The sequence below is a fragment of the Diabrotica undecimpunctata genome, chromosome 10 (genome assembly GCF_040954645.1).
Source record: "Diabrotica undecimpunctata isolate CICGRU chromosome 10, icDiaUnde3, whole genome shotgun sequence".
NCBI lineage: Eukaryota > Metazoa > Arthropoda > Insecta > Coleoptera > Chrysomelidae > Diabrotica > Diabrotica undecimpunctata.
The window spans coordinates 77,629,299-77,732,352 of record NC_092812.1 but is presented as its reverse complement, the minus strand read 5'-3'; the positions used below and the strand labels follow the sequence as shown (position 1 = coordinate 77,732,352).

The window sequence follows — 103,054 nt, the reverse complement described above, 5'->3', positions numbered from 1 at the left end:
TATACATGGCCTACTTATAGTGTCAAAAGCAATTTCAATAACAAATGTCAGCTACGACTTCTTGTCTTTTGTTTAAGGCCTCTGATATATGAGTTTGGAGGATTATAAGGTTGTCTTGGGTTGAACGGTTCCGACGAAATCATGACTGTTCACTAGCAAATATCTTATGTTTTTCAATGAACCATAGGAGTCTTTTATTAATCATTTTTTCGAATATTTTGAACATAGTACAAGTTAGTGATATATGCCTATAAGAGTTAGCCAAGGAACGGTCTAGGTTAGGCTTTTTAATGGGTATTACGATAGAGTTTTGCCATTGTTTGGGAAATTGGTTAGATGACCAGATTAAATTATACATCTCAAGTATTTTGAGTAGGCTACATTTGGAGAGCTTTTTGATAAATATGTAAGAAATGTCGTCAGGACCAGCGGCATTGTTTTTACAAGTTTGAATAACTGATACTAGTTCTTCACAAAGAAAGGGAAAATTAAGATGTGTGATGTCTATTATTGTTTCGGGTGAGGAACAGGGTGGGGCGTTAGGTAATGGTTTTCGTAAGGAGGTATCTACTTTACTTTTGAATTTAGTGTCGAAGTACGTTGCTAGGGTTTCGCCGATTTCTTGATTGTCAGTGATTGTAGTGTTATTTACAGCAATACTAGAGATTTTGAGGTTGGTGTTGTTTCCTTGGATTTGACTAATCTTTTTCCGGAGATCCGCCGGATTGGTGCTTGAATTAATAGAGGATACATATTCTCCCCAAGATGATTTTTTTCTTTGTTTTATAATAAATCGGGCTTTGACTCTGGTTTTCTTTAGTTCAATGAGATTCTCCAGATTTTTGTTTTTAAAATAATTTTTAAGAGCTAATTTTTGTTGTTCTGTTGCGGTTTGGCAAGATGTATTCCACCAAGGTACTGCCTTTCTTTTATGGAAAATAATATTTTTGCCTATGTGCAAATTTGCAGCTTTAAGTATGGAATCTGTGATTAATAATAGTGTTACGATAAATATCATGGCCTAAAATAACTGTAAATATATTATGACTAATTCTGTTTTGTTGTAGAAATTTCGGCGAAGGGTCTAGACCCAAATTATGATGAATCATTCCGATTCGAGGTGTCCAGGTAGGCCGAAATAAAATCGGTCTGAGCTTCTGGGGAGATCGCCGCCGTTCTCGAATAACAGGACTTCATATATAATAACGGAACTGTAATTGAAGGGGATCAGTTGATTTTGAAGACGCGCTCGCGATTTTAATTGTTACCTTCGGATACATAAATTATGTAATTATTAATCAAATAAATTGTTGATATAAATTATCGTGCTTTTCAATAAATTAAAATAAGAACCTTTTAATAAAGACATTATAAATTAAATAAAGACATAGCAGTTAAATAAATTTCATTTCATTGGTGTCAAAAGTGAATATAAAATAAATTGTGAAAATGACGACGATTTATGAGCTCACAGTGACGAATTTAAGACAGGCGAAGACATCTCGAAGACAGAGAATTAGCTTCTACCGGAAAAAAGGCTGAGTTAGTCCAACGACTAAAGAACGCTTTGGAGCAAGATGGTTTAGATCCAGAAACTTATATATTTGAAGACAAACATGATGCTGTCCTCTCGTCGATTTCGAAAGTTTCTTCTGATGTAGCCAAAGTTTCTGGTGATGTAGCCAAAGTTTCCGGCGACATCGCTTCGTTGGAAGACAAAGTTTCTAACGAGATTTCTTCGCTGGAAAGCCAAGTCTCTGCTAACATCTCTTCGGAAATCTCTAAAGTCACTTCTGAGATGTCTGCCCTGGACGATAGAATGTCTTCGTTAAAAAACCAAGTTGCTGCCGATATGTTGGCCTTCGAAGAAAAGATATGGAAAGAGATGGAAAAGAAGCTGGAGGAAACAGGGACGGCAGAGAGAGGAAACAATCCAATTACAGTAGAGACAAAAGAAGACGAGACGAAATGTAAGTTGGAAATACGGACGAAATTTGAAGGAAGTGGAGGTTCTGTCCATGTGAAAGTCCCAACTTTCGATGGAAAATCATCATGGAACAACTACATGAAACAGTTCGAATCAGCCGCAAGAACGAATGGATGGTCTAAAAAAGAAAAGGCTGTAAACCTGACTATCGCTCTTCGAGGGGATGCCTTGGATGTGCTTCAGACCATAGCCGTAGAGGAGACCGATGATTTCGAACAACTTAAGAAGAGGTTAAATATGCGATATGGCCACGAACATTTGGAGCATGTATATCAGTCGCAGCTTAAAAATCGAAGACAGAAGAAAGAGGAGGCTCTTCAAGAATATGAGGTAGATATTGCCAGATTAGTACGATATGCTTATCCAACAGCTCCCGAAGACATGATGGAAAAATTGGCCGTTCAAACGTTTATTGATGGTCTTCGTGATCATGAAATGCAGAGAACATTACGATTAGCTCGTCACAAGAAGCTGGTTGATGTCTTATCCGCCGCCCTCGAATACGAGTCAGCTACGCAGGCTTCTGGAGGGTACAGTAAAGTTAGGACTGTAAAAGAGGAAGGAGATGAAGATAAACTTGACCAGCTCGTTAATATGATTAAGAGTATGACATACAAGAAAACGAAGACCATCAGATGCTGGAATTGTGGCGAAATAGGACACGTACGAAGCTCCTGTAAGCACCCTAGGTACGACGCAAATCAAGAAACTCACCACCAGGAAAACTAGAACGGGTCAGCCTTAGGGGGGCAGCTTTGACCCGGAACTTTTCCAAAGACCCTCTCATACTAATAGCTTCTTTGAAATGTCGTGAAGATAGTGTATATGTAGATGGAGAAATAAATGGTAAAAGACATACGTTGTTGGTGGATACCGGAGCGACCAGAACCATTATACGCCCAACAGTTATAAACAGCCGTAAGAAACTGTTACGAACGAGGTTGCGACTTCAGACCGCTACAGGTGAAAATGACAACATTCATGGAGAAATCCAGGTACAATTGGGAATTGGAGCAGAAAAGTTCGTCCATACTGTTATAGTTGCTGACATCGAAGAGGATGTTATATTAGGAATGGACGTAATGAATATGCATGGATTCCAATTGGATTTTAAGAATAAGGTAATCAAAGTTGGCAACGAGGAGGTATTTCTTCATCCACATAATGACAACACTGTGCAAGCAGCCATTACAGAAGATACAGTCGTGCCTGCGAGAAGCGAAACGATCATAGTAGCGCGACTACAGGGAATTGTAGACGAAGGTACACCTGTTATGATGGAGCCTTGGAACTACGACGATGAGGTTGGCCGTGGAATCATAATTGGAAAAGAATTGGTGACTTCGGCTAAGGAAATTCCTGTGAGAGTTATCAATGTCAACGACTACCCAGTGACCATAAAGAAAGAGACAAAAGTAGGAACTTATGTACCTGTGACATCCATAATCCGTCAGGCGACAACATCTGATAATTCCAACGACAAATTCGACCAAATGGTTGCAATTGCTGGACAGTCTCTGAATCAGATTGAGAAAAGAAAATTAAGGGAATTTCTTCGGCAGTTTCGTGATATTTTCGTACCGAAAGGAGGAAAGACGGGAAGAACTACCGTTGTTAAGCATAAAATTGATACTGGTAATGCTAAGCCAATTCGTCAAACAGCTCGGCGATTACCACAGGCGAAAAGAGAGAAAGCTGAAACGATTGTTCAGGAAATGAAGAAAGGCGGGGTGATAGAACCTTCTACGAGCCCATGGATCTCTCCGGTGGTCGTGGTTAAGAAGAAAGACGGAACGACGAGGTTCTGTGTGGATTACCGTTTGCTGAACAACGTTACCAAGAAAGATAGTTATCCTCTGCCTCGGATCGATGACACATTGGACACATTGGCTGGAAGTAAATTGTTTTCTACTTTGGATTTAAAGTCTGGATACTGGCAGGTAGAAATGGACCGAGTAGATAAAGAAAAGACAGCCTTCACCACAGGATCTGGATTGTGGCAATTCAACGTTATGCCATTTGGACTCTGTAATGCTCCTGCGACATTTGAGAGGCTTATGGAAAATGTGTTGAGAGGGTTATCTTGGAAAACATGCCTGGTTTATTTAGATGACATAATCGTCTTGGGGGAGACATTCGAAGATCATATGAGGAATTTAGAAAACGTTTTTAATCGACTTAAAGCTGCCCAATTGATGCTAAACCCCAAGAAGTGACAGCTATTTCAAGGTAAAGTCAATTATCTGGGTCATATAGTCAGTAAAGAAGGAGTGGCCGTGGATAAGGGAAAAATCGATTCCATTAAGGAATGGCCAAAACCAACTGACAAACACCAAGTGAGAAGTTTTCTTGGACTATGTACTTACTACCGAAGGTTTATTAAGAAGTTTGCAGATATCGCTAAACCATTAACACGACTTATGGAGGAAGCAAGAGATTACCGCTGGGATACAGACTGCCAAAATGCCTTTGAAACCTTAAAAAAACATTTAATCACAGCACCAATTTTAGGATATCCACTGCCAGAAGGAGAGTTCATCTTAGATACAGATGCAAGTAATGTGGGAATTGGAGGAGTGCTGTCTCAGATTCAAGGAGGACAGGAACGAGTCCTCGGATATTTTAGTAAAGTTCTTTCAAAACCTGAGCGGAATTATTGCGTCACGAGAAGGGAACTTCTGGCAGTAGTAAAATCAGTAGAGCACTTCTATCAATACCTTTATGGAAGGAAGTTTCTAATCCGAACCGACCATGCCGCCCTTAAATGGTTGATGCAGTTTAAGAATCCAGAGGGTCAGATAGCCAGGTGGATCGAACAACTCCAAGAATTGATTTTAAGATTGAGCACCGGGCCGGAGTTAGCCACAGAAACGCTGATTCTCTTTCTAGAAGGCCATGTCCAGCAGAATGTTCCCACTGCGACAAAACGGAATCCAAGGAAGCATCAGTGCTAAGAACGACGATTGTCAACGACGACTGGACGCCTACTAAGATCAGAGAAGAACAAGAAAGAGATCCAGTTATACAGAAAATTCGAAAATGGAAAGAGGAAAACCGTCGACCACCTTGGCAAGAAATATCAAACCTATGCTCAGTAGTTAAGACGTATTGGGCCCAGTGGGACTCATTTATCATGGAAGATGGCTTGCTCAAACGAGTCCTGGAAAATGATGACGGTTCAGAGAAGAGAAGACAGTTGGTGATCCCAAAGAGCAGAATAACCGAAGTACTTCGTCAGTTACACGACAGTCCATCAGGAGGGCATTTTGGTGTAAAGAAAACCCTTCAGCGAATTCGGGAACGGTTTTATTGGATGAACAGTTCCGACGATGTAAAAGACTGGTGTAAGAAATGTACTATTTGTGCTACGAGTAACGGGCCTTACCGAAAAAGGAGAGCTCCTATGAGACAATATAATGTTGGAAGCCCGTTTGAAAGAATAGCTTTGGATATCGCTGGGCCATTTCCAGAAAGTGAAAATGGAGGCAAGTACATGTTGGTAGTAATGGATTACTTTACTAAGTGGGTCGAGATTTACGCACTTCCCGACCAGAAGGCCGCCACCGTTGCAGATAAGTTGATCCAAGAATGTATCAGCCGATTTAGAGTGCCTTTGGAGATACATACTGACCAAGGCAGGAACTTCGAAAGCGATCTATTCCAAGGAATATGTGATAGACTAGGCATGAAGAAAACAAGAACTACCGCGTATCATCCGCAATCGGATGGTATGGCAGAACGAATGAATAGGACAGTTGGCAAGTATTTGACAAAGATGGTGTCCGATCGTCAGCGAGACTGGGACCAATACCTTCCGTTCTTCACAATGGCCTACAGATCTGCTGTTAACGAATCAACGGGCCAGACACCAGCCAGAGTCCTATTCGGACGCGAAATGCGACTACCTTGTGATTTGTGAGTTTGGGTGTCGACCTGGAGAAGATGTAGCAGGTGAAGATTATGTGATCGAATTACGAAGAAGAATGGACAATGTACATGAGTTGGTCCGTTCCCACCTTCAGATCGCTAGCGACCGAATGAAGAAACAGTACGATACACAAGCCGAAAAGGGTTGCTTTAAGAAGAACGACAAAGTCTGGCTGTATAATCCCAAGAAGCGAAAAGGTTGTTCTCCCAAATTGCAGCAGTTTTGGGAAGGTCCATACCTCATCATGGAGAAAATCAACGATGTCATCTACCGAATAAGCAAGATTCCGAGGGGAAAGCCGATGATAGTACACCATAACCGGCTGGCGTCTTTCGAAGGTGACCACGACGTAGATGAAGAAGTGGAAGTAAACCAAGTCCAAGATGTGTCTGACCTCACGTTTGAGGTATTTATGGGTGCCTATGGAGGTACCGGTAAAGCAAGACATGGTGTTACCACTGAAGAAAAGCAAGATCTACTCGCGCTCCCCGATGACCACTCGCTGGCCCTTACCATCCCGGCCAGTATCAAAGACGCACCAGGGTTGGCATCCGTCTTTCGAAGGAAGTTTCGTCGAGTTGCAGAACTTTAATGCCAAGTGCCAGCTCCCGGTAAAACCTTGAAACTCCAAGATGCATCACGTTACCTTTTCTACCTGGTAACAAAAGACACTGCCCGTTACCAACCTACCTTCCGAGATGTATGGGAAGCCTTACTTCAATTGAGAGAGCACGTACTAGAGTCCGACGTGCAAAAGTTAGCCATGCCAAAGTTGGAGTGCCGCCAATTAGATTGGAGGGTTATCCGAAATATGGTGGAGGAGATCTTCAAAGACACCGAAGTCCAGGTGTTAGTCTGTTGCAATTCGCATAGTTACTGGTGCGGAGCGAAAAACCGTCCCTTGTCATTTTTATACAACTGGAAGTTGTAAAAGAGGGTCCAGTTGCCGATACCAGCATACAGTTCCGGTTCCAGTCCCGACAAGGTTCCAGGAGGAACCATCTTTTAAGAGGGGGGCAATGTTACGATAAATATCATGGCCTAAAATAACTGTAAATATATTATGACTAATTCTGTTTTGTTGTAGAAATTTCGGCGAAGGATCTATACCCAAATTATGATGAATCATTTCGATTCGAGGTGTCCAGGTAAGCCGAAATAAAACCGGTCTGAGCTTCTGGGGAGATCGCCGCCGTTCTCAAATAACAGGACTTCATATATAATAACGGAACTGTAATTGAAGGGGATCAGTTGATTTTGAGTACGCGCTCGCGATTTTAATTGTTACGTTCGGATACATAAATTATGTAATTATTAATCAAATAAATTGTTGATATAAATTATCTTGCTTTTCAATAAATTAAAATAAGAACCTTTTAATAAAGATATTATAAATTAAATAAAGACATAGCAGTTAAATAAATTTCATTTCAATACATTATTGTAAGGTGTTATCTGTTTGTGAAGTATAGTCTTTCCAGTCGGCATTTTTAGCCGCCAGAAGTTTCTGGTTATAGTTGGTTCATGGTTGGAGATATCAGATGATACAAATATTTGAAAGTGGTTGCTGTCATATAGATCATCGGAAGTTTTCCAAGTTAGTGAAGTTTATGTTTTTGGTCGCTAAAACTAAGATCTATCGCCGAAAATGTACCAGAGGAAAAGTTCAGATGCGTATTAGAGCCTGTATTTAGTAGACAGGAGCCTGTGCAATTGATAACGTTTTCTATAGTTTTACCTTTGCCATTAGTGTGGTTTGACTCCCACATAAAGTTATGAGCATTGAAGTCACCTACTAGAGTATATGGAGCGGGGAGCTGTAGGATAAGATTTAGAATTTCAATTTCTTTAAGGGGGTAGTTAGGAGGAATGTATACACTGCATATCGTAAGTTTATTTGGACACCAAGTAGTTACGGCGATAGCCTTGAGTTCCGTGGTGATGAGGAGATGGGATGAATATATTTCACTGGAAATAAAAATAGATGTCCCACCACTGGCTCTGTTACAATTAGTTCTGATATAATGGTATCCTTCGAACTTTTTTAGTGTGGGAAGCTTAGATATTTTTGAGTTCGTTTCTTGTAAACATATGATATCGGGTTGTTTTTCTGTCACTAGTTGTTGAATTCTTTTAATACGGGGAAAGAACCCATCGCAGTTCCATTGGATTAAATTGAAGGTGAATCTTGAGTTGAAGAGATAAGGGGCAACCGAGATGGTTGTTCTGGCTGTTGGGAGAGGAGATATAAGAAGGCGTTTAGCTGAGGTGATAAGTCTTCTGATGGGAACTACTTTAGAGTTGAGAGAGATATTTTGATGTGTTTTTAGAAGGTAATCGACAACTGTAGGCGAGGAAAGATAAATACAGATGCGGTTATTTGGGATACGTGATGCAAAGGTAATGTTTTTTAGGATAACAATGTCCTCTATAGCTTTAACATAGTCAAATAAAACAGTATTTTGAATAGCGTGTATTAAAATGGCTTGCTTCTTACGTGGGAAAGTAGAAGGTAAAGGTTTAAATAAAGTAGCAGCGACATATGATTTCGTGGGGTGGACTTGTGGAGTTATGAGGTTTTGATTTGAGTTCATTTTTATGAGTGTTTCTGGATACCAAAAACACTTCACTTAATTTTTATTATTGCAACAGACGTCCTAGTAGGACACTGTGGATAAAATAATAGGAATATGACAGTTACCTGTATCTGCAGTTTTCCGTGAGTTGAATATAATAATATTATAGTCCAATAATAATCGCTGTTTCCATAACACACAAAATAATTCGAATTATCACATAATTATTACTATAAGAACTGGTTCGTAAACTGGTAGAAATCGAGAAGGTAATTAAGACTATACCGTTAAGGCAAGGTAATGTTTACTCGTTGGCTACCTGAATGGAAATAATTTCAACATTTAAATTTGTTCTCCATGTATTGTTATGTTTTCTTGGCGCTGTTGGGCTTTTGTAATTACCATAAATTGTCTTTTTTGTGTTTAGGGACAGACCGTTTTCTTTACTGACTTCTACCACTCTGTCAACCATTTGTTGTAAATCCTCAAGACATTCCGCTAATAAAATAGTGTCGTCGGCAAACCGTATATTATTGATTGGTCGGTCATTTACTTTTATTCCCATAGTTAGTTCTTCTAGTGCTTCCTGGATTATTTCCTCTGAATAAAAATTGAACAAAGTAGGAGACAGGACACAGCCCTGCCTGACGCCCCTCTCAATTTGTATTTCATTTGAAGACGTTGTTCTCTTTTACCACAGCGATCTGATTATAATAGATAGCGCTAATGATCCTGATGTCTCTCATATATAAGTTTTTCTTTTCAAGTAATTAGATAAGACGGTTATGTCTGACCTTATCAAAGGCTTTGTTATAATCCAAGAAACACATATATACTGGCTGATTAACATCCATGCACCTTTACACAAGTGCATTCACAGCGAACAGGGCTTCCCTCGTTCCCAGTTCATTTCTAAATCCAAATTGTGTGTCACTTATGTCCTGCTCAAGTTTGTTGTGTATTCTCCGGTGTATAATTTTTAAAAATATTTTGAGCGTATGACTCATTAAACTTATTATCCGGTGGTCTTGGCATTCTTTTGCATTTGGTTTTTTTGGTAGTGTTATGAATGTTGTGTATTATGAATAAGTCGACCAATATTCCAATTTGCTGTTCTTCTATTAACCGTATTACGTCTAGAGGTATTTCGTCAGAACCTGTTACCGTGTTGTTCTTTGTTCGCTTTATCGCCTCTAATACCTCATCTTCTGTTATGTCTGGGCCGTTGTCGAACTTTTCCTGTTCTAGTACTATCTCAGTTCGTTCGTCTTTAAATAGCTCTTGAATATATTCCTGCCATCTTTTAAGCCTTTCACCGACGTCTATAATTATTTTGCCGTTTTATCCAGCACTATGTTTGATTTTTTCTTAATCTTAGTGCCTGTTATTTCCCTAATTTTTTTATGAAGTTTTAAGTTATCATGTTTCTCTACCAACTGTTCAATCTCTTCGCATCTGTCACTAAGCCATCTTTCCTTTGCATCTCTGATCTTTCTACTTACTTCTGTGTGTATAATATTATACATGTTTTTGTCTTTGGTTTTATAGGATCTCCTTGCTTCCATGAGATCCAGAATCTCATCCGTCATCCATTCATTTTTGTTCTTGATCAGCTTAGGTGTTGGTGTTGTTTTACATGTGCGTATAAGAGCAACTTTTAACATATGCCATTTCCTGTTCGCATCTTCAGTAGAAATAATTTCTATTGTGATGATTTTATTTCAATGTCTATTTAATTTATAATGTCTTTATCAAAAGGTCCTTATTTTAATTTATTGAAAAGCACGATAATTTATATCAACAATTTATTTGATTAATAATTACATAATTTATGTATCCGAACGGTACAAGTAAATTCGCGACCGCGAGTCTTTAGACTTAACTGGCCCTCCATATAAAAATGTTGTATTTATATACGAAATCCTGATATACTAGAACATTCGAGAGTAGCGTTGTCTTGCATCGAAAGATCGAGAAGCTTAGCCGGGCTCATTCACCATAATTTTGGTTCTAGACCTCCACCGAAACTTCTACAACAAAACAGAATTAGTGAATAAAAACATGTTTACAGGTTCAAACTATGACTCATATTTTTACGTAACATTGCCCCCCTCTCAAAAGATGGTTCCTCCTGGAACCTTGTCGGGACTAGAACTGGAACGGTATGCTGGTATCGGCAACTGGACCCTCTTTTACAACTTCCAGTTGTATAAAAATGACAAGGGACGGTTTTCTCTCCGCACCAGTAACTATGCGGATTGCAACAGACTAACACCTGGACTTCGGTGTCTTTAAAGATCTCCTCCACCATATTTCGGATAACCCTCCAATCTAATTGGCGGCACTCCAACTTTGGCATGGCTAACTTTTGCACGTCGGACTCTAGTACGTGCCCTCTCAATTGAAGTAAGGCTTCCCATACATCTCGGTAGGTAGGTTGGTCACGGGCAGTGTCTTTTGTTACCAGGTAGAAAAGGTAACGTGATGCATCTTGGAGTTTCAAGGTTTTACCGGGAGCTGGCACTTGGCATTGAAGTTCTGCAACTCGACCAAACTTCCTTCGAACGACGGATGCCAACCCTGGTGCGTCTTTGATACTGGCCGGGATGGTAAGGGCCAGCGAGTGGTCATCGGGGAGCGCGAGTAGATCTTGCTTTTCTTCAGTGGTAACACCATGTCTTGCTTTACCGGTACCTCCATAGGCACCCATGAATTCCTCAAACGTGAGGTCAGACACATCGTGGACTTGGTTTACTTCCACTTCTTCATCTACGTCGTGGTCACCTTCAAAAGGCGCCAACCGGTTATGGTGTACTATCATCGGCTTTCCCCTCGGAATCTTGCTTATTCGGTAGATGACATCGTTGATCTTCTCCATAATTAGGTATGGGCCTTCCCAAAACTGCTGCAATTTGGGAGAACAACCTTTTCGTTTCTTGGGATTATACAGCCATACTTTGTCGTTCTTCTTAAAGCAACCCTTTTCGGCTTGTGTATCGTACCGTTTCTTCATTCTGTCGCTAGCGATCTGAAGGTGGGAACGGACCAACTCATGTACATCGTCCATTCTTCTTCGTAATTCGATCACATAATCTTCACCTGCAACATCTTCTCCAGGTCGACACCCAAACTCTAGATCACAAGGTAGTCGCATTTCGCGTCCGAATAGGACTTTGGCTGGTGTCTGGCCTGTTGATTCGTTAACAGCAGATCTGTAGGCCATTGTGAAGAACGGAAGGTATTGGTCCCAGTCTCGCTGATGATCGGACACCATCTTTGTCAAATACTTGCCAACTGTCCTATTCATTCGTTCTACCATACCATCCGATTGCGGATGATACGCGGTAGTTCTTGTTTTCTTCATGCCTAGTCTATCACATATCCCTTGGAATAGATCACTTTCGAAGTTCCTGCCTTGGTCACTATGGATCTCCAAAGGCACTCCAAATCGGCTGATATATTCTTGGATCAACTTATCTGCAACGGTGGCGGCCTTCTGGTCTGGAAGTGCGTAAATCTCGACCCACTTAGTGAAGTAATCCATTACTACCAACATGTACTTGCCCCCATTTTCACTTTCTGGAAATGGCTCTGCAATGTCCAAAGCTATTCTTTCAAACGGGCTTCCAACATTATATTGTCTCATAGGAGCTCTCCTTTTCCGGTGAGGCCCGTTACTCGTAGCATAAATAGTACATTTCTTACACCAGTCTTTTACGTCGTCGGAACTGTTCATCCAATAAAACCGTTCCCGAATTCGCTGAAGGGTTTTCCTTACACCAAAATGCCCTCCCGATGGACTGTCGTGTAACTGACGAAGTACTTCGGCTATTCTGCTCTTTGGGATCACCAACTGTCTTCTTTTCTCTGAACCGTCATCATTTTCCAGGACTCGTTTGAGCAAGCCATCTTCGATGATAAATGAGTCCCACTGGGCCCAATACGTCTTAACTACTGAGCATAGGTTTGATATTTCCTGCCAAGGTGGTCGACGGTTTTCCTCTTTCCATTTTCGGATTTTCTGTATAACTGGATCTCTCTCTTGTTCTGCCCTTATCTTAGTAGGCGTCCAGTCGTCGTTGACAATCGTCGTTCTTAGCACTGCTGCTTCCTTGGATTCCGTTTTGTTGCAGTGGGAACACTCTGCTGGGCATGGCCTTCTGGAAAGAGAATCAGCGTTTCTGTGGCTAACTCCGGCCCGGTGCTCAATCTTAAAATCGTATTCTTGGAGTCGTTCGATCCACCTGGCTATCTGACCCTCTGGATTCTTAAACTGCATCAAACACTTAAGGGCAGCATGGTCGGTTCGGATTAGAAACTTTCTGCCATAGAGGTATTGATAAAAGTGCTCTACTGATTTAACTACTGCTAGAAGTTCTCTTCTCGTGACGCAATAATTCCGCTCAGGTTTTGAAAGAACTTTACTAAAATATCCGAGGACTCGTTCCTGTCCTCCTTGAATCTGAGACAGCACTCCTCCAATTCCCACATTACTTGCATCCGTATCTAAGATGAACTCACCTTCTGGCAGTGGATACCCTAAAATTGGTGCTGTTATTTGATGTTTTTTTAAGGTCTCAAAGGCATTTTGGCAGTCTGTATCCCAGCGGTATTCTCTTGCTTCCTCTGTAAGTCGCGTTAATGGCTTAGCGATATCTGCAAACTTCTTAATAAACCTCCGGTAGTAAGTACATAGTCCAAGAAAACTTCTCACTTGATGTTTGTCAGTTGGTTTTTGCCATTCCTTAATGGAATCGACTTTTCCCTTATCCACGGCCACTCCTTCTTTACTGACTATATGACCCAGATAATTGACTTTACCTTGAAATAGCTGGCACTTCTTGGGGTTTAGCATCAATTGGGCAGCTTTAAGTCGATTAAAAACGTTTTCTAAATTCCTCAAATGATCTTCAAATGTCTCCCCCAAGACGATTATGTCATCTAAATAAACCAGGCATGTTTTCCAAGATAACCCTCTCAACACATTTTCCATAAGCCTCTCAAATGTCGCAGGAGCATTACAGAGTCCAAATGGTATAACGTTGAATTGCCACAATCCAGATCCTGTGGTGAAGGCTGTCTTTTCTTTATCTACTGGGTCCATTTCTACCTGCCAGTATCCAGACTTCAAATCCAAAGTAGAAGACAATTTACTTCCAGCCAATGTGTCCAATGTGTCATCGATCTGAGGCAGAGGATAACTATCTTTCTTGGTAACGTTGTTCAGCAAACGGTAATCCACACAGAACCTCGTCGTTCCGTCTTTCTTCTTAACCAGGACCACCGGAGAGACCCATGGGCTCGTAGAGGGTTCTATCACCCCGTCTTTCTTCATTTCCTGAACAATCGTTTCAGCTTCCTCTCTTTTCGTCTGTGGTAATCGTCGAGCTGTTTGACGAATTGGCTTAGCATTACCAGTATCAATTTTATGCTTAACAACCGTAGTTCTTCCCGTCTTTCCTCCTTTCGGTACGAAAATATCACGATACTGCCGAAGAAATTCTCTAATTTCCTTTTCTCCATCTGATTTAGAGACTGTCCTGCAACTGCAACCATTTGGTCGAATTTGTCGTTGGAATTATCAGATGTTGTCGCCTGACGGATTATGGATGTCACAGGTACACAAGTTCCTACTTTTGTCTCTTTCTTTATGGTCACTGGGTAGTCGTTGACATTGATAAGTCTCACAGGAATTTCTTTAGCCGAAGTCACCAATTCCTTTCCAATTATGATTCCACGGCCAACCTCATCGTCGTGGTTCCAAGGCTCCATCATAACAGGTCTCCCTTCGTCTACAATTTCCTGTAGCCGCGCTACTATGATCGTTTCGCTTGTCGCAGGCACGACTGTATCTTCTGTAATGGCTGCTTGCACAGTGTTGTCATTATGTGGATGGAGAAATACCTCCTCGTTGCCAACTTTGATTACCTTATTCTTAAAATCCAATTGGAATCCATGCATATTCATTACGTCCATTCCTAATATAACATCCTCTTCGATGTCAGCAACTATAACAGTATGGACGAACTTTTCTGCTCCAATTCCCAATTGTACCTGGATTTCTCCATGAATGTTGGCATTTTCACCTGTAGCGGTCCGAAGTCGCAACCTCGTTGGTAACAGTTTCTTACGGCTGTTTATAACTGTTGGGCGTATAATGGTTCTGGTGGCTCCGGTATCCACCAACAACGTATGCTTTTTACCATTTATTTCTCCATCTACATAGACACTATCTTCACGACATTTCAAAGAGGCTATTAGTATAAGAGGGTCTTTGGAAAAGTTCCGGGTCGAAGCTGCTCCCCTAAAGCCGACTCGTTCTGGTTTTCCTGATGGTGAGTTTCTTGATTGTATGGTCTTCGTTTTCTTGCATGTAATAATTTTCATCATATTAACGAGCTGGTCAAGTTTATCTTCATCTCCTTCCTCTTTTACAGTCCTAACTTTACTGTATCCGCCAGAGGCCTGTGTAGCTGACTCGTATTCGAGGGCGGCGGATAAGACATCAACCAGCGTCCTGTGACGAGCTAATCGTAGTGTTCTCTGCATTTCATGATCACGAAGACCATCAATAAACGTTTGAACGGCCAACTTTTCCATCATGTCTTCGGGACCTGTTGGATAAGCATATCGTACTAATTTGGCAATATCTACCTCATATCCTTGAAGAGCCTCATCTTTCTTCTGTCTACGATTTTTAAGCTGTGACTGATATACATGCTCCAAATGTTCGTGGCCATATCGCATATTTAACCTCTTCTTCAGTTGTTCGAAATCATCGGTCTCCTCTACTGCTATGGTCTGAAGCACATCTAAGGCATCTCCTCGAAGAGCGATAGTCAGGTTTACCGCCTTTTCTTTTTCAGACCATCCATTTGCTCTTGCGGCTGATTCGAACTGTTTCATGTAGTTGTTCCATGACGATTTTCCATCGAAAGTTGGGACTTTCACATGGACAGAACCTCCACTTCCTTCAAATTTCGGCCGTGTTTCCAACTTACATTTCGTCTCTTCTTCTTTTGTCTCCACTGTAATTGGATTGTTTCCTCTCTCTGCGGTCCCTGTTTCCTCCATCTTCCTTTCCATCTCTTTAATCTTTTCTTCGAAGGCCGACATATCGGCAGCAACTTGGTTTTTTAACGAAGACATTCTATCGTCGAGGGCAGACATCTCAGAAGTTACTTTAGAGATTTCCAAAGAGATATTAGCAGAGACTTTGCTTTCCAGCGAAGAAATCTCGTTAGAAACTTTGTCTTCCAAAGAAGCGATGTCGCCGGAAACTTTGTTCTCTAATGATGCGATATCACCAGAAACTTTCGAAATATCGCCAGAAACTTTGTTCTCTAATGATGCGATGTCGCCGGAAACTTTGTTCTCTAATGATGCGATCTCACCAGAAACTTTGGCTACATCACCAGAAACTTTCGAAATCGACGAGAGGACAGCAGCATGCTTGTCTTCAAATATATAAGTTTCCGGATCTAGTCCTTCTTCTAGCAATGCGTTCTTTAGTCGTTGGACTAACTCAGCCTTTTTTCCGGTAGAAGCTAATTCTCTGTCTTCAAGATGTCTTCTTAAATTAGTCACTGTCAGCTCATAAATCGTAGCCATTTTCACAATTTATTTTATATTCACTTGTATTATTATTATAAGTCTAATTTATGTTCGATCTCACTTCTGACACCACTGTGATGATTTTATTTCAATGTCTATTTAATTTATAATGTCTTTATCAAAAGGTCCTTATTTTAATTTATTGAAAAGCACGATAATTTATATCAACAATTTATTTGATTAATAATTACATAATTTATGTATCCGAACGGTACAAGTAAATTCTCGACCGCGAGTCTTTAGACTTAGCTGGCCCTCCATATAAAAATGTTGTATTTATATACGAAATCCTGATATACTAGAACATTCGAGAGTAGCGTTGTCTTGCATCGAAAGATCGAGAAGCTTAGCCGGGCTCATTCACCATAATTTTGGTTCTAGACCTCCACCGAAACTTCTACAACAAAACAGAATTAGAGAATAAAAACATGTTTACAGGTTAAAACTATGACTCATATTTTTACGTAACACTATTTTGGTGAGCTCTTCTTTAATTTTTAGTGTGACTTGCTCTTTTGTTGATGGATCTCTCAAACGAGATACTTGTATCCTCTCTCGTTTAGTTTTAGCCACAAGCTTTTTTAGATTAATTCTAAACCTTCCTACAACTGGGTTGTGATCTGATCTCACATCAGCTCCGGGGTATGATTTTACTGATTTTATGGAATTTCGGTATCGTTTGCAGATGAGAAGGTAGTCAATTTGGGTTCCGATGACATTATATTGATTGTCTGCTGGAGATTTCCATGTATAAAGTCTCCTGAGCGGCAGATCATAATAAGTATTCGCGACAATAAAATCGGTCTCTTGGCAGAATTGAGATACATACATATGGGTCTAGAAGTAAATAAAAAGAAAACCGAATACCTGTGCATTGGAGTAGAACAAAAAGATAACACCACGATAAAGCACTGCTGTGACTACAAATATCTATGTATCACTATTTCACAAGATGGAACATTAGACAAAGCCATAATAGAGAGAAATGCGTCAGGGAGAAAAGCCATCACAATGTTAAACAGTATTTTATGGGACCTATCCATCAGCAAAGAAAATAAAAAGAGGATATATGAGACTATAGTAAAAAGTATCACTTTATACAGCTGTGAGGTATGGCCACTGAAAGAAAGAACACTGGAAACGCTGAAAGTAACGAAAATTGATTTTTAGAGAAGAGCCACAGGAAGATCTAGAAGAGAAAGGATTACCAACGAACTCATTAGCGAAATAATGGGAATCAAACGAACAATCACAGATTATCTAACAACAAAATAACTTACCTGGTTCGGACACACACAAAGAATGGATGAACAACGAATACCAAAAGAGATATTAAAATGGCAACCGGAAGGAAGGAGAAAACGAGGTAAACCGAGAAAAAGTTGGAGCGAAGGAATAAATAAAGAACTGAGAGAGAGGGCCATAGAAGAAGACCTATGGAACAACCGGACTAAGTGGCGATTGGAAGTCGATAAACGGCGGAGAACGTTATAAACCGACAAGTAGTGGTAGTAGTAGTAAGGAAAAGTTTCAGATCTACAATTGCCACCTCAACCTGTTATAACACGATGGGAAACTTGTCTTGATGTAACAGTTTTTTATGTCAAACATTACGATGCTTTAAAAGAATTAATTTTAGACATAAGTGATTCTTCTCAGGCAGTTTTAAAATTACAGGAACTATTTAAAGATAAACAATTGCAGAAAAAACTTATTTTTATTTTACAATTTTACCATTTTACAATACACACATGTCCAAAAGTTTGGAATACTTACAAATAATATATCTACGCCTATTGTGGTTTTAAACCTGTTGTTGATATTCATTCTCGAGCGTTTTTAAATGAAAATGATAAAAAATTTGAATCGTTTTTGTATGATTTTGGTCACATTCAACTGATTAGCGTATTTACACATTATTTCAGTCTTTGTTTAAATTTAAATTGAGCCGTTTAAAAATGCCTAGAAACGTGATATCTGATTTTGACAGATCTAGAGTAATTGCTTTGTTACAACAGGGCTTTAGTCAAAGTTATATCGCGAATATTGTTGATGTTACTCAGAGTGCTGTATCAAAAATTTAAAAAAAATTCCAAGATACAAATGACGTCAAGGATCGACCCAGAAGTGGTAGAAGTCGATGTACAACAGCAGCACAAGACCGGCAAATAACATTGATAGCTCGTAGAAATCGTCTGGAATCTACAAGTGGTATATCCAGAGAAATTTCTAGGCTTCAAGGACTGAATATTTCACGGCAAACAATAACACGTAGACTAAATGCGCTAAATTTGTATCGTAGAAGACCGCTACGTGTTCCTAAACTAACCTACCAACACAAAATAGTAAGGTTGCAATGGACTAGAGAAATGGTACATCATGGTCCTAACTGGAATAACGTGATGTTCTCTGATGAGTCAAAAATTGGCTTGGTATCTGATTCGCGAAGAACACTGGTTTGGAGAGCCCCAGGACGACAAGCCCGACTAGAAACAGCAAAACTGCGTGTCCCATTTGAAGGTGGCAGTATTATGGTTTGGGGTGGTATTATGAGTGGTACACGGACGCCACTGCTGGTTCTGGAGAGAAGAGTCACTGGTGCTGTGTACATCGAGGAAGTTTTAAATCCTGTCGTACGTCTATTCCGAGGAGCAGTAGGTGATGAATTTGTGTTTATGCATGACAACGCACCTCCTCATCGAACAGCAGCAGTACAAAATTTTCTGGAAGAAGAAGGAATATCTACATTACAGTGGCCTTCGAATTCCTCCGACATGAATGTTATTGAACATGCTTGGGACATTCTCAAAACACGCATCAAGAAGCGAAACAATCCTCCTATTACACTTCAAGAACTAAAAGATGCTGCTCGTGAAGAATGGGAGAGAATTCCGCAAGCCCAGCTCGACCAGTTAATGGGCAGCATGCCAAATCGCCTACAGGCATGCATAAAGGCCAATGGAGGAAATACTAATTATTAGTTTTATTAAAAATTATTTTTTTCTATACTAATTTATTTTTAAATGTAAGTTGTACATTGTAAGTTTTTCACTCCAATAGAATAAAGAATTTTTTTGCATATCATTTATCTGGTTTTGAGATTTATTTAGTATTGTTGAGTATTAAAACAAAATAATGTTTAACTATTCAGAAGATTTTATATATAAAAATCAATAAAATGCTGAAATATTCCAATATTCCAAACTTTTGGACATATGTGTAATTGAAAACTAATTCTGTACGCTGTTAAGCAAATAAAACTACAACGAAATTCACTAGTCTATCATTAGATTTTAAGGTAATATTATTTATTTTCTCAATAAAGTGTGTAGAACCTCTGATGTAAGTTCCAACTGGTCAATGGATGATGTTAGCAAAGACTTTAGAAACTTTCTGATATTGTAGGTACATATAGAAAAACCAATTGCAGTTGAAATCGATTTTAAAGAAACACGTTCCTTGTGGAATTTGATAAGATCGTACAGTCATAGTATTAGATGGTGTTTTGATATAAACTTATTATATATAAAACATTGCAATATACTCGCATGTTTTTTCGGTTCATTCTACCAACGCTGACGACAAAATATTGAGTTGGGACTTACTTCTAAATAAAAAATCAGTTTCATGAGATCTACCACATTCGATTTTCTAATGTAAAAACGAGTTGCTTGAAGCAAATTCTTTTCAGTGTAAAATTATATTATAAAATATTTGTTTATTTATTCTTTTAAACGTAAAAATCCAATATCTTACTTTTAGTATCAAAGTTGCACTTAACAATTCTTGGTAGAAAACTTTATGTGCATTTTTATGATTCTTTGATTTCCCTGCAGTGTTAAAATATTTTTGTACGTAAGTAAACAAGTGTACCGAGTACATAGGTAAATTTGTAGATATTTTCGATGCGTAATAAAATCTATAAATGGACAATTTAGAGTTTTACTGGTACAAGTATTAATTATTGGTATATTGTGCTTTACAAAATAATACAAAAGTCAACTATGTTGTCAAAGATGGGTCAGTCACTACCATGGCTTATTCTCACAGTTTCTTCAATACCTTGTAGTGTAGTGGGAAATATGCTACTACAAGTTTTTTTTATTGTATCGCATCCTCCACCAAATAAATTAATTATTCAAAAGTTTTACATAAAAAAGCTTAGCGGAAAAATCATCATAAAAAATAGAATCGAACGACTATTAATAGCTCTAAGACCTGCAAGGTAATATCCCCCGATCATGAATAGAATAACACTCCCATTCTCGTAAGAGGGTATTAGGAAAGACCCTCAGGAGCCCAGATAGAACAGCGATTTTGTTGTTCATTTTGCCATAACTTCTTTGTTTATCACCCGATTTTAATTTAGCGTATCTTATTTTGTGTAACTATTTTTTTTTGTGAAAAAGTTGTCTGTTGACGTCAAATCTCTAAATAGAGTCTAATAGGTTTTTAAGTTTTGAGGAAGATACTGAGTTTGGCGTTTTGATTGTTGATTTAAAAATATTTCGACTAAAAAACGATGAGAGAGATGAGAGTATTTTTGTAATATCTCATACTACATATTTCAACTGACAAACTCGTTTATATAATTGAGACGAACAAAGATTTATTTTTAACTAACTTGATTGGTCTAGAATGAGTCCAAGTACTTAGCTGATAGCACCTCATATTACTAAACAAGACACCAATTACAAATATGCGATCAGCCCACAGGAGAAACTTTTAATTGCATCAAGGTTAGATAATTTAAATAAAATTTTCTGTATCTTGCTACCGACGAATGCTACTCCACTGACTCCTCCTTAATATATCATTAATTCCAATACATCATTTAATTTGTTCTTATAAATAAAGCGTTCACCATTCTCCAATTAAACTGCGATGGATTCTATCCTCGCTTAGAAAGAATACAAAAACTTATTTCAATCTACAATCCTGACTGTAACTGTTTTCAATAGAATAATTTTAAAATAAATCATTATGGTCGCCTTAAAAATTTTGAAGAGTATCATCGCATACCTACGTACTAACTGTTCTATAGCCGGTGGTGATGCTTCGATATTTGCTTCAAGCGATATATACTCCTCTCTTCTTCTTCTTACCACTAACCTTGAAGCTGTAGCAATTACTGCATGGTGTCCAACCAAACTTACTATATGTAGTCTATATATTTCTCCCGACCATAAATTAAAAGAAGAAGAATATGTTTAATCTAATTTTCCAGCTTCATACTTATGGGGAACTTTAATACTCATAGTTATGTGGTAAAATTGTTGAAAACGTTTTAAATATACAATTGAAACAGAAAACATCCACTCCACTAAAACTTTTGATTCAGATACAAACATTCCCCTAAACAAATATCCGACTGTATCACTTTAACAGCTGACAAATATAATGGTAAAAAAACTCTCACCCGCAAAACGGTCCCTTGATAGAATTCGGCATGCAAAGAAGCTATCTGCAAATCCAAATCCGCCCTAAACAAATTGCGCGACAATAATACTGTTACGTAAAAATATGAGTCATAGTTTTAACCTGTAAACATGTTTATATTCTAATATGTTTTAGAATTTACGAGAGACTCCGATTTACCTGAGCGACCTTCCAGAACCGATGCGAGGGAAATCCAGTTTGCCTTTACCGTTTCGCCATCGAAGGTTTTGGAGTTTTCGAGATAACGGCACTGGTATATAATAACGGAACTTTATTTGGAAGGGACAGTTAATTCTCAAGACCCGCGCTCGCGAATTTGTTACGTACGGATATAATAAATTATTGTCAGATAAGTTAATATAAATAAAGAAATAAATTAAATCCGTAAGTGTTATAAATATTGAACCTTTTAATAAATCCACAACAAATGGTGTCAGAGTGAGATCGAACATAAATTAGACTTATAATAATAATACAAGTGAATATAAAATAGATTGTGAAAATGGCTACGATTTATGAGCTGACAGTGACTAATTTAAGAAGACATCTTGAAGACAGAGAATTAGCTTCCACCGGAAAAAAGGCTGAGTTAGTTCAACGACTAAAGAACGCTTTGCTAGAAGAAGGACTAGATCCAGAGACTTATATATTTGAAGATGCTGTCCTCTCGTCGATTTCGAAAGTTTCTGGTGATGTAGCCAAAGTTTCTGGTGATGTAGCCAAAGTTTCTGGTGACATCGCATCATTAGAGAACAAAGTTTCCGGTGATATCGCATCATTAGAGAACAAAGTTTCTGGCGATATTTCGAAGGTTTCCGGCGACATCGCTTCTTTAGAAAGCAAAGTTTCTAACGAGATTTCTTCCCTGGAAAGCAAAGTTTCTGCTAACATCTCTTCAGAAATCTCTAAAGTCACTTCTGAGATGTCTGCCCTGGACGATAGAATATCTTCGTTAAAAAACCAAGTTGCTGCCGATAAGTTGGCCTTCGAAGAAAAGATTAAAGAGATGGAAAGGAAGATGGAAGAAACAGGGACAGCAGAGAGAGGTAACAATCCGATTACAGTGGAGATAAAAGAAGACGAGACGAAATGTAAGTTGGAAATACGGCCGAAATTTGAAGGAAGTGGAGGTTCTGTCCATGTGAAAGTCCCAACTTTCGACGAAAAATCGTCATGGAACAACTACATGAAACAGTTCGAATCAGCTGCAAGAGCGAATGGATGGTCTGAAAAAGAAAAGGCTGTAAACCTGACTATCGCTCTTCGAGGAGATGCCTTAGATGTGCTTCAGACCATAGCCGTAGAGGAGACCGATGATTTCGAACAACTGAAGAAGAGGTTAAATATGCGATATGGCCACGAACATTTGGAGCATGTATATCAGTCGCAGCTTAAAAATCGTAGACAGAAGAAAGATGAAGCTCTTCAAGAATATGAGGTAGATATTGCCAGATTAGTACGATATGCTTATGCAACAGCTCCCGAAGACATGATGGAAAAATTGGCCGTTCAAACGTTTATTGATGGTCTTCGTGATCATGAAATGCAGAGAACACTACGATTAGCTCGTCACAAGACGCTGGTTGATGTCTTATCCGCCGCTCTCGAATACGAGTCAGCTACGCAGGCCTCTGGCGGGTACAGTAAAGTTAGGACTGTAAAAGAGAAAGGAGATGAAGATAAACTTGACCAGCTCGTTAATATGATGAAAAGCATGACATATAAGAAAACGAAGACCATCAGATGCTGGAATTGTGGCGAAATAGGACACGTGCGAAGCTCCTGTAAGCACCCTAGGTACGACGCAAATCAAGAAACTCACCATCAGGAAAACTAGAACGGGTCAGCCTTAGGGCGGCAGCTTCGACCCAGAACTTTTCCAAAGACCCTCTTATACTAATAGCTTCTTTGAAATGTCGTGAAGATAGTGTATATGTAGATGGAGAAATAAATGGTAAAAGACATACGTTGTTGGTGGATACCGGAGCGACCAGAACCATTATACGCCCGACAGTTATAAACAGCCGAAAGAAACTGTTACCAACGAGGTTACGACTTCGGACCGCTACAGGTGAAAATGCCAACATTCATGGAGAAATCCAGGTACAATTGGGAATTGGGGCAGAAAAGTTTGTCCATACTGTTATAGTTGCTGACATCGAAGAGGATGTTATATTAGGAATGGACGTAATGAATATGCATGGATTCCAATTGGATTTTAAGAATAAGGTAATCAAAGTTGGCAACGAGGAGGTATTTCTCCATCCACATAATGACAACACTGTGCAAGCAGCCATTACAGAAGATACAGTCGTGCCTGCGAGAAGCGAAACGATCATAGTAGCGCGACTACAGGGAATTGTAGACGAAGGTAGACCTGTTATGATGGAGCCTTGGAACCACGACGATGAGGTTGGCCGTGGAATCATAATTGGAAAGGAATTGGTGACTTCGGCTAAAGAAATTCCTGTGAGACTTATCAATGTCAACGACTACCCAGTGACCATAAAGAAAGAGACAAAAGTAGGAACTTGTGTACCTGTGACATCCATAATCCGTCAGGCGACAACATCTGATAATTCCAACGACAAATTCGACCAAATGGTTGCAGTTGCAGGACAGTCTCTAAATCAGTTGGAGAAATGGAAATTAAGGGAATTTCTGCGGCAGTATCGTGATATTTTCGTACCGAAAGGAAGAAAGACGGGAAGAACTACCGTTGTTAAGCATAAAATTGATACTGGTAATGCTAAGCCAATTCGTCAAACAGCTCGACGATTACCACAGGCGAAGAGAGAGGAAGCTGAAACGATTGTTCAGGAAATGAAGAAAGACGGGGTGATAGAACCTTCTACGAGCCCATGGGTCTTCCGGTGGTCCTGGTTAAGAAGAAAGACGGAACGACGAGGTTCTGTGTGGATTACCGTTTGCTGAACAACGTTACCAAGAAAGATAGTTATCCTCTGCCTCGGATCGATGACACATTGGACACATTGGCTGGAAGTAAATTGTTTTCTACTTTAGATTTGAAGTCTGGATACTGGCAGGTAGAAATGGACCCAGTCGATAAAGAAAAGACAGCCTTCACCACAGGATCTGGATTGTGGCAATTCAACGTTATGCCATTTGGACTTTGTAATGCTCCTGCGACATTTGAGAGGCTTATGGAAAATGTGTTGAGAGGGTTATCTTGGAAAACATGCCTGGTTTATTTAGATGACATAATCGTCTTGGGGGAGACATTCGAAGATCATTTGAGGAATTTAGAAAACGTTTTTAATCGACTTAAAGCTGCCCAATTGATGCTAAACCCCAAGAAGTGCCAGCTATTTCAAGGTAAAGTCAATTATCTGGGTCATATAGTCAGTAAAGAAGGAGTGGCCGTGGATAAGGGAAAAATCGATTCCATTAAGGAATGGCCAAAACCAACTGACAAACATCAAGTGAGAAGTTTTCTTGGACTATGTACTTACTACCGGAGGTTTATTAAGAAGTTTGCAGATATCGCTAAGCCATTAACGCGACTTACAGAGGAAGCAAGAGAATACCGCTGGGATATAGACTGCCAAAATGCCTTTGAAACGTTGAAAAAGCATTTAATAACAGCACCAATTTTGGGGTATCCACTGCCAGAAGGAGAGTTCATCTTAGATACGGATGCAAGTAATGTGGGAATTGGAGGAGTGCTGTCTCAGATTCAAGGAGGACAGGAACGAGTCCTCGGATATTTTAGTAAAGTTCTTTCAAAACCTGAGCGGAATTATTGCGTCACGAGAAGAGAACTTCTAGCAGTAGTTAAATCAGTAGAGCACTTCTATCAATACATCTATGGCAGAAAGTTTCTAATCCGAACCGACCATGCCGCCCTTAAGTGGTTGATGCAGTTTAAGAATCCAGAGGGTCAGATAGCCAGGTGGATCGAACGACTCCAAGAATACGATTTTAAGATTGAGCACCGGGCCGGAGTTAGCCACAGAAACGCTGATTCTCTTTCCAGAAGGCCATGCTCAGCAGAGTGTTCCCACTGCAACAAAACGGAATCCAAGGAAGCAGCAGTGCTAAGAACGACGATTGTCAACAACGACTGGACGCCTACTAAGATCAGGGAAGAACAAGAGAGAGATCCAGTTATACAAAAAATCCGAAAATGGAAAGAGGAAAACCGTCGACCACCTTGGCAGGAAATATCAAACCTATGCTCAGTAGTTAAGACGTATTGGGCCCAGTGGGACTCATTTATCATCGAAGATGGCTTGCTTAAACGAGTCCTGGAAAATGATGACGGTTCAGAGAAGAGAAGACAGTTGGTGATCCCAAAGAGCAGAATAGCCGAAGTACTTCGTCAGTTACACGACAGTCCATCGGGAGGGCATTTTGGTGTAAGGAAAACCCTTCAGCGAATTCGGGAACGGTTTTATTGGATGAACAGTTCCGACGACGTAAAAGACTGGTGTAAGAAATGTACTATTTGTGCTACGAGTAACGGGCCTCACCGAAAAAGGAGAGCTCCTATGAGACAATATAATGTTGGAAGCCCGTTTGAAAGAATAGCTTTGGACATCGCTGGGCCATTTCCAGAAAGTGAAAATGGAGGCAAGTACATGCTGGTAGTAATGGATTACTTTACTAAGTGGGTCGAGATTTACGCACTTCCCGACCAGAAGGCCGCCACCGTTGCAGATAAGTTGATCCAAGAATATATCAGCCGATTTGGAGTGCCTTTGGAGATACATAGTGACCAAGGCAGGAACTTCGAAAGCGATCTATTCCAAGGAATATGTGATAGACTAGGCATGAAGAAAACAAGAACTACCGCGTATCATCCGCAATCGGATGGTATGGTAGAACGAATGAATAGGACAGTTGGCAAGTATTTGACAAAGATGGTGTCCGATCATCAGCGAGACTGGGACCAATACCTTCCGTTCTTCACAATGGCCTACAGATCTGCTGTTAACGAATCAACAGGCCAGACACCAGCCAAAGTCCTATTCGGACGCGAAATGCGACTACCTTGTGATCTCGAGTTTGGATGTAAACCTGGAGAAGATGTAGCAGGTGAAGATTATGTGATCGAATTACGAAGAAGAATGGACGATGTACATGAGTTGGTCCGTTCCCACCTTCAGATCGCTAGCGACAGAATGAAGAAACGGTACGATACACAAGCCGAAAAGGGTTGCTTTAAGAAGAACGACAAAGTATGGCTGTATAATCCCAAGAAGCGAAAAGGTTGTTCTCCCAAATTGCAGCAGTTTTGGGAAGGTCCATACCTCATTATGGAGAAGATCAACGATGTCATCTACCGAATAAGCAAGATTCCGAGGGGAAAGCCGATGATAGTACACCATAACCGGTTGGCGTCTTTCGAAGGTGACCACGACGTAGATGAAGAAGTGGAAGTAAACCAAGTCCAAGACGTGTCTGACCTCACGTTTGAGGAATTCATGGGTGCCTATGGAGGTACCGGTAAAGCAAGACATGGTGTTACCACTGAAGAAAAGCAAGATCTACTCGCGCTCCCCGATGACTACTCGCTGGCCCTTACCATCCCGGCCAGTATCAAAGACGCACCAGGGTTGGCATCCGTCTTTCGAAGGAAGTTTGGCCGAGTTGCAGAACTTCAATGCCAGGTGCCAGCTCCCGGTAAAACCTTGAAACTCCAAGATGCATCACGTTACCTTTTCTACCTGGTAACAAAAGACACTGCCCGTGACCAACCTACCTACCGAGATGTATGGGAAGCCTTACTTCAATTGAGAGAGCACGTACTAGAGTCCGACGTGCAAAAGTTAGCCATGTCAAAGTTGGAGTGCCGCCAATTAGATTGGAGGGTTATCCGAAATATGGTGGAGGAGATCTTTAAAGACACCGAAGTCCAGGTGTTAGTCTGTTGCAATCCGCATAGTTACTGGTGCGGAGAGAAAACCGTCCCTTGTCATTTTTATACAACTGGAAGTTGTAAAAGAGGGTCTAGTTGCCGATACCAGCATACCGTTCCAGTTCTAGTCCCGACAAGGTTCCAGGAGGAACCATCTTTTGAGAGGGGGGCAATGTTACGTAAAAATATGAGTCATAGTTTTAACCTGTAAACATGTTTATATTCTAATATGTTTTAGAATTTACGAGAGACTCCGATTTACCTGAGCGACCTTCCAGAACCGATGCGAGGGAAATCCAGTTTGCCTTTACCGTTTCGCCATCGAAGGTTTTGGAGTTTTCGAGATAACGGCACTGGTATATAATAACGGAACTTTATTTGGAAGGGACAGTTAATTCTCAAGACCCGCGCTCGCGAATTTGTTACGTACGGATATAATAAATTATTGTCAGATAAGTTAATATAAATAAAGAAATAAATTAAATCCGTAAGTGTTATAAATATTGAACCTTTTAATAAATCCACAACAATACTCCGGTCAATCGTATACTTCAAAAAAAAACTTAAAACCAAAGCTAAATATATCCTAAAACAAAGCCAAAAAACTTCTTGGCAAAATTACGTCTCATCCTTAACAAATCATACCTGCCCAAGCCAGGTCTGGAACCTGAAATAAAACATATACAGGGTCACAAATCTAGTAATAAGGTTCCTAATATTATCATAGACTACAAAATTATCTGTAATAACTAATCGATTTCTAACGGTTTCGCTCTTCCCTTTGAAAAAAAATTTAAAAATAGGAATTCCTATTTTGCGTCCAACTCCTCTCTTGTACCTACTATTATAAATAATTCTATTGGCCCTCTTGACATTATACACCTGAATGAACCTTTTACCCTCTATGAAATAAAATTAGCCTTATACTCCTTTAGAAGCAATGCAGCAGGCCCTGATAACATCCCATACATTTTTTTGAAAAAGCTATCCAATTTTTCCCTTTGCAAACTACTGGATTTTTTAATCTTATATGGAATTCCCAGCAATTCCCAGTGATATGGTGTGATTCTACTATTATTCCAATAAGGAAAAAGGATCAACCTTCCTCATTACCAAAGTATCGTCCTATTTCTCTTACTAACACTACCTGTAAACTTATTGAGAAAATGATTAATAACAGACTCCTATGGTTTTTAAAAAAGTATATCAAATTCCAAATTTTCAGTCCGGGTTTCGACATAATTGATCCACTCGGGACAACCTTTCCCTTCTACAAACCCACATTTCAACAGCACTTAATGACTAACAAGAAAAAAATTTTTTTCGCTTCATAGAAAAGTTCCTGCAATCTAAATTCTTTAAAGTATCTGTAATTGGAAAGTCCTCTAGAATCTGTATTCAAAGTTAAGCAATCCTATTAAATACGTTCAATATGCCGATGATCTCATTATTTATTGCCATGGAAAAAACATTAACACTTCCTGTCAACTGTTCGATCTCCTTCAAAACAAAATTCAAGACCTAGGTTTATCCTTATCACCAAATAAATCTAAAGTTATTAAATTCAACAGAAAAGCCACCTCCCCCGCTCCACTAATATCAATCAACAACGACACCTTATCTGTAGTGGATAATTGTAAAATTCTGGAAATGATCTTTGATTCTCGATTAAACTGTAAATATCACATAAATCTTACCAAAGGCTACTTCCTTAATCAAATCAATCTAATAAAAACTCTTTCACACTTTTGTTGGGATGCTGAAGAGAATGTACTTCTTACAGTCTACAGAGCTCTGATACAATCCAAAATAGATTACGGCTGCTTTATTTACGTGTCCGCCTCCAAATTTGACCTAAAACTAAAAATTATATCCTAAATACTGCTCTTCGTCTATGCCTCGGAGACTTTCGCTCCAGCCCGCAGGAAAGTCTTTAGTCCGAAAGTAGTAGCCCCATATATCCCTTAGAAGACATCTGCTTCTATTATATGTTTCCACTACATCAAGTAATACTTCCAACTCCATTTACCACATTACTACCTCTGTACGTGATTACTCCATTAGCAAACTCTCACGCACAGTTATAGAGCCAATTCCGCAAATACTTGCCCGTCTATTAAAGAACACTGACCTATTCCTCACCCTGCCCATCCCTTCTCCACTCATCCCTCCCTGGAACAAACACCTCCCTCACCATTTACAACAAATATGACACACCCCTACTCTTATAGAGGAAGCCTTCCTAGAAATACTAGACAAAACACCTTTTGATTTAGTTCTTTACACTGACGCCTCCAAAAATTATTGCGAAGTAGGATGCACGCAGTTAATACTTTAAAAGATCTTATAAGTTACATTCGGTTGCCCTCATCGTGCAGCATTTACACAGGAGAGCTGTTTAGCATCCTTCAAGCCTTTAAATTCATTTCCACGTCATTTAAAAATGTATAAATTTGCATCAATTCCATTTCTTCCATATTCTCATTAAAATCAATATTTACTGATCATCCACTAGTTCAGAGTATACACGACATATACCAATATCTTCATCCTCGAGAAACAAAAATCTCACTTATAAGCTAAGTTTAAAAAGTAAATCCTAGAATCTTGGCAAGCTCGTTGGAATCACTGTGATACAGCCCTACAGATGGACCCTACAGCATGTAATGTAAGAAAACATTGCACAAACGTGTCTAAACGATTAAAGAAACTGGCAAATTAGAGCAAATAAGCCAAGAGATTAATAAGTACAAGTTAGACATTGTTGGACTAAGTGAAATACGATGAAATGACAGTGGATGAACCCGAATGGGAGACCAACAACTAATTATAAACTCTGGAAACACACACGTAAATGATTAACACGAAAAGGGAGTAGCAATACTGCTAGCCCAAAAGGAAAGAAAGGATCTAATAGAGCGGGAGCCAGTATCAGAAAGGATTATATGAGCGCGACTGAAGGCAAGATACTATAACATTATAGTAGTAATGTATATGCTCCTAAAAATAAAAACGATGAAGATGAAAAGGAAGAATTTTATGAACAACTACAAACAACGTATAATAAGTTTAATAATAAATATAGAAGAGATATGAAAATAATAATCGAAGACTTTAAGACTTTATTGCTAAAATAGGCAACGATAATACAGGGCATGAACAAGTGGTTGGAAAAGGGGGGATAGGATAGATAAACGACAATCGAAATTGACTAATCGAATTTTGCAAACAAAATGAACTTGTAATAACTGGAACTATCTTTAAACTTAAGCGGATACATATGACATAACTTAAGCGGAAACTGACAATTAACAGAACTGTATCACAACAAACTGGAGAGTCAGTAGAAGAAACATGGAAGCATTTTCAAGAAGAATAATAAATACAGCGAAAGAAACAATCGGATTGAACAGAAGAGAAAATAAAAAATAAATAATTAAAGATACTCTACAACTGATAAAAGAACGGAAAAAAATCAAAGAAGAAATCCTACAAAAGGAAAGATCGGAAGAAGAGAGGTCACTTGAAAGAAAATACAAGGCAAAAACGCAGAAGTAAAAAAACAAACCAGAAAAAAAACTATATAAATGAGATGTTAAATAGACTAGAGGAATACGAAACCTAACAGGAAAAGCACAAAGAAATATGCGAGAAGTAAAGGATAAGCAAGGAAACAGATAACAACATGAGAAAGAAATAATACAAAGATGGAAGGAATACTCCAAGGAAATATGTACCAACATGAAATAAGACGTTATAGAATGAAGAAGCATCAGCAGAGCTAGAAGTGAATATTGGAGAAATTACAAGGGAAGAAATTGGAAACACAATAAAACTTCTAAAAGACTCAGGAATCGACACTATACCCATTGACCTAATAAAAGCAGATTCTAAGCAATCAATAGAGATTCTAGATAAACTTTTGAACAAGATATAAATTGACGAAGAATTGCCAAAGGAGTGAAAAGGGGATTTATAATAAAAATGCCCAAAAAAGGAGATTTATATTCATTAAAGATTTTTTCCAAGGTTTGCAACACGAATGAAGTCAGACTTATTGGCCTGTATAATTTTGCTAAAGGTATAATCGGTTTTTCCTGGCTTAGGAATAAACGCCACCCTCGCTCTTCTCCAAGATTTGGTAAGGTACTCCAGAACATAGCTAGCACTAAATAGTTGGATCAGGGAACCCATCATTATTTCCAGTCCCTCTTGGAGTAGTCTGGGAAATATACCATCTGGTCCCGCAGTTTTATATGGTTCGAAAGTTTCAATATCACATCTGACCTTGTGAGAACCAAAGTTCTCTTCATCAGATTCCGGTTCGGCTAAAGTTTGTTTGTTGATTATTTCCTCTAGTCAACTGCGTCGACCGTGGGAAGTGAACACATCAATTCATTTAACAATCCTGTTAAACTGTTAACTCTGGCACTGTCAGGTATACTTTTAATATTTTCACAGAATTCTTTCCTTCGATGATAATATATGCTTGTCTTATTATAGGTTTTCAGTTTCCCAAGGAGGTAGGAAAGAATTCTCAATCAGTCACCTTAGGGTTTCTATAAAACCTCGGTTACAGTTTAACTGAATTTGTCTCAAAGCATAAGTGTGCATAATCCGATAAGAATATCGCATCAGACACATGTCATTTAGATGTTATATCCCCAATCCCCATAGAACATAGAAGTCAATCAGTGATTCTGCTATTCTATTGTTCAGCAAATTAATTTCAGTAGTGCAAAGGTAATCAAAAAGCATCTTATCTCTGTTCTTTGTATCTCCACTATCCCAAATGGTATGGTAAGCTTTGGGATTAAATGACATCTAAGTTACTCAATGGAATCATAGGCTTATTCCAGCAATCTTCTTGTCTATGTTTTTATATTACTTGGCCAAAGATACAAGGTTTGTAATATATAACACATTTAATTTAAACATAAAATATATTCACTATTTTACTTAAAATATATAAATTTTCATATAACTAATTTTGGTCCAGTAATTTAAAATCTCAAAACATAAAATTTATTTAGTTAATTCGTGAATATCTTCATGATACTCTACTATTCATAATAAAATGTCTGATCATCTAAAAATGTCAATCATAAAAACTTTTAGAAGCAATTTAAATTTCTAATTCAAACAGTTACAATTAGGTACAAATGGTTAGAGTGCCTAGAATATATTTCGTATTAAGGCAAAAGATATCTTACCCTAGACTAATAATGAGAAGGATACACAATCAAAACAAATCTAAAATATAGCTATTTAATACCATTCGTTATAAAATAGTACAACAACCTGTTCAAAGTCAAAGTTAAGTTTTCTTTATTATATAATATGCATCTTTAAATATATCACAATACTGTTAAGATTTTAATGGAGTATATAACATTTTATTTAAAATTAAAAAACTAGAAAATAAAAGCAGTACTGTTTATGAGATTTGTACAATATCCTTTAAACAATAAAAGCAATAGAAAAATCTAAGAAAACAGTAAAAAGAAAAAGGACAACAAAAATGAAAGCAAACATTACTGCAATGTTGTAATCAAATTTAAATCAAATCTTAAAACATCCCTGAGAACATAGTTTGAAGAAAGAAGACATGTAACTGTGACATAGACAATTAAATTGGAACTCTTAACTGTAGATCCTTTTATATTTAAACTGTTACATTCACTATTTGCCAACAAATTAGTATATATTGTAATACAATATATAATTCTTCTTTTAACATAATTGAATTATAAATATAACTTCAACATAATTGAAGTACAATATGTGCAATTAATGTTTTCCCAGGATGAATTTTTTCCTACTGTTTTAATACTGAAATAGTCAAAACTAGGAATGACTTTAAAAATCCTACAATAAGCATACCCACTTGTAAACTGGACCTGAAAACTATGTTAAAAAATCAATTAATCAAGTCTCAGCATTCATCCATATCGTTCTCTCTAAGTACTTTCTCTTTGTGCCAACAGTCAAATTTCGAAAGTCATTCCTACTCCATTCCTAAAATAGTTTTGCGTAATTAATTATTAAAAATCCAAATACCATTTATTTTCTAGCTTTTTTAATTTTTGGCACTAACAAAGATTTTGAAAAGTTTTTAAGCATTCCTATTTTACTTTTAAATGAGACACATATTTTATATAATATATAATAAAATAAATTTTAATAAAAAAATTGAAACATTTTTTTTTGGTAGGTCTATTATTAAAAAAATTTTAATAAATTAGTACTGTTTAAAACTTATTTTGGTTTTTGGTTAATATCTGTGTTGTCTTAGGTATACCTCCTTATTCTTTATAATTAGTACCAAGAATCAGTGGATATACAGCGATTCATAACAGAAATGTGTTATGACTATATAAAATGTATAATATATAGTACACACACACACACATTATATATATATATATATATATATATATATATATATATATATATATATATATATATATATATATATATATATATATATAGATATATATATATATAGATATAGATATATATATATATATATATATATAGATATATATATATAGATATATATATATATATATATATATATAGATATATATATATATATAGATATATATATATATATATATATATATATATATATATATATATATATACAGTGGAACCTCGATTATCCGTCACCTCTGTCAACCGTCAGCGTTCATACATAAGTTATATTGACTACATAAGTAAAAATTTAGTCCTAAATTGCCACAGCACAATAATTATTACAGTCAATATCTGTGTGTCACCATAATTCAGTTTGATTCAAATTCGAATATTGATTGTGTCACTTAGTCCTTTGATTCATTAAGTTTTAAAAAATGGAGCCTTCCACATTTGGAGCATCAAAAAGAAAACATGTTGTTTTGTCAAACGAAAAAAAAAAATAGAAATTATTGCATATTATTGCATAACGAAAGAAAAGTGTTTCTGCTATAATGTTCCGAGAACAACAATCTTAAAGAAAAATGCTGAATGAATTGAAAAGTATGGCTGGGGTGGCAATGTTGATGATTGCAACTCACAAAGATTTGCGTGAAGAAGCTAGAGAAGCTGCATCGCACATACAACAATTCATCGAGTGGAATTCTCGGCAAGAAGAAACAAATAAGGTAGATTTGACGATTTTACGTCGATTAAGAAATTCAGCCGTTGCAAAATATAAAGTAACAATAAAACAAACAAAAATTCCGGAATATTTTAAATCAAATTGATTCGACTGTACTAACATAAATCCCTCTTATATTGACAAATAAAACATACAAATAAAATTTGGGAGTTATACTATGAATTTTTTTAATGTTCTTTTAATTGTCTTTTCGATTATCCGTCATACCCTTGGTCCGGTGCCCTGACGGATAATCGAGGTTCCACTGTATATTTAATATGTATATATAGCTGTTCCAGAAGTATAATGACAAAATTATTGTAAAATCTTGAAAAATGACTTTATTGTGTTGGAGAGATCAAAACTGCATTTTCTATATATTTTTAAATCATCATAATTATACTTATGAAATCACTGGTCTTGGCGAAATTGGTAAGTACAGTTATGACAATTTACAAATATGTAGAGAATGCAGTTTTGATCCTTCAAACACAATAAAGTCATTTTTCAACATTTTACTGTTGTCATTATACTTCTGGAGCAATGATAGTTGTCATTATATACAATACATATATATATATATATATATATATATATATATATATATAATATCAATAAAAATAGTTGGGAATAACATTCTTTCCCACTTAAGTCTATAATAAATAAAAATCTTTACAACTCGTGCATACCTAGAATAAAATAAATTATTTTCACTCAATAGACTAATGTAATTTTCTTATTTAGGTTTGAATCTCTGTATAGGTTTTCTTGGAGTAGGCTGCCTTTGTCTCGATAAGAAAGATTGTCCTTGTCCTCCATGTAAAACGCTTAATCTCTCATCCATACTTTCTCTGTGGCAATTCAGACTTAGTTTATTAAAAGCGGCAGTAATCAACCGCTCTTCTATTTCTTTTATGGTAGATTGCCTTAGTGAAGCATTATCAGAATCACCATTGGATTTGAATTCAAGTTGTTGTGCTACTTCACGAGCTCTTCCAACATTTCTGTTGTATCTAGTTTGTAAAGATTGTAATTCATTGTCTTTAGATGCTAATGCTTCCTGGTAGGCAATTATTTTTTGCCTATACTCTTTGACTATTGAACTGCCACTAGAAGTTCCTTGAATTTCTGATTGCTGTGTTTTAAGCTCTTCCACTTGTGCTTCTAATTTTAATACTGTCTGATTTAGGGTTCGATTTTTTTGTTGAAGTTTCTCAATCCTATTAAGAGCACTGTCAAGTTGTAGTTGTTTTGATTCCATTTCTTGACTGGAACTTCTAAGTGTTTTATTTTCTTTTTCCATAAGCTTAAGTCTTTTCTCCATTTCTGTTGGGGTAAGTTCTTGGGAAACAGCTGCTCCACTTTCCCTTGGACCAAGTTTTAATTCTTCATTTTCTTCTTTTAAAGTATCTCTTTCTAGAATCAATCTTTCCTTTTCTCCTTGTAAACTAATTAATTTGGCTTTAATTTTATCCAAGTTAAATGTAGCTTTGTCAGCTTTTTGAGCTTCTTCATCAAGCTTTTGTTGTAATTCTACTATTTGGTTTTTGTATACCTCACATTGTGCTTTCCAAGTACTGTTTTTTGACAATTCTTCTTCAAGTTCCATATTTTTCTGGATGTATTCCATTTGTTTTTCTTCTAGCTTTTGTAGATTTCTCTTTATATCCTGGTAGTTTTCCAGGCGTTTTTTATATGATGCCACTGTTAATTCTAGATCCACAACCTTTCCTGCAGATTCTGTTAAAGCATCTATTTCATCTTTCAATTTAGCTGATTCATTAGCAGTTATTTGAAGTTCGTTGATCTTTTCTTGGTAGGTAAGAATTTGTTTCTCTTGTTCAAAAAGTTTTCCTTTAAAGTCTTCCCTTATCACTTCAGATTTAAAGAGCTCATCTTTTAGGGATTCTAATTGCTTCCTTATGTTTTCTTGGGGATTTTTAGCCTCCTTTTCAATTAACATCTGGTTTTGTTCATGCAGCAACCTCTTTTCATCTAAAAGCGTTTGTATTTGTTGTTCCAAAGTTTCTACTTGTTGTGTTAGAGCTTCTCTTGACTTATTTGATGATTCCAAGTCACTGACTAGCTTCATAACTCTTGTATCACTATCTAAAATTAATAGACTCAAACCTGAACGGCCTTGTCCTCCTGTAACCTCATCAAGTTGTTGAATTGCCTGCATAATATTTTGCTGAATAGATTCTTCCATTTCCATGATCATAGTAATATATTCTTGTTTTCTCTCACAATTTATTGCACAACCTGGAGCAAACATTTATAATTAATAAAACAAAATTTTCCTAGAGGTAATAACAAATATAAACTACAGCCATTGTTTAAATAGGACTAGTTAGCCAACGCAATGTATAAATTTGTTTGATTCTAATTGAGACAGTCACTAGATGTCACCACTCTTTCTGTCTCAATAGATTTTAATATACCATTGTTTGTTTGATATACATTATACTAGATGGTGCTATGTGAAAAAGTTAAGGACTAAACTAAACGTCCATTTTTGATCCACTGAATTAAATTCACCAGCGTTGCAATATTTCACTGACATAGTAGCAACAGGTTTACTTACAAAAGTTACAAAAAACAGACCTTGAATCACTTAAGATATTCATTTAAAATAGAGTTATTACTATCAACTAGTAAATATCGTGTCAACTAAAATTGTACATAAACGTACTGTGGCTTCCTATATCTAAATAAGTTTAAAGAATTTAAATATTTTATTTTATTTGGAAGTGTATTACAAAAATTTGGTCCGAGGTAAGTAAAACATTTTAATTACATGTGTTTAAAACATAAAAAAACATTGTATGAGAAAACAAATTAGGTATTTAGAAATAAATTTTACCGGATACTACATACATTCAATAATATTTGAAAAAATTGATTTTAAATTAAAATAATGTTACTTCCATAATAAATAAATGGTTTTTTACAGATGGCCGGAAATATTTGTTGTTATTACAAATGTGGTTTATCACCATACAATATTCATGGATTAAGAATGTTCAGATTTCCGACAAAAATCCTTCGGCTTCTCAAAGATGGATATTACACTCTGGTAAGTAAATAGAAACTTTTTTTATATTCTTTTATTTTACACCGTTTCCGTTACGTAATTAACTTGAAAAAATGTTTAATTTTTTTTTCATTCATCATTTTTTATTATCGCCAGGGTGCACGCGTCATATTCGAGATGCATTAATTTGAATTTTACGTTTTCGTTGGTATTATAATTATGATATAATAAACTTCGGAAAAACAAATTAGTGAATAAATATCAAGTTAATAAACATAAACAAAGTATTAGATATTTAAATATGTATTTCTTTAGCTATTTTTAGTTATTGTATTGAAAAGTAGATCATCTTTAGTTCATCTTTATCGGAGAACTAATTTATACAAAGGTCCATCTGGGAAAAAATTATTGGTTTCACGTAAAAATTTTATACAGATATTTGAAGGTTCTAAAAGATATATGAGGGTTAGTTAATAATAAATCTGTGAAGACATACAGGTGATTTTGGCTATAAATGTTTTTTATCCAGAAAAATAGTTAAAATAAAAATTGTAGATTCAAAAAGTTCTTCCATTTGTGAGTTTCTAAATTAAAATATATAAAGAATTCATCAAAATAGTTGCAAAAAACCCCTTGATTTTGCAGAAATTTATAAATTTTAATAACTTTGTTTTTGCATAATGGTATGTAATGTAACTAATAAAAATAGTAAGGATTTGTTTATCGTAAAAAGCGATTATGTAAACAACTTTTTGTTGACCTATCCCAGTTTAAAAAAAAATTATGTTTTACGTGCCACAGAAGCCAAGATATTGCAAATTCTGCAATCGCGCTTCATTTTGAAAAAGTTCAAATCTAAAAAAAAAACCGAGCTCAAATGGTTCTCCATTCTACTTTTCCGAAGCGGAATTTTACGAATACCATCATTTTAACGGGTTATAAATTTTTACTTCTTTACCGCATATACCATTATGTAAGTTGGAACGCACAATTCAGATCTTCATTTAGGGTCCCTTCAATTTTCAGCTCTTACTGTTAATAGACAATGGAAGTATGATTTTAAGAATAAAATTCTTTGGTTTTAAATATAAAATGCTCTCTTGCCTAGTAATGGTCATAGAAGATTCTGTTTTTTTTAGAAAGTGTGTTTTTCACCAGTTTTTCATAAGCCTCTAAATAAGTTTGTGGCATAAACGATATCAACGTTATTATAAATGTTTATAAACAGATTAAATAACCTATAAACTATTTGCTCTGATTGATATTTAGCGCACTTTAATAACTTATTAATTTCCATAATTTCAAGGAGCTATGTTACATGTCCTTGCCCAAAAAAGAGTTATTATAATTTATAAATAACTGCAAAAATAAGGTTTTTTTTGCAACTATTTCGGTTAATAGTTTCATGTATTTTAATTTGGATACTCTCAAAAATTACATAACTTTTTATGATCTACAACTCTAAAAAAGCTGAAAAAATCTTAAACAGGTATTTAAAGTCTCTAAAAGGTATATGAGGGGTAGCTGATGACAATTATGTGAAGACTTCAGCTAATTTTGCTTTGCTTTTTTATTAAACAATCGTAAAAAGTGAAAAAAGTTTATGCGCATAAAACGTTTCTTATTCATGTTAGAGATATATGGTTAAAATAAAAGTTATAGATCATAAAATGTTCTCTAATATTGATATTTTTATAATTAAAATACATAAAGAATTGACCGAGATAATTTAAAAACCCTTATTTTTAAAGTAAAATTTATAAATGTTAATATAAATATAAATAATATAAATATAAATAACTTTCTTTTCTGCATAACGATATGTAATAACTATTTAAAATTATGGCAGTTAATGAGTTTTTAAAGTGTGCTAAATATCATACAGAACGACCATACAGTTTATGAGTTATTCAATTTGTTTATCCAGGAGACCGATTATTTAAACAACTGTACTTGTCCAAACAGTCACTCTAGGGTTATTTTGTAAACAGATATCGATTTTTATGGCTTCGTTTTAAATTATTAAAAAAAAACATCAAGATTATATTAAATTTGTTTTTAAAAATCAGTTTGAAGAATAACAAATTTTTAGCATATAAAAATTTCTAATAACTTTGACTTTTTTATGTCATACACTTGTATGTAGGCTCAATATAAAGCTAATAAAAAAAAAACATTTAAAAAAAAACCAAAACCTTCTATGGCCCAGAGGAAATCAAATAGCATTTTTTTTTCTTATTTAAGAAATTGCCAATATATTCATTGTTTATTAACATTAAGAGCTGAAAATTGAACACATTGTAAAATAATATCTAAATTTTATAATTCGATTTATAAATGGCATACACAGTGAAGAAGTAAATTAGTTTTGAAACATTAAAATAATGGTACTCGTAAAATATCGCCACAGAAAAATGCAAGCGAGATCTGTCCGCTGCAATTTCTCAGCTTGTTTCTTGTTATTGGTTATGGAAATTTCTGTTTTTTTTAATTGTGCTTTTACACCAGCTTTTCATTGAGCCTACGTACAGCCGTATGACATGAAAAATATCAAAAGTAGAATAAATGTTTAGAAGCTAAAAAGCACTTTTTCAAACTGTTTTTTTTTTTAATAAAATGTTGAAGTTTATAAATAAAGCTTCAAATAATCGATTCAAAAAACGTCAAATAACTGTCAAAGGTTAAACACCCTTTTTAAAGTTCCTCACGGATTTTAAAGATTTAAACAGTGTTAAACAGATAAAGTAATTCATCGACGAGTTAACAATACGAAGCGAAGTTCTTTAATCACAATGTGATAAGAAAACGAGTATCAAATTTGGTTTTATATTTCAATAGTCGAATTTAATTGCGGCTATATTGGTGTAATTAAAGAAAACCAGTGAAAATCCCAAGAAATAGGTGAGATCATTTTTTTCTTTCTTTCCAGTTTGGAAGAGGGTCCATTAGGTACTCACATTTAGGTATTGTGTTACGGTCTGGGTAACCAGGACTACACATCATGAACAGCAATTAAATATTTACATTTACACAAAACAACTTCAATTCCAACCCAAAATCATATGTCGTTGACGCAGTCTCTAGACCTCCTTCCCGTTCGTTTTCTAAAAGGGAACAAGTTATTGTCATGCACTCCATTTTGAATACTGTTTTATTTAAATATATTAAAGAAATTGGTGAAATAGTTTATCCAAAAAATATTACTTTTACATCTCGCATTTCGAATAATCGAATCTGCATTTTCCTCACTTCTACCGACATCGTTGATCAACTAATACACCGAACGTCATAATTAATTCCACCGTCATCTTTATCTGCAGGCTTCCTTCTGCGACCAAAAGAATCCTTATTTCAAATGTATCTCCTTTCATCCCGCATTCCTAATCGAGCAGTCCCTAAAGAATACGGAACATCAGATGATCAATAGGCATATATCATGAGTTTTCCTAGGGTAACATTTGAAATAGCTGACAAGGTGAACTTCGAAGTGCAATCTTCTCTGTTAATTAACCATGAAAATACATCCTTTAAAATATTTTTATTCTCTGACAGACTATAGTGTTTTCTTTGTAAGCTTACGGGTCGTACCGTGGAATCTGATTGCAAAGTCTCCAGTTGACCAGATCAGACACTCATTGCAGCTAATGCTCCTCCCTCTTCTTCATTTTCAGTTGACTCTAAGGAGTCCTTAATCCTGAATCCTTAACTTCATCAAAAGAATTTCTATCTTCGGAAATTGAGTCCATCTCCGTTAACTGCATACCCATCCTGGCTGCCATTATGGATTTATCCATCTCTCGTCGTACTAATTCAAAGCCCATGTTGGCAGTAGGACAAAAAAGGGGACACTTCAATGACAGTTCTCATGATACTCCTACCATCTATCTTCATCCGGTATTCTTGCTCTATTAAGTTCTTTTCCTCCTTCGACATTTTCAATGCCACCGAAACCAGCCAAAAAATGTCCAAATCTAATCTTTGATTGGATTACTCGATGAAACCTTATTATATTTCCGCTATAGAAATGATTTACAAAGATAATCCGACTAATTTTACACTCAATTCCACGCAACTTATTACATTTCTTGAGAACTCTTTTGTATGTATCACCCCACTACAAGAAGCTTAAAAATCCTCCAACATAGATGGTATTCAAAAGGACTTATTGAAGCTCTACATAGGTACAAGGAAAAGATCACTAAAAAACCGTATCACTAGAATCTTAAAAAAGTTAAAAGAACAGCCTATCTCCGACTTACAAGAGTATATATAAGTGCATCCTCTGATAAATCTTCTGATGTCAAATCTAATCACAGCATACATGATGAATAGAATTTCTCTCTTTCTCTCGCATTTATTCATTTTTTCTGCTCTCTGTATATTTTTACATCATCTTTTGCCAAATTTAGACACGATATTTAATTAAGTAAGAAAACTTTATGTACATCAAATACTAGCCCAAGTCTAGTTTGGAAAAATTGTGTTATGTAAAAATTAATGAATAAATTGTTAACAAAAAATAACCTTAAAATATCCAATCTCTTTTTTAATCGAAAGGTTATCCTTGACAATTAAGAGACAGCCAAGATTCTGGCAGAAAATTTAAAATAAAAGTTTTGCAACAAATCTGGACCTAACTATATATACTCTTTTCTTCCTTCGCCCTTTCATTATTCATCCTCAGTTTCACAACAAGATACCAATCATCCAAACTCTCTTATAAACTATTTCGAACTAAAAGCTGTACTCAAATCCTATAAAAACACAAAAATTAGGGTTTTCTAGAATTATCTTGAAAAATTTCTCGAAAATTCCTTAGGCACCAACGAACCTCTAAATGAAGCCAGTAAATTTACCACTGACATACCGCTGACAATCGTTAATGAAAGATCTTGCCCTAATTTATACTAAGATAAAAGAAAAATCATTACAAAAAAAAATTTTGTTAAAATCCTTTATAAAAGGTACATAAATTAAAAAACCCAAACGGGCTATGTCATGAAGACAAATTGTTTTCGGAATCCATATTCCATCATCAGTGTCTAGGTGTACATTTTTTGAGCCACTAAATATCTGGGTAAAAACCCGATAAAAGTTATATGTTACAATTTAGTTTACATTATTTAGTTTTATATATTAGGATGTTAAAGTTACCAGTGGATATGATAACTCCACTCTCATTTATAAAAAAAACTGTTTCACAAATCCAAGGAATAAAACTAACCTTCATCCTATGAATTTAGTCATCCTTCATTCCTATATCCTAACTGTTTCTCCTATCATCTTCTTCAACAACACAGTTATCTCTGACAGTCAATTCATTTCTGACACACTCGCTAATGGGGTTGAAGACAGATTCAATAAAAGTAATATAGCTTTTACTCCCAGTTCTTTACGCGCTCAATCTTTCTCCACCATCTCGTCAACTCCACACGATGTCAAGTTTATGAACGGCTTGTTTACCCTAAATAAACTAAAATTTACCTTGTTTTCATTTACAAAATCTGCTGATGATCCCGATGATATCCCTTATATATTTTTAAAAAATCTCTCTAATACATCTCTCTCCAAACTTCTCGAAATTTATAACCTTATCTAGAACACACAAAAATTCCCAGATGTTTGGCGCAATTCTATAATCATTCCAATTAAAAAACCTGACCAGCCCTCTATAACTCCAATATCTTTCGTCTGATTTCTCTTACTTGTATTACCTGCAAACTTCTTGAAACAATGATCAATGAAATACTCACGTGGTTCGTTAAACAGTATAATATTATTCCCGACGCTCAATCCGGCTTCTGACGTAATCGGTCTACTATTGATAACTTTTTTATTTTTCAAACACACATTTCTTAAGTAATCTATAATCAACAAGATGTCGTAGCAACTATATTTAACGTTGAAGGGGCATTTTATTCAATCTCCAGAAAAGCAATCATTGACAAAAACTCCCACTATAATTTAAATGGTAATATTTTCTCATTTGTAAAAAAATATCTAATTGAAAGAATCTTTAAAGTCCTTGCCAAGGGTAAACTTTTTCGATCTCTTCCTCAAAATTAAGGTGTCCCTTTAGAATCTGCATTAAGTTTAACTTTATTCATTCTTGCCATCAACGAAATTTGCCTCCCATCAAATATGTTCAATACACTGATGATCTAATCATTTACTGCCATCTTAAATATGTCCCATCCTCATATAAACTAATACAAAGTGTAGTAAATCTACTTCAAGATAGATTTAACAAACTAGGATTATCACTCTCTGAGAGCAAAACCAAATTAATAAAATTTTCCATAGGGATTTTCACTCCCTTACCCCAAATTTTATTTAACAATTCTCTACTTTCTGGTGTTAATTATTGTAAAATTCTCGGTTTTATGTTTGACTCCAGATTAAATTGAAAAAATCGAATCTCTGAACTTAAAATCAATTGTTTTAAAAGGTTGAACATTTTTAAACCCTCAGTCATCTTCAATGGGGTGCCAATAAAACTACTTCTAGGTCTGAGCGCTTTTCGCTTTAGTCCTATTGAGAGTGTATACCGTGAATCTAATGAACTTTCTCCTACCCCAAGACGATAATCACTTCTACTTTCGTATGCTGCATCAACATCTGCAAATCCATGTAATCTTGTTCATTCCCTAATTGCCACAATGCCGTCTTCTTCCACTAACAATAACCAACACCTTATCATAAAACCTATACCTCAATTAATTTGTCCACTACTTAAAAATATTGACCTTTTTCTGACTAGTTTATTTCCTCTACCTTTACTTCCCCTCTGGGCTAAAGATATCCCTTCAATCTATACCTCACTCACTATTTTTAACAAACTTGAATCTTCTAACCTTCTTATAAAGGAAGCATTTTTAGAATTTAATTCTCTATACAGATGCTTCTAAAACTACCACTGGTATTGGTTGTGCAGTAACCACTAAACATGAACTTGTAAGATCATCTCGGTTACCCTTAATATGCAACGTTTGCACAGGTGAACTATATAGTATTGTGTTGGCTTTTAAATGCATCTCACATCAAAACAGACATATTGCTATTTGTTCAGATTATCTTTCATATATCCATTTAGTCAATATAATTTTCACTGAGCACCTATTAGTTCAAAACATTCATGACATATACCAAAATCTCTCTGCTTACGATGTAACAGTCTCTCTCATATGGCTGCTTTCTCACACCGGAATTACTGGTAATAAAACAGCAGATCATTTTGCCAAAGAAGCTACCAACCATGGGGTGACTGAAGTCACTCCAATTCAACTAGCTAACGAATCTCGAAATTCGTTTTTAAAAAGTCGGTAGAGGATACTTGACAAAACTTAGAGCAAAAGAGCAAAACAACTTTTCATAAACTTCGATCTTTTATTGGTCATCTCTCCCTAGACTTCATAACTAGAAGAGAAGCCTCGACTATTACAACTACGAATCAACCATACCAAACTTACCAACTGCAAACAATTCACCAACCTGTATAAAGCACTGGATTTGAAACCTACTCTAAGGAACTAGAGAATTGTCTACCTCTTCCTCAACTGTAAATTGTATATGTTGATTATGATACTTGAAAATGTTGACTATTTCAATAATTTTGTGTTTAGGAAGTGCCAAAACTAAATCATCTACATATCTTTAAAAAAAGGAATGAAAAAAGTGCAAGTTGATACAATCACTGATAACATCATCCTTGATATAGCTACTTAGAATGGGTGAAAGACTAGATCCCATACCCATACCCATACTACCAAAAAAATTAAAAATATGTTGGCATAACTGCCAAGTTATTTATATTTTGAATACAGAACTTAAATTGTTTTTTTACTTTATTGTGCAGAAAATTGCCTTTTTTTTCAGTTGTGTTAATAATAATATTGTTGTAGGTAATGCTGCATTGGAAAGTCTGGAGCTACCCGATTTAAAAAAAAATTTCTATGCAGTAAGCATTTTGACCAAAACTATGTAAATGCAAACCAAAAAAATATAGTGAGGTAGAAGAGGAAGGTTTGTTAACGACACCACGCGTTTTTCATACGTTTTCGATAGCAAAACAACCATCCACGGTGCCAATAGTGTTTCGCACTACATACATTGCTTATTTTAGTTCATGAAAACAATGTTACAATCAATTTTTATCACTAATTGTATCTCTATCACTTTGTAATTTAAAATTATTTCATTAATAAACAGCTCATTCATTTAAACTTCTCATTCATGTAAACAGAAATACAAAACTGGTGTTTATATTATAAAATACATAAATAAATAAAATAAAGGATACTATTTATTAAAGTGTTGTTAATTATTATTCCTTTTATCCCAACACATAGATTAATTTGTCCCTAAATATGTGTTGCCTCTTGTTGTGGCATATCGATGTGTTTATTTGTTTCAAAACCATTATCAAAAAACCATACCCATAAATTTACTATCTTTTCAAACGTCATTTTAAAGATTAAAAGATTGAAAATTTAATTTTCTCAAAACATACATAAAACCATTGTTTAAAAAGATTTTCTTTTTTAAACAATGATAAAACTTAAATCTTGAATAAAAAATAAACCTCCGCATGAGTGTTCTAAGACGATAGCAATCGAGTGTATTTCAATTAAATATTTAATCCTTTTCTAGCAAATCATATAACCAAAATAAATATCTGATAAACTAATAAAAATTAAAAAAAAGTCAGCATTTACCTACTTTATTTAAATAGATTACTAACCGATTTAGATTTAGCAAGTCTCAAAGTATAAAAACAATTTGAAATGTTCTCTCGAAATAGTCAAGTTTTCTTTCACTAGACGCATACAAGGATAATAACAATAAGCATTTTATTAAAGTCTTATATTTTCTTCACAATCTGGCATCCGTGTACAGGTTTGCCTTAGTCATGAGACAGGTAAAAATATACTCCAATAGAATCCTGCCGAGAATTAAGTTTCTGTTAATAGTTTTTTAAATTTATGACTAGAGGCCGCCATATGACGGCAGAGTAAAAGTCAAACGTTTGTTCCATAAGGATTGTCTAACTAGTCCTATTTAAACAATGCTACAGCTGCAATTAAAATCAATAGAACAAACAATTCAAGAAGAATATGGAAAATGATTGGAACATAATAATTTAGTATGGTATGACACATATGAAAAAGAAATCAAATTTGATTCATAAAAAGATGACACCTACCCAAAATTAATCTCAAAAGTTTTGCCAACTGAACAGGATCGTTATTTTCCCCGATCTGATTGACATCAGGAACTCCTATATCTAATACTTGTAGTGTAAGAACATCTTGGTAAAATTCTATCACAGCTTCCACAATCTTTTTTAAATTGCTTATTCTTAAACGCCAGTTGTTTGCTCCAACATCCCTCTTAATTTTTGATTCAAGTTTACTAAAATGTTCAGGTGAGATTTGAAGTAGGGCATCCACCATTCCAACCCCATCACATATTTCAGGAATGGACCTTGTTTTATTGGGAACGATTTTTTGTAACCACTTGGCGAGACTTTTGCACATATCTTCACTAGGGTCCATATTTGAGATTATATTTATGCTGTGTTATTTATCATTTATAGGATAGGACTCATCTTAGATCTTAGGTAATTTAAAGATTAAAATATAAATAAACAGCACACGTCACATTCAGTGTGACAATTGACTGACATCCACCATCGACATCGACTGAATGTGGAATGAAATGAATCACATCACAATATCGATATCGAGTTCATTCGTTATTTTTCGTTCACTCGATGATTACGGAGATTAATCGATTATTATTATTTTATTCTTATTGAAGTGAAATCTAATAAAGTAGACTTTACACATGCTTTTATAATATGGCAATATCATATGAGATTTGTTATGATTCCTCGTGTTTATGATGTTTTAAAAAATCGTGTTACACTGCATGATAAGCATATGATTTTGTCATAAGTACTGTCATGCGGCTCGTCATAGCTTGTCACAGGAGAATAGGACGGTAAAACGGACGGACGGTTTTACCTATTCCACATGATAAAATCATATGATTTTCGGTAATGATACGGGTAACACCAACATATTTAAATATCGCGCCTAATTCTTATGTCAATTCAGCTACATTCCCTTGCCGAGAGACATTCTTTATTTATTTATTATTTGTTGCATTGATATTGAACCTATTATCTAATGTGTGCTATTGTGTCGTATTTTTCTTTTATTATTTATTTAGTTTATTTTATTCTTAGTTTAGTGTTTTATACTCTTCTTAGTCATAATTTTAGTTTAGTTTCTTTATTAATTATTTTTAATTTGGTATAATATCAACACTAAATTTGATATACCCTGCCCACGATTTTTTCGTAAGAGCCACCTGCAAGCCCAAAGATATCTGATCTTTCTCTTCTTACTGCTGTACGCTGTACGCAGTTCTGTCGGCGTACTATTATTAAAAGTCGGGAAGCCAATGCAATCAAAGATTTATTTTCCATTATAATAGTTTAAAAATCTAATAGTTGATACCAGTTGATAGCATATGCTGATAATATCAATATTGTTGGGAGAACGGAAAACGCAGCACGAGAGGCGTACGTAGCATTAAAGGAAGCGGCTACAAAAATGGGTTTAATAATAAACACCAATAAAACAAAATACATGAAAATAGGTACGCAACCACAAACACTACGGCCACTTGTTATAGAAAATGGCGTCATCGAAGCAGTTAACGAATTTGTATACCTGGGAACGCTCGTCAATACTGAAAATTACACTACCGCAGAGATAAACCGCAGAATTTGCACGGCTAATAGATGCTAGTTTGGGCTTAATCTCCTTTTTAAATCTACAGTTATATCAAGAAATGCAAAAGTAAAACTCTACAAAACAATAATACGCCCAGTCCTAACATATGGTTCAGAAACCTGGACTTTAACAAAAAGCAATGAAAGCATGTTAGGATGTTTCGAAAGAAAAATACTAAGGCGCATCTATGGAGCGGTAAATGAAAACTGTGTCTGGAGAAGACGATACAACTTCGAACTCTATAGGATATACCAGGAACCAGATATCGTAAAACACATAAAGATAGGACGTCTGAGGTGGGTAGGCCATGTAATGCGGATGGAGCAAACCGACCCAGCTAGAAAAACGCTCCTTGATAGACCTATTGGTCAAGAAGAAGAGGAAGACCCAGAACAAGATTCCTAGATAACATCGATGAAGACATGAGAAATATGGAAATACGTGCTTGGCGGAGGAAGGCGATGGATAGGGACGACTGGAGAAAAATTCTTGGGGAGGCTAGGACCCACACAGGGTTGTAAAGCCAAAATGATGAATAGTTGATACTGTTACGTAAAAATATGAGTCATAGTTTTAACCTGTAAACATGTTTTTATTCACATGCTTATGTTTTAGATTTTACGAGAGACTTCTATTTACCTGAACTGACCTTCCAGAAAAAGGTCGAACCGATGCGAGAATACCCGTTTGCCTTTGCCGTTAAAATTTCGCCGCTAGTCGAGAAGGCTGTTCGATGGTTCTAGCATAACGGCAATGGCATATATTAACAGGACATTTTATTTGGAGGGACAGTTAATTCTGAAGACGCGCTCGCGAATTTAATTGTTACGTACGGATATATATAAATTATTGTCAGATAAGTTAATATAAATAAAAAAATAAATTAAATCCGTAAGTGTTATAAATATTGAACCTTTTAATAAATTCACAACAAATGGTGTTAGAAGTTGGATCGAACATAAATTAGACTTATAATAATAATACAAGTGAATATTTGTAAATTGTGAAAATGACGACGATTTATGAGCTGACAGTGACTAATTTAAGAAGACATCTCGAAGACAGAGAATTAGCTTCTACCAGAAAAAAGGCTGAGTTAGTCCAACGACTAAAGAACGCTTTGCTAGAAGAAGGACTAGATCCAGAGACTTAAGATGCTGTCATCTCGTCGATTTCGAAATTAGAGAACAAAGTTTCTGGCGATATTTCAAAAGTTTCCGGCGACATCGCTTCTTTAGAAAACAAAGTTTCTAACGAGATTTCTTCCCTGGAAAGCAAAGTTTCTGCTAACATCTCTTCAGAAATCTCTAAAGTCACTTCTGAGATGTCTGCCCTGGACGATAGAATATCTTCGTTAAAAAACCAAGTTGCTGCCGATAAGTTGGCCTTCGAAGAAAAGATTAAAGAGATGGAAAGGAAGATGGAGGAAACAGGGACAGCAGAGAGAGGTAACAATCCGATTACAGTGGAGATAAAAGAAGACGAGACGAAATGTAAGTTGGAAATACGGCCGAAATTTGAAGGAAGTGGAGGTTCTGTCCATGTGAAAGTCCCAACTTTCGACGGAAAATCGTCATGGAACAACTACATGAAACAGTTCGAATCAGCTGCAAGAGCGAATGGATGGTCTGAAAAAGAAAAGGCTGTAAACCTGACTATTGCTCTTCGAGGAGATGCCTTAGATGTGCTTCAGACCATAGCCGTAGAGGAGACGGATGATTTCGAACAACTAAAGAAGAGGTTAAATATGCGATATGGCCACGAACATTTGGAGCATGTATATCAGTCGCAGCTTAAAAATCGAAGACAAAAGAAAGATGAGGCTCTTCAAGAATATGAGGTAGATATTGCCAGATTAGTACGATATGCTTATCCAACAGCTCCCGAAGACATAATGGAAAAATTGGCCGTTCAAACGTTTATTGATGGTCTTCGTGATCATGAAATGCAGAGAACACTGCGATTAGCTCGTCACAAAACGCTGGTTGATGTCTTATCCGCCGCCCTCGAATACGAGTCAGCTACGCAGGCCTCTGGCGGGTACAGTAAAGTTAGAACTGTAAAAGAGGAAGGAGATGAAGATAAACTTGACCAGCTCGTTAATATGATAAAAAGCATGACATACAAGAAAACGAAGACCATCAGATGCTGGAATTGTGGCGAAATAGGACACGTACGAAGCTCCTGTAAGCACCCTAGGTACGACGCAAATCAAGAAACTCACCATCAGGAAAACTAGAACGGGTCAGCCTTAGGGGGGCAGCTTCGACCCAGAACTTTTCCAAAGACCCTCTCATACTAATAGCTTCTTTGAAATGTCGTGAAGATAGTGTATATGTAGATGGAGACATAAATGGTAAAAAGCATACGTTGTTGGTGGATACCGGAGCGACCAGAACCATTATACGCCCGACAGTTATAAACAGCCGAAAGAAACTGTTACCAACGAGGTTGCGACTTCGGACCGCTACAGGTGAAAATGCTAACATTCATGGAGAAATCCAGGTACAATTGGGAATTGGAGCAGAAAAGTTCGTCCATACTGTTATAGTTGCTGACATCGAAGAGGATGTTATATTAGGAATGGACGTAATGAATATGCATGGATTCCAATTGGATTTTAAGAATAAGGTAATCAAAGTTGGCAACGAGGAGGTATTTCTCCATCCACATAATGACAACACTGTGGAAGCAGCCATTACAGAAGATACAGTCGTGCCTGCGAGAAGCGAAACGATCATAGTAGCGCGGCTACAGGGATTTGTGGACGAAGGGAGACCTGTTATGATGGAGCCTTGGAACCACGACGATGAGGTTGGCCGTGGAATCATAATTGGAAAGGAATTGGTGACTTCGGCTAAGGAAATTCCTGTGAGACTTATCAATGTCAACGACTACCCAGTGACCATAAAGAAAGAGACAAAAGTAGGAACTTGTGTACCTGTGACATCCATAATCCGTCAGGCGACAACATCTTATAATTCCAACGACAAATTCGACCAAATGGTTGCAGTTGCAGGACAGTCTCTAAACCAGATGGAGAAAAGGAAATTAAGGGAATTTCTTCGGCAGTATCGTGATATTTTCGTACCGAAAGGAGGAAAGACGGGAAGAACTACCGTTGTTAAGCATAAAATTGATACTGGTAATGCTAAGCCAATTCGTCAAACAGCTCGACGATTACCACAGGCGAAAAGAGAGGAAGCTGAAACGATTGTTCAGGAAATGAAGAAAGACGGGGTGATAGAACCTTCTACGAGCCCATGGGTCTCTCCGGTGGTCCTGGTTAAGAAGAAAGACGGAACGACGAGGTTCTGTGTGGATTACCGTTTGCTGAACAACGTTACCAAGAAAGATAGTTATCCTCTGCCTCGGATCGACGATACATTGGACACATTGGCTGGAAGTAAATTGTTTTCTACTTTGGATTTGAAGTCTGGATACTGGCAGGTAGAAATGGACCCAGTAGATAAAGAGAAGACAGCCTTCACCACAGGATCTGGATTGTGACAATTCAACGTTATGCCATTTGGACTCTGTAATGCTCCTGCGACATTTGAGAGGCTTATGGAAAATGTGTTGAGAGGGTTATCTTGGAAAACATGCCTGGTTTATTTAGATGACATAATCGTCTTGGGGGAGACATTCGAAGATCATTTGAGGAATTTAGAAAACGTTTTTAATCGACTTAAAGCTGTCCAATTGATGCTAAACCCCAAGAAGTGCCAGCTATTTCAAGGTAAAGTCAATTATCTGGGTCATCAATCAAGAGATTACCGCTCGGATACAGACTGCCAAAATGCCTTTGAGACCTTGCAAAAGCATTTAATAACAGCACCAATTTTAGGGTATCCACTGCCAGAAGGAGAGTTCATCTTAGATACAGATGCAAGTAATGTGGGAATTGGAGGAGTGCTGTCTCAGATTCAAGGAGGACAGGAACTAGTCCTCGGATATTTTAGTAAAGTTCTTTCAAAACCTGAGCGGAATTATTGTGTCACGAGAAGAGAACTTCTAGCAGTAGTAAAATCAGTAGAGCACTTCTATCAATACCTTTATGGTAGAAAGTTTCTAATCCGAACCGACCATGCCGCCCTTAAATGGTTGATGCAGTTTAAGAATCCAGAGGGTCAGATAGCCAAGTGGATCGAACGACTCCAAGAATACGATTTTAAAATTGAGCACCGGGCCGGAGTTAGCCACAGAAACGCTGATTCTCCTTCCAGAAGGCCATGCCCAGCAGAGTGTTCCCACTGCAACAAAACGGAATCCAAGGAAGCAGCAGTGCTAAGAACAACGATGGTCAACGACGACTGGACGCCTACTAAGATCAGAGAAGAACAAGAAAGAGATCCAGTTATACAGAAAATTCGAAAATGGAAAGAGGAAAACCGACGACCACCTTGGCAAGAAATATCAAACCTATGCTCAGTAGTTAAGACGTATTGGGCCCAGTGGGGCTCATTTATCATGGAAGATGGCTTGCTCAAACGAGTCCTGGAAAATGATGACGGTTCGGAGAAGAGAAGACAGTTGGTGATCCCAAAGAGCAGAATAGCCGAAGTACTTCGTCAGTTACACGACAGTCCATCGGGAGGGCATTTTGGTGTAAAGAAAACCCTTCAGCGAATTCGGGAACGGTTTTATTGGATGAACAGTTCCGACGACGTAAAAGACTGGTGTAAGAAATGTACTATTTGTGCCACGAGTAACGGGTCCTACCGAAAAAGGAGAGCTCCTATGAGACAATATAATGTTGGAAGCCCGTTTGAAAGAATAGCTTTGGATATCGCTGGGCCATTACCAGAAAGTGAAAATGGAGGCAAGTACATGTTGGTAGTAATGGATTACTTTACTAAGTGGGTCGAGATTTACGCACTTCCAGACCAGAAGGCCGCCACCGTTGCAGATAAGTTGATCCAAGAATATATCAGCCGATTTGGAGTGCCTTTGGAGATACATAGTGACCAAGGCAGGAACTTCGAAAGCGATCTATTCCAAGGAATATGTGATAGACTAGGCATGAAGAAAACAAGAACTACAGCATATCATCCGCAATCTGATGGTATGGTAGAGCGGATGAATAGGAGAGTCGGCAAGTATTTGACAAAGATGGTGTCCGATCATCAGCGAGACTGGGACCAATACCTTCCGTTCTTCACCATGGCCTACAGATCTGCTGTTAACGAATCAACAGGCCAGACACCAGCCAGAGTCCTATTCGGACGCGAAATGCGACTACCTTGTGATCTAGAATTTGGGTGTCGACCTGGAGAAGATGTAGCAGGTGAAGATTATGTGATCGAATTACGAAGAAGAATGGACGATGTACATGAGTTGGTCCGTTTCCACCTTCAGATCGCTAGCGACCGAATGAAGAAACGGTACGATACACAAGCCGAAAAGGGTTGCTTTAAGAAGAACGACAAAGTCTGGCTGTATAATCCCAAGAAGCGAAAAGGTTGTTCTCCCAAATTGCAGCAGTTTTGGGAAGGTCCATACCTCGTCATGGAGAAAATCAACGATGTCATCTACCGAATAAGCAAGATTCCGAGGGGAAAGCCGATGATAGTACACCATAACCGGCTGGCGTCTTTCGAAGGTGACCACGACGTAGATGAAGAAGTGGAAGTAAACCAAGTCCAAGATGTGTCTGACCTCACGTTTGAGGAATTCATGGGTGCCTATGGAGGTACCGGTAAAGCAAGACATGGTGTTACCACTGAAGAAAAGCAAGATCTACTCGCGCTCCCTGATGACTACTCGCTGGCCCTTGCCATCCCGGCCAGTATCAAAGACGCACCAGGGTTGGCATCCGTCTTTCGAAGGAAGTTTGGTCGAGTTGCAGAACTTCAATGCCAGGTGCCAGCTCCCGGTAAAACGTTGAAACTCCAAGATGCATCACGTTACCTTTTCTACCTGGTAACAAAAGACACTGCCCGTGACCAACCTACCTACCGAGATGTATGGGAAGCCTTACTTCAATTGAGAGAGCACGTACTAGAGTCCGACGTGCAAAAGTTAGCCATGCCAAAGTTGGAGTGCCGCCAATTGGATTGGAGGGTTATCCGAAATATGGTGGAGGAGATCTTTAAAGACACCGAAGTCCAGGTGTTAGTCTGTTGCAATCCGCATAGTTACTGGTGCGGAGAGAAAACCGTCCCTTGTCATTTTTATACAACTGGAAGTTGTATAAGAGGGTCCAGTTGCCGATACCAGCATACCGTTCCAGTTCTAGTCCCGACAAGGTTCCAGGAGGAACCATCTTTTGAGAGGGGGGCAATGTTACGTAAAAATATGAGTCATAGTTTTAACCTGTAAACATGTTTTTATTCACATGCTTATGTTTTAGATTTTACGAGAGGCTTCTATTTACCTGAACTGACCTTCCAGAAAAAGGTCGAACCAATGCGAGAATACCCGTTTGCCTTTGCCGTTATAATTTCGCCGCTAGTCGAGAAGGCTGTTCGATGGTTCTAGCGTAACGGCAATGGCATATATTAACAGGACATTTTATTTGGAGGGACAGTTAATTCTGAAGACGCGCTCGCGAATTTAATTGTTACGTACGGATATATATAAATTATTGTCAGATAAGTTAATATAAATAAAAAAATAAATTAAATCCGTAAGTGTTATAAATATTGAACCTTTTAATAAATTCACAACAATACCTATACTGTGTCTAATATCTCTATGGCCATAAACAAAAAGAAAAATCAATAAAACCTCACACATTGTCACTCATATCATAAGTCATAACTTATCATGCAGTGTAAACACGATTTTTTAAAACATCATAGAAACGAGGAATCATAACAAATATCATTGTCATATGATAAAATCATGTAGTGTAAAGTCTACTTTATGACTTATGATATGAGTGAGGTTTTATTGATTTTTCTTTTTGTTTATGGTCATAGAGATATAAGACACAGTAGTGGTATAGGTATCAACTATTAGATTTTTAAACTATTATAATGGAAATCGTGGACAGGATATATCAAATTTAGTGTTGATATTATACCAAATTAAAAATAATTAATAAAGAAACTAAACTAAAATTATGACTAAACTATAAAACACTAAATTAAGAATAAAATAAACTAAATAAATAATAAAAGAAAAATACGACACAATAGTACACATTAGATAATAGGTTCAATATCAATGAAACAAACAATAAATAAATAAATAAAGAATATCTCTCGGTAAGGTAATGTTGCTGAATTGACATAAGAATAAGGCGCGATATTTAAATATATGTTGGTGTTACCCGTATTATTACCGAAAATCATGACAAGCTATGACGAGCCGCATGACAGTGCTTATGACAAATCACACAGTATAAACATGTAAATTTCACTTATGACCAAATCATATGACAAATCACATGATAAATCATGTAGTGTAAAGTCGACTTAATACTTAAGTATATGGAACAAGATCTGAAAACTCTAAAATGAACAACTGAAAAAAAGAAAGCAAGGAACATATCAGAAAGGCAGAAAATTATAGAACAATGTTAGTCCCACAAAGGATTGTAGAGCTAGTGATGATGACTTTTGTAAGGTTGTAGTTACTTCTTTGCTTCTAATTCGTGACTTTTCAGTTATTTATTCCAGCGGTTCTGTTTTATGTCATATTATTCGTGTACCTGTGCCATTACTCTTAGAAATATTGCTTATGGGTAATAAAAAATAGAAGGATTGAAATAAAACACATCGTTTTGATGCGAGAAAGTTTTATTTAATTATTAATAATTTAATATAAATATAATATTAATATTAGAAACTTTATTTCTATATTTATAGTTTTGTTCTAAGTTCCAACTTAAAAAGTACCGTTATTGTTATAAATTTTACATAACTAACTACAAAATAAATAAATTTCCACGTCCATAAATTACCAAATTCTACCAAATAGTCATTTTCTGTGCGAAAAACTAAAGAAACAAAAACGATGTAAAAGCTATGATTAAAAAAGTACATAAATACAATATATTCTAAAGTGTGAAAAAGAATCTCCTATTGTCACAACACAAGAATACGAAATAATAATAGTCTCCCGTTTTATACCGCTGTCGCGGCTTTGGGAGTATAGCAGGGTAGTCTGCTATATCTAGGGCCTACGGTATACAAGGAAGGTAACATGGCCAGTGCTACGCTTCAACCGTCTATTATTACCCCTGGTTTTACCCAAGGTACTCATTTTTATTCAGACTGAGTCGACCTGAAACGAAACGAAAGAATACGAAATAACGGGAAACAATTATTAATACAATCTAAGGCCTGGAAATGATTACCGTTTGTAAAGCCAATTGATTTTGATGATTTTCCATCTTTTCAGAGGTATTGACATTCTGACATATCACACGAGTCCATAATGTGTGGGCCAAGAAAAACCGCTCTCCAAGCTTACAAAAACAATATTAGGGCTTTAAAAAATAATACAACGAACTTTGTAAACACTGGCAAAAATATGTACAACTTTTCTCTGACGATCAAAACTTAGATACTACGAATAAACACACAGACTTAACTGGCCCAGCAATATTAGAATCTGAAGTGGAATGTGCGATTTCAGGTTTAAAAAATAATAAAGCTGTACAGTCCGACAACGTAAATACTTAAACTCTTCAATATCAAACACATATGCAAACACTTTAATAAATTATATAATAGTGAAAAAAAAAACGTCAGATTGATTGAAGTCAACTTTCGTAGATATTCCAAAGTAGCATACCAATCGCTGTGAAGAACATCGCGTAATCAGCTTAATGAGCCACGGACTCATAAGCCGCCCGAACGGAAGCGTTCTTAAAATGTATTCATAAGCCGATTTATAACACATGTGAAGAGAGAACAGGAGACATTCAGTCAGTTTGGTTTCAAAAAAGGTTTGTGTGGTTTAGAAACACAACAGGCACTTTTTTGCATGCAGTTATTGGTATCAAAAGGCAGAAATAAGGATCTCACAACTATCTTGGTGAGCGGACCTGTTTCTAAATACATGATTGCAATTTACGGTCGATTTAAGTAAAATTATTGCTAAATTAAAACGTATCGTGGGGCGAACTCTGGCTCAGATCACTATCTTGTGGGGGCAAAATTGCGGCAGAAAATCGCGACAGTGGCAAAAGGGAAAAATGGCCAAATTAAAAAATGGAATGTTGAAGGATTCAAAAGTCCAACACAGACACAAGAATATCAAAATACTCTCCAAATAAAACTCGATGGAATCAAAGAGGAAGATACTGCAGAGGAAGAATGGAAATAATTAAAAACAATAATAACGGAATCTGCAGAGGAAACTGTCGGAAAAGCCATAAGGCAAAGAAATGCGGAATGGTATGATGATGAATGTAGAACTGCAGTAGAGGAAAAAAGGCAAGCTAAGCTTAACCAACCTCAAAGAAACACAAAAAGTAGCAGAGAAATTTATAACAAAAAGAGAATACAAGCGACTAGAATATGCAGAATAAAAAAAAGAGAGGCTTTGAAAAAACAAGTACAAGAAATCCTAGAACATAACAATAGACACGAGAGTAGAAAATTCTATAAAAGAATAAAAGACAGCACAGTCATTTAGACCAAAATTGACAATATGCAAAGACAAGGACGGAGAACTACTAACAGAGAAACAAAAAATTATAATAAGATGGAAAGAACAATTTGAGGAAAACCTAAATGCAAACAATGGAAATAATTAAAACGAGACAATATATTTTACGACGAAGCAGCACATTGAAAATTCGAGTTATGAAGAAGTAGTCCAAATAATAAAAAAACTAAAAAACAGTAAAGCGCCAGGAACGCACGGAGTTTCGGAAGAATTATTGAAATATGGAGGACCCGAACTTTGGGGAAGAATCCATTACCTGATAAAGTTGGTATGGACCAAGGAGCAAATGTCGGAAGAATGGGCAGTTGGTCTTATACAGCCAATATATAAAAAAAGGAGATAAGAGGGAATGCCAGAATTACAGACCAATTACATTGCTAAATGAAATATAAAAAATCCTTTCTGGCATTATCTACACAAGATTGTCAGAATACTCCGAAAATATAATTGTTGATTATCAAAATGGATACAGACCAAATAGAGCCAGTACAGACAACATATTCATACTTATAACAATCCAAGAAAAAGCTTATGAATACGAGATAGAACTATATAATATGTATATAGACTTTAAACAGGCTTTTGATAGTGTGAAGAGACAAAATGCTGGAAGACCTCCGAAATCTAGGTATATCAAAAAAATAAATCAGTTAGAAATCAGTTCAAAATCCACAGTTAGAGTAGATGGAGAACTGTCTCCCCTGTTTGACATCAACATGGGTGTGAGACAGGGAGACACATTGTCAACTATGCTGTTCAACCTAGTTCATGAAGCAGTCATCAGAAAAACCAATGTAACCGGCCATATAAACACCAAAACAGTACAAATTACTGCATATGCAGACGATGTCGCCATTATTAGTAGAAGCAAGACACGATTAATGGAAACGTTCAAGAAAATTGCTCCTGAAGCACAAAAAAGAGGGCTTAAAATAAACGAAACAAAAACTAAGTACATGACCATCAAAATAGCACCCGAGAGTGAGAATAATATAGCAATAGACAACTATACTATTGAACGTGTGGATGCCTTGACATATCTGGGCACAGAAATCAATCAGAAGAATTCCGTGAGTAGCGAAATTAATGCACGTATTTCCAGTGGAAATCATATATACTATGCTAATAAAAGATTGATGACATCGAAATTATTAGACAAAAGAATCAAAATGACTATCTACAGAACTTTGATTAGACCCGTAGTAACTATGGAAGAGGAAGCCAACTCAGGACATTCGAGAGAAAGATACTGAGAAAAGTATATGGCCCGGTGCAAGAGGAAGACGGCACATGGAGAAGCAGGAGAAACGACGAGGTTAATGAACTCAATGAACATTGTAAGATTTGTGAAAAGTCAAAGACTGTCATGGCTGGGACATATTCGGCGACAAGAAGACAAAGAGACATATTCGGCGACAAAGATATTACAGTGGAAGCTGGTAGGAGGGCGGGGAGGTGAAGGAAGGCCCATGACGAGATGGTTGGATGACGTGGAAGACGACCTGAAAACCATGAGTATAAGACATTGGAGGAGAAGGACCCAGAGAGATCTGAATGGAAGGACATAGCCAGACAGGCAAAGACCCATCCAGGATTATGATGCCAAAAGAAGAAGAAGAACTTAGCTTAAGAAGACAGGTTTATATCGCTCCTTCCCCAGATATTATCATATCCGAATTCTTGGAAATAACGTATGATAATCTATCGTATCGAGTTTTTTTAGCCCTAGACAGTCAAACGCTTGACCACCTGTACTTGTGTTTCCCAGAATCAGATATAAGGAGTTTTTCTTAAATGGTGCACCTCCAGGCAGCATTGCACTAACTAACAAGACAGGTTGTTCATCACACAAAATGCACTAAGGAACAACCAATATTGTTAATGTTAGACAAACACGAGAACCATGTGGGCTTAGAAGTGATAATGACAGCAAAAGAAAGGGGAGTTATACTTTTAACGTTTCCATCACATTGTAGTCAAAGACTGCAGCCCCTCGATGTGTCTGTTTTTTCTCCATTTAAAAGTCAATATAACAGAGTTTGTAATGATTGGCTACTGAATCACCCAGGCAAAACCATATCCATCTACTGCGTAGGTGATCTTGTGTAACAAGCTTACCCTTTGACTGTAACGCAGAAGAACATTATTCCTGGTTTTCGAAAGACTGGCATCTACCCTTTCAACAGTGAGTTCAAGAACCTATAATGCCAATGAAAATCGTGATTACACCTGAGCAAATCCGACCATTTCCTAAAGCAGCACAACGCAAAGAAGTTGGAAGAGGAAGGAGGAGAGGCAGAAGTCGTATTTTAACTAGTCCACCAGAAAATCAGAGGCCGAAAGATTAGCTCTCGAGAGAGAAAGAAAGAAGTCTGGTAAATTATCTGTAGCCATCCGCAATCTATCTAATAAGAAGAAAGTTTGTGAAGATTCTGAGTCTTTGTCCGAGGAAGTATAAATTCCATATCAAGATACATATGATTATCTAGAAATATCTCTGAGTTCTGAGGAGGATGAAATGGAAGAAATAGATTGAAATAATAGTTCTGTGATTCTTAAGACTGACGATTTTGTGTTTGTTAAATTTTGTACTAAAAGTCTGTTGTTTATTATGTTGGGAGAGTATTGAACTGTGATTCATTTGATGAAGTTGAAGTTCAATTCCTGCGTAAAAAAGGAGGAATCTGGAAATTTTATTTTCCGAATGTGGGGGACAATAGCGTTATTGAGAAACAGGATATATTGCTTAAATTGCCTGCACCAATATCATCTGGAGGTACAGAGAGAGTAAAATCATCGTTTGTATTTCCGGTTAAATTGTCAAAATACAATGTACAATAAAGAAAAGTTTCTATTGTGTTGAAAAAAGTCTCTCTCATTTTCAAAAAATGTCTTCTAAACATTTCAGTCTTCTAAAAATTTTCAGAAAACAGTCTTCTAAAATTTTTTGTGAAAATCTAAATTTTTAAATGCTCGATTATATTCTTTGCCCTGACTGGTTGTTGAAGAATTAGTATGTCAAACAATTTATCAAACATGTCTATAACTTCAACAGTACCTTCTGCAGCTGATGGGATTACTTTAAACCGTGTGTATAACTTCATAGTGGCAACAACTGTAGCACTTAAAACTTGCGTTGCATACTTAACCTTTATTTTTTCAAAAGGACTTGGTCTAATATGTGAGTCTGTTAATTTGGGCGTAGCTCTAGTAGTGACTTGTTTATCATGTTGATAAAAGGATTCTACATATTCCCAGGAAGTTGTTTTCCCATTAAAAACAAAGGAATGTTTTAACATATTATTTCTAACTAATTTTATAAGATGTGGTGGGTCAAACATATACATTATTTTTTTATTGCGAAAAATAAAATACGCCTTGTTTGGGGTTACATTTAAATCATTACCTAATTTCCAATTATATGATCCAAGATCGCTTATTAAAGCACATACATCTAATCCACAATCGTTTATTTATTTATTTATTTACGGGATGTCCCCATTTTACAAAATTTAACAAAAATAAAATATGCTAACCATAATACATACTATAACCCAAGTACATACTAAAACTAAGTATTAAATAATGATTAAATAATTATTGTTAAACAAATGATTAAATTAAGTAAATTAAATTAAATTTCCTGAAGATCTTAATAAAATAAAATGAAATGATCTTAATAAAATGAAATGAAATAAATACTTCAAGTTAATGTCACTCATCTTTGATTCCTAACATACTCCGTCAAACAGTGCTTAAATCTTACAGATTTTATATTCACCAGATCATGAGATTGGCTAAAGTCATTTCCCAGGATCTGAATCCTGTTAATAGGAGAGAATTTGCCATAGTTAGTGTGATACTGTTTTATAGAAAACAAAAGCATGTCTCTAAGAATTTTAGTGTTACATCTAAAGTTGATAAGACTTAATAAATCACAACAGTCAGTGGTATGATCAAGTAATTTATGGAGAAAAACTAAATCACATTTAGTTCTGTAGTCTTCTAAGGAACTGATATTTAGCCTTGACCTTAGTACTACCGAAAACATGTTCCTTAAGTTTAATCTATAAGCACAAATCCGGAGAAACTTATTTTGAATTTTTTCAAGGGTGTGAATATGATTAAAACAGTATGTTGACCATACTATAGAAGCATAAGACAGCATGCTACGGGGGGAGCATACAACGAACTTTGTAAACACTGGCAAAAATATGTACAACTTTTCTCTGACGATCAAAACTTAGATACTACGAATAAACACACAGACTTAACTGGCCCAGCAATATTAGAATCTGAAGTGGAATGTGCGATTTCAGGTTTAAAAAATAATAAAGCTGTACAGTCCGACAACGTAAATACTTAAACTCTTCAATATCAAACACATATGCAAACACTTTAATAAATTATACAATAGAGAAAAAAAAAACGTCAGATTGACTGAAGTCAACTTTCGTAGATATTCCAAAGTAGCATACCAATCGCTGTGAAGAAGCCGATTTATAACACATGTGAAGAGAGAACAGGAGACATTCAGTCAGTTTGGTTTCAAAAAAGGTTTGTGTGGTTTAGAAACACAACAGGCACTTTTTTGCATGCAGTTATTGGTATCAAAAGGCAGAAATAAGGATCTCACAACTATCTTGGTAAGCGGACCTGTTTCTAAATACATGTTTGCAATTTACGGTCGATTTAAGTAAAATTATTGCTAATTTAAAACGTATCGCGGGGCGAACTCTGGCTCAGATCACTATCTTGTGGGGGCAAAATTGCGGCAGAAAATCGCGACAGTGGCAAAAGGGAAAAATGGCCAAATTAAAAAATGGAATGTTGAAGGATTCAAAAGTCCAACACAGACACAAGAATATCAAAATACTCTCCAAATAAAACTCGATGGAATCAAAGAGGAAGATACTGCAGAGGAAGAATGGAAATAATTAAAAACAATAATAACGGAATCTGCAGAGGAAACTGTCGGAAAAGCCATAAGGCAAAGAAATGCGGAATGGTATGATGATGAATGTAGAACTGCAGTAGAGGAAAAAAGGCAAGCTAAGCTTAACCAACCTCAAAGAAACACAAAAAGTAGCAGAGAAATTTATAACAAAAAGAGAATACAAGCGACTAGAATATGCAGAAGAAAAAAAGAGAGGCTTTGAAAAAACAAGTACAAGAAATCCTAGAACATAACAATAGACACGAGAGCAGAAAATTCTATAAAAGAATAAAAGACAGCACAGTCATTTAGACCAAAATTGACAATATGCAAAGACAAGGACGGAGAACTACTAACAGAGAAACAAAAAATTATAATAAGATGGAAAGAACAATTTGAGGAAAACCTAAATGCAAACAATGGAAATAATTAAAACGAGACAATATATTTTACGACGAAGCAGCACATTGAAAATTCGAGTTATGAAGAAGTAGTCCAAATACTAAAAAAACTAAAAAAACAGTAAAGCGCCAGGAACGCATGGAGTTTCGGAAGAATTATTGAAATATGGAGGACCCGAACTTTGGGGAAGAATCCATTACCTGATAAAGTTGGTATGGACCAAGGAGCAAATGTCGGAAGAATGGGCAGTTGGTCTTATACAGCCAATATATAAAAAAAGGAGATAAGAGGGAATGCCAGAATTACAGACCAATTACATTGCTAAATGAAATATAAAAAATCCTTTCTGGCATTATCTACACAAGATTGTCAGAATACTCCGAAAATATAATTGTTGATTATCAAAATGGATTCAGACCAAATAGAGCCAGTACAGACAACATATTCATACTTATAACAATCCAAGAAAAAGCTTATGAATACGAGATAGAACTATATAATATGTATATAGACTTTAAACAGGCTTTTGATAGTGTGAAGAGACAAAATGCTGGAAGACCTCCGAAATCTAGGTATATCAAAAAAATAAATCAGTTAGAAATCAGTTCAAAATCCACAGTTAGAGTAGATGGAGAACTGTCTCCCCTGTTTGACATCAACATGGGTGTGAGACAGGGAGACACATTGTCAACTATGCTGTTCAACCTAGTTCATGAAGCAGTCGTCAGAAAAACCAATGTAACCGGCCATATAAACACCAAAACAGTACAAATTACTGCATATGCAGACGATGTCGCCATTATTAGTAGAAGCAAGACACGATTAATGGAAACGTTCAAGAAAATTGCTCCTGAAGCACAAAAAAGAGGGCTTAAAATAAACGAAACAAAAACTAAGTACATGACCATCAAAATAGCACCCGAGAGTGAGAATAATATAGCAATAGACAACTATACTATTGAACGTGTGGATGCCTTGACATATCTGGGCACAGAAATCAATCAGAAGAATTCCGTGAGTAGCGAAATTAATGCACGTATTTCCAGTGGAAATCATATATACTATGCTAATAAAAGATTGATGACATCGAAATTATTAGACAAAAGAATCAAAATGACTATCTACAGAACTTTGATTAGACCCGTAGTAACTATGGAAGAGGAAGCCAACTCAGGACATTCGAGAGAAAGATACTGAGAAAAGTATATGGCCCGGTGCAAGAGGAAGACGGCACATGGAGAATCAGGAGAAACGACGAGGTTAATGAACTCAATGAACATTGTAAGATTTGTGAAAAGTCAAAGACTGTCATGGCTGGGACATATTCGGCGACAAGAAGACACGAAAACGACAAAGATATTACAGTGGAAGCTGGTAGGAGGGCGTGGAGGTGAAGGAATTCCCATGACGAGATGGTTGGATGACGTGGAAGACGACCTGAAAACCATGAGTATAAGACATTGGAGGAGAAGGACCCAGAGAGATCTGAATGGAAGGACATAGCCAGACAGACAAAGACCCATCCAGGATTATGATGCCAAAAGAAGAAGAACTTAGCTTCAGAAGACAGGTTTATATCGCTCCTTCCCCAGATATTATCATATCCGAATTCTTGGAAATAACGTATGATAATCTATCGTATCGAGTTTTTTTTAGCCCTAGACAGTCAAACGCTTGACCACCTGTACTTGTGTTTCCCAGAATCAGATATAAGGAGTTTTTCTTAAATGGTGCACCTCCAGGCAGCATTGCACTAACTAACAAGACAGGTTGTTCATCACACAAAATGCACTAAGGAACAACCAATATTGTTAATGTTAGACAAACACGAGAACCATGTGGGCTTAGAAGTGATAATGACAGCAAAAGAAAAGGGAGTTATACTTTTAACGTTTCCATCACATTGTAGTCACAGACTGCAGCCCCTCGATGTGTCTGTTTTTTCTCCATTTAAAAGTCAATATAACAGAGTTTGTAATGATTGGCTACTGAATCACCCAGGCAAAACCATATCCATCTACTGCGTAGGTGATCTTGTGTAACAAGCTTACCCTTTGACTGTAACGCAGAAGAACATTATTGCTGGTTTTCAAAAGACTGGCATCTACCCTTTCAACAGTGAGTTCAAGAACTTATAATGCCAATAAAAATCGTGATTACACCTGAGCAAATCCGACCATTTCCTAAAGCAGCACAACGCAAAGAAGTTGGAATAGGAAGGAGGAGAGGCAGAAGTCGTATTTTAACTAGTCCACCAGAAAAAGCAGAGGCCGAAAGATTAGCTCTCGAGAGAGAAAGAAAGAAGTCTGGTAAATTATCTGTAGCCATCCGCAATCTATCTAAGAAGAAAGTTTGTGAAGATTCTGAGTCTTTGTCCGAGGAAGTATAAATTCCATATCAAGATACATATGATTATCTAGAAATATCTCTGAGTTCTGAGGAGGATGAAATGGAAGAAATAGATTGGAATAATAGTTCTGTGATTCTTAAGACTGACGATTTTGTGTTTGTTAAATTTTGTACTAAAAGTCTGTTGTTTATTATGTTGGGAGAGTATTGAAGTGTGATTCATTTGATGAAGTTGAAGTTCAATTCCTGCGTAAAAAAGGAGGAATCTGGAAATTTTATTTTCCGAATGTGGGGGACAATAGCGTTATTGAGAAACAGGATATATTGCTTAAATTGCCTGCACCAATATCATCTGGAGGTACAGAGAGAGTAAAATCATCGTTTGTATTTCCGGTTAAATTGTCAAAATACAATGTACAATAAAGAAAAGTTTCTATTGTGTTGAAAAAAGTCTTTCTCATTTTCAAAAAATGCCTTCTAAACATTTCAGTCTTCTAAAAATTTTCAGAAAACAGTCTTCTAAAATTTTTTGTGAAAATCTAAATTTTTAAATGCTCGATTATATTCTTTGCCCTGACTGGTTGTTGAAGAATTAGTATGTCAAACAATTTATCAAACATGTCTATAACTTCAACAGTACCTTCTGCAGCTGATGGGATTACTTTAAACCGTGTGTATAACTTCATAGTGGCAACAACTGTAGCACTTAAAACTTGCGTTGCATACTTAACCTTTATTTTTTCAAAAGGACTTGGTCTAATATGCGAGTCTGTTAATTTGGGCGTAGTTCTAGTAGTGACTTGTTTATCATGTTGATAAAAGGATTCTACATATTCCCAGGAAGTTGTTTTCCCATTAAAAACAAAGGAATGTTTTAACATATTATTTCTAACTAATTTTATAAGATGTGGTGGGTCAAACATATACATTATTTTTTTATTACGAAAAACAAAATACGCCTTGTTTGGAGTTACATTTAAATCATTACCTAATTTCCAATTATATGATCCAAGATCGCTTATTAAAGCACATACATCTAATCCACAATCATTTATTTATTTATTTATTTACGGGATGTCCCCATTTTACAAAATTTAACAAAAATAAAATATGCTAACCATAATACAAGTACATACTAAAACTAAGTATTAAATAATGATTAAATAATTATTGTTAAACAAATGATTAAATTAAGTAAATTAAATTAAATTTCCTGAAGATCTTAATAAAATAAAATGAAATGATCTTAATAAAATGAAATGAAATAAATACTTCAAGTTAATGTCACTCATCTTTGATTCCTAACATACTCCGTCAAACAGTGCTTAAATCTTACAGATTTTATATTCACCAGATCATGAGATTGGCTAAAGTCATTTCCCAGGATCTGAATCCTGTTAATAGGAGAGAATTTGTCATAGTTAGTGTGATACTGTTTTATAGAAAGCAAAGGCATGTCTCTAAGAATTTTAGTGTTACATCTAAAGTTGATAAGACTTAATAAATCACAACAGTCAGTGGTATGATCAAGTAGTTTATGGAGAAAAACTAGATCACATTTAGTTCTGTAGTCTTCTAAGGAACTGATATTTAGCCTTGACCTTAGTTCTACCGAAAACATGTTCCTTAAGTTTAATCTATAAGCACAAATCCGGAGAAACTTATTTTGAATTTTTTCAAGGGTGTGAATATGATTAACACAGTATGTTGACCATACTATAGAAGCATAAGACAGCATGCTACGCACAAAAGTAAGATATAAAATTCTATATGTGGGTACTGAAAGATCTCGAGAGTTTCTTGCGATAAAACCTAGATTTCAGTAAACTTTATTTGACAAATTGTTGATGTGGGGGATATATGACAAGGAACTGTCAAATAACACTCCCAAATCTTTTATTTCAGTCACTCTTGATAGAAGGCTTGTATTAATGTGATAGTCAAACACAACATTATTTTTAGATTTGCTAAAGGATATAACAAAACACTTATCTTTATTTAACTGGAGACCATTGGAAAGAGACCAATTATACAGGGAAGTAAGGTCTTCCTGGATCCTTAGACAATCAGATAGATTTGAAATTTTAAAATATAACTTAAGGTCATCAGCCAATTGCAAAAAACTGACAATTCTTTATTAACTCAGTAATATCATTAATAAACAAATTAAAGAGAAGAGGACCCACATGTGAACCTTGTGGAACCCCTGAACTCACAAAGATAGGAATTGAAAGTGAACCCTTTATAAAAACAAACTGAATTCTTTCATGAAGATAACTACTTAACCATAAAAAAACCACTCAGGAAAGTCAATACATCTTAATTTAAAGATGAGTAAAGAATGGATTACTGTGTCAAAGGCATTCGAGAAATCAGTATCGATGGAGTCCACTTGGTACCCATCCTCGAAAGCCCTGATAATGTAATCATAATACAAAACAAGATTTGTAGATGTAGATTCACCCTGCCTAAATCCATGTTGCTCATTTTTCAAGAGATTCCTACAATGCCAAGTAAGATATTTGTTTAGAATTAGCTCAAAAAGTTTTGGGATGGCAGATAACATAACAACAGGCCTATATTTTTTATATTGTCTCTGTCACCGTTTTTAAATACAGGAATTATATAACTGTCATGCCACTTACTAGAGAAGGTGTGTAGTCTCAAAGATAAATTAAATAATACATGTAAAGGTTTGGATAGACTGTAGACACATCTTTTTAAGAAATATGTAGGAATATTATCAGGGCCATAACTCAGTTTATCCTTTAGACCATTTATAGACTCAAAGACGTCAGAAAGTGAAAATTGGATAGGTAAATGTAATGCCAACAGAATTATTTACTTTAAAATTGAAGTTACTTAAATTAACTTTGTCTGAGCGATAGACACTAGAGAAATGGCTTGCAAACAAGTTTGCTATTTCCTCATTTGATTCAGCTAACAAGTCATTAAAATACATGACATTTGGAATTCTGTGGCTTTTATTCAAAGAGTTTATATGGTTCCAAAATTGTTTTGAGTCTGAGTGAATAGATTCCTCAATGTTGTAGATATAAGATCTGTAGCATTGATGTGTTAATGTTTTTGCATTGTGTTCTAAGATCTGAAAATAAGGTATAACCAGCTGCTAACTGAGTATGCTTGAATCTAGCATGAGCAGCTTTTTTTAAATAACAAGTTTTTTAAATCTGGAGAAAACTAACAAGGAAATTTTGAAGGTTTACATGTTTTTTTCAGAACAAAGAGTGATATTGCTTCAGAAAGAACTTCATAAAAATTATTTACTGAGATATTAATATTTGAATCATCAAAAACAATATTCCAGTCAACTGAAGAAAAATAATTATTTAGACCTACAAAATTTGCATTACGATAGTCAAAATATGTAGTATTATAATCTAATTGTTTAACATTACCATTAAAACTAAGTTCACAAGTAAATGCCACATGATGAAAGTTATTGGGAAGCAAAGTGTTCACTGCCTCATACACTGACAGTTTCTGATAGTCTTCAATACTGTGGAAAATGAGATCCAAAAATACTCCACATTGATTTGGTATAATATTTGATTGCCTCAGGTTCAGGTAAGAGAAGCATTCACATATCAGCTTTGCTGCATAGTTTTGTGGGCAGTCAACATTTATTTAGTTTGTACCATTAAAACTGTCACATTTGCTGCAGATTTGAAAGCTTTTGATTTATCACCAAAATCTTCAAAACCTACAATTTCATCCAACCCCCTATTGTAAAACATATTTAATTGCCATTTCGTCAAAAGACAAAAAACAAATTTTGTCTAATTTAGTAAAGTTTGCTACTTTGTGTTGTAAAACAGTAAGTAAAGCTTAATTTAGTCCAGGCTCAATTTTAATATGTTGTATGTGTTTAAATAATGTCTTAGGACTGGGTAAACAAAATTTGTTACACACAACATTTTTATAAACTTTTGGTCCAGTGAAGTACATTAAAAGACATTTCTGTTTAAATTGATTACTTACTAAATCTTCTACATCTTACCTTTTTTCTAGATTGTAAAATTTGAACATTAATGAAATTAGCTATATTTGCTGAAGGACAAAATTTAGATGTAAGTGCCATATAGTCTTCAATTGTCACATTGTGGATATACTTCTTTTTCTGTAGACTGTAACTTTTCTTTTAAATAATTATTTTCCTTCTGTAATTGTATAACTGTAGTTTGTAACACATTTTTTTGGGGAGTATTTACTGATAATTGTTGCAACCCTTGAGTTGAACTTGGTGTTGCACTAAGTGGTGTTACTGGATATGTAGTTAGATGTTCAGGTTCTTCATGGAATATGTTGTTTTTACCAGGAGTAATAGTACTATCCTGAAGTACAGTTATACTGGATGGTTTATGTGGAATACTTCCATTTTCCTCTATATCCATAAATGAACTTTTTCCACTATTTCTAAAAGGAAAAGATAAAGCTTATTTATGTATTACATCTTAATTATTTACTTTATTTACCTTGATTAATAGGACATCTTGGGAGACATGTTTTGGACTACAGAAGAATAATAATTATGATCAAAATAAAATGACGATGTGCCCTCCAGTAAAGGAAAGTTTGTAGGAACTACAGAAGGTTGTAATCGATTTCTCATATATATCATTAACCATGCCATTAACCAAATTTTTGCCTTGAATACAAATATTTTTTTAATACACAATAATTTTAATAATCTGTAATACCTACACAATTTTAATCCTAATTTAACACTCACCTATTAACATCTTTCGGAAACGAAACACTTTGTAGCTGCACAAGTGTGGCAAGGCTATTTGTATTTTTGTTTTTATTTTTGTACATATCAAAAAGTTATACAACGTAATAATTGTCAAATAAAAAATGTATAAAAATTATCTCTGTATCTGTATCTACATAACCCAAAAAAAAAGACTAAGAAGTAGAAGAAGAAGAATCTCGATTCTATGAGTAAACAACAAAAAGTAAACACAGTGTTGCCGATGTCACGATATGAAATTATGTTAGGCCGCTGCTAAAACTATCAGATTTTGCCAAAAATTATATTAAAATTTTTGAAAAAATTATGTTAACATTTTTTATCTTGGTAGTTTCTAAAGGTAATAAACTACATTAGAAAAAAATTATTTTATTCAACTTAACTTGTTAATTAAAAAAAAAAACATGAACAAAATATATGTAATATCAAATACTATAATAAAACTAATTTACATCTGGAACGCTTTCATAACTAAGGTTAGACATAATCGTAACATAATTAATGTTAGACGTAGAGTTACCAAAGAACCATTGCCCTTGTTCTTTGTCGATATAGAGCCAAATGAAAACAATGAAAATAAAAACATATTTAACCTGCAAGACCTACGAAACTGCATAATAGCAGTAGAACCACCTAGAATAAAAAATAAAATAGTTCAATGCACAATGTGTCAAAAATACGGACACTTAAAAAGTTACTACCTGAGGCCTTTCGCCTGTGTTAAATGCGGTGGATCACGTGACACAACAATCTGCAAAAAAGCACGTGACACACCAGCAACATGTGCCTTATGTAATGGCAATCATCCAGCAAACTATAAAGGATGTGCTATATATAAAGACCTAGTAAATTCGAAAAACAAAAATATAACAAGCAGCATTCCTATACCTAGAGTTGCAAGCTTAAATAATAATAACACTAATGCTCACCATATACGCCAATCACATGTAACATATTCTCAAGTTGCAGCAACTAATACTTCTTCACAAGACAACAACAATAATTCAGACCTTTCAAATAAACTTACAGAATTCCTCAACGAATTTAAAAATATGTTTGCACAATTGATAAATCAAGACAGCATGATACTAAGCATGCTTACAACAGTGATAAATAGAACGTCGTAATGGCTAACTCACTTAGAATAGCAGAGTAAGAGGTCTTTTATAAAATTTCCACACTACTCTGTCTATGTGTGTACGCAAATGATCCAGATGGAACAGCCCATGCTGGTTCAGTTGTAATAATCCGTACAGCTATAAAACATTACGAACTTGCTCCATATAACACCAACAAAATTCAGAGTACTATCATAAAAGTACAAGCGCTCACCTTCCCATTAACAATAGCTTCTATCTAAAGCCCACCACGCCATACCATCAATCTGGAGGAATAGAGAGAGTTTTTTGAACAACTTGGCTCACATTTCCTAGTGGCAGGGGACTGGAATGTAAAACATACAACCTGGGAAGCAAGACTGATATCTCCAAAAGGCAGAAATCTATTAAAGATCATACAAGATAATAACCTGAAATACCCTACAACTGGTAACCCCACATACTGGCCCACTAATAACAACAAAATTCCTGATCTGCTAGACTTTGCTATAACCAAAGGAATACCTGAAATACACAGCGACATCACCCCCAGTTTTGATCTACATTCGGACCACAGTCCCATTTTGATTACCTTAAGTACCAATATAATTTGGAAAACTCTTGCATCAAGGCTATGTTCCTGAAACACGAATTGGGTTCAATTCAAAGAAGAAATCAATGAAAAAATATATCTTGACATTCGACTCAAACACAAAAACGATATTGAAGAAGCTGTAAAATATCTAACGGAACAAATACAACAGGCCGCTTGGAAAGCTACTCCTGAAAAGGAAAAAACCATTGATGAAAGGTATAGTATACCTCTCCACACTAGAACACTAGTAGAAGAGAGAAGAAGAGCCCGTCGCAAATGGCAAAGAACAAGAAACGCGATAGATAAAACAAATCTAAACAGGCTCACACACAGACTTCATTCCGCTATCCAAACAGCCAAAAACGAATCTTTTGAAAGATATGTCACAAACCTTTCTCTTGACGACAACTCTCTTTGGAAAGCCAAAAAGAAATTCAAAAAGCCAGTAGTAATGAAATCACCAATTCGGAAAAATGATGGAACGTGGGCTCGATCAGATATAGAAAAATCCAACAAATTTGCAGAACATCTATCAACCGTCTTCTCCACCCCACAGGCCAACGATATTAACGACGAGAAAATTAGAGACTTCCTTAATGCACCCTGCAGCTATCATTACCACTAAAATACTTCTCACCAAACGAAGTCCGTAACGAAATCAACCTGCTTAACCCTCATAAAGCTCCAGGATTTGACCTTATAACTGGCGAAATCTTAAAAAAACTCCCAAGAAAATGTGTCGTCTTATTAACCATTATTTTTAATAGCCTCCTGAGACTATGCTATTTTCCAGTGCAATGGAAGTATGCACAAATTATAACGATACCTAAACCTGGTAAACCTCTAACTGAAGCCAGTTCGTACAGACCAATAAGTCTCCTTTCGACTTTATCAAAAGTTTTCGAAAGGTTAATCCTTAACAGAATAGAAACAATAATACCTATAGAAAACCTTATCCCAGATCATCAGTTTGGTTTTCGGTCAAATCACTCAACCATACAACAGTGCCATGGATTAGTTAACAAAATAAAAGAGAGCCTAGAAGGAAAACAATTAAATCATACTTGTCCGACAGATACTTTCAAGTTAAATACGAAGGTGCTGTATCCAACTACCATCAAAAAAAAATCCGGAATTCAAGGCAGTGTACTTGGCCCATTCCTTTATCAAATCTTCACTGCTGATATTCCTATTAGCGAAAATACACTAATGGCAACATTTGCGGATGACACTGGTATACTAGCATCAGACATCAACGAAATATTAGCATTTAACGAATTGCAAAATCATCTCAATGGTTTAGTCTCTCAGAAGACTGGTTTAAATGCTGGAAAATAAACGTCAACACAAACAAGTCTTGTCAAGTAAATTTCACAAATCGAAGAATTAGATGTTCACAACTACACCTAAATAATTCACCTATACCAATAAAAACAGAAGTAAAGTACCTGGGCCTTCATCTAGACGAAAAACTTACTTGGAAATCACGTAATGCAGCCAAACGACGACACCTCGACCTAAAAGGCTGGATAATCAACAGAAGATCGCAACTTTCATTAGAAAACAACCTGACCATCTATAAAACAATACACAAACCAGTGTGGACATACGGAATTGAGCTGTGGGGCTGTAGCAAACCATCCAACACCAAAATATTACAGACATCCCAGTCAAAAACTATTCGTATGTTAGCTAAAGCCCCATGGTATGTGTCAAACCAAACCCTTCATGCAGACCTCAACATCCCCTTCAGCAATGATGTGATTGCTGACCACTCCAGAAGATACATCAATCGCAGCGCAGACCATCCAAACCATCTCATAGACGAATTATTTAACCCCCCACTGGTTGACAGACGTCTAAAAAGACTTTGGCCAGAAGATCTAGCTGCTAGGTAAATTCCAGAGAGTCGTCATGGACTAAACCTGCCACAAGCCAAGAACATACATCATATTTACTTATTACTGTATTGAAGTAGATTGTAAATTAGCAATAAATAAATAAATAAATAAAAATTAGAATCAGAGTCAGAATTAGAATATCTTCTTCTTAATTTATCTAAATTACTCGAACTTTGCATGTTAATTTTTAGAATATCAAATGTAATACGTTATCTAAACTGTACAACTAAAATCCAGTAACAGAATTGTAATCCCAATGGTATTTGCTATATATACTTCATGATTTGGGAATCTCTGCGCGATGTAGGGATTCTCCAAATTATACTTGATGTACTTCCCCGAGCTACATATAAAAATCAGAGTTATGTTAGGCAATTCTACATACAGGTAATTATTATTGTCAGCTTTTATTTTGATTTTAAATCTTATAATAGGCCAATGTATTATGTTCCAATTATCGACATAATTCCCACAGGCATATGTATAAAATTATGTTAAAATTATCAACTAAGTATGTTAAAAAGATAATTATTACCAGAATGCCATAAAAATTATGTTAAAATCTGATAATAATTATGAACTAATTGGCAACTCTGGAAACAAAAACAGAGACCAATGAGAGCCGTCAAATTTCGGACACCAGGGAAACTTGCCTTGCGCGAACTTTCGCGCTAAAGCGAATGATAATACACTGCGATCATAGTATAAAAAACTGCGATTTATATTTAAATAACTAATAGAAACAAAGTAGAGTTAGTGTTAACTGTTTTTAAAATGTATCGAAAAAAGATCCAAGAATATTTAAAAACAAAACAGAATGAACATAATAAATCTGATAACACCACAACAGCAATTAAAACTGCAAAATCACCTGAAGCATCAACTTGTAACAATCGTTATCAAAATGCAGTAGTTGCTTTGAATTGTATAGAAAAGGGATTAGGATATAAATTGGATGAGCCAATAGGTAACCAGAATGTCTGTAAATCTAATAATACTAACCCATTAAATTATTATGGAATTGGAAAATCCAAACATGAAGCTAAAGATAACACACCTCAAACAGCATTGGAATCTATTCAGTGCTCCAAAGATGAAACAATACGTAACCAGAATGTTCATAAATCTGATAATACCTACTTTTTAAAATATAGATATAGATATAGATTTTTAGAATCCAAACATGAAGCTAAAAAGAACACAGCTCAAACAGCATTGGAATCTATTCAGTGTTCCAAAGATGAAACAATAGGTAACCAAAATGTGCATAAATCTCATAATACCGACCCATTAAGTTATTATGGAATTGGAAAATCCAAACATGAAGCTAAAAAGAACACAGCTCAAACAGCATTGTATATACCTAGTTTTTCCCCAAATGCCAGACATCAACATTGGTCTGATACTATTCGAAACCTGGTGACAGCAAAGTTTCAAAATTTAATGTTAAATGATGTGATCCATTCTAAATGTAAAGTTCTTGCAGGTAAGATGTATTCAAATTTTTATTACATCATCAGCACTACTTATAATATATATATATATATATATATATATATATATATATATATATATATATATATATATATATATATATATATATATATATATATGTATTTTATGTATATATATATATTTTATATATATATATATATACATATATATATATATATATATATATTATATATATATATGTATTTTATATATATATAAAATATATATATATATATATATATATATATATATATATATATATATATAAAATACATTTATATATATATATACATATATACATATATATATATATATATATATATATATATATATATATATATATATATATATATATATATATATATATATGCAACATTGGCCAATGGTTTTTCCTTTTTTTTGGTACTAATATATATATATATATATATATATATATATATATATATATATATATATATATATATATATATATATATATATATAAGAAATACTGGATATTAGTGACTGTCAATATAAACAAACAAAACAGTTTATTAGGGTTGCAGTCAGAAAATTGGCCGGGATGTTAATTAAACACTCTTATGACTTTTTGTCTAGCTTTCGGAATGGTTTTATTCCTTTTTCAAGACACTGTAATAAGAAAAAAAGTGTAAATATTTATAAAATTACACAAATCTTCAGTGCAACTTACTGGTCATTGAGATTATTTATAAAAGCATAGACACTCAACATTAATAACACACACATAAAATATAAAATAGTGGACAAAATACATTTTAAAATTCTTTAAAATTTAGGTACAAGTTGTTAATAACAAGTTATTTAACATTTGGCATTCCTTTCCTCAGGTAGCTGTAAATTTCTCTGTGATTATTGTTAGTTGTTGCCCTGAAAACCATCAGGGTTTTCTAACTCTAATGCCACAAATTGGTTGCATTGCTCCTGGAGTGATACTTTCAAAAGTTAACATGCTCCTTTTCTAACTTAGCTGCACTGTACTGAAAACGACCTACAGTCAGAAATACATAATACAGTTGCCTTCCATTGATATACTATTTTGTTTTTTATTTTCCTGTTTTGTGAGACATGCCATTACATTACTTTTATTATTCACTTACATCAACCTTTTCTATTTGTTATATATATATATATATATATATATATATATATATATATATATATATATATATATATATATATATATATGTTGGAAATATCGGGTATGTAGTCTATATTAAAAAAAAATATCTTTGTTTTTTCTAAAGCTCAATATTTCGCCATTTATTTAATAGCTTCATCGGGAGTAAAGAAATTAAAAGATTATACACATAAATAAAATTGAATATTAAAATAACATTATTGTTGATGAAACTGTACATTTAATAAAATGCATGTTAAAATTTAAAATATCTTTGAGCATGTTCGTTAACAATAAATAAGATGGAACACTTTTTAAGGGTAAGGGTAACTTCTTTAATGGTTCAAGTCTTTCAGGATCAGGTTTTAAGGTCTGATTTTCTATTTGATAACCCAAAAGTTTGATTGAATTTAGTGTATAAGAACTTTTATTTTGATTTATTGTTAGATTGTATTTCTTCGCTACTTCCATAAATTTATTAAGATTTTCATTATGTTGTTGTTGATTTAATCCACAAACCGTAATGTCATCAAGATATGCATATACACCTTTTAAATGTTCGGATTTAATAATACCATCGATAACCCTTTGAAAACAAGCCACTCCGTTGGTTACCCCAAAAAGAATCCGGCAAAATTGGTATAGTTGGCCGTTGGCTTCAAAAGCAGTGTATATTTTCTCTTCATTTTTGATTGGAATTTGATGGTATGCATTTTTAAGATCAATAGTACTGAAGACAGAATATCTTGCTACTTTTCTAACAATATCTTCAACATCTGGGAGATGATAGGCTAAGGATCTAAGTACGTAAATTTATTACTCGTTTGTGAATAATCTACGACCATTCGCTTTTTGTGTGTTTCACTTTTTGTAATAAGTACTTGTGCACGCCAAGGAGAGTTGCTTTCTTCTATGACTCCATTCAATAACAGATACTGTATCTCGTCAGATATGAATTTTCTATCTTCAGTTGAAAATTTTCTTGATTTAGTTGCCCTCGGTTTGCAATCATTTGATAGATTGGAGAATAATTTGGGTGGCTCTATATTTAAGTATGCCAAACTACAAATGTTATCTATACGATCAATAACTAAAGGCATTTTTGAGCCAGCAAAAGTGATTTCTAGAGAAGAATGTTGTTTAAGCAAGTTATGACCTATAACTACATCAGCACATAAATCTTGAATTATTGATAATTTGACATTTTTATAGGAATGTTCGTTTATTTCTAAATTAACAAAGCGGTGTCCTGAGATAGTCGTTCTGAGTGCTGTTGAAGCCATTATTATGCTTGCATGACTTCTAAATGTTTTCACGTTTATGGACAATGCATAATTTATACAGGAGTTGTATAAGCCTCAGAGTGTTTTGAAGCTGACTCCAGAGATTGGGCTTTCACTATGGCATCTTGCAGAGTAATAGTGTTGTTTTCTAGTAAACGTTGTCTTATGCCATTAGAAAGAATGCCATTAATAAAAGAGTCTCTTATATAATCTTCTCTATTTTGGTCTGCAGAAACGGCTAGAAAATTACAGTCTTTGGAAAGCACTTTAAGATGTTGAACGTATTGACCTATATTTTCACCAGTTTGTTGTTTTTTTGTCATTAGGATATGTCTGGCAAAAATTTCATTTTTGGGTTTAACAAAAGCTGCTTCGAGAATACTTTTGGCTTCAGAATACTTTCTACAATCAGAGATGAGTTCATAGATATTGTTGCTCACGTAATTTACCAGTAGTTTGAATTTCTCCTCCTCTGAAACATCAATCACAGAGGAAATAAAGTTTTCAAAGGTAGCTTTCCAATGCATCCATTCTTGAGACGATCTAGGAGAGTTAGGATCTGCATCGAATCTGTCTGGTCGTAGTAGCTTATCCATATTTGATTTCTTGTATATTAAATTGTAATGAAATGCAAAACCTTTATAAACTAGGTTTTAATATACAAGAAATTAGCATTGTTTTGTTTGAATGAATAACATGACAAATACATTTACATATGACATTAACTAAAACTAAGATGACAAATGACAAACACAGTTCACAGACCACAGGATATATATATATATATATATATATATATATATATATATATATATATATATATATATATATATATATATATATATATATATATATATATATATATATATATATATATATATATATATATATATATATATATATATATATATATATATATATATATATATATATATATATATATATATATATATATATATATATATATATATATTTATATATATCGTGTCAGTGTTAAGGCCGTATGACACTATGCATTTTCTTGTATCATTTCTGATATAGAAAGTTATTTATGTTTTCTTGTATCGTTTCTTGCACGTACATCACGTACATTTGTGCTCTGTTTTATCGGAAATTGTATGTGCTCGACACATATAAAAATAGAACTGCAGTACCTGAGGACCCCAAGCCAGACGCTACTGATTATTTTTTAAAATACTGTGGTTAAAAAATGAAAGAAATAAAATGTCCCAATATTAAAACTAAATTGGAAACCAGAATTTTTAAACATATTCAACAGGCTGTAATGGAAGACAGAAATAATAAATAATTTGGTTGTAATAATTTATTTGTTTTTTTTTACAAATTATGTGTTTGAATGGCATTCTTTTGAAATTCTACTCCTATTTGGAGATATAAAATAATCTTTAAACTCATCACGAATTTTTAAAGCGGTTATGTATTGTTTTTAGTAATACATCTCCTCCTACTTTCAGTAGTTTCGATGCTATTTGATCTAATCCCTGTGATTTATTGTTTTTCAATTTGGCTACTGCTGTTCTAATCTTGGTTATTGTTTGTGGGCACTTTTCTCTGATGTCTGCTTGGTCTAATTGTATATCAAAGTTCTCCTCCAGCCGCCATTATGACAGAAGTTTTACGTTTTTGCTTTTGCGGCTTTGCTCACAAATTGGCGCATTTCTTGTACAAGAAACTGCAGCGGACACAAATTCTTGTATCGTTTCTGATATAAGAACTTATACGCTTGTATGACACTATCCATTTTTTTTTGTTATATCAGAAACGATATAAGAAATGATACAAGAAAATGCATAGTGTCATACGGCCTTTAGTACACATACTCTTCAGAAACAGCTGGACCGATTTTTATGAAATTTTATTTGTATTCGGTACGTCTGAGAATATTTTTAATCTATTTTTAATATTTTTAAGTGATGACATTTTTTTATTTTAATTTTTTATGATGTGGCATTAAATAATACATATAACTGTTAATGTTCACCCGTCTATCAACAATACCTATTTTTTAATAGCCATATTAGTGTTACAGTGTTAGTTGCCATACTCCTTCGAAACGGCTTGACCGATTTTTATGAAATTTTATGTTTGTCCGATAGGTCTGAGTTTCGGTCGTAATCTATTTTTCATACCCCTAAGTGATAAAGGTGGTCCACTCCAAACATTTTTTTGTTTTTTCGACTTTTTTCGAGTTTTTATTTTTATTTTTTTATGCTGTGGCACTAAAAAATACAAACAACCCTTAATTTTCATCCTTCTATCAACAACCTCTATTTGTTAATAGCTGTATCAGTGTTACAGTGTTAGTTGCCATACTCCTCCGAAACGGCTTGACTGATTTATATGAAATGTGATATGTTTATTCGGTAAATCTGAGAATCAGTCGTAATCTATTTTTCATACCCCTAAGTGATAAAGCTGGTACATCCCCAACATTTTTGTTTTGTTTTGTATATAAAATTTTTTTATTTTGTTTTTCATGATGTGGCAATTAAAAATAGGTACATATTGTAATGTCTTTTATTTATTTATAATTATTTATATTTTGTTCGATTGTATTTATGAATTCTTTACTAATTTATTATATTGTTCTTATTCTAATTTATTAAAAAGCACGATAATTTATATAAATTTATTTAACCACTTAATAATACATAATTTATTTTAGGCGAACGTAACAATTAAAATCGCGAGCGCGTCTTCAAAATTAACTGTTCCTCCATATAAAAATGTTTTATTTATATACTTAAATCGCCGTTATCTCGAAAAGTCGAAAACCTTCTTGACTAGACTGGACGGTGAAAACGGTAAGGGCAAACTGGATTTCCCATCGACTCGCCTCGAACTTTGTTTTTATAACATCGTGTGTCAGGTATTCATGACCTAGGAAATACTCGAATAAATATGGATATTAGTAATAAACATGTTTACAGGTTTTTAATATGACTCATATTTTTACGTAACAATATACTTATTAATTTTCACTCTTTTATCACCAATCTCTATTTTTTAATAGCTATATTAGTGTCACAGAGTTGCCATACTCCTTCCAAACGGATTGATCGATTTCTATGAAATTTTATGTTTATTCGACATGTCTGAGAATCGGTCGTAATCTATTTTTCATACCCCTAAGTGGTACGGGTGGACCACTCCAAAAATTTTTTAAAATTTTTTGGACAAAATTTTTTATTTTTGTTTTTTTTTTGATCTGGCATTAAACAATACAAACAACCCTTAATTGCTTATCCTTTTATCACGAACCTCTATTTTTTTATAGCCATATTAGTGTCACAGTGTTAGTTGCCATATGTACTCCTCCCAAACGGATACCCGATTGGTCATACTAGGTCATTTTTCATACGCTTAAGTAGTAAGGGTGGTCCACCCCAAACATTCTTTTTTATTTTTTGGACAATATTTTGGAGAAAAAGCCTTCTCTCATTCCGAGAACTCTACGCAATTTTCAGGCGTTATTATTGTTTATGCATCGAGCAAAGTAGTGACGTTTACAATTATTATTATTTTACCTTCTCAGTTTAATTCTCAAGTAAATTTATTATTTATTTGCTGGGCCAAGCTTATTCAGCGTGTTTTTCCGGACATAGCAAACCAGTTCAAAAACCGTAATTGGACGAACAATATTGGCGGCCAAAAATACAGATGTCGATGATCTGAATGCGACAATTTTGAATTTTCTTCCAAGAAAGTTGATTTTGTTCAAATCGGTTGACACAGTTATAAATCAGGATGACGTAGACAGATAGATTATCCTAGAGCAGCGTTTCCCAAATGGTGGGTCACGACTCGGTACCGGGCCACGAAAGCAAAATGTTGGATCGCCTCGCCTCGCCGTTTCACATCTTGCTTTTTCAGGTCGCGCTCTGCCTGACGCCACTGCTTTTATTTTAACCTCCCACTACCACATCCACAAAATTACACATTTCCGCCCGCTACACCACTGCTTCTTTTATTTCATTCAGTGTCAAGCTTAGTTGTCAGGCCTGAGAACGCATATTTTTCGTGCCTATTGATTACCTTGAATTGATGGATAAATTTGTTATAAAATAAGTACAAGTTCTAAGACAAATAGACCGTCGAGTGATCTGCAGCCAGGTACAAGATATAAAAGCGGCCATAATAATAGACAGTCGAGTAATGTCCATTCAGAGGCAGGTACGATTGGTAATTACAAACGGCCGCTCAATGCGCAGTCTACAACTTTCACAAAAAAGAAGGAGGCCTGGACCCGACAATAGTTTGAAGATTACTTACAGTTCGGTTTTATAAAGGGTACTGATGACTAATTATGTGTTATTTGTTATGATGCACTTTCAAATGAGAAATTTAAAATTGAAGCGGCACTTGGAATTGAAGCATCAGGAATACAGTGGTAAGCCAATAGCTTTTTTTTATAAATAAAAAGAGAATTAATAGCTCCCAAAAAGAATATGCCTTTGCATTTTGCTCAGAACGCTCAATCTGAAAACCTTGTACTGGCTTCCCATGAGATATCAAAATTATTTGCTGAAACCGGTATACACAATTGCCGAGCAATGAAAATAGTAGCGTCTCGGATATGTGATAAAAAGCAGGAAAGGCAAGTGAATTCGCTGGCTCCATCAAATAACACAGTAAAGCGTAGTATTGTGGAGATGGCAGATAAGATTAAAGAAAGTATTATGTCACTTAAAGGCGTGTAACTATTGTTCCTTGCAAATTGATGAAAGTACAAACATATCAGATAAAGCTAATCTAATGTGTTTTGTAAGATACGATTTTGAAAATACTATTAATGAAGAATTTCCATTTTGTAAATCTCTGTCAACAAGAACAACGGCTAAAGAAATATTTAATCTGATTAACAGCTACATTAATGACAATGGAATTGAATATAAGTGTGGAAGTAAGTAGCCATGGAGCACGGTCAATGAAAGGCGCTCGTACTGGAGTTTTTCTGAGGATCAAGGCCCTAGACCAGAATGTGTTTAAGCGCATTGTAGCATCCACAGAGAGGCATTAGATCTCCAAAAATGCCACTGCTTTTAACCGAATCTATTCAAGAGTGTGGAAAATTTATAAACTTCACAAAATCTCTCCCACTGAACTCAAGAGTTTCTTTGCTTTGTGCAAAGAAATGGGAAGTGAACATGAACATATTTTTTATACTCCGAAGTGCGATTACAATTTTTCAGAATGTATATATATATATATATATATATATATATATATATATATATATATATATAGATAGATAGATATGGAGCCATTATCAAGAGGGATATGGTTCCGTCCGAGTAGTTCGGGGTCTCAATCTGCCCTCATTCGTGACGTACCAGTATTTTGTTCTGTAGAAATACAAGAACTATGAAACGGCACTGAGGTCTCAATCTGCCTACTCCTTAGTGTCGAGTGACGACCGGTCTTACCCTGTGTAGCTGCTTTTATACTCTCAGTATGCACGAAAACGGTCATAGCGGGTAGGGTTGGGGCGGGGGTCGCCATATTGCTGACAGTCTTTTAGCGTCATCGCGCGTGTTTAAGCTGTTATGCCGTTTTTCAATTTTTCATTTTCGGTTTTAAGGAGCAGATGGGAGCGATGATTTTTGCAGAAAATCGTTGGATGTTAGAAGTGCAGAGAATACAAAGAAATGTTATTACTACAAACTTTGTGTTGTGAAATAACAACTTTTTGTTAAATAAAAAAGTGTATAATCAGTTTACTTCATAATAGTGATATAATTTTATAATAAATATGTTCATATAATGTTAAATAAAACTTTGTGTTATAAAATAAAAACAAATTGTTAAATAAAAGTGTTTATGATCAGTGTATAATCATCAGTTTATTTCATAATGATATAGGTAATTTTATAATCAATATATTTATATAATGATGAATAAAAATAGTCACTACCTAACTATATGGGTATAACGAGGGCAACAGCTTCAAGAATTGAAATTATATCAAACAAATGATGAAATGGCCCAAGTTAAAGAAGAATTTTATGCCATTGTATGATTTCTAAGATGCATAGCTACAGTTATATTATGTACTTTAATACGAATTGATTCTTATGGAGGTGCAAATGCAGAAATGTATCTTTCAGAAAAAGAATGTTTGCATTAAATGTCCAAAAAAATCAGAGACTAGTTTAAAAATTAGAAATATTGTTTAAATATGGCTGGGTTCTATACATGATCAAACAACATTTAATAATAGTGGCATACAAAGATTTAAGGCTGGAGACTTTGTTTGGTTTGTACCATTTTTTATAGTTGGTCATTCTGGTTACAGCTTGAAATCATATTTGATGACACGGCTAGACAATATGCTAGAACAAAAGCAAATAATCTTTATAATGAATCTCCCATACGAACTAGGAATGTTGTGGAAATCAAGGGTATGGAAACGATGATACCCAATTTTTAAAAATCGAATGAGATTAAATTTGAAAGTGACTATGAGTGTAATAGTAGCAACAGCATTATTTCATAACATCTGGAGCAACCAAAATGGAGTCTTGTTTTCTGTGTATCATAATCTAGGTCAACAAGAAAACTATTTAACTAAAGCCATAAAAAAGAAGACAAAACAAGACAATTTCCCTCAATTTAAAGGAAGTTTAGATAATGCAAGACACTATTGTGAATTATGTATTTGGCAACATTTTGCAGAATTAGATTTACAATTTCTAAAAAAATATCTCCTATTAAACCGATTGTTTTGTTTCTGAGGTCATTTACAATGTATAACTTTTAGATTTACTTTCACCTTTGTCAATATAAATTTTATAGGATATTATGATGCTTATATTTCAGTAATTTGCATTTTTATAATTGTATATATATATATATATATATATATATATATATATATATATATATTAATCATAAATATATTAATTCAACAATTTCTGTACTGTGTGTGGTGACACGTGATCGAGCTTATAGGATAGGTTAACTCTAGAGAGTGGAGGTTAGGTTATAATGAAACAACTTGTATCTGTCCTGTCTAGATTCAGAATGGTTTTATTTCCTCTTCCTTGCACCCGTCCGTCACGTCACTCTTACAATGTTACCAACCTGTGCGTTCCGAATATTTACTTATTTACATACATCACATCCACCTCTTTTTAAAATGAAAAATAAAAATAAATTTCTTTAACAAATCTTTAAGTAAACATTTATGAATTTCCTCAATTGTTTCATACATCCTTTATCCCCTTTATTTTATAATAAAATTACTTATAAATCTAATCTATCAGGTTTTTTAACAATTCGACCTGAAGAGATTTGTGGAGGTAAGTTTATTGGAGAGTGATGATCAGAATAATTATCAGAGACACTTTCAAGATTTTGTGACTCACTAATTTCAGATTCGTTATCTGTATGTTCATCATCAGCAGTTGCAGGAATGCGAACCAAAAATTGTCTATTTCTTGCAATTTCTGACCCAGAATCTCTTAATTTAATCGAGTAGGTTTTATCTCATAGTTTATGTGTGATAAGACCTTCTCTCAATTCGCTTTTATCTTTAACATAAACTTTTTCATTATTTTTAAGCGGTTTTAAATTTATTGTATCTCTATTGTAATATTTTTATTAATCTAATTTATTGTTTTTATTTATTATTAAAGGTTCTACACTTATAACATTGCCCCCCTCTTAAAAGATGGTTCCTCCTGGAACCTTGTCGGGACTGGAACTGGGACGGCATGCTGGTATCGGCAACTGGACCCTCTTTTACAACTTCCAGTTGTATAAAAATGACAAGGGGCGGTTTTTTCTCCGCACTAGTAACTATGCGGATTGCAACAGGCTAACACCTGGACTTCGGTGTCTTTAAAGATCTTCTCTACCATACTTCGGATAACCCTCCAATCTAATTGACGGCATTCTAGTACGTGCTCTCTCGATTGAAGTAAGGCTTCCCATACATCTCGGTAGGTTGGTTGGTCACGGGCAGTGTCTTTTGTTACCAGGTAGAAAAGGTAACGTGATGCATCTTGGAGTTTCAAGGCTTTCCCGGGAGCTGGCACTTTCCCCTTGGAATCTTGCTTATTCGGTAGATGACATCGTTGATCTCCATAATGAGGTATGGACCTTCCCAAAACTGTTGCAATTTGGGAGAACAACCTTTTCGCTTCTTGGGATTATAGAGCCAGACTTTGTCGTTCTTCTTAAAGCAACCCTTTTCGGCTTGTGTATCGTATCGTTTCTTCATTCGGCCACTAGCGATCTGAAGATGGGAACAGGCTGGTGTCTGGCCTGTTGATTCATTAACAGCAGATCTGTAGGCCATTGTGAAGAACGGAAGATATTGGTCCCAGTCTCGCTGATGATCGGACACCATCTTTGTCAAATACTTGCCAACTGTCCTATTCATTCGTTCTACCATACCATCCGATTGCGGACGATACGCTGAAGGGTCTTCTTTACACCAAAATGCCCTCTTGATGGACTGTCGTGTAACTGACGAAGTACTTCGGCTATTCTGCTCTTTGGGATCACCAACTGTCTTCTCTTCTCTAAACTGTCATCATTTTCCAGGACTCGTTTGAGCAAGCCATCTTCCATGATAAAAGAGTCCCACTGGGCCCAATACGTCTTAACTACTGAGCATAGGTTTGATATTTCTTGCCAAGGTGGTCGACGGTTTTCCTCTTTCCATTTTCGAATTTTCTGTACAACTGGATCTCTTTCTTGTTCTTCCTTTATCTTGGTAAGCGTCCAGTCGTCGTTGACCATCGTTGTTCTTAGCACTGCTGCTTCCTTGGATTCCGTTTTGTTGCAGTGTGAACACTTTGCTGGACATGGCCTTCTGGAAAGAGAATCAGCGTTTCTGTGGTAAACTCCGTCCTGGTGCTCAATCTTGAAATCGTATTCTTGGAGTCGTTCGATCCATCTGGCTATCTGACCTTCTGGATAAACTGCATGCCACTTAAGGGCGGCATGGTCGGTTCGGATTAAAAACTTCCTTCCATAGAGGTATTGATAGAAGTGCTCTACTGATTTCACTACTGCTAGAAGTTCTCTTCTCGTGACGCAATAATTCCGCTCAGGTTTTGAAAGAACTTTACTAAAATATCCAAGGACTCGTTCCTATCCTCCTTGAATCTGAGATAGCACTCCTCCAATTCCCACATTACTTGCATCTGTATCTAAGACGAACGGATATCCTAAAATTGGTGCTGTGATTAAATGCTTTTTTAAGGTCTCAATGGCATTTTGGCAGTCTGTATCCCAGCGGTAATCTCTTGCTTCCTCTGTAAGTCGCGTTAATGGCTTAGCGATATCTGCAAACTTATTAATAAACCTTCGGTAGTAAGTACATAGTCCAAGAAAACTTCTCACTTGATGTTTGTCAGTTGGTACTGGCCATTCCTTAATGGAATCGATTTTTCCCTTATCCGCGGCCACTCCTTCTTTACTGACTATATGACCCAGATAATTGACTTTACCTTGAAATAGCTGGCACTTCTTGGGGTTTAACATCAATTGGGCAGCTTTAAGTCGATTAAAAACGTTTTCTAAATTCTTCAGATGATCTTCAAATATCTCCCCCAAGACGATTATGTCATCCAGGTAAACCAGGCATGTTTTCCAAGATAACTCTCTCTAAACATTTTCCATAAGCCTCTCAAATGTCGCAGGAGCATTACAGAGTCCAAATGGCATAACGTTGAATTGCCACAATCCAGATCCTGTGGTGAAGGCTGTCTTCTCTTTATCTACTGGGTCCATTTCTACCTGCCAGTATCCAGACTTCAAATCCAAAGTAGAAAACAATTTACTTCCAGCCAATGTGTCCAATGTATCGTTGATCCGAGGCAGAGGATAACTATCTTTCTTGGTAACGTTGTTCAGCAAACGGTAATCCACACAGAACCTCGTCGTTCCGTCTTTCTTCTTAACCAGGACCACCGGAGAGACCCATGGGCTCGTAGAAGGTTCTATCACCCCGTCTTTCTTCATTTCCTGAACAATCGTTTCAGCTTCCTCTCTTTTCGCCTGTGGTAATCGTCGAGCTGTTTGACGAATTGGCTTAGCATTACCAGTATCCATTTTATGCTTAACAATGGTTGTTCTTCCCGCCATCAGATGTTGTCGCCTGGCGGATTATGGATGTCACAGGTACACAAGTTCCTACTTTTGTCTCTTTCTTGATGGTCACTGGGTAGTCATTGACATTGATAAGTCTCACAAGAATTTCTTTAGCCGAAGTTACCAATTCCTTTCCAATTATGATTCCACGGCCAACCTCGTCGTCATGGTTCCAAGGCTCCATCATAACAGGTGTCCCTTCGTAGCCGAAGCCTTCATAACAATTCCCTGTAGCCGCGCTACTATCATCGGTTCACTTCTCGCAGGCACGACTGTATCTTCTTTAATGGCTGCTTGCATAGTGTTGTCATCATGTGGATGAAGAATTACCTCCTCGTTGCCAACTTTGATTACCTTATTCTTAAAATCCAATTGGAATCCATGCATATTCATTACGTCCATTCCTAGTATAACATCCTCTTCGATGTCAGCAACAATAACAGTATGGACGAACTTTTCTACTCCAATTCCTAATTGTACCTGGATTTCTCCATGAATGTTGGCATTTTCACCTGTAGCGGTCCGAAGTCGCAACCTCGTTGGTGACAGTTTCTTATGGCGTTTTATAACTGTCTTACGGCTGTCTTGCGTATAATGGTTCTGGTCGTACTATCATCGGTTCACTTCTCGCAGGCACGACTGTATCTTCTTTAATGGCTGCTTGCATAGTGTTGTCATCATGTGGATGAAGAATTACCTCCTCGTTGCCAACTTTGATTACCTTATTCTTAAAATCCAATTTGAATCCATGCATATTCATTACGTCCATTCCTAGTATAACATCCTCTTCGATGTCAGCAACAATAACAGTATGGACGAACTTTTCTGCTCCAATTCCTAATTGTACCTGGATTTCTCCATGAATGTTGGCATTTTCACCTGTAGCGGTCCGAAGTCGCAACCTCGTTGGTGACAGTTTCTTATGGCTTTTTATAACTGTCTTACGGATGTCTTGCGTATAATGGTTCTGGTCGCTCTGGTATCCACCAACAATGTATGCCTTCTACCATTTATTTCTCCATCCACATATACACTATCTTCACGACATTTCAAAGAAGTTATTAGTATGAGAGGATCTTTGGAAAAGTTCCGGGTCGAAGCTGCCCCCCAAGGCCGACTCGTTCTAGTTTTCCTGATGGTGAGTTTCTTGATTTTATGGTCTTCGTTTTCCTGCATGTAATACTCTTAATCATATTAACGAGCTGGTCAAGTTTATCTTCATCTCCTTCCTCTTTTACAGTCCTAACTTTACTGTACCCGCCAGAGGCCTGACTCGTATTCGAGGGCGGCGGATAAGACATCAACCAGCGTTTTGTGATGAGCTAATCGCAGTATTCTCTGCATTTCATGATCACGAAAACCATCAATAAACGTTTGAACGGCCAGCTTTTCCATCATGTCTTCGGGAGCTGTTGGATAAGCATATCATACTAATCTGGCAATATCTACCTCATATTCTTGAAGAGCCTCATCTTTCTTTTGTCTTCAATTTTTAAGCTGCGACTGATATACATGCTCCAAATGTTCGTGGCCATATCGCATATTTAATCTCTTCTTCAGTTGTTCGAAATCATCCGTCTCTCTACGGCTATGGTCTGAAGCACATCTAAGGCATCTCCTCGAAGAGCGATAGTCAGGTTTACAGTCTTTTCTTTTTAGACCATCCATTCGCTCTTGCAGTTGATTCGAACTGTTTCATGTAGTTGTTCCATGACGATTTTCCGTCGAAAGTTGGGACTTTAACATGAACAGAACCTCCACTTCCCTCAAATTTCGGCCGTATTTCCAACGTACATTTCGTTTCGTCTTCTTTTGTCTCTACTGTAATTGAATTGTTTCCTCTCTCTGCTGTTCCTGTTTCCTCCATCTTCCTTTCCATCTCTTTTCATATATTTTCTTCGAAGACCAACATATCGGCAGCAACTTGGTCTTTTAACGACGATATTCTATCGTCGAGGGCAGACATCTCAGAAGTGACTTTAGAGATTTCCAAAGAGATGTTAGCAGAAACTTTGCTTTCCAGAGAAGAAATCTCGTTAGAAACTTTGTGTTCTAATGATGCGATGTCACCAGAAACTTTGGCTACATCAGAAGAAACTTTCGAAATACCGTCAGAAACTTTGTTCTCTAATGATGCGATGTCGCCGGAAAGTTTTGAAATTGACGAGATAACAGTAGCATGTTTGTCTTCAAATGTATAAGTTTCTGGATCTAAACCATCTTTCTCCAAAGCGTTCTTTAGTCGTTGGACTAACTCAGACTTTTTTCCGGTAGAAGCTAATTCTCTATCCTCGAGATGTCTTCTTAAATTATTTACTATTCCACTTTTCTGACACCACTTGTAATATTTTTGTTAATCTAATTTATTGTTTTTATTTACTATTATAGGTTCTACACTTATAACACTTATAAGTTTATTTAAAGTCTTTATTTGTACAATATAACTAATTTATTTTACACTAAGAATTATATAATTTATCTAAGTGCGTTACATTTTAAAAACTCGACGCGATGTTCAAAAACCAACTAACTGTTTTCAGCAGAGTTCCTTCTTTAAATATAAAATGCCGTTAGTTCCGGAATTCCGGCGATTCCCCATCGAAGAGCCGAGAAGGTCGCTCATACTGGTTTTATTCGGTCTGCTTCTGGAAATCGTGGGTAACTCATCAGAATTCAGGTAAACGGGTCTTTCTATATCGGAGGAGTACCCCTAGAAATTTCTGACGGCAGGTATATTTATGATCTAGAAAAGACGAATGGGTTAATATGTTTACAGTATTATGCGTCTTAATATTTATCATAACACTATCATAATAAGCTTTTTGAATGTTCTGTCTTTTCTGAAAATTACTGATCACTATTTTAGCATTACATAATTTTGGTTTTAGAATTTTGTCAGTAGTGGAAATCTGAGTTTTAAGTACTCGTGACATTAAAAGTTGAGATGATGATGGTAAATTTGAATCAATTGGTGTATTTCTAAGTTGTAGCAATGTTAAATATTGCTACAAAGATTTTTCTATTGTATTGACCCTTTTTAATATAATCAAAGCTTTACATGTAGGAAGACCTAATGCCGTTGGTGAATTAATCTCTACCACATAAAACATTATGTTGTACATATTGTTACGAACACGCTTTCGGCATGGCCCAAGTAACGGTTGCATTGCATCTCTAATACTCTTCGAGAAGTTTCGCGATGTATCGAGTGCGACAGAGAATAACCGGTCACGTAGGCGAATTAGAGGTGGGACTACGCCAGAATATTCTCGAACATAATACTTTTGGTATATATAGGTAACAATGTTAGAAGTAGGGTTAGTTGATAAGAGAGTACCGAACTGTAAACTTATAAATAAATATATTTATACAAATTCGAACCAATCGTTTTATTTAATCTCGCTACAATATTATCTTTATATTTGCATTCTAAATGCACTTAATTTTCGAGCTTTCTATACTTTTACACAGATTGATTGCTTTTTCCAAGCTCATCACATCTTCTAACAGTCTCTGTCTCATAGTTTCATCTGCTACCCCACATGTTATGCAAGTCTTAATCAGACTGTCCTTCAGATGCTCTAGCTCACAATTTTTTTGCCTTGTTTATAATATCTGTTATAAATTTGTCTACTGACTCACCTTTATCTTGTTTTCTGGTAAACAGGCAATACTTTGCGTTTGATACATTGCTTTTGGGTTTGAAATGTGTTTCAACTTTTGTGATTACCGCTTCTAACTTATCTTTTTCTTCTATTGAGAACTTGAACGTATTATGGATTTTGAACCCTTTGTCACCTATTATTTGTAACAGTTGTGCGCATTGGATTATTTCAGGTTTTTTTTTTGTTAATTCTGTTGCTTGAAGGTAATTTTTAAATCTTTGTATGAAGAATTTCCAGTTTTCGTATAGATTATCTGACATTTGTATTGAGTTTATTGCTGCCTTGAATTCCATTTCATTTTTATACTCTACTCTTAAGTCTTAAAGTATTCGGTTTGGTTTCAGATTTGGATTTCGGTACCATGTGATGACACGTGGTCGGGCTTATAGGATAGGTTAACTCTGGAGAGTTGAGGTTAGGTTATAATGAAACAACTTGTAGGTATCTATCGTGTCTAGATTCAGAATCTTAAAATTTGTGTATAGTTTAAATTTAATTATTTAATAGATTTTACATTAAAAGACAACACTTTTTGTACAGTATATTTATTATAAATTTTCTTGAAAATATTTTTGTTTTAATTATAATTCCATTTTTAATATTTTGATTTTTAATTCTTGTTCCTTACTTAATATCTTTCATGGTTGGCCTTTCTTTCTCTTCTTTGTCCTCTTATCGATTATTCTCTTTATTTAAAACTTCCAGTTTTCGTTAATATTTTTCTTGGTTTCTATACTTTTGGATAATTCCTCAATATGTAAATGTTCCCTTTTTGTGAAAATTAAAGAACTACTTCTTTCTGATACAGTCATAATTAATAATAATTAACAATTTTATTCGCAAATTAACAAACAGTGAGAAAAATAAGGTTATTTCGACAAAAATAAAGCAAAATTGATAGAAACACAATTACCAACCTACTAATTTAAACACATGTTTACTTTTAATAATGAAAAGAGCTGTAGGTATTATGAAACTCAGTGTGACACTTAAGTGTATTTTAGTCTAAAGCGAACATTAGTTTAGGTTGTCATTATGAAACTGGGCTTTAAGTTTTGTTCTATACACTTCTAATTGTAAAATAATTTAATATAAATATAATGTCGGAATTTTACAACTATCAGTTCAAAAATTGTAATAAAGTTTGACAAAAACAGTTATTAGTAAAACTTTTAAGTTGAACTTTCACTTTGAACTTTACTTTGTAAGAAATTTTTAAATTAGCACATATTAAATATGAAAAAAATCTATAAAAATAATAAATAAATGATAAAATGGCGTTTTTAAATTTTACACATATTATTTAAATTTTAAAAATACAAATACAGTACGACCTAGTGTACAATTTTTTTAATGTGATGATATAAGGTTGCCTGAGAAAAAATGGTTGCAAATGTCAGCTGTTAAAAACGCGAGGTACCAAAGATAAAAAAAAGGAGCTGACCCACAACGCCACCGGTTTGACATGCGACATGAGGTTTGAATTGACACGAAGTCAGTTGTGTGAGTTTTTAAAGCATACGTCGATAGGTAGTGTTAATAATATACATATTATCACTTGTTATTTACAAATTTGTCACCGAGTGTTAGGGTGCGTTCATAAAGGAGACCATCGCACCGTCTCCTCGCCTAGAGCGTAGCACTGACGGCGAACGCTCGCATTTAAAGTAATGCATTTCTTTTACCGAAAATCGATTAAATGATACCATCCCATGGCCCGAGCGAGGGATGGGTTATGATCGTTATGAACGCACGCTTAGATTAGTAGATATCTAATTTCTTCTAAAACCGTACATTTTTAGAAAAATCGAAATAAATCGGAACATTCTGTCTTTAGGTATAGGAAACCCTTATAAAAGTATAGTTTATTTTTTAAATAAAATTAAAAAATGTTTCAAATTGTTAAAACTTTCGAGCAACCCCGTATAATATACTTTCAGTCAAATTTAACCCGATCTTTATCTTACACCCCTCGAGAGAGAAGGGGATCGACCCTGACAGTCTCATCACAACATCGTTACAATAAGGACGCTAGTTTAGTTTAAGTGATTTGTTTTTGTATTACTCTACGTAAAATTCTAATAAGACTTACATCCCCTACAAATATATAGTGTCAAAATGCCACAAGAAAATAGCTTTAGAACGAGATTAACTGGCTTTCTTGAATTTTGAGATTGTTCTCAATAATTATTTTTAAAAATTCAATGGCTATTTGATCTCATTCTGTTGCTGTCCCATCTTTAGTTTGTTCTAGGGCCTTTATTACCCCAGTTTCAAAAATCTTTGGTCCATTCAATTCAAGAGTGTACGTTGCATGACCATAATCCGTAAATAAATTTTTGATGTAAATTTCCTAGTCTGTAACTGCTCTTTCTTGTCTGCAATAAATTTGTTGTTTTTGTCTACTAGCCTTTTAAGCTGTCTTACCTATTAATATTTCGTCTGCGATTCACTCGCTCTTCTTCCACCGTTCGGAGTAACCAATTACTTTTTTCAGTATTTTATATATCGCCCCTTAATGTTCACACAGGGGGTATTATTATAGGGGGTTGAAAATTGGGGACAGAAATTATTGGGTGCAGATAGGACAAGCAAAATAAACGAATCTGTTGCGAACGTCTCTTAGGGTTTATTTGGAGAACTGGATAAGTTAATGAAACTATGGGATTGGATTGGGATTGAGATTACATGAATCTCCTGGAACAAACAAAACACAAGAAGTTCCTCTAGCTATTTAAAATAAGGCCGCTTTGAGGAAACTTCCTGCTGGATGAAAGAAAAGGCTCTTCCTTCCTAAAAAACACAAAAGGGGTTATAAACTTTTTTAATAAAAGAAATAAACAAAATGTTTTATAGAAAATTACACATTTATTACTGTCCCACCACACAGTTACAAATAGAGATAATAACAATAAAATACAAAATATCAAAAACAGACTTACTATGTCCTATCCGTTTACAAACTCTAGAAGTTGGAGATACTATAAAACTTACAATTTTTAATGGGCGACAATTTGTAGCAGAAATAAATTATTACAAATAAAGAAATATCTTTTTAAGTGAAACCATGCATAGGGGTTAACCTTTTTTTTTAAACTAAACAAAAACAAAATCTCAAATATGATTAGATGTTTACCAAATGTCAAAAATAGTGCTAACTGTCATATGTCACTATTAAATCTTAAAACTGAGAACAAATAAAATGACAGCTAAGCCACACCCTAAGATTTACAATTTTAATTATTACAATTTATAAATTGTTATGAAAGCAATTGTCATTAGAAAAAAATTTCTGTTTTACTTTAAAAGTTCGAACAAAAAAAGTTACCTGGGTTTCACTAACTGTTACTTTTACTTTAAATTTCTGAGATTGGGAACTGGAATTATACTCTGCCACACGAACAAAAAACTGCATCTCACACTGCGAATTATATTCTGAAACGGCTTCTTAGGACACACAAATTTGAGGCTGAAGTTGGCACTGGACACAAACTTTAGACTCTTCTAGGCTTCTTAAAAAACTGAAACCATGTGGGTATTTTTTAAATTGTTAAACGCCGTTTTTTAAATATCTCAAATGAAAGACGGCTTACAAATAAAAAACAATTATTACTCGTCCAAAATTGACACATTACATTGAGTAAAAATCAATTTTTTTAACAAATTTGCCAGTTTTTTGCGACTAAACTAAACATGTCTGCTTTCAATGGCCCATCTTCCAAATCTCACTTTTAACTGTAACTATACATTGAACTTAACACTGCTACACACTTTCCATGAAAAGGGACAAAAAAATACAAAACATTTCAAATTTGACGCAAAATTTGGACCAACACTGAAGCCACTGCCTCTTCGACCCAGCGACATCAGCGAGAGTGATGTAATTATTTTTGACATTCATTCGACCAACTTGGTATAAACAAAACATATCAACGGGAATATTTATTTGAAACGCAGAATGTTAAGTGGCTTAGATCTAAAGAAAATACCAAAGAAATAAGCGTTCGTGATATATTAACAAACTGTAAAATGTGTTTATATCAACTCGGCGACGCAAAAAGAATTGAAATAATTCTTCGGAGTTTTAACATATACGAGGGGATTTCAATATATACCAAAGAATTTAAAAATGCTACACCATATGTAATCTTTTAATATTTTATTATTATGTCTGAATTAATTTCACTGTTGCTTTAATACTTTCTACAATGACATTTTCTTAAACATTGCTGTTTTTCTAAGCCCTGATTTCAAACCATTGAAAAATGTAATAACACTAATAATGTGATTTTCTTTCTTTCTAGGTATTGTGATGACGAAAGATTCAGATATTTCAACTGCTGAAGTAATATGTGTGACAACTGGCACAAAGTGTATCTCTGGAAAGAATATATGTTTAAGCGGAACCGCAGTCAATGATATGCATGCAGAAATTTTATCCCGAAGGTGTTTGCTTTCCTACTTTTATGACCAGCTTGAACTGCTACTCTCTGATAGTACTAGTAACAGCTCGATATTTGAACCAAAGATTTGCGGGAATGGTTATCGCTTAAAAGAGGGAATTGAGTTTCATTTATATACAAGTAAATCTCCTTGTGGTGATGCCTCTATTTATAATAGCGGAATATCGAATCTGACAAATTTTGGTCTATTAAGAAGTAAGTTAGAATCTGGCGAAGGTGCAAGACCTGTTAAAGATCCAGTCACTCAAACTTGGGATGGAATTAAACAGGAAGAACGCCTGAAGACTATGTCCTGTTCTGATAAAATTTGCAAATGGAACGTCTTGGGACTACAAGGATCTCTATTACTTCATTTTATTGATCCCGTGTACTTAAGGTCAGTAGTAGTTGGCAGCCAAATTAATAAAAGGCATTTAAGAGAAGCATTTTACGGAAGGGCTGAAGATATATTAGATGACTTACCATCACCATTTCGAATAAACAAACCAGATATGTTAATGGTAACATCTATTGAGGAACGCATACCAAAAAGTGATAAAGATTTTTCTGTGATTTGGTTTTTGGGCATGAAAGAACCTGAAATATTGATATGTGATATGGGTAAACCAAAGCAAGGTATTTCCACGATTTGTAAACATAGTTTGGCTTGCAGATATGCCTTATTATATGGACGATTATCCAACATTTCAAAGGACCAACTTTTACCACTAACTGTAGCACACGCTAAAGAATGTGTGCTTAATTATTCGGTTGTGAAAAATATATTTTATAAAGCTTTTCAGAAAGCTGGTTTAGGATATTGGATATCTAAACCTGTGGAACAGAACATGTTTAATATTTGTCCTAATTAAAAAAATATATCTATTTTTCACATTCACATATGTATCTACAACTTTTTTCCATTAAATTTATGAATGCCATTTGTTTTTTATTTCTAGTAATTTCCCACTGAATTAATAAATTCTGTTTTCATTTTTTTATTGATTTTACAGCTAAGAATTACTTATATTTTTTGTATTTTAAATTTAAAAGCATATCCGTGCAATTATATTTAACAGAAAAGCATCGTCCTATGTCGTGTAACCTCAAGTTTGCATCTTAGGTGAAGTTCACTTCACACTATCAAAAATATTTGAACTATGTTTACTATGGAAGTAATCCTAATCTATCATGTGTATGTATCTATTTTTAATCCAATATTTTACTGCAGTACATTCCAAGTATAATATGTTAATTCAGGAACAGGAAAATTGACCCGGTTAAATTTATTTATGGCAACCATAGACATAATATATTATGCAATATTTTATGTCGTACTTTTAGTTAAAAAATAGATTTTTTTTTCTTTACGAAATAGTTCTTTAGTAGATTGTCACAAATTTCTCAATCCGAGCCTGTGTTTTCCGTTTTAAATATGGCGATCTGCTGACACACTACAATTTTGTATATTTACCTCTTCTTACCTTCTCTGTACTCTTCTTAATAGTTCTATATGTTAACCGGTTTTCTACTTCTATTGTATTCCCATTACACTTTCCTGTGTATAATATCCCTTATTTAATAAACGTTTACTTTTTTAAAAGGAGTTCAAATGATTTGTATGGGATCTTGGAGGTACCAATGAATATTATCGGAAAGTATTCATAATGTTACAGCAAAGCTCTCAAGAAATACTCAGTTTTCATAAGCGAACAAATCCTACTTTCACGTCTATTCTGAGACTTTTAGGGAATTCATGGAGATCAAGGGGTACGTTTCATGTAGCTAACGAGTGCGTCTGGGACGCCTTAAACCTAGAGCAAACCAGCTAAGGAAATAAATTAATCCCTACAGAAAATTCTTGTCCTCCAGGTTGGGGCTGGGCTAACAAACCGATCCTATAAAAATCAGCTGTAGACTTCAAAGAGAAACCGTACTGATCAAACGACGATGACTACACGAGAAAAAGGAACATCATTTAGGTAAAGCGGCATGGAACATGCAATCTCTACACAGATCAGAAGTATAAAGATTGGACATTTTTTGACACAGGGAATGATATACTAAAGAAAATAATAAGGCAGCCGCCACTAAGCAGGTCAAAAGGAAGACCAAAATTTAGATAAGGAGGTACATAAATAAATATATGTAAACTATTCAAATTCAGGCTTTCAAAATATATTCAACCTTCATATTTTCAACCTTGCTTTTTAATCCAGATTTATAAAAATTTGATTTTTCTATTCTGTCCAACGAGTAACTTTTTTATCCAGTTAATTTTTCATAGGAAGTCTGATTTCCATATATAGGAAGCCATAATAATTTTTGTTTTTCTTTTCGCAATAGTCGAGCCCTATCTGTTAAAAGTTGTTTTTTTAAATTCTTTGGTGTTTCTAATAATAAAGTTAACTTTCCATGCCTCTTTTTATAATTTTTTTTAAATTGTGTACTTAAGTTCTAATTAAAACAAGTTACTTTTTCTCCTGGCTTCACGTTTCGTTATATTTTACAGCAGCGATAGAATAGAAATATTTTATTATATTGTTTTCTTGTTAACATACTGTGACTTTTTAATGTTTGTAGAAATTTAGAAAAAAACTCTTAATATGTTTTTTACTGTATTTTTATTGTCATTTTTAAATGTATGTTCTAACACTTAAACCTATGCATTTGACATTGTTTGACATCTTTATATGACTTTACAATCATTAGAACTGAAGAAGTGCCGAAATACTGCACGAAACGTTTTCTATTATTTTTTCTATATTTCTCTGATAAGAATAATGAGAATATGCATGCAATCGATTGTAGAAAATTAGTACATTATTGTAATGGGTCAGTTGTTTTGGAGGCCAATTAATTAGTTCACAATTAATTAATTTTGGGCATGACGCTAGTCAATACATCAATGCAAATTACTTATTTTTTAGATAAAAAATAATACTATTGATAGAAAATCGTTTGTAGATTATCTTCATCATCTTTCTAGCTTTACAACCTTGCGTGGATCCTAGCACCCTCAAAAATTTCTCTCTAGTCGTTCCTATCCATCGCTTTCCTCCGCCAAGCAAGTATATTTTTCATGTCTTCTTCGATGTTATCAAGGGGTTCTTTTTCTGTGTCTTCCTCTTTTTCTCTAATCAATGGGTCTATCAAGGAGCGGTTTTCTAGCTGGATAATTTTTTTCCATCCGCATTACATGCCCTATCCATTTCAGACGTCATATCTTAACATATATTACGATATCTGGTTCCTGGAATATTCTATAAAGTTCGAAGTTGTATCGTCTTCTCCATACTCCACTGTCATTCTGCGCTCCATAGATTCGAGTTTATTAATTCTTAATTTGCGATAATAATTTGGAAAAACAATTCAATTATTCTGAGCATGGCGCCATCTGACAGCAGAGTTCCAGATTAATTATCTCCAGAGACAACTCGTTTATTCATCGTGATATGGCATCAATCTAGAGCTCCAGCTGACAAAAATAGACTGAATAACGCAACGTAGCAATTAAAGAGAGAACTCCAAAGAATTAAAAATGAGACAATTAGTCACTATCTAAGTAAATTCTCAGCCGACAGTAAAACAGACTATTCACTCTGGAAAACCACTGCAATACTAAAAAGACAGATTCTGTAAAGCCCTCCAATAAGGAATGGAAGTTGGGCAAAAATCAATTCACAGAACGCTAATAAATTTGCTGAATATCTTGAAAGGACTTTCCAGCCAAACGAAGGCGAAAGCACACTTGATTGGGGAAACCTTATGCAGGAGGAAAACGAAATTAGACCAACTACACCAAAAGAAGCGAATGAAATAAAAGAAAACATTAACCCTAAGAAAGCTCCTGGGTATGATCGAGTAACCGAATCGGTTTTAAAACAACTTTCTAGAAAAGACTTAAGTCTTAAAAAACTTACCTTAAAAACTTACCTATCTTATTACTGTCTCATTCAGAGTTATGTATGTACCGACGACGTATAAGGTAGCATAGGTGATAGTGATCGCTAAACGTGGAAAACCACCAACAGAAGTTTCATCCTACAGACCAATCTCCTTACTTTCAGTAATTTCGAAACTGTTCGAAATTATTACTCGAAAGGTTGAAACCAATTACAGAAGACAAAAACTTAATTCCATCCAACCAGTTTGGCTTCAGAGAAAGGCACTTGACCATAGATCAAGTCTACAGAATAACGGACATAATTGAAAAATACGTTACAAGAATGAAAAGTCTGATCCACTGTCTTCCATGATGTGGCGCAGGGTTTTGATAAGGTTTGGCACAAGGGGCTTATATGCAAATTAAGTAAGCTTTTGCCCAAACAATATACACAGTCCATAAACCAAATTAATCATGTGCTTGTCGAAAAAGATATGCAAAAATGTATAAAGAACATAAGAACATACAGAGGTCCAGATGCAGATTCAGATCACTTTATAGTTGGAATACAAATGAAACAACTTATTCCAATGCTTAGAAACCAGCGGAAGAAAAAGTATAAAGCAACTAAACCTGTGAGACTACTGACAGAAGAGGAACAAAATAAATATGAAAAAATAGTCAGCAGAGGATTAGATAATATTGCAGAAAGTGGGGATATTGAACAAACATGGATGCAAATAAAAGTATGTATGACCAAAGCAGCTCAGGCCAGTAATACAAATATAAAACACGAATACAAAGAATGGTTCGACGATGAATGTAAAATGGAACTAGATGAATGAAATAAATTAAGAATGAAAATGATGCAAGAAAAAACAACAGAGATAGAGAGAAAATACAATGAACAAAGGAAAAGAGCCAAAAGAATAATAAGATCTAAGAAAAGAAAATACAATGAAGATAAATTAAAATGTATAGAACAGAGCTATAAAAATAGAGAAATTAGAAACTTATATCAAGGGGTGAAAAATGAGAAAAAAGGGTACCAAGGAAAACCTATACACTACAAAAACAAAAGTAGAAGAAATTTAGTAAGTGACGAAGAAATATTGAGCAGATGGAAAGAATACTTTGAAGAACTTTTAAATGAAATTCCCACAACAGAATATGAAGAGGAAGAAGAAGTGAAGGAAAATGTCGATCAAGAACGAATAGAGGAAAGGCCGCCTAACGAAAAAGAAATAAAAGAAATAATAGAGAAACTAAAGAATAATAAGAGCCCAGGAAGAGATGAAGTAACAGCTGAAATGTTTAAATATGGAGAACCAGTACTAATTAAGCATTTGGAAAAGTTGCTAAAAGACATATGGGAACAAGAAAAATTACCGAAGGAATGGACCGAAGCGACACTGTGCCCTTTTCACAAAAAAGGCGACAAAAGAATTAGTAAAAAACTGATAAGAATGGTAAAAGTGACACTCCGAAAAACAGAGAATAGGGTTAAAATAAATGGCGAAGAAACAGATAAGTTTGAGGTCAGTGAGGGGGTGCGACAAGGAGACCCACTGTCATCGCTGTTGTTCAGTATCGTCCTCGAAGTTACCATCAGAGAAGCTGGAATCAACAGGTCAGGACTTATATATCAAAGAAAACACCAATGCTTAGCATTCGCTGACGACATTGTACTGATAGCCAGAGTAAGCAAGAATTAAAAGAAATAATAAAAAGATTAGAAATGAAAGCGAGAAAGAAAGGGATGTACATAAATGAAGAAAAGACCAAATATATGGAATGGACAGAAAGAGATTACCTACAAGAACAATATCTGACAGTAATAACAGATGAAAAAACATATAAATTCGAAGAAGTAGAAATATTCCAGTACTTAGGAGTGACATTCACGAGAAGACCAAATATAAAGTAAGAAATCCAAGCGAGAATTATGGCCGGTAACCGTTGTATTTTTGCACTAAACAATTTATTAAAAAGCAAAAACATATCTAGAAGGGCTAAGATAAGAATATATAAGACAGTAATAAGACCGATTGTATTATATGCCAGTGAAACATGGACAATGAACAAATCCGAGCAAGTCTTGCTGCAAGTCTGGGAAAGAAAAGTCCTCAGGAAAATATTTGGAGGTAAATTATAGAATGGTATATGGATAAAAAGACCAAATATGGAATTAGAGGAGATGTATGGAGAACCGAATATCGTAGGGATCATAAAGGCACAAAGACTGAGATGGTTGGGACACATCCAAAGGATGGAAAACACTAGACTACCAAAAAGAATGCTAATGGGAGGAATAGGAGGGAAAAGGAAGAAAGGCAGACCGAAAACCAGGTGGAAGAAGGATGTTGAAAAAGACATAGAAAAACTTAAAATACCAAACTGGAAAAATAAAGCAACAAACAGAAAAGAATGGAAAAGAATAGTAACCCAAGCCATGGGCCTTCTAGGCCTGGAGAGCTAATATATATATATATATATATATATATATATATATATATATATATATATATATATATATATATATATATATATATATATATATATATATATATATAATATACACAGTTGTTGGAATCATACATATCAAATCGAATTTTTAGAGTCAAACATGGAGAAGCTTACTCCGAATTAAATGATATTAATGCAGGAGTACCACTAGGCAGTGTGTTGATCTCAGTCCTATATCTGCTTTATACCAGTGATATTCCCGAATCAACTCTTGACAGTCTAGCTACCTTTGCAGACGATACTGCTCTCTTGACCCTAGGCAAAGATCACGACGAAGCAGCTAGAAATCTACAAACTTCCATTAATCAAATTAATGAATGGACTAAATTGTGGTGAATTAAGTTGAATGAAACTAAGTCCATCCATATCAACTTTACAAATAAAAATAAAAGACAGACTCCGGTTAGCATAAATA

At 35.2% G+C, this 103,054-nt stretch overlaps 2 protein-coding genes and 1 long non-coding RNA gene across 3 annotated transcripts; 1 reads left to right on the top strand and 2 right to left on the bottom strand.

The window, feature by feature from the left end:
* Nucleotides 1-32,349: 32,349 nt before the first annotated feature.
* Nucleotides 32,350-47,304, bottom strand: LOC140452533 (protein hook-like). Its single transcript, XM_072546853.1, has 3 exons — nt 46,803-47,304; nt 35,256-36,828; nt 32,350-33,443 (listed from the first exon to the last, which is right to left on the bottom strand). The coding sequence occupies exons 1-2, from the start codon at nt 47,152-47,154 to the stop codon at nt 35,303-35,305; spliced, it is 1,878 nt and encodes a 625-aa protein (XP_072402954.1). The 5' UTR covers nt 47,155-47,304; the 3' UTR covers nt 32,350-33,443; nt 35,256-35,302.
* Nucleotides 47,305-56,146: 8,842 nt separating this feature from the next.
* LOC140452532 (uncharacterized) lies at nt 56,147-70,618 on the bottom strand. Its single transcript, XR_011952202.1, has 3 exons — nt 70,467-70,618; nt 70,210-70,382; nt 56,147-70,150 (listed from the first exon to the last, which is right to left on the bottom strand). It is a non-coding gene; the product is annotated as an uncharacterized lncRNA (long non-coding RNA).
* A 4,126-nt stretch (nt 70,619-74,744) lies between these two features.
* On the top strand, nt 74,745-97,161 carry LOC140452138 (double-stranded RNA-specific editase B2-like). The gene is made up of 2 exons (XM_072546225.1): nt 74,745-75,566; nt 96,090-97,161. The coding sequence occupies exons 1-2, from the start codon at nt 74,855-74,857 to the stop codon at nt 97,097-97,099; spliced, it is 1,722 nt and encodes a 573-aa protein (XP_072402326.1). The 5' UTR covers nt 74,745-74,854; the 3' UTR covers nt 97,100-97,161.
* The last annotated feature ends 5,893 nt before the right edge of the window (nt 97,162-103,054 follow it).

What these genes read in the sequence shown, in the direction of transcription:
- LOC140452533 (XM_072546853.1), bottom strand. Translation starts at nt 47,154, where the DNA reads ATGGACCCTAGTGAAGATATGTGCAAAAGTCTCGCCAAGTGGTTACAA. An exon ending in ACTTTTGAGATTAATTTTGG is followed by an intron (nt 36,829 to 46,802) that starts GTAGGTGTCATC and finishes TGTTTGCTCCAG; the next exon opens with GTTGTGCAATAAATTGTGAG.
- LOC140452138 (XM_072546225.1), top strand. Translation starts at nt 74,855, where the DNA reads ATGTATCGAAAAAAGATCCAAGAATATTTAAAAACAAAACAGAATGAA. An exon ending in TAAATGTAAAGTTCTTGCAG is followed by an intron (nt 75,567 to 96,089) that starts GTAAGATGTATT and finishes CTTTCTTTCTAG; the next exon opens with GTATTGTGATGACGAAAGAT.